The 140,022-nt window shown below is 39.2% G+C and overlaps 3 protein-coding genes, 1 non-coding gene and 1 pseudogene across 6 annotated transcripts; 2 read left to right on the plus strand and 3 right to left on the minus strand.

Annotated features, from left to right (window-relative positions):
- The first annotated feature begins 33,622 nt into the window (after window positions 1-33,622).
- PSMA1 (proteasome 20S subunit alpha 1) lies at window positions 33,623-49,000 on the plus strand. The gene is made up of 10 exons (XM_050759421.1): window positions 33,623-33,712; window positions 35,047-35,091; window positions 36,099-36,200; window positions 36,327-36,430; window positions 39,559-39,647; window positions 40,159-40,229; window positions 40,346-40,475; window positions 43,404-43,483; window positions 46,137-46,247; window positions 48,628-49,000. The coding sequence occupies exons 1-10, from the start codon at window positions 33,710-33,712 to the stop codon at window positions 48,682-48,684; spliced, it is 792 nt and encodes a 263-aa protein (XP_050615378.1). The 5' UTR covers window positions 33,623-33,709; the 3' UTR covers window positions 48,685-49,000.
- Window positions 49,001-53,947: 4,947 nt separating this feature from the next.
- On the plus strand, window positions 53,948-101,712 carry COPB1 (COPI coat complex subunit beta 1). 2 transcript variants are annotated; one of them, XM_050759410.1, is made up of 22 exons: window positions 53,948-54,113; window positions 54,821-54,968; window positions 59,376-59,605; window positions 60,004-60,173; window positions 62,855-62,969; window positions 64,979-65,071; window positions 67,050-67,187; window positions 70,417-70,536; window positions 72,488-72,595; window positions 72,679-72,825; window positions 73,859-74,004; window positions 76,256-76,352; window positions 77,345-77,505; window positions 78,650-78,770; window positions 83,895-84,122; window positions 84,600-84,779; window positions 93,206-93,350; window positions 94,591-94,710; window positions 97,952-98,097; window positions 98,980-99,069; window positions 100,545-100,700; window positions 101,338-101,712. In XM_050759410.1, exons 2-22 carry the CDS (start codon window positions 54,878-54,880, stop codon window positions 101,395-101,397), a joined length of 2,862 nt encoding a protein of 953 aa, XP_050615367.1. In that variant the 5' UTR covers window positions 53,948-54,113; window positions 54,821-54,877; the 3' UTR covers window positions 101,398-101,712. The 2 variants fall into 2 exon arrangements, with proteins under 2 accessions (XP_050615367.1, XP_050615368.1); XM_050759411.1 differs by having other exon boundaries at window positions 53,961-54,078.
- On the minus strand, window positions 74,615-74,676 carry LOC126936676 (U7 small nuclear RNA). Its single transcript, XR_007719501.1, has one exon. It is a non-coding gene; the product is annotated as a U7 small nuclear RNA (small nuclear RNA).
- Window positions 101,713-104,658: 2,946 nt separating the features above from the next.
- On the minus strand, window positions 104,659-105,874 carry LOC126936610 (cytochrome c-like). The gene has a single exon (XM_050759430.1). It carries the CDS (start codon window positions 105,830-105,832, stop codon window positions 105,518-105,520), a length of 315 nt encoding a protein of 104 aa, XP_050615387.1. The 5' UTR covers window positions 105,833-105,874; the 3' UTR covers window positions 104,659-105,517.
- A 13,458-nt stretch (window positions 105,875-119,332) lies between these two features.
- LOC126936611 (60S ribosomal protein L13a-like) lies at window positions 119,333-120,262 on the minus strand (annotated as a pseudogene). Its single transcript, XR_007719454.1, has 2 exons — window positions 120,121-120,262; window positions 119,333-119,824 (listed from the first exon to the last, which is right to left on the minus strand). The product of XR_007719454.1 is annotated as a 60S ribosomal protein L13a-like (transcript).
- Between the last annotated feature and the right edge of the window lie 19,760 nt (window positions 120,263-140,022).

Genomic DNA, 140,022 nt, shown 5'->3' on the forward strand with positions numbered 1-140,022 from the left:
CCAACATACTATTGTCAAATGACTGCTCTTCTACTATCCAGGAAGAAGCCTGAAGGTTTATTCTCATGAAAGGCTGGGTCAAACACCCTGGGCAGTATATGCTAGACACAACTGAAAACAAGGGGTTTAAATGGAAGTCTACAGACTGAATGATGAATTCCCTCACCCCTCTAGGAGTGTGGGGGAAACAGAGAACTAGAAATAGCTTTTAGAAATAAAAATATGATAGCAGAAATTTTAAAATTCAGTAGAAAAATTAAAAGATGGCTGGGCGCGGTGGCTCGTGCCTGTAATCCCAGCACTTTGGGAGGCCGAGGCAGGAGGATCATGAGGTCAAGAGATCAAGACCATCCTGGCCAACATGGTGAAACCCCATCGCTACTAAAAATACAAAAATTAGCTGGGTGTGGTGGTGTGCATGCATGCCTGTAGTCCCACCTACTTGGGAGGCTAAGGCAGGAGAATCGCTTGAACCTGGGAGGCGGAGGTTGCAGTGAACCAAGATCACACCACTGCACTCCAACCTGGTGACAGAGTGAGACTCCGTCTCAAAAAAAAAGAAAAGAAAAATTAAAAGATAAAAAAACTCCCAAAGGAAAGATAAGAAACCTAGAAAGTCAGTTCAGGTGATCCAACAACTGAATCAAGAGTCCTAGAAAGAAAGAGCTTATGCCTGTAACCCCAGAACTTTGGGAGGCCAAAGCAAGAGGATCACTTGAGGCCAGGAGTTTGAGACTGGTCTGGGCAACACAGTGATACCCCCATCTCTACAAAAAGTAGAAATAAAAAATGTAGCTGGGTATGCACCTGTAGTTCCCACTGCTTGGAAGGCCAATGTGGAAGGATTGCTTGGGCCCAGGAGTTGGAGGCAACAGTGAGCCAGGATTGCTCCACTGTACCCTAGCCTGGGCAACAGAGCAAGTCCCCCAGTTCTACAGATTTAAAAGTAAAATGTCAAAAAAATTCAATGAAGATAAGATAGTCTTCCAAAAAATAGTGCTAGAGCAACTGGATGTCTGTAGGCAAAATAATGAACTTCAACCTAAACTTCACACCCTATAGAAAAACTAACTCAAAATGGATAACAGTAAAATGTAAAACAGTAAACAGTAAAAGTAAAATGTCAAAAAAAATTTTCTCAAGAGTGAGCAGAGAAAATGGAAGGGAGGGAATTACTAAAATAAGAATATGCCTGAAGCTGATATGGCCTTTTAAAAAAGAATACACATGATAATTTCTCAAAGCTGAAGGAAATGTGTTTTCAGATTTAAAAGGCCTATTGTGTTGACGTTCATTCCTCATAGAGAATGAAAAAGGACACTATTCTAAGGTGTATCATCATGAAACGTTAAAAAAAGATTCCAAAATTTTCCAGAGAGGAGGGGAAAAAACTCTTTCATGTCTTATAGGAAATATTATGAATGTAAAACATATCAACAGCAACATGGAAAGTTAGAAGACAAAGAAGAATTCTGAGAGAAAATGTTTCCAACCTAGAAGTCTATACTCAGAATTTCATTCAAGTGCAATGCTAAATTTAAAATATTTTCAGTCATGCTAGGTCTCAAAGAAATATATATTCCATAAACTTTTTCTTAGGAAGCTATTGCAGGATGAGCTCCACCAAACCCAGTGAGTAAACCAAAAGGGAGATAGGAGATCCAACAAAAGGGGGATGCGGAGGAATTCCCAAAATGATAAAAAGGGGGCATCTCAAACAGCTGGAGGGCTGCCATGGACAGCAACAACCCAGACCAGAGCTGGACAAGGAAGAGCTCCAAGATGACATCCAGAAGAGAAGGCAGTGAGAAAACAAAACTGATAGAAGAAGAGATTTATAATTCTGTCAGAGGGCTATGGAGAAATTAGTGATTAATTCATGAACATTGATGTTTTAAAAAGACAATTATTAACTAAAGGGAAAACAAAATGATTGTATCAGATATGAAGTGAACAGCAAGCAGTTCACCTGTGAACAATATTTTCTTAGGCCTAATAATGTAAACACTGAAATGGTGATGTAATGGGAGGATGGGGATAGGTGAAGGGTTTATGTTGGAGAGGGTGGTAGAAGAAAACTAGATCCTAACCACCTTAATAGGAAATCAAGAGATGATATCTAAAACTGAAATGTCAAGAGAGAAAAAGTATAAGCACCAGAAGAAATGGCTAAAGATGTGACTACAGTTAGCTGTGAGGAGCAAAACTCCGAGGTGGGGAGGAGTGAGCAAAGTACTGTTTCTTTTTGTTGTTAAAAGCCTTGGATTTGACTTTTTATCCTATGTGCTTATATATATTTTCTTTTATTTTTATTCCTCTAGATATGATGCCTTAAGAATGCTTGTATGTTTCTATTTTTTAAAAGACTAAAGCAAAAAAAAATTTTAAGAGGGAATAAGAGAGAAGAGAAAATTAGGGTAGAAAAAAAATAAGATGAAGTCAGAAGTAATACACATCATCCAGTCACATCATTGCTAAAGATAGGCTGAAAATTTGGTTCTGAGCTTTTTAGCAGCCAGCATAAAGTGGGAAATGTAATTGTTTACATGGTTTCACAATGTCCAAGAGATAAAAACAAACCACTTACTCAGGAGAAATATAGCTATTCCTGGTACTGTGATCTGAGAGACAGCTCTCCCATCTGTTCTCCTAAAGAGGACACATGTGATGCAGTGAACCACATCCTCCTTAACTTTCCAACAGTAAATGCAACAATAAGTTTCATAGAGCTATGTCTTCTCATGTCTCTCAACATAGGTGAATGGCAAAATGCCAATGCAGTGCCCAGTAAAAGCAACTCTATGAAGAAACAAAACTCTGTTTAGAGAGGCAATAAAGCATAGTGGTTAGATCGTTGGCCTAGGTTCCAAATCTATCTGTCAAACAAGTTACTTAACTACTTTGTACTCAGTCTTCTCATCTGTAAAACTGGTCTAATATTTCCATCTCATAGAATTTTGTGAGTTTATGCATGTGAAGTACTTAGAACAATGCCTGGCATATATAAGCACTAAAAAAATCCATTTAAAAAATCCACTTTTTAAAAAAGTGGATCTTACATGTTAAGGCTACTGTAAAGAAAACAGTGTGATATTGATGGAGAGATAGATACATAGATCAAGGAAATATAATAGAGAAATATATCACACGAGTATAACCAACCGATTTTCAACAATGTTGCAAAAAAAAAAAAATTCAATGGAGAAAAGACAGTCTTCCAACAAATAGTTCTAGAGCAACTGAATGTCAATAGGCAAAATAATGAGCTTCAACCTAAACTTCACACCCTATATAAAAACTAACTCAAAATGGATAACAGATTTAAAAGTAAAATGTCAAACTATAAAATGTTTTCACAAAAACAAAGGAGAAAACCTTCAGGACTTAGGGCAATGTGAAGAGTTCCTCAACATGATACCCAGAACATGATCCTTACGAGAAAAATTGATAAATTGGACTTCATCAAACTTAAAACTTTTGCTCTGTAAAATATCATGTTAAGAGAATGAAGACAGACACAGGCTGAAAAAAGGTGTCTGCAAACCAAAAAGCATTGCAGAAAATATTGTAAACCAAACATCTGACAAAGGACCATAAAGAATGCTCAAAAATCAACATCAAGGAAACAAACAATCTAATTAGAAAATAGGTAAAAGACATGAAGATACATTTCTGCAAAGAGGATATACAAATGGCAAATAACATATGTTTGATGTCATTAGCCATTAGGAAGATGCAAATTAAAACCATGATGAGATATCATTACATACCTATTAGGATGGCTAAAATAATGACAATACCAAATCCCTGTGGAGAAAACTGAGTCTCTCATATATTGCTGGTGGTAGTGTAAAATGGTACAGTCACTCTAGAAAATAGTTTGGCAATTTCTTAAAAATCTAAACATATACTTACCACATGATCTAGCAATCACATTCCTAGGCATTTACCCAGAGAAATGAAAATTTATGTTCACACAAAAACCTATACAAGAATACCAATTGTAAGTTTATTTGTAATAGCCTAAATTGGAAACAACCCAAATATCCTTCAGTGGGTGAATGGCTAAACAAACTGTGGTGCATCTATATCATGGAATACTACTCAGTAATAAAAAGAAACAATCTATTGGTACACGCAACAACTTGTATGAGTCTCAAGAAAATTATGCTGAGTGAAAATAAAAGCCAATCTCAAAAGGTTGGATATTGTATTATTTCATTTATCTAACATTCCTAAAATGATAAAATTACAGAGATGAAGAACAGATTAGTAGCACTAGGGATGGGTTGGGAGCAGTACCGGTGTGACCATAGAGAGGTAGCATTTGGGGTATTTGTGGTAATAAAACAGTTCTGTATCTTGCCTTTTACTGTTATTACATGAATTTACTACATGTGATGAAATTGCATAGAACTACACACATACACACACGAGTATAGGTAAAACTGGTGAAATCTGAATAAATTCAATAGATTATACCAATATAAATTTCCTGAATTTGATATTGTACTATAGTTATGTAAAATGTTACCACTGGGGGAAACAGGATAAAGGGTACACAAAACTTCCCTGTATTGTGAATTTCTTATGAATCTATAATAATTTAAAAATAAAAAGTTTCCAAAAAATGTATCTTATAAAAAATGTTATAGGCTGGATGTAATGGCTCACACCTGTAATCCCAGCACTTTGGGAGGCCAAGGCAGGAGGATTGCTTGAGCCCAGGAGTTTGAGATCAGCCTAGGCAACATTGGAAGACCTCATCTCTACAAAAAGTAAAAAGTTAGCTGGGCGTCATGATGCATGCCTGTAGTCCCAGTTACTAAGGAGGCTGAGGTGTAGGGATTGGTTGAGCCCAGGAAATTGTGGCTGCAAGGAGCTATGATAGCACTACTACACTCTAGCCTGGGTGATAGAGCCAAACCCTGTCTCAAAAAAAAAAAAAAGAAAAAAGTTATATAAGCTCTATAATAAAACTTCATTAATTAGGGATTAAAGTTCACCTTTATTTGACAAACTACGTATTGTATAAAATTAGAGTTAAACATTTGGGTTGTTGGTAGAAATTATAGAAATTCCTCAAGTTTTGCTCTTGCAAAACTTGGTGAAGGCAGAGGGACCCAGGGGGACTCTAATGCAGGTGCTCACTGCTTCAAGAAGGCAAGTAGCATATTTTCAAGAGTCCTTAAAGAATAGCACTTATTATCATAGAGTAATTGTCTTGCCCTTATCTTTTCAGGTTCAAATTTTTGATTTCCTAGCATGAATTCATATTAACTGAACTCACAGGACTGATGTACTATGTGTGACAATCTCAGCCGCAATTTCAGATGTGCAAGAAAAGAAAAGTTTCTCTCTCTTCTTTAAATCAACTTATTTTGAACTCCAAATCCCCATCATATGAGCTGGAGAGAAATTAAGCCTAAGTAATTCCTTGCCAAGGCACTGTTGGTCTGGTTACTGTCCAGACACCCACTGTTGTAGTCTGAAGTGCACTCTCAGGAGTAGAGACTGTGGCTTTTGTGATGCTTGGGACTCAGGAACTTTTCATGCCGAGGATCCAGCCTCCATGGGCACTCCATGTAGCCATTCCTCTCTGAGGTCTTGCCATCTTTCTGTGGTCTGACATCTCACCCTCTCCAGCCTCAGGGAAACTCCTAGAGAAGGCTCTTTCCTCTCTAAGATCATTTCTCTCTCAACCCTCCAAGAAATCCAGCAACATCTAGTCAATCAGCTTAGCTTTTCCAGAACTGAGGAAAACCACTAACTTAAAGCTGCTTCTAATTTTTGTCCTGCCAACATTCTTATGATAAGAAATTATAAAGCCTCACTACCTTCTGAAATGCAGAGAACAGGAAATTATAGAGAGGATAAAATAAAATCAATATTTTAACAAATCACTGTACCAAACTACAAAAGCCACTTTATTAATTTGCAATAAATGTCACAGCAATGGGTTACATCCATATGGCTAGCCCACTCTCCCCTCTTTAAAGTAGACTTTCATGATTCTCCTTAGATTATCACTTGGTGAACATGAATCAGGGCCAGGGGCTTTAGAATAATTCAGCATTTAAAGGGATCAGGTTATCAGAGTCTGATGTGTTAATCCCACAATAGGGATATTCACATCATGGTAGGGGAATTGGGAACACTGGAAGTTCATTGGCTATGATCTCCCAAATCCGTGTTTACTTTGAGAATGTCCTTGTCTGTGGAGCTGCAATCTTCAGAGGCATTTGGCTGGCTGGGACTCTCTTCCCCTGAGGGCACTTGGATGAACACTATCAACATTTGTCCTGGAGGCCATCTTTTTCCTATGCTTCAACAGCTCATCATCCCTTCCATCAAATAATAGGCCAATTCTGCTGACCAAACATCCATGTCTCTTCAGGATGATTTTGCAAAGATCTGTTCCAGTAAATTATGTAGGGACTCTAAATTTGAACTCTCTAAAAGCCATGTAGCTTCTTTGCTTTTGGGTTAGCCTTCCTGTACCCATCACATCCTGATAATGGCATATATAAAACAAATTATATTAGATCTTCAATCTAGGATTCAAAACACCAGAAGCATCCAAGCAAAGAAACTGTCTTAAGGAACTTAAAAATAATTATACATCAAAAAAATTACATCATTATAGTATTTGAAGACTAGTTAATTGCAGCATGTATGATAATGGTGAAATCTGCTAGATGCAAATGACACAACAGTAATGTCACTGAAGTCAGATTTTTAAGTGTTGAGTTCACACACTGTGCTGTGTGCTACGTTTAGATACCTAAACTTTAGATATATCAATAACCTACTTAGGTCAAGCAAGTCCATGACATTTCCTCCCACTCTTTGCATAGAAATAATGGATGTTCTAATGAAAGTGTGATACTCCAAATTTGCAAAAGGCTTAAATGCAATCTTTATGGTAATTCCTCATATATACACACGTATGTGTATATATACACACACACACAAAGAATTATCCTATTTTCTACCTTACAGGAGAATAAAAATATATAATTAATAATAATAAATTATAAGGTTATTTTCCCATAAAAAATTTAACAAGTTTCATCACTCACGTCAGCAAAAATGACACTCCAACTGATCCCCTACCCTCAAACTCTATTTAGTTATCTGGTATTCTCTAGAATCCTTTTGCTTGCCTTACCTGTCTTTTCAATGTTTTTTTTTCTTCTCTAGTTTTCTTAAAATGACACCTTCAGGGTATCCGTCATTACCAATAAGATCTTCCCAAACTTTATCAATTGATTACGTCCAATAAAGCCAGGAAAAAATAGCAGGCAACTGGCTTTATGAGAGATTTTGTAATAGCTTTATCTATCAAGATGAATAGATATGCTGTAGCATGTTAGGGCTTCTGAAGTAATTCTACTACAATTTGAGGATTCCAAAGGCAGTATATGATAAACTGAAGATTTTTAAAGATCACTTCAACTGGGTTGGGGATAAAACTTAGCATAATGTTTCTATCAAGCTGTGTTTTATTTTGATTTGATTCCTTGAGTATTTTTGAAACATATTAATGTTTATGAAATACATGAATATGTTTACTTTGAGCTTTGCTTGCCTCTAACTCATGCACAACAACCCCTTTTCACATAAACTTGAAATAATAATAATAAGCTAGTTGTGTTCAGCTCTGTCCTTTGAGATGAAGAGATGCAGTCATAACCCCAGAGGGCAATCATATGGTCTCCATTGCATCTCAGCATGATTACAAATAATGACTGTGCCCAGAATCTGTTCAGATGATTGTTTTACCCATGATACGTTTTGTTAAATACAGAGTACCAGACATTAGAAGAAGAGGAGGCTGAGAAGAGTTAACATGTTTTGTTTTGCTAAGATAACAAAGATCCCGTCCAACATATCATCTACTGACCCCATCCTCTTGCCACTGGAGCAGCAGGGCAAAATCTGTTCACATTCTCATGGCCCCAGCCAGAGTGCTGGCCTTGAGCACACTGTGTGACACTCATTTGACCAAGAGAATCCAGTAGGCACAGAGAGAGCTGCCTACTATTGCCATGTTGTATGAGGTGACAAGAATGTCTCTTTTTTTTTTTTTTTTTTTTTTAATTTGAGACAGAGTCTCACTCTGTCGCCCAGGCTGGAGTGCAGTGGCGCCATCTCGGCTCACTGCAAACTCTGCCTTCTGGGTTCACGCCATTCTCCTGCCTCAGCCTCCCGAGCAGTTGGGACTGCAGGGGCCTGCCACCACGCCCGGCTAATTTTTTGTATTTTTAGTAGAGACGGAGTTTCAATGTGTTAGCCAGGATGGTCTCGATCTCCTGACCTCGTGATCTGCCTTCCTCAGCCTCCCAAAGTGCTGGGATTACAGTCGTGAGCCAGCATGCCTGGCCAAGAATGTCTCTTTAGATTTGATTTTCATTGCAGGAAATCACAAAATCAGATTGCATATAATGGGGCACACTCCAAGAGACTAGAGTGATATTTAGAAGCCTTTCAACCCACTTATCAAAATGTGTACAGTTCCCATTTCACTGCAGATGAAACAATAATAAATATTGAGCAAAGGAGATTAATCCACATCTAGATGATTTTATTAATTAAACAAAAAAAGTCATGCAGGTCCCAGGCAATAAGTTTTATTTAAAATTAACAGCAACCTATAAGCACATTTCATCAAAAACCATAAATAGATATTGTAATGCATCTTTTTCACTACTGACTCTATCATGAGTCTACCTGAAAATTTAAAAAAATTAAGAAAAAAAACAGTAATAACAACCATCAGGGCTTTTTTAAAAATCAGTATTTTTCATATAACAACATAGCAGATATAGGACTGATAGAGACCTGTCATAAAGTGTTGTCCACAGAGCAGTAGCAAGGCATTATTTTCTATACTGAAATTTAGTTTGACATTTATAACAAGTATCTTATAAGGAAATCTCTTTATTTAATCTCTTAATCATTATAGACTGGGTGTGAGGGAAAGTAGATCAAAATAAAATAGTTATTACACAGTCAAGAAAAGACAATATATTTTAATTTGTGGCTTAAGATGCGAATTAAATTATTTATGTTGTTGGTTACCTATGTTACATATGTCTATCCATAAGATATGTGTGTCTATGTGATATGTATATCCAGTGGGGTGCTGATAAGTCAACTCTTAAAAAAATTCAGTCCTTTGCTCATTTCCACACTGTAAATATTTCCACTATGGCCAGTTTCAAGTTACCAATATGATGTCCCTGAATATGGAGTTGGGAAGAGATATGCACACTTGACTCTTGTACACCAGTATCTATACATATAGACACTACTGTACATGTGTATATATACATACATATGTATGTAAAAGTATGTGTATACATGCACACACACACACACATACCTGTGTGTACAGATGTGTATACACCACATACATATATCAAGAAGTCTGAAGTAGTGACAGAGACTGAAGCCAGTGTCTACCTTGAAATCCACCTCTACCACCTACTAGTCATATGAGCTTGGGTAAATCACTTAACTTTTTTGTGAACATAATAATAGAAAATAGTAATAGAACATAATAATAGGACCACTTACTGCAATAGTCCTGTCCAAGTAAAAAAAAAAAAAAAAGATAAAAGATAAAAAGTAGTACTTAATATGTTATATTAAATTAATATATATAAAGTGCTAACAACAGTAACATGTAAGAACTATATAAACATCAGCTATTATTTTTGCTATCATTATTATCTGCACATACTACTCTGTGGGGGTGTGTGTGTGTGTGTGTGTGTGTGTGTGTGTGTGTGTGTGTTGTATATAGTGATCTCTCAGGATCTTGCCCCCCAGAAGCAGCTGATGCTCATCTCCATCTCCTCCTCTACTCTGGGACCTCTGCTCCATCTCCTTCCTCCTCCCATTTGCAGGTTCAAGTTAGCCAAGCAGGGATTAAGTTCTGTTCCAATCAGAATCACAGCAAATTTTTTTTTATTATTATTATACTTTATGTTCTAGGGTACATGTGCACAACGTGCAGGTTTGTTACATATGTATACATGTGCCATGTTGGTGTGCTGCACCCATTAACTCGTCATTTACATTAGGTATATCTCCTAATGCTATCCCTCCCCCACTCCCCCGACCCCACAATAGGCCCCGCTGTGTGATGTTCCCCTTCCTGTGTCCAAGTGATCTCATTGTTCATTTCCCACCTATGAGTGAGAACATGCGGTGTTTGGTTTTCTGTTCTTGCAATAGTTTGCTGAGAATGATGGTTTCCAGCTGCATCCATGTCCCTACCACAGCAAATCTTTAGACCTGAGGCGGCAGCTGTTTTTAAGCAAGCATCGTGTCTGCTATCTTGCCTGTTTTGCCTCACTCCATCAATCCCTGGAGAGCTCCAGTTAAGGAGTATGGCCCTAGATTTTTGGCTACCTATCCTGGTCCCCGACAGAGCCTCTGAGCTCATCTGGTTGTCTCTTGTCTATTGGTTTCTGACTGATGATCCCTGTTCAGAGTGTCTGTCTAAATCTCTGGACCTTGACCCCATGACCTTCCTTTGGTTTGGAATCCAGAATGATGATCTTGCTCTGGACCTTCCCCAGTTCCTATCCATTTTTACTGCACTCCCAGTTCCCTTTATCTGTGATACTTTCCCTGAAATCTATAACTATAATGATCATTTAACCTGGATTTTCCAGAGAGAGTCAACTTTAAATATTCTGCCCTTTTGACTCTAATGTTTTGGCATGCAAAGTATACTGCCCAGAAAATTGTTAATGACAAAAATACAAAATTCCCTGAATTTTTAAATTCAGAAAATATAGTCATTTAAAAAGGTTTCTCGAACCTTCTAATTTCTAGTACTGAAGTGATGACCAATTCTAAACCAGTGCCCAGGCCCTACTACTCTAACAAGCTGTACCATATTACATGATAGAGGTGATTTGGAAAGAAGGCAAAGTTCAGAGGAGGACCCAGAAATCTCCTTGCTCCAGTTTTCAAATTAATGGCAGATTTCTGCCACACATCCACACATTCCATTCTTATTTTAAAATATTATTTTACTCTATTTGTGTATGCATATTGTGATCATCTGATATTTGTTGTTGTTTCATTAGGATGGAAACAAACAACTTGAGCCACTGTTTTCCTTTATTCCATCTCTTAGTGACCATGTGTACATTAGCACCTGTCTATTTAAATCTTCATCATAAGGTATGTTCTGGTAAGCACCCGTCTAAATTGAAGAGTGATTAAATTTTTGCAAAATCTAAAATGAGTGGTTTGAGCTAGGTTACCCCCACCCTATATCCAACTGACTCAATCTCTGCTGGCAGCTTTTCTGCCTCTCCAGGCATTCAAAAGCAAATTTTAGAAAGTAGTCCCTCTGAGAAAAATTTAAAATCCCCATTTCCCGGGCTCGGCGCGGTAGCTCACGCCTGTAATTTCAGCACTTTGGGAAGCCAAGGCGGGCAAGCTCGGCGCAGTGGCTCACGCCTGTAATTTCAGCACTTTGGGAGGCCAAGGCGGGCAAATCATGAGGTCAGGAGTTCGAGACCTGACCAACATGGTGAAACCCCGTCTCTACTAAAAATACAAAAATTAGCCGGGCATGGTGGCGCATGCCTGTAATCTTAGCTACTCGGGTGGCTGAGGCAGGAGAATTGCTTGAACCCAGGAGGCAGAGGTTGCAGTGAGCAAAGATCATGCCACTGCACTCCAGCCTGGGTGACAGAATGAGAATCCGTTTGGGGGAAAAGAAAAAGCCACATTTCCACAAGAGCTCTAAACAACAATTATTTCTCTAAAGTAACGTCTTCTGGTGAAAGGGAAAAACATTCTAACATCATTTGCTGTATATGGTTGTATGGGTGCTGGTGTTGTAGGAGGGCAGGGTGGAGAAAAACAGGGAGGGTCATAATCAAAATCCTCTTTTCTTTGGAAACTCCTACATAAGCAACCCTCTTGCCCCCCTCTTTTTAGAACTGACTCAGTCTAGCAGTTTAAATAAAAACTCGATCTCTTCCACCTAATCCCCTTTACTAAAAAAAAATAAAAATAAAAATAAAGAGAGAGAGAGAGAAAGGTAGAATTAGGTAACAAGAAACTTAGAAACAGGAGGCCTGAATTTTAAACCAGCTATTTCACTAACTCTCTTTACAGAGGTTTTTAACTTGAGCTTGATGGACGCCTGAAAGGAGTCTACAGACAGAATTTAGGGTATGCATGAACTTGGAAGGAAAGCAAAATCACTTTATTTTCACTGACCTCTACTTGAAATTTAGCATTTCCTTCAGGTTCTCCCCCAACCTCTGCCCTATCTTTCACCTCTTCCTATTTGTAGACTTAGATTGGCATGTGGTTCTTCAATTATTAATGTAGACAAGAAACCATAAAGTATTAGCAGTCCTTATGACTTTCACCAGTGGAAATCACAGACTTTTTTTTATTGCTTTCACATTTGTTGCAGATATCTAAAACATCATATATACTAATTACACTTTGAAATTATGATAGTTAATAGATCTACCGCTATATCTTATAATTTAATGTGTTAATTAAAAAAGGAACAAGATCATGTCCTTTGCAGGGACATAAATGGAGCTGGAAGCCATTATCCTCAGCAAACTAACACAGGAAAAGAAAACCAAACACCGCACGTTCTCACTGCGAAGTGGGAGCTGAACAATTAGAACACATGGACACAGGAAGGGGAACAACACACACTGGGGCCTGTAGGAGGGGAAGGGAAGGGAGAGCATCAGGATAAATAGCTAATGCAAGCGGGGCTTAATACCTAGGTGATGGGTTGATAGGTGCAGCAAACCACGATGGCATACATTTACCTATGTAACAAACCTGCACGTCCTGCACGTGTATCCTGGTACTTAAAATTAAATTAAATTAAAGTTTAAAAATAAAATAATTAAACAATCATGTGTATCACTATATCCCAAATTTGTTTTTAATATTTTGATAACTGCATTTCAATAGAATTGGTTTGCTTTGGATTCTTATGTATTTTATTTTTTAAAACATCTTTATTGAGATATAAGTCATAAAATCCACCCACTTAAAGTATACAATCCACTGGCTCTAATCACAAAATTATGCAATCTTCACTATAATCTAAGTTTACAGCATTTTTTATCACCACAAAAAGAAACATGTATCCATTAGCTGTTACTCTCCACTTTACTCCACTCCATCTTCTGAACTTCAGGACTTCAGTTCTTTTTAATGCCAAATAATATTCCATTGTTTGGATTTACCATATTTTGTTTATCAATGTTGATGGATGTTTAGGTTGTTTCCACTTCTTAGCTATTATGAATAATTCTGCTATGAACATTCATGTACAAGTTTTTGGGTGGATGTATGTTTTCAATTCTCTTGGGTTATTACCTAGAAATAGAATTGCTGAGTCATATGGTAACTCTACATTTAAACTTTTGAAGAACTGCCTGACTGTTTTCCTAAGTGATTATACCATTTTATGTTACTACTGGCAGTGGTTTGAGGGTTTCAATTTCTCAATATCCTCTCCAACCCCTGTGATTATGTGTCTTTTTTATTGTAGCCATCTTAGTAAGTATGAAGTGGTATTTCATTGTAGTTTTGGTTTATATTTCCCTAATGGTTAATGATGTTGAACATCTTCCATGGGCTTATTGGCCATTTGTATATCTCCTTTTAGAGAAATATCTATTTAATAAAACCTTAGCCCATTCTTTAATTGGGTTGTCTTTTTACTATTGAATTGTAAGAATTCTTAATATATTCTGGATATAATTCCTTAACTCATGTATGATTTGCAATTTTTTTTCCATTCTGTGGGCTGCCTTTCCACCTTCCTGACGATATTATTTGCAACATAAAAGTTTTTAATTTACCGGCTGGGCACGGTGGCTCACGCCTATAATCCCTCACTTTGAGAGGCCAAGCTGGGCAGATTGCTTGAGCTCAGGGGTTTGAGACCAGCCTGGGCAGCAAATATGGCAAAACCTTGTCTCTGCAAAAAATAGAAAATTAGCCAGGCTTGGTGGTGCGCGTCTGTGGTCCCAGCTACTGAGGAGACTGAGTTGGGAGGATTGCCTGAGCCCAGGAGGTCAAGGCAGTGATTGTGCCACTGCACACCAGCCTGGGTGACAGAGCAAGATCATGTCTCAAAAAAGAAAAAGTTTTTACTTTGAGATAGTACAAGTTATTATCTTTTCTTTTGTTGCTTGAGCTTTTGATGTCATATTTAAGAAGTTACTGCCTATGTGAGGGTTTTACAACTCTGTGAATATGCCAAAAACTATTGGCATAAGAACACTTTAAATGAGTGAACTGTATGGTGCAGTAAGTCCTCCATCTTGTCAATAGGTTCTTAGAAACTATGACTTTAAGCAATAGGACATAAAACAAAACCAGTATTTTTTTCTCATCATTATAATAAAATGAAGTTGAACTAAACAGTTTTATTCAAGGACCTGCTGTACATTGTTTCACTTAAAGTTGCAGTTTCCAAATACCTGGGAAGGACTTTAAGTGAGGACTTACTGTATGTAAATTAATTTCAATAAAGCTGTTTTTTATAAAAGCCAAAATGACAGAAGAACAGAGAAAAATGCAGACCTTGGTGTTATTATATTATTTGACTTTCTCTGTACACAAGCCAATAAATCTTCCTTATTGTTTAAAAAAAAAAAACAGAAACCAAATCAAGTTTTAAAATTAGGTCATGGTGATAGTTGCACAACTCTGTAAATATACTAAAACCACCGAATTGTATATGCTTTAAATGGATGAATTTTAGGGTTATATGAGTTATATTTCAATAAAGCTATCTTTCAAAAGACAAAAGAAGCCACTGCCAAATCCAGTCTTAAGATTTACTCCTGTTTTCTTAAGAAACTGGGTCTTGCTATGTAGTCCAGACTGGATTTGAACTCCTGGTCTCAAAGGATCTTCTCCCTTCAGCCTCCAGAGTAGCTGGAACTATAGGCACACACCACTGCATCTGGCTCCATTTTGAGTTAATTTTTGAAATTTGGTGCAAGGAAAGTCCAGCCTCGTATATTTTATGTTATGCTCTTAAAAACCTTATTCTGGCCAGGCTTGTAATCCCAGCACTTTGGGAGGCCAAGGTGGGTGGATTGCCTAAACTCAGGGGTTCAAAACCAGCCTGGGTAACACGATGCAAATTAGCTGGGTGTGATGGTGGGTGCCTATAATCCCAGCTACTCTGGAGGCTGAGGCAGAAGAATCACTTGAACCTGGGAGGTGGGGGTTGCAGTGAACCTAGATCTTGCCGCTGCACTCCAGCCTGGGAGACAGAGCTAGACTCCGTCTCAAGAAAGAAAAAAAATCATTCTGAGAAGGAATTCATCAGCTTCACCAACCTGCAAAGATGGTTTCTGGCATAGAAAATTTGAAAAACTCTTGCTCTAGAATTGGAATTAATATATCTTTACTTCTCTGGAACTCAGGCTCCTGCCCTGTAAAATTTAATAGGTAGGATTGAATTAGGAAGTCCCTTCCAGCTCTGTGGTGCCATTTATTGTGCAGACATTGTAGGTGGAGGGCAATGACTCTTAAGAAAACACCTCAGGTTTATGACACCAGCTGCTTCTATTATTTTTCTTCCAAAGGAAGCCATTGTCTGGCAATCATGGGAGGGCTCAGCCAGAGCTTTGTGAAATGTTTTAGGGGGTAGAGGTGACACAATAGGGGAAGGAAACATTTTCTATTGAAAAGCAATCAATTGCCTTCAACAAGTTGCCAACAAACTGGAAAGTTGTTGGGTTTTTTTCCTCCCCTGCTTACAGCTGAATGCCAGCCTTTGAAAGGTAAATAGAGTGGGCTGGATATATGGGTTACAGATGCCCCCAAATGAGGGAGAGGATTGTTTGTACAAAATTAGCAGGAGGAAGGATGCCAAGCATGTAACTGAGCCATCATCACTGACGTCATGAAAGGGGAACAAAAATCAGGAAAATACAATCAAATCTTTGCTTTTACAATTGTAAAGGTACTTTCACAATTTCATAATTTTTATTGTGTAATATTTACTTTTTTTAAAGTTTCAACCATGGTATAGAGAATTTTTAATATAGAATTGTTGGGTCTTTTTCAAAATTAAATAATTATAGTTTGCATTTTAAAAAGCTTTAGCTATTAGCTGTAATATAAATATATTTGATCATTGTATGTGTTCTAATTTTGCCTGGAATCTAATCTTACACAGTGGAAATACTGATAATGCTCATTATAAAAAAGCAGCAATGTATTTGCAAAAGCTCCATTAAATATGGACTTTCAAAAAGACTATGGGATATCTGCAGAAGGGCCAGCATATTCTTCCAAGGTTTATAAACTATCTACCCTGATGCATAGACCATGCTAAATTCTCCATGTGTTTGCAAATTTTCCATACCATGTGTTGGTTTCCTTTGAAATTAACAGTCCTACTCCCTTATCAAGAAGGAGGGGAACTCCTAAGAGGCTCAGACTTGCACTTTTCTCTCCCTAGTGCCTCTTTCTCCAGCTTTTCTGCCTTCCAAAAGGTACCAAGAATGTGGGGGAAAAGAGTGTGGGCAGTGAGGAAGCAGAGTCAGGGTTCCAGAGCCCTGCCAATTAGTTAAAGGTCAGCACGGAAGGGACCGTCTGTGAGAGGACAAGGAAGCTGAACTTCTCTTGAGCCAACTCAACTGGATGGCAGCCAATGTCTATCTCTTTCCTGGGCCAGAGCAGAGCTCCCCCTAGTTCTGTGTGTGCCTGCACAAAGACGAATATGTTTTGTACAAATAGGGTCTAGTTTTACCTTAGGTGAATAGACTGAGCCAGGGGGTCAAGGGACAGAGGACAAAGAGGACCAAACTGGTGTTTGCTGCGTCAGAAGCATACAGGCTTATTTGAAAAGACTGAAACTAAATAAAGACTTCTTATTAGCATAGGACTGGAGTTGTGAAATCTGGTCAAAGGGTTTTATGCAAGGATGCCTTTTATATATTCTCATGTTAATGTGGAAAAGTAGAAAAATACAACATTTTAATTAGGGAAGAAAATTATTGTTAATATATAACTTTAGAACATTTTTCATGCCAGCAACTTTTTTTTCTTTTACACTAGAACATGGGAATGATATTCCCAAGTTTTTTTCCCCCATCCCAAAATGACAGGGGAAGTAAAATTCTTTTCACAAAAAGTGTACCTTTTTTAAAAAGAAGAGTAAACCAGCATTAGATGACTTATTCTAAAACAATCTTCTTCTTTAATTGGGCTTTTCTGCAGATTTTCTAAGAGGAAAAGTTGATGTTTAACTCCACATGTTCATTTTGTGCTTTCACGATTTTTTCCACATTTCCTTTCTGATAGGAGTAGTATTTTATTGTTCTGTGAAAACCCAATTGCAATCCATCAGGTATCAGCTTTTAGTAAGGCAGTATGTGTAAAACTGAAAAACAGACATTTACCTCCAGAAATGATGGGGTTTTTTTAATCTTTCTGCATTTAGGTGATCTCAGTTTATTTTCTGGAAGTGTGCGCTGAACCATAAGCAATATCATATCTCTCCTAAGCACATAATGTTTCCTAAAAGCCTGTCTAGTTCACTGTGTTTTTCAGAGGGAAAAATCCTGAGGACTGGATCCAACTGGGAGGAGTGTTACCCAGGGTGGCCTGAGACAACATAGCTGGATGGAGAGTTCCAATTTTCATCATTTTAGTTGCAAAAAGACAAGGTCACCCACAGAAGGCAACTTTGTGCATTTGTGGGCCAGGCAAATGCAGAGAGCAAGTAGGGAAGCTGAAAACAAGGGAGTGAAGATCTGAACAGAGCTGGGTAGGTAGAGAGGGTCAAGGGAAGCATTTCAGTTTTGAAGCCACAAATGGAAAGCCTGTGCCAGAGTGCCCCTTTTATGTTAGCCGTTGAGAGAGGTTCCTGCTGCTGAGAGTAGTCACCCAGCACTCCAGGCTAAATGCTGCAAATCTATAGTGATATCAGATCTATTTTTATTCTCTCATTTATATATTTCCTTTTTATCTTAGCAATACAGGATTTTTTATCCTTTATCTTCCTCCCGTGGGTCCTGTTTTTAAGCTCCACTCTTTATAACTCTAGTTTCTTTTGGTTTTTAAAATTATTTTTTCCCTTCTTTTTTTCCTTGAAGAGCCTTCTGAAAGCTGGCACTTTGGTAGATTTCTTTTTTTTCTTTGTTCACATAGTCTGATCTGGAAGCCAGGACTTTATGTTGGCCTAAATTTGTCAGGTCTCTAATTAACTCTGTGTAAAGTGGAATAGCTTGGCAACAGGCATAATAATAATAATAATAATTAAAAATAACAGTGACTGCAGAACTAAGACATGAGATTCAAAAATAAGAGGGAAAGTGACACAGAGTCATAGGCTTTCATCTGAAAATATCTATTCCGGCCAACTGAGAAGCACCCTTGCAAATCAGTTAGAATATCTCCTGTGGAGAAAAGCAAAGCCAGAGAGGAATATTGCCTTCAAGTGTAGAGTTTGGCTGTGTATTACCTTCTGTTGAAATTCCCACAGACAAATAAGCCTTTGAGAACCCAAATGAAAACAATGGCTGCCACTAGTAAGATTTCCAAAGGTACTTTTAAAACATGAAGTAGATTTGTTTTTCTGGCCCAACGACTTCAGTGAAGTTCCCACTTAAATCCAAGCATGGTCATTTTATATCTGCCATTACATATTCTTGTTTGCTAAATGTAAGTCTTGTCAATTAGTTATTTTAAAAAATACTTTTTGAAATTACCCACACTCCAAACAGCAGAACTGCTGTGTGTATACAAATGCTCTGGAAAGGCGCAAGTCAGGTACTGGGTGTAGGCACAAGACAGACCGCATGGTCTGCCTTGGCAGCCCTGTCCTCACCTGCAAGCTGCCCACACACACTCCCTTCCAAACGGTGCTCCCTCTGATGCCAATTGGCTGACTGAGCTACTGTGGGAGGAAGCCTGTAAGGGGGTTGGTGGTAGTGATGTGAATAAATATTTTATAAACTAAACTTCAAGTATAAAACTTGATTTACCCTTTCAACCAAATTCACATGGGAAGTCCCACCTCTTCTTAAAAATCTCGGACATTCAAGAGTTAAGGGATATGGAAGCTGGTGTAGCCTGGGGCTGTCATCCAAGACCAGCTGAAAAGGCAGCAGGAAGGGTTTGGTTCTGGCTAGGCTACAGACAGGCCATCTGGATGCAGGGAAGGCCTAGAATGCCAGAAGCAGCTTTTCTTTTTCATTTTAGACTTCATTGAGTCCAGCCTGGAGAAAGTCTTTAGTTTAAGACCCAAACTGAGTCTTCTTTAAACAGGGATTCAATATTTGAATTTTATATAAAACAAACATCCACTACACGTATTCTTTTTGGCAAAGAAGGTTGGAGAGAGCAATGTACACACAATTAAACATACTTAGAAAAAAATGTAGACCAGATTCACTAGACTTATAAATACATAGGAACTATGTGTGGTTTTTAAGTAATTTTGCTAGGAATAAATATTGAAAGATTGCCTGAAAACAAATTTTTTTTTATATTGTACCCCCTCAGTTACTTTTATGAATAATTATTTCATTGTTTTTCCCATAGTTCACATTAAAAAGCAATTTTAGACTAGGCACGGTGGCTCACACCTGTAATCCCAGCACTTTGGGAGTCTGAGGCAGGCGGATCACTTGAGGCCAGGAGTTCGAGACCAGCCTGGCCAACTTGGCAAAACCCCATCTCTACTAAAAATACAAATATTAGCCAGGCGTGGCAGTGTACATCTGTAATTTCAGCTACTGGGGAGGCTGAGGCATGAGAATCACTTGAACCTGGGAGATGGAAGTTGCAGTGAGCCGAGATCATGGCACTGCACTCCAGCCTGGGTGGCAAAGTGATACTCTGTCTCAAAAATAAATAAATAAATAAATAAAGCAATTTTACCACGTTAAAATTGCCTTTAGGTCTTTAAAATAATTTTCCTTGCCTATTTTTATTTTATATTTAATAATGTTACATTTATAATTAATCACATTAGGCATAATGTTAGCACGGGCCAGGAAATTTTTCTTTAGCGAAACTGAAAAAAAAAACCCTGTAGGGAAATTATAGCAACTTCCTACTCTGTATCATTCATGAACATACACTCAGTTTGGAAACCACCCTCTATAAAAGATATGATCTATTCTTCCTTAGCTATTGCAGTCTGCGTTTGATTTGTATGTGTTATTCTTAACAATCAAAGGAAAAGGTGAATGTAAATTCACTTGGACAAAACAAAACAGAAATAAAAGAATATTATCCTTAAGGGAAGTCTTTCCTTAAGGAAGAGAAAATGCACGTATTTTTCTGGGCGAGGGTGATGGAGTCAGGGAGGAAGAATTTTTTTTCTAAATAAGGCATTAATTGCCACCTAGCAGTAGAGGAAGGAATTGCGCACCTAGCTTGCCACTGAAATTCTAGAAAACATTAGTTTTAAAGGACATATTACTTTTATTGTAAACAATATCTTAGCAATTATTTGGTCTGTTGGCAGACTAAAGATTGAATTTTTCCTCTCTTGAGGAAAGATAAAGAAATAAAACAAATGAAAATATTTGGCCTATTTGTAAGCATACTCCTTCCATCATAAGACGTCTTGGTTCTCTTGTTGCCCTTGCCACTCCAGCAACAAGCTAAAGGAAAAGAAATTCTGAAGCCATCATGAGACGAAAAAACGTTGCCTTTGGGCCGGGCGCGGTGGCTCAAGCCTGTAATCCCAGCACTTTGGGAGGCCGAGACGGGCGGATCACAAGATCAGGAGATCGAGAACATCCTGGCTAACACGGTGAAACCCCGTCTCTACTAAAAAATATATATATAAAACTAGCCGGGCGAGGTGGCGGGCGCCTGTAGTCCCAGCTACTCAGGAGGCTGAGGCAGGAGAATGGCGTAAACCCGGGAGGCGGAGCTTGCAGTGAGCTGAGATCCGGCCACTGCACTCCAGCCTGGGCAACAGAGCGAGACTCCGTCTCAAAATAAATAAATAAATAAATAAATAAACAAACAAACAAACAAACAAACATTGCCTTTGGCCAGGCGCGGTGGCTCACGCCTGTAATCCCAGCACTTTCGGAGGCCGAGGCAGGCGGATCACGAGGTCAGCAGATTGAGACCATCCTGGCTAACACAGTGAAACCCCGTGTCTACTAAAAATACAAAAACAAAATTAGCCGGGGGTGGGCGCCTGTAGTCCCTGCCACTCAGGAGGTTGAGGCAGGAGAAAGGCGTGAAGCTGGGAGGCGGAGCTTGCAATGAGCCAAGATCACACCACTGCACACCAGCCTGGGAGACACAGCAAGACTCCGTCTCAAAAAAAAAAAAAAAAAAAAAAAAAAAAAAAAAAGACTGCCTTTATCCTATTAGAGGAAGAAATATCTGGGTTGTTTTGGTTTTTTTTCTGTTCGTTTTTTGGAGTCGGAGCCTCGCTCTGTCGCCCAGGCTGGAGTGCAGTGTCATGATCTCTGCTCACTGCAACCTCCGCCTCCCGGGTTCAAGCGATTCTCCTGCCGCAGTCTCCCGAGTAGTTGGGATTACAGGCGCTCACCACCAGGCCCGGCTAATGTTTGTATTTTTAGTAAAGACGGAGTTTCGCCATGTTGGTCATGCTGGTTTTGAATTCCTGACTGCAGGTGATCTGCCCGCCTCGGCCTCCCAAAGTGCTGGGATTACAGGCTTGAGCCACCGCGCGCGGCCTAAGAGAGGTTTATTTTGAAAATTAGAAGACATTGGCCAGGATTAGTAATAACAGTTACTATTGTTAGTAATAACCCTTAGTATATAGTAAGGTGGTCAGCAAATATTTTTTGAAGGAATGAGAAATATCTGGCTCCAAAGCCTGTTCTTTTCACTATTACCTTCTACGCCTATATATTGGTGGCTAAAAGTACTTGGCGGGACACTTCAGAGTGGCTCTTATATAAAAGTCCTACTTGTGGACCAACAAAAGAGATATTTGGTTTACTGGGGTTTTAATGGCTTTCAACTCCTCCAAGCATGATTTGGGGATTTGGATCAGGATACACCCTGATTCTTATCCAGTATTTGCAAAATTGATCAATAGAGGTACCTTGCAGGAAGAATGGAACAGAAAAACAACACTAATTCTCCAATTTAAAGCCAAACTGAAATTTTCCCATGAATGGCCGGGCGGGGTGGCTCACGCCTGTAATCCCAGCACTTTGGGAGGCCGAGGTGGGCGGATCACCTGAGGTTGGGAGTTCGAGACCAGCCTGATCAACATGGAGAAACCCTGTCTCTACTAAAAATACAAAAATCAGCCGGGTGTGGTGGCGCATGCTTGTAATCCCAGCTACTCGGGAAGCCGAGGCAGGAGAATCTTTTGAACCCTGGAGGCGGAAGTTGCGGTGAGCCGAGATCTTGCCATTGTACTCTAACCTGGGCAACAAGAGCAAAACTCCGTCTGAAAAAAAAAAGAAAAAGAAATTTTCCCGTGAACATGTAAGATTCATTGTTACTCAACTATCTAGATGACAGTCTGTAATAATTGCTTAATTTCTGGAAAAAAAATATTTCTAAACAACTCAAGTGTGCCATGGCTTTTGTACAGGCCTCTCTTTTAGTCACACACCAAGGGAGGAAAATTATATTATACAGTTTAGAGATAACTCTAAATTGTTATTCTTCCCAATTATGTCTGTTAATTCCAGCTTGCTGTATTCCAAGTGTTATCTGTTGCCAGAAAAAAAACAAAAAACAAACAAAAACAAAAAACAAACAAAAACCAACAAAAACCAACAAAAAAAACCACTTTAGCTTCTGAATAACCAGTTAAAAATAAAAAGCTTCTAAAAAATCAGGGTTTTTTTTGTTTTTTGTTTTCCTGAGATGGAGTCTCGCTCTGTCACCCAGGCTGGAGTGCAGTGGTGCAATTTTGGCTCACTACAACCTCTGCCTCCCGGATTCAAGCAATTCTCCTGCCTCAGCCTCCCGAGTAGCTGGGATTACAGGTGTCTGCCACCATGCCCACTAAGTCTGTATTTTTAGTTTTGCCATGTTGGCCAGGCTGATCTCGAATTCCTGACCTCGTGTGATCCGCCCACCTCGGCCTCTCAAAGTGCTGGGATTACCGACGTGAGCCACCCCGCCTGGCCTCCTATAAGCAGGTTTGTCTGTTTTTTTCATTTTTTTAAATATTCATATGGACACATGATGTATATACATGTTACACATATTGGAAAATATATTCTTAGGATATTCTCCCTTCTCTAGTTGGATAGTATTGAAGGGGAAAAAACACAGTAATTAAAAAAAAAAAATTGTCAGCACAGTGGCTCACTCTTGTAGACCCAGCTACTCCAGAGGCTGAGGCAGGAGGGTTGCTTGAGCCCAGGAGTGAACCTTGATCACACCACTGCACTCCAGCCTGGGCAACAGAGCAAGAGCCTCTCTTAAAAATAAACAAATAAATTAAAATTAAAGTTTTAAAAAGGTGGGAGTGGGTGCAGACAAGGTTAGTTTAAAGCAGGCTGTTTAAAGGCTATCAAATATTAGTCAAATAAATTATGAAACATGTATATGATATAATACCTTATAGTTGTACAGACATTTAAAGCATGTGACATGAAGAAATGTTCGTGGTTTAATGTTTACATTAGAAAAGCAGGTTTAAAAAGAATCATATATAATTTGATACAAATTTTTCGTAGCAGTTTATTTTGAGATATTAATTTTTATTTTATTTATTTATTTATTTATTTATTTATTTATTTTTGAGGCAGAGTTTTGCTCTTGTTGCCCAGTCTGGAGTGAAGTGGCACAATTTCGGCTCACTGCCACCTCTGCCTCCGGGGTTCAAGTGATTCTCCTGCCTCAGCCTCCCAAGTAGCTGAGGTTACAGGCATTCACCACCATTGAGGTTACAGGCATTCACCACCATGCCCGGCTAATTTTGAATTTTTAGTAGAGATGGGGTTTTCACTATTTTGGTCAGGCTGGTCTCAAACTCCTGACCTCAGGTGATCCACCCTCCTCGGCCTCCCAAAGTGCTGGGATTACAGGCGTAAGCCACCATGCCTAGCCTTGAGATATTAATTTTATGTGTTCTCTTACCCTACTATCCCTTTCTCCCATTCAAGCAAGTATCTAGACTTCAGATTTTTGTAAGGCAAAAAGCAAACACTGCTCAGAAATATCATAGGCTCTGTCTTGTAAAATGAGAAGAGGGAGGTGAAAGATGGATTCCTCAAAAGTTAGAAGTCTGGAGGAGGCTCAGTGGCTCGTGCCTGTAATCCCAGCACTTTGGGAGGCCGAGCTGGGTAGATGGCTTGAGTCTAGGAGTTCAAGACCAGCCTGGGCAACATAGTGAGACCCTGTTTCTATTTAAAAAAAAAAAAAAGAAGAAGAAGAAAGGAAGGAAGGAAGGAAGGAAGGAAGGAAAGAAAGAAAGAAAGAAAGAAAGAAAGAAAGAAAGAAAGAAAGAAAGAAAGAAAGAAAGAAAGAAAAAAACAAACTTAAAAGTCTGAAGCCTATAGTTTAAGTGAATAGCTAAGATTCCCATCTTGTTCTGTAACAAAGCCCAGATAGTGGCAAAACTTCAAAGAGGAAAGCCACATGGGGTACCCTAGGAAGCTGTACTTGGGGGCAGGGGCTGCCACATTCACTTACTTGATTCCAGATTCTTGAGTACCAAGAGTAGTAAAGAAGTATGACAGTTGGCCGGGTACAGTGACTCACACCTGTAATCCCAGCACTTTGGGAGGCTGAGGTGGGCGGATCACCTGAGGTCAGGAGTTCGAGACCAGCCTGATCAACATGGAGAAACCCTATCTCTACTAAAAATACAAAATTAGCCAGGTATGGTGGCACGTGGCTGTAATGCCAGCTACTCGGGAGGCTGAGACAGGCGAATCGCTTGAACCCAGGAGTTGGAGGTTGCGGTGAGCCGAGATTGCGCCATTGCACTCCAACCTGGGCAACAAGAGTGAAACTCCCTCTAAAAAAAGAAAGAAGGAAGGAAGGAGGGAGGGAGGGAGAGAGGAAGGAGGGAGGAAGTAAGGAAGGAAGGAGGGAAGGGAGGGAAGGAAATGTGAGAGTCACCAGATCTGAAGTGAAGATGGCACAAAAGAGAATCCCAGCAGCAAATCAACGTGGATGACCAAATAATTTGAGATAATTCCAGGTACTTCTATAATAATTCAAGTCCTAGAAACTTTGTACAACCCTGGATGGAGAGGAAATGCTCAATGATAACTAAGATAGAATTTCTCACCAGCATGGCAGGATGGGAGCTCAGGCTTACATTCAAGTGGACCTAAAGATATGCAGTATTTATTTCTATGAAATAAGAATCATATACACAATATGCATATGTACACACAATGTATATACATGTTACACATATTGGAAAATATATTCTCAGGATAGTCTCCCTTCTCTAGATGGATAGTATTGAAGGGAAAAAAACACAGTAAGTCTCACTACTTAGTACAATATAATAATTTATCATAGTGTCTTTTTTTAGTAGCTATTTTTAGATTTTTTTACTTTTTTTTTTTTTTTTTTTTGAGACAGAGTCTTGCTCTGTCACCCAGGCTGGAGTACGGTGGCAGATGTCGGCTCACCTGCAACCTCCACCTCCTTGGTTCAAGCAATTCTCATGCCTCAGCCTCCCAAGAAGCTGGGGTTTCACCATATAGGCCAAGGTGGTCTCCAACTCCTGACCTCAAGTGGTCTGCCCGCCTTGGCCTTCCAGAGTGCTGGGATTACAGGCATGAGCCACCTCGCCTGGCCAATCATATTATCTTTATTGGAAAATAAATCTTAAATGTATATCCCGTTTCTTTTTGTTTTTTTTTTTTTTTTTTGAGACGGAGTCTCACTCTGTCGCCCAGGCTGGAGTGCAATGGCACAATCTCGGCTCACTGCAACCTCTGCCTCGCAGGTTCAAGCGATTCTTCTGCCTCAGCCTCCTGAGTAGCTGGGACTACAGGCATGCACCACCACACCCAGCTAAGTTTTGTATTTTCAGTAGAGATGGGGTTTCACCATCTTGGCCAGGCTGGTCTCAAACTCCTGATCTCAGGAGATCTGCCTGCCTCGGCCTCCCAAGGTGCTGGGATTACAGGCGTGAGCCGCCGCACCTGGCCTCCCTTTTTTAATTAGAAAAAAACATATATTATAAAACCAGCCGTAAGCTGTTTTTCCTATATATTTGAACAGGTCGAAAATAGGGAAGGGCATAGATAATAAACTTAGGTTCTATTTTCCAGCTGTTTTAGACCTACTGATATTAACATTCCTAGAAGTATAATATAAACTTAACCTCAAAAAAAGATGAGGATTTTTTTTCACAGAAAAAAGTATTGTTTATCTCCTGTATCCTGAAAAAAAATAAAATGGTATTATATTAGTCAGGGTCTCAGCAAGAAACAGATGCACTCTCCAAAGGAGTAACTGAAGAGAGTATAATCAGCATGTGGGCAGGGGAACAGCAAGTGATAATGCAGCACCACTGCCAACCTGTGGCCAACATGGAGTGGGGGAAGGTAATAAATAATCTGATATCTCTTTCCTATTGCTTTCTGATCTACTAGTGTCTTTCATTAGCTGAGCCCAACCAGGAGCTAGAGAGGAAGGGATCTTACTGATGCAATCTATAAAAGATTAAAGTATCATGGAATACTATACAGCCATAAAAAATACAGGAGGCTGGGCATGGTGGCTCAGTCCTGTAATCCTAGCACTTTGGGAGGCCAAGGCAGGTGGATCACTTGAGCTCAGGAGTTCAAGACCAGCTTGGGCAACATGGCAAAACCCCGTCTCTACAAAAAATACAAAAATTAGGTGGGTGTGGTGGCACGGGACTGTGGTCCCAGCTACTCAGGCTGTGGTAGAGGGATCACTTGAACCCAGGAAGTCAAGGCTACAGTGAGCCAAGGTTGCGCCATTGCACTCTAGCCTGTGAGACAGAATGAGACCCTATCTCTAAAAACAAAACACAAAAACACAAAATCATGTCCTTTGCAGTAACATAGGTGGAGCTGGAGGCCATTATCCTAAGGGAACAAACACAGGAACAGAAAACCAAATACCACATGTTCTCACTTATAAATGCAAGCTAAACATTGAGTACATCTGGACACAAAGATGGGAACAATAGATCCTGGGGCTGACTTGAGTGGAGGAGTGGGAAGAAGGGCCTTTTGGGTACAATGTTCACTATGTGCATGATGAAATCATTTATACACCAAAGCTCAGCAACATGCAATCTACCCATGTAATAAACATGCACATGTACCCTCTGAATCTAAAATAAAAGTTGAAAAAAGGAAAAAAAAAAGGGGGGTGAAATATATCTATAGGGTCATCAGAGAATATCTAGCACAATGACATTAAAGTATAAGCAATTCCACAATTTTTCTATAAATATTTCCAAATAAAACTACTAGAAGAGTACGAGAAACATAGAGTTTTAGACTTCAACCTTTGGTACTATGTAAAGTATTTGAAATTATTACTACTACTACTAGAGAACTTTTTTTCATCCACCAAATTTTTTTTTTTTTTTTTTTTTTTGAGACGCAGTCTTGTCCTTCCTGTCACCCAGGCTAGAGTGCAGTGGAGTGATCTCGGCTCACTGCAACCTCCACCTCCCAGGTTCAAGTGATTCTCCTGCCTCAGCCTCCTAAGTAGCTAGGATTACAGGTGTGGGTCACCGCACCTGGCCAATTTTTGTATTTTTAGTAGAGACAGGGTTTCACCATGTTGGTCAGGCTGGTCTCGATCTCCTAACCTCGTGATCTGCCCATCTTGGCCTCCCAAAGTGCTGGAATTATAGGCATGAGCCACCGCACCCAGCCCACTCTTTTAACTAAACTTTATTGAGCATCTAGTTAGTGTGACACATTAAACATATGTACGAAGATAAATATGAAACATTCTCTATCCTCCAGCAGCTCCTGATTTAGTGTGAGGACAACATGTGAACAAATAAGTGCAATTAAGCTTTGTATGTGTAGTTGCAATTTAAAATGGGACTCTTTCTGTCTCAGTTTGGCTGAGGCTCCAAGAAAGTAAAATGCCAACTATTCTCATATTTTATAATAAAGTGGAAAACCACAAAAAGTAGAAATTGCCCAAAAAAGGGTGGGGGGAATGGAAAGGGAACTGTTTTTGCAACTCTTAGCTGTCCATCTACTTCTAATTCAGAGATTGGAGTTTAGACGATTTTGAGAAAGTTTTTGGTGTGCTGTGAGTGGACATTGCTTTTTCCTCACCTCACACCTAGGGAAAGAGGCTTTAATGAAACTTTGATGTATGATCCCTACACCTGGCAGGGGGGTAGGTTAGGGGTTGAGGTCACAGTGGACTAGCGTCTGACTCATATCTGAGGAATTCATTCATTCAATACTTAATGTAGCACTTACTAAGTACAGGCACTGTATTTGCCTTTTCTAGGTACAGGCAAATTCAGTGGTGAGCAAAATAGATAAAAATTCCCCACTTCATGGAGCTAACATTGTAGTGGATGAGAGCAAAAAATTTTGGCTAATTGCAAAAATTAGTTTGGGATATGGTCAAAGTCTGCGTTCTCAGAGGCAAAGCCACTCTGTAGGTATTTGGATTAGACCAGGGCTACTAGAAACAGTCACAAAGAAGGATAAGATTTCCACAGAAAAAAGCTGGGGGTATAGCTATACATGCTAGCAATTAACATTGAGCTGACAGCCAGATGAAATATATTTACTTGGTAAGCACAAGATTACCAGTATTTTCTCATTGAGCTAAGGTGAGAATTAAGGGGTTGCCAAAGAACTCATTAAGTAACAAGTGTCAACTGTAAACATCTGCCAAGCTCAAAGAGTAGCAACCCTTAATCACAGAACTGTAGTAGCTAAGTTAAGAACTTTCTTGCCTCTTTCTCTGTTTGAACTTGAAAGAAGGAAGGAAACCTGGAGTTGGTGGTGATAATGGGAGTTCGGGTGGGGGTGGGTGTGGTGGGGATTAGGAGAGAAATTTTAGACAGAGAAATAAAAGGGAAGTCAAACATTTTTTACTTGAACAACCAGAAAAGTCATGAGATGTGTGTCTTATTTTATTCAATGAGCATAGAAGGATTAATTCCACCAGGTGTGTTTTAATATGTGGAGTGAAAATAAGTTACTTACAAATTGCACCCTATACATCTATTTGTTCAGTTTACCAGTTACAGGTGTTAAACATAATAACACGATAAGATTTACACATCCATGAAAAAAATGTTCAACTTGGCTTTTATTTAGAATTTACTTTTATTTGATTCTTTTAAAAGCCTAACATAACTTACCAATTACCTTTATTTATTTATTTATTTAGAGACAGGGTCTTAGTCTGTCACCCAGGCTGATCATAGTTCATTGCAAACTTGAACTCCTGGGCTCATGTGATCCTGTCACCTCAGCCTCTCGGGTAGCTGGAACTACAGGTGCATACAACTACACCTGGCTAATTTTCTTCCCTCCCTTCCTTCCTTCCTTCCTTCCTTCCTTCCTTCCTTCCTTCCTTCCTTCCTTCCTTCCTCCCTCCCTCCCTCCCTTCCTCCCTCCTTCCTTCCTTCCTTCGTTCCACCCTCCCTCCCTCCCTCCTTCCCTTCCTCCCTCCTTCCCTCCCTCCTTCCCTTCCTCCCTCCCTCCCTCCTTCCCTTCCTCCCTTCCTTCCTTCCTTCCTGCCTTCCTTCCTTCCTTCCTTCCTTCGTTCCACCCTCCCTCCCTCCCCCCCTCCTTCCCTTCCTCCCTCCTTCCCTCCCTCCTTCCCTTCCTCCCTCCCTCCCTCCTTCCCTTCCTCCCTTCCTTCCTTCCTTCTTCTTTTTTTTTTTTTTTTTTTTTGAGACAGGGTCTTGCTATGTTGCTCAAGCTGGTAACTCCTGACCCTAAGCAATTCTCCTGCATTAGCAGGAGAAAAAAAAAAGTGTCAGGATTACAGGTGTGAGCCACTTTGCCTGGCTTCCAATGACCTTTAAAGAAGTAGTGCTATGTTCGTTGACCTAGTCTTACTACAACATATCTTTATTGATCAGTTTTTCAGCTTCTGATTAATGCTCAAGATGTATCTTGAGGCTGGGGATGGTGGCTCTTGCCTGTAATCCCAGCATTTTGGGAGACCAAGGCAGGAGGATAACTTGAGTCCAGGAGTTCAAGACCAACCTGGGCAACGAAGTAAGACCTTGTCTCTACAAAAAAAATAAACAAAATTATCTGGGCATGGGGGTACTTGCCTTTAGTCCCAGCTACTTGGGAAGCTGAGGTGGGAGGATCACTTGGGCCCAGGAGGTCAAGGCTGAAGTGATTGTGCCACTGCACTCCAGCCTGGGCAACAGAGAAAGACCCTGTCTAAAAATATATATATATATATATATGTGTGTGTGTGTGTATATATATATGTGTATATATATATATCTTGAGAGTTGAGGAGCTGAGTATGGTGGCTCACTCCTGTAATTTCAGCACTTTGGGAGGCCAAGGAGGGAGGATCACTTTAAGGTCAGGCATTCATGACTGGCCTGGGCAACATAGTAGAACTGTGTCTCTACAAAAAATTTTAAAATTAGCCAGGTATGGTGGTGTGCACCTGTAGCCCTAGCTACTTGGGAGGCTGAGGCAATAGGATGGCTTGAGCCCAGGAGTTCAAGGTTACAGTGAGCTGTGATCATTCCACTATACTCTAGCCTGGGCTACACAGCTAGACTCTGTCTCTTAAAAAAAAAGTTGTTGTTGTTGTTGTTGTTTTTAAAGATGTATCTTGAGTCAAATCCCCAAAACACACAAAGAGGCGCTGAAAGTCATATAAACCTTTAATAAACCCTTGGGACTTTCAGTTTTAACAAAAAGGTCAACCAAACGCCCCTTCTTTTGGTCTACAAGTAGAGCTTTGATAACAGCCATTCTGAAGAGTCCAGACAATTGCTGTGAATAAAGGATGTATCACAAAGCCCCAGATATTTGCTTAGGAAATAATAATCAGAAGGACAGGTTTTGGAGTGATCTATCACTCATTCATTCAACAAATGTTTAGTGAGTGCCTACTATATGCCAGGCTTTGTTTCAGGTACTAGGAATATCTCAGTAAATTTTTTAAATGTTTTAAAAAAGTAAAAAAAAAGTTTGGATATTTATGTGATTCCCTGTTGCATACTTACAATGTGTGCTTCAACTTTTATTTACACTAGATTCAGTGGGTTTCTTTTATTTGTATCCAAAAGGCGCTTTCTATAAAAGTGACACAGTAATAAGAGGTTACCATCCCTAATTGCAGGAAGCTCCTACAAGTCAGTAAGAAAATGATTAACACAATAATATGAGGAAAGGAATGAAGTGGCAATCCACTAAAGTAATATAAACAGCCAATAAATACAACAAAAGATTTTTTTTTACTAATAATAAAAAACTATAAATAAAATTTAAAAAGAAACACATTTTCTCAACTTGATAAAAGTAAAAAGTACTTATAATATCCAGTGTTGGTGAGAATATAGAGAAAATTGACTCTCAGGCAGCGTAGAATATTAAATGGATACAACTTTTTTTGCAACTCAGCCATATTTATCATAACTGTAAATGTAAATTCCCTTTGACCCCACAATTATATGAATTCTTCATGAGGGAAGGTAATTATGCACACAATAGGTGTGTATGTACAAGAATATTCATTATAGTATTTTTATGACACCAATAACTTGGAAACAATCTAATTGCACACCAATAGTTAGGCAAATTATTGTATTTCCATAAAATAAAATACTATGCAACTATTGAAAATAATATAGACGATTACTTATGGACATATGATAGCTATAACTTTTTAAGTGTATTAATAAAAACAGTTCAGTATCATCTTATTTTTTTAAATTGTATATTACACATCTGTGTGAGGCATGTGGCTAGAGAGATATATATGGAAAGAACTGTCAAAATGTTTACGTAGTATATGACAATTTATAAATGAGCATTTATTTAATCATTTAGCACTATTTATAAACAATATGTGCCATGCATTGTGCTGGGTTCTGGAGAAACGAAAGAGAACAATCTATTAATTTAATCTGTTAATTTAGTCCACCAAATCAACAGTGTTTTTTAGAAATACGGCAATAACCAGTGTTGATGAATTAGAGGAGGCAACCTCATATACTACTGTTGAGAGTATATGTTGGTAAAACATTTCTGGAGAACAATTTAGTACTTTTTTTTTTTTTTTTTTTGAGACTGAGTCTCACTCTGTCGCCCAGGCTGGAGTGCAGTGGCATGATCTCGGCTCACCACAACCTCCGTCTCCCCGATTCAAGCGATTCTCCTGCCTCAGCCTCCTGAGTAGCTGGGACTACAGGCGCACGCCACCACGCTCGGCTAATTTTTGTATTTTTGGTAGAGACGGGGTTTAACCATGTTGGCCAGGATGGTCCGATCTCCTGACCTCGTGATCCACCCGCCTCTGCCCTCCAAAGTGTTGGGATTACAGGCGTGAGCCACCGCGCCCGGCTTTTTTTTTTTTTTTTTTTTTGAAACAGAATCTCTGTCGCCCAGGCAGGCTGGAGTGCAATGGCGCGACCACGGCTCACTACAACCTCGATCTCCCGGGCTTAAGAGATCCTCCCACTTCAGCTTCCCGAGTAACTGGGACCACAGGCGCATGCCAACATGCCCAGCCTTTTTTATTTTAGTATTATTATTATTATTGTAGCGACGAGGTCCCACTGTATTAAAATAATATAGTGATCTCGAACTCCTGGGCTTAAGCGATCCTCCGCCCTCGGCCTCCGATAGTGCTGGGATTACAGGCTACCGCACCCAGTCTCTTTTTTTACAAAGAATGTAAATAGCCGGTGGATGTTAGATTGGCAGCTGTTTGCAAAGATGTCAGACTATTTCATTACGGAAAGATGCTCTCAAAAGACAAAATAGGTAAATCGAAAGAACGTGTCCATTTTTTCTCAGTGGCCTAATCAGGTATCATGCTTGGTTTTGAGGACACAGAAAGACAGCGCCCTCATGGAGTTCAAAGTCTGGTGGAGGAAACCAATCATAATAATAATGAGGGGTTAACGACAACAGAGCCTTGAAAGATAGGGAATAAGGAAGAGCATTCCAAGGTATTTTGCCAAATGGCAAAAACCGCGGTTACTTTTGCACCAACCTTAATACAAATAAAAGCATGTACACAAACAAGATACTCGAGGAAGAATACGGCTGACACACAGAAACGGATCGTTATCTTGGGGCTTTCCTGCAGCCTCGTTTCTTTCAGTCACGTAACACCCCAAAATCTGTGGAAGGTGAATGAGAGCTAGTATCACCCGGAGTCACGGCTGTTGCCTCGTAAGACTTTAGATGCAGCCCGCCACCGGGAGAAACTGGAGGGAATCCGCAATACACAGGAACCAGGAAGGGCTACGTGACAGGGGGTGCCCCGCAGCTCTCAGCCGCCGGCACTCCCAGCCCTGGGTTTCCCGCCAATCTCAGTTACTAGATCTTCCCAGGCTCCGCCCGCGGCCGAGCGGTCGGAGAGTTTTAAGGAAGGGGAAGTGTTGCAAGCCTATCGATATCTCTGGAATAGACTGCGCTACCCTGCGCCGCCGCCATCAGACTCCCGCAGACTTCTCTGTAGATCGCTGAGCGATACTTTCGGCAGCACCTCCTTGATTCTCAGTTTTGCTGGAGGCCGCAACCAGGCCCGCGCCGCCAACATGGTACGTTGAATCCCGACCTCTGGAAGGTTTAGGGCAGAGCTCCGGTGACTGGGGGATGACGAGCCACCTCTCCTGTCATCCTTAGCGCCGCCCGGGGCCACGAGGTATGGGAGCCTCGGCAGACGGCCGGGCTCCGGCAGTGATTCAGCATCTCCGGCCTGGCCGGGCTAGGGGCTGTCGGTAGCCAGTGCGGCCTTTCCACCGCTTTCGCTTCCCGGGAAGCCTCCGACACTTCCTCCTCTGTCAGCTAGATGAGTTCGCCCCTCAGGTTCCTTCAGTGGAGTAGATTCTGAGCGGTCCAGAATAGCCCCTAGTGCTGTGTATGGGAGAGGAGAAGACAGAGACTTGGAGGCCTACCTGTACCACCAGTGCGGACTTGACCCCCAGGTTTGTGTTCCTGGACCGCGTCCGTTTTCCTGGTGGGTCCGTCTGATTTCTCTCTCCCCTAGACTTCGGTTAGAAGAGGCCCTTTTCAATAATTTTGTCCAGTCACCTATTTACAGATGAGTAAGCCGAGGCTGAGAGGGGAAGTGATGGAATCTGGGTTACAACATAGGGTTCTGGGTTTCCAGTGCTGTGCTCGCACTCAATCTCACTCCCGTGATTAGTCTCCCCAGCACTGCTAGACTTGTTATAATAGTCATAATAGCCGTAATGGTTCTATCGCTGCAGCTGTTTGTGTCCACCTCTAACTTTCTGAGGACATTTTTGTTCAATATGAATATACAGACAGAGCATTTGTACAAGCATAACTACAGTGAACGTTCAAAAGTCATACATGTCCCTAATCATAAAAGCAGAAAGGGACGTTTAGATAAAGAACTGTGGGAGTATGTGTTAGGGGGATTTGGGAAGAAAAGCTAATCATAAAAACAGAAAGGGACGTTTAGATAAAGAACTGTGGGAGTATGTGTTAGGGGGATTTGGGAAGAAAAGGAGAAGACTTCCAGAAATCGACATTTAAGCTAACTTAAAGAAGAGAAAGGCTTTTAACCATTTATTAGGTCCCAATAAAAGGGAGCAGCATAAGCAAAAATAGGCAAGAAAGTTGATTGTGAACTTTAGTAATTGAGCCTAAAGGGATTGCTATGGAGGGTTTTAGAATAAGAGGTTGGAAAAATAGGACCCATTTAGATCTGCTTCTCCCTCTCCCACCAGTTTATGGTAAATGTAGAATTGGCTTACGTCTGAGTACAGTAGTAATCTTCCAGTAAGATTGCATGAACAGAGTGCCTTAACATTGAATGGAAACACAAGCATATTTCTTAATGAATGTTAGAGTTGGGATTTGAAATGTTCTTCTATTAACAGGTCTTTTTTTCTTTTACTTTTAGTTTCGAAATCAGTACGACAATGATGTCACTGTTTGGAGCCCGCAGGTAAAATAATGTTTTTTAAACTATTTCTGTGAAATGGCTTTTTGTGGCTGCAATATATTTAGAAGCTTGTGAGAGCATAGGCTTGGGGAAAATGGAATATAATATTTTAGTCGTTCTTGGAAGTTGCATTTATAATTAAAATAGGTCTCCTAATGGACCTAGAGGACATTATGTTAAGTGAAATAAGCCAGAAACAGAAAGAAAAATATTTCATGCTCTCACTTATATGTGGAATGTTTTGTTTAAAAGAGCAAATATATAGAGAGAGAGAATAAAACAGTGGTTACCAGGGTAGGGAATAGCAGTGGGGAGGAAAAAAGAGGAGATACAAAGTATCAAATATGTAGGTTGAGCAAGTGGAAGGATCTAAGGTACAACATGAAGACTACAGCTAATAATGCAGGTAGTGTTTTGTATTCAGGATTTTTGCTAAGTGAATAGTTGATAGCTCTTGCCACAGCAGAGGAAAATGGGTAAGTATGTGAGACAATGGATGTGTTCATTCTGCGATAGTGACCCTACTATATATGTGTATCTTACAACATCATGTTGCATACCTTAAGTATATACAACAAAATTTATTTTAAAATAAGCTTTTGGCTAGGCGCAGTGGCTTATGCCTGTAATCCCAGCACTTTGGGAGGCCGAGGAAGGTAGATTGCTTGAGTCTTGGAGTTCAAGACCACCCTGAACAACATGAAACCTGGTCTCTACAAGAAATACAAAAATAAGCTGGGCGTGGTGGTGCCTGCCTATAGTCCCAGCTACTGGGGACGGTGATTTGAGAGGATTGCCTGAGCCCAGGAGGCAGAGGTTGTACTGAGCTGAAGATTGTGCCACTGCACTCCAGCCTGGGTGACAGAGTGAGAACCTGTCTCAAAAAAAAAGTTTCTTGATTTAAAAAAAAATCAGTTGAGATTTAACTATGCCCACCTGACATTTGAAAACTCTAATTTTTAAGTTATAAAAGGCCTTCTAAGATGTGGTTTTGTTTTTTTTTTCTTTAGGGCAGGATTCATCAAATTGAATATGCAATGGAAGCTGTTAAACAAGGTTCAGCCACAGTTGGTCTGAAATCAAAAACTCATGCAGTGTTGGTTGCATTGAAAGTAAGTAAAGTAATAAATATGTCTTCCTCTGTAAAAAACTATTAATGTAAATTTCACCATAGACAGTAAGGTTGTAAACTTATTTTTACATTTTTTTTTTTAACATCTTATAATGTCTCCATTTAGAGGGCACAATCAGAGCTTGCAGCTCATCAGAAAAAAATTCTCCATGTTGACAACCATATTGGTATCTCAATTGCGGGGCTTACTGCTGATGCTAGACTGTTATGGTAAGTATAATCATGAAAAATAAACATCCTTTTTGATTCATAATTGATTAGTTTTCTCAAAAAGATCCAGATAAGATATTTTAGGAAGTTGTCTGCCAGAATGCTTGTAAATTAAGATTAGGAATACCTTGGTGGGTTTGAGTTTGTTATTAAATTTTCCATTTTTTGATCCCCATAGGAATAACTCATAAAATTAAACATCAGCACTTTTTAGAAGTCCCTGAGTAATGTGATATTTGTTAATACAATGTATATTGTTTGAGACCCTGTTATGTCTAAGAAGAGGTTGATACTTTTGTCTGGTTTCTAAGGAGAAGCTGAACCATACATGTTTTCTTTGTGCTTGTTTTCTTCAATACATCAGTATTTATTAGACATTTATTTTTTGCAATGCTCAATACTGGATACTGCAGGGTATACATAAGTGACTCAGACATGGATCTTGTCTTAAAGGAACTTGAAGGCAAGTTTATCTATAAACTCAAATCTAGTTTATCTATAATATAACAGAAAAATTTCTGTGAGAGTCTAGAAGAGACAGATTATTTATGGTTGAAAGGCAATATGTAAATGAAGAGATAGGGCTTTGAAATTGCACAGATTGAGTTCTCACCTTCACCACTTAGTATCTGAGATTGGGCTAAATACCTAAACACTGAATTTTTTCCAGTGTTTTCTGTATCAAGGCTACTTTTAAATATTATTATTATTATTATTATTTTTGAGATGGAGTCTCACACCCACCCAGGCTGGAGTGCACTGGCACGATCTCAGCTCCCTGCAACTTCCACCTCCCAGGTTCAAGCAATTCTCCTGCCTCAGCCTCCCGAGTAGTTGGGATTACAGGCACCCGCCACCACGCCTGGCTAATTTTTGTATTTTTAGTAGAGACGGGGTTTCGCCATATTGGCCAGGCTAGTCTTGAACTCCTGACCTCAGGTGATCCACCCACCTCAGCCTCCCAAAGTGCTGGGATTATAGGTGTGAGCCACCATGCCCAGCCTATTTTTAAATATTTTAAATTGCCTACCGTAAAGCACTAACACAGAGCCTTTCAGGTATTATGTGAGTATGTGTATTGTGGATGGCAGGCAGTTAGCTAAAACTAATCTCTTAAATTTGTGATTTGATTAGGAAAGAAAGAATATAAATTATAAGGGTGGGCCTGGCACAGTGGCTCCTACCTATAATCCCAGCTCTTTGAGAAGCTTAAGGCCAAGAATTTGAGACCAGGGCAACATAGTGAATCCCCATCTCTACAAAAAATTTTAAAACTTAGCTGAGTGTGGTGGCACACACGTGTTGTCCTAGCTACTCAAAAGGCTGAGGTGGGAGGATTGCTTGAGTCCAGGATTTCAAGGTTGCAGTGAGCTATGATAGTGCTACTGTACTCTAGCCTAGGTGACAGAGTGAGATTCTATTTTTTTTTTTTTTTTTTTTTGAAACAGAGTCTCATGCTGTCACCCAGGCTAGAGTGCAGTGGTATGATCTCGGCTCCGCCTCCAGAGTTCAAGCGATTCTTCTGCCTCAACCTCCCAAGTAGCTGGGACTACAGGCATGTGCCACCACACCCGGCTAATTTTTGCATTTTTAGTAGAGACGGGGTTTTGCCATATTGGCCAGGCTGGTCTAGAACTCCTGACCTTGTGATCCGCCTGCCTCGTCCTCCCAAAGTGCTGGGATTACAGGTGTGAGCCACAGCACCAGGCCGAGTGAGACCCTATTCTTAAAACAACAGCAGCAGCAAAAGCAGTGTAAATAGTAGTGCTATTGTTTAAGAATTTCAGGCTGAGCGTGGTGTCTCATGCCTGTAATCCCAGCACTATGGGAGGCTGAAGCAGGTGGATCACCTGAGGTCCGGAGTTTGAGACCAGCCTGGCCAACATCATGAAACCCTGTCTCTACTAAAAATAAAAAAAATTAGCTGAGCATGGTGGCAGGCGCCTGTAATTCCAGCTACTCGGGAGGCTGAGGCAAGAGAATCGCTTGAACCCAGGAGGCAGAGGTTGCATTGAACTGAGATCATGCCATTGTACTCCAGCCTGGGCGACAAGAGTGAAACTCAGTATAAAAAAAAAAAAAAAGAAGGAAAGAATTTCAAGTTATTCAGCCAGTCCCTTACTCTAAGTCAGCAATATAATGACAGCCTTAAGGGTTTCCACCTACTCTTCAAAATGGAAAATGTATTATCAAACATTTTATTTAATTCAATCTATAAAATATTGCCATGCCAACACATAATCAATATAAAAACTTTATTAATGAGTTATTGCACGTTTTTAGGTACTAAGTCTTTGAAATTTGGTATGTTATTTTGTACTTCTGAATTCAGTCTAGCTTCTTTTCAAGGGCTCCATAGCCACATGTGATTATTGCATGCGATATTGGGCAGTTTACTTTTAGACAGCATTGGGAAATGGACTTGCATACAAGTACTGAACAAATAGCTTGGTTCCTGTAGTCAACCATGTGATGATCAGATGTGACATACACATATACTGGACAAAGCAACATTGAAAGAAAGGAGCATATCCATTTCTTGTTGATCTTATTTATAGGCATGAATTCTCTTCTCCCCAGTGTTAACCTTGCTTGAATTTCATCAGATTTAACAGTGAGACTCAGCGGCTAGTGTCCACTATCTCCTCTAGAGTGCTTCTTATGAATAGAAGTAACAGTGGCAGGAATACGTAAAGATGCCCTCTGCTGTGGTTTCCATTTCTTATAGTTGCTCTTTCGGGGAAATGTTAGTCTGCTTTCAAGAAAAAAGGACAGAATAGATAATCTTTTTGCTGGTTCAAGATCTAGAATTAAGATTGCTGACAGTGGGAAGGATAAGAGAAGAGAGGTTGCTCTTTTTCTCTTGTTCAGCCTTCTCTGTTCTATAAGTGCTGTGAGACAAAGATTCTCTAGAGCTAAAAAATATTTCAGTATTTTTTAAAAACCTTATGTGGCTCCAGAGTTTGGCACAAAAACGCACCCTTGCAGGCATGTCTTTCTTACCTTCTGTCTGTCTTATATGGATGTGATCCATGTAAACACTTGGAATAATGCGAAGTGAAATCAAACAATTTAGATTGGAATAGTTGTCTATAATTTGCAATTACTAAACTTTGTTTCTTTTTTAGTAATTTTATGCGTCAGGAGTGTTTGGATTCCAGATTTGTATTTGATAGACCACTGCCTGTGTCTCGTCTTGTATCTCTAATTGGAAGCAGTATCCTTTTTATGTTAGCATTTATGGATATGAACTTTGAAGGGTTTTGATACTTCTGTTAATTATTAGGAATATGATAATAACATGACATAGGTAAGATTGTGAAAACTTTAAAACAACAAATTGGGTTGCTCTTTCATTAGCCTTTATAAGCAATTGATATTTGCTAGACATAGATAAGCCCAACTTCAGGAAAATTAAGCATCTTTTTAGAGGGGATTTAAAGTTTCCTAATGGTTCTAGATGTCCCAAGAAATCCTAGATCCCTTGTATCCAAAACAAATCAGGTTTTACATGGGAAGAAATCATTTTGTTGGCACTCTTTCTTAGATTTGGTAGAAAGGCAAACATTTTATATTAGGCCAAAGAAATAGTGTCCTTTTGCGTTATTTCTCTGGTGGATTATATAACAATTAAGGAATAAGCCAGATACCTTTGTTAATAATGTATAATTTGAAAATAAAGATAGTACTTCATTCCTTGTTAAAACAAGCTCTTTAACCAGTCTAAGAGACCCAGATACCAACACAACGATATGGCCGGAGACCATATGGTGTTGGGCTGCTTATTGCCGGTTATGATGTAAGTTCATTGAATATTGTTATATGTTAATGATTTTTTTTATTAACTAGAAATTTTTATAAATTTTAGTTCAACCAACGTAAATAATTATGTGGTGTATTTATTTCTATTTGTAGGATATGGGCCCTCACATTTTCCAAACCTGTCCATCTGCTAACTATTTTGACTGCAGAGCCATGTCCATTGGAGCCCGATCCCAGTCAGCTCGTACTTACTTGGAGAGACATATGTCTGAATTTATGGAGTGTAAGTGATAGCCTTGCTTTTTTTTTTTTTTTTTTTTTGGCCTCTTCCAGTCTATATAGTAAATAAATATAGTATCCTAACTACATAAAACTATCAGTCTTACAGAAAGAATTTTTTTTTTAAATTAAGCCCCAGAAGAGTTTGTTTCTGTCACATATACTAACTTCAACTTCTGGTTACCGCCAGAAGTTAAAATTGATACCGTAGTTTCAATCATGACTAGAACTTTTTCAAAATATAAATGTGTTCCCAACCTTGAAAATTCTTGATTCAGTTGGTCAGAAGTGTGCCTTGTGGAGTGGAGAGTGGAGAACCACTATACTACCTGCCAGTTGTAAGCTCTGTTCACTTTTAGTTTTCTGTGAGTCTTATTTTAAGCCACACAGACATTTCTGCATTAGTAGTCCATAAACAAGAAATAAAAAGGCAGTGTAGCTGAGGGAAAAGAAGGTAAAAGAGGTAAGATATTATGACAGGGCAGGTTTTCAAGTGCTTTGCTTTGCTTTGCATTGGAAGGAGGGTATTGGGTTTTACATTTCTTTGTCATCTTATCTGTTTTCTGGTGACATAGCATTCTTTGGAGGAAATATTTGGAGTTTAGTGAATGCAGAGAAAAATAGTTTAATTGACATTACTCAAAGCAAACTGTTGTAGGATGACAATAGGTTTAACTTTGGGAAAAGAGGATTCCTTGGACAAATAAGCTTGGTAAATGCTTGCTTAAAGTTTAACATTTTAAATTATGGTAAATGGATTGGGGTCCCCAAGGTTACCCCTAAATTGGGAGATTTGCTAGGACTTAAAGCACTCAGCATATGGTTGTACACCCAGGTTAAGACTTATAACAATAAAATAACAATACATAGGTGGATCATTAAGGAAAAATACAGTCCAGAGGAATCTATGTGCAGGCTTTCTTATGCTCTTTCCTTCCCAGAAGGAGTCACAGAGTACACTTGCAGCAATATGTATGTGATGTTTCTGCCCAGGGAAGCTCATTGGAAACTCAGTGTCCAGTTTGATTCAGAACTGCTCATATCGGCACCCTCTGCCTAGCACATTTCAACCTGCATAGGAGATTCCTAAAGATTGCAATAAATCCATAGATAATTCTGGGGAGTACTGTTACTTAAATGATACAAGGCATCTGATCCATGAACATGGAATATCTTCATTTATTTAGGTATTTAATTCTTTTTTTCTTTTTTTTCTTGAGATGGGGTTTCGCTCTTCTTGTTGCCCAGACTGGAGTGCAATGGCACAATCTTGGCTCATTGCAACCTCTGCCTCCCGGGTTCAAGCAATTCTCTTGCCTCAGCCTTCTGAGTAGCTGGGATTACAGACTCGCCACCACGCCCAGCTAATTTCATATTTTTAGTAGAGTCAGAGTTTCTCCATGTTGTTGGTCAGGCTGGTCTTAAACTCCCAACCTCAGGTGATCCACCTGCCTCGGCCTCCCTAAGTGCTGGGATTACAGGCATGAGCCACTGCACCCGGCCAGGTATTTAATTCTTTCACTGATGTTTTGTAGTTTTCCATGTACAAATCATATTTGTGTTATAAGTATTTTATTATTTTTGGTGCTGTTGTGAACAGAATTGTGTTCTTAATTTCATTGCATATTATTCATTGCAACTACGTAGAAATACAGTTGATTTTTGTATATCAATCTTATATCTTGCAATCTTGCTGAACTCGTTTATTAGTTCTAGTCATTTTTTTATAGATTCCTGAGATCGTGTCATCTGGGAATAGAGATAGTTTTACTTTCTCCTTTCTAATTGCCCTGGCTGGAACCTCTGGTACAATGATGAATAGAAGTTGCATGAACAAACATTCTTTTCTTTGTTCCTTAACTTAAGGGAAAAGCTTTTAGTCATTCACTATTAAGAATGATGTTACCTGGCCGGGCGTGGTGCCTCACGCCTGTAATCCCAGCACTTTGGGAGGCCAAGGCAGGTGGATCACGAGGTCAGGAGATCGAGACCATCCTGGCTAACACGGCGAAACCCCGTCTCCACTAAAAATACAAAAAATTAGCCGGGCGTGGTGGTGGGCACTTGTAGTCCCAGCTACTCGGGAGGCTGAGGCAGGAGAATGGCATGAACCCGGGAGGCAGAGCTTGCAGTGAGCCGAGACTGCCCCACTGCACTCCAGCCTAGGCGACAGAGCGAGACTACGTCTCAAAAACAAAAATGATGTTACCTGTCAGCTTTTTGTAGATGCCCTCTATAAGAGGTTGCTTTCAATTACTAGTTTTGTGTTTTTATTATGCAAGGATTTTAGGTTTTATCACATGCTTTTTATGCATCTCTTGAGGTGATTATGCAGGTTTCCCCCTTCCTTCTGTTAACGTGTGTTACACTGACTTTCAGTTGTTAAACTAACTTATCATTCTTGGGATAAATCTCGCTTGTCTATGGTATATAATTTTTTAATATGTTGCCAGGTTCCATTTGTAGTTTTTGTTGAGGGTTTTATTTTTTTATTATTGTTATTATTTTTTGCATCTATATTGGGTCTGTAGTTTTCTTTTCTTGTGAGGTCTTTATTCTTGGTATCAGTAATACTGGCCACATAGAATAAGTTGGAGATTCCTTTTTACAATGAGCAAATATAGGGACTAGGATTCTACAGAACACATTCTACAAAACTTGGAGTTGTATAATTTGTTGTCGGGATTTTGATTTGACCTAGCAAAAGAGAAGATCAAAATTGTAACAGAAATAATGAGTCCTCTCATTAAATAATGATCAGCAATGTCACAGAATGCTATTAAAAGATTGTATGACTAGCATTAAACTTGGCTGTTTTTACTGTGATAAATTTAGTGTGTAACTAAAAACCACAATTTCAGACTGTAGATTTGATCAATAACAGAAGCCTAACAATGAAATTAAGAAATAATTGTTGATTTATTACATATAGGCAATTTAAATGAACTAGTTAAACATGGTCTGCGTGCCTTAAGAGAGACACTTCCTGCAGAACAGGACCTAACTACAAAGGTAAGTATTGTCTTTTCCAATTGTAGATATTAATGTTACAGTTTAAACCTTTATTGCATAAATGTAATGGAGTATATATACAATATTCTTTAATTTGGGATATGATTGTCTTGCAGATTCTTTCCCTTTAAGCTATTTGCTAAGTAATCCAATTTTATTTTTTAAGCATTTCTTTTTGGTACAAAGCAGTAAAACCAGTAAATCTCATGCAAAATGTCCTTCGTTATTTTCAGCAGATTGGCCTATCTTGGTATTATTTAGTTAACAAAAATATATATATATTGAGCACCTACCATGTGCAGGCACTTTCTAGGCATTCAAAATATAGTAAACACAACAAATACCTTTTCCTTCATGGAACATACATCCTAGTAGGGAAAGACAGTATACACATAAGTATATTATATAGTATATTAGAAGAAGATAAATGCTATGTAAAAAATAAAAAAGGGTAAAAGGAGAAAGAATGACTTAATTGGATGTAGGTAGGTGGTCAAGGATATTTTCACCAAGAAAATTAAATTTGAGGAAAAGATATAAAGGAGGTAAGTGAGTGTGAGCTATGCAGATGTCTAGAGCAAAATTATTCTAGGAAATACAAATGCAAAGGCCCTAGTATTCAAGGCAAGGAGGCCAGTAGTGTTGGGATCTATCATCAAGAGGAAAAGGAAAGAAATCAGAGAGGTAATGGAGGTCCCATAAGGCATTGTGGGTACTCTGCATTTTACTCTGAGTGGGCTATTAAGAGTTTGAGCAGAGGAATACCATGATTTGGTTTAGGTTTTAAAACAGTCACTCTGGTTGGCATTTTAACAACAGATTGTGGGCTGGGCGTGGTGGCTCATGCCTGTAATCCAAGCACTTTGGGAGGCTGAGGTGGGTGGATCACTTGAGGTCAGGAGTTTGAGACCAGCCTGGCCAACATGGTGAAACCCCGTCTCTATTAAAAATACAAAAAATTAACCAGGCGTGGTGGTGCATGCAGTCCAACCTGGGTGACGAAGCAAGACTCCATCTCAAAAAAAAAAAAAAAGATTGTAGGGGTAGATAGATAGTGGGGCTATGAGTAGAAATAGTTTTAAGGCTATTCAGGTAATTCATGTGAGAGATGATAGCGATTGGAACAGAGTGACAGAGTTTAAGATGAAGAGTAGTGGTTCAATTTTGTATATCTTTTGAAATTACAGCCAAAAAGTTTGCTAATAGATTTGTGGTAGGGTGTGAGCGGGGAATGTCTCTGAGGTTTTGGGCCTGATTAATTGGAAGGAAAGATTTATGATTTACTGAGGTGAAGAAGACAGTGGGAGGAACAGGTTTTAAAGTAGGCGTTGGGGAGGAAGGTCAGGCAGTCAGTTGTGGACATGTAAAATTTGAAATGCCTTTTTGTCCAATTGATGGTACAGAGTAAGCAGTTATAAGCAACCAATGGAGTTCCACAGAGAGTGGTCCAACCTACATTTCAAATTTTTGAAGTCTTTATATAGAAATGGCATTTAGAGTCTGGACTGGAAGAGATTCCTAAAGGAATTGAATAGTTAGACAAGCATTATGAGGACTGGACCAAGAACACTCTAACCTTTAGCGACAGGGAGATGAGTAGGTATTAGCAAAAAAGACTGAGAAAGGTGGTCAAAGAAGTAGGAGGAAAACTTGGAAAATAAGGCATTGGAGGCAAATGAATAAACTTTCAAGGAGGAAGGGCAATGAAGTTGTCACTAAGGACTTGACAAGACAACCTTAATGGAATGATAAGGCAAAAACGTGATAGTGGAATCAGGAGAGAATGGGAGATGAGGAATTGGAGATAGCTCTTTGGAGGATATTTTCTGTTGACGGTCCACAGAAATGGAGTGGTGACTGGAAGAGGAGAGATAAATTGTTTTTTGTTTTGTTTTGTTTTGTTTAAGATGGAAGAAATTACATCACATTTGCTGCATGATTGTGAGAGTAATCCAAGTAAATTTAGGGAAGCATTTATGAGGAAAAATAATGAGAAAATTGTTAGAGCAATGTCCTTTAATAGTACATAGATGGAAGGGTTGGCCTTAGAGAGGAAATTTTAATGGGAAAGGAGAGAATCTAGGGACATAGGTATAGGAAAGAGTGGATACAGTGGGAACTTGTGAAAGTTCTCTTCCAATTGCTTCTGTTTTTGCAGTAATAAAGGAACAAGGTTTTCAGCTGCAAAGAGCTTGGAGAATGTTAGAAGTGTCTTAAAGAAGGGGAGCATGAATGATGTAGGAACGGGTATAGTGGGATCCAGGAACCACTAAGGCCTACTTGAAGTTAATGATCATTAATAAAGTGAGATTAGTCACTTTTATCAAGCCATTTTGTTATAGTGATTGGATAATTATTGTTTAATATCAATGTGAAGACTTTATAACCTGCATAATCTTTTTTAAAAAATGTTTGTAGATAATATAGATCTTTGGAGTTACTCATGATAATCAAAAGTGAGTATTAATATTAAATCTGCAAATGACAAGGGTCTGCTAGTTTCCTTCTTTTTTCCCCTACCCATAAATGGTTTTTAAGGTTTTATTCAGGTGCTATATAAATCCTTATTCTGCTTTTTTCACCCAATATTTTATTATATGTATTTTTTCATCCAAATTATCTTATTTTACTTTTACCATTTCTTACCCTTCAGAATGTTTCCATTGGAATTGTTGGTAAAGACTTGGAGTTTACAATCTATGATGATGATGATGTGTCTCCATTCCTCGAAGGTCTTGAAGAAAGGCCACAGAGAAAGGCACAGGTATAATCATATCACAAGAGGCTTTAGTTCTATTGTAAGCTGCTGTTCTTACCACAACTGTATCTGTAAATTTTCCATTTTGTCTTAAATATTGAAATGGGCCCATAATTCAAATGGCAACAGGAAAATTAAGAACTGAATAAAGTTAAATATTGAAAGGGCAGTGATCTCCATAAACACAAAAAGGGGGCCAGGTGTGGTGGCTCATGCCTGTAATCCCAGCACTTCGGGAGGCTGAGGCGGGTGAACCACGAGGTCAAGAGATGGAGACCATCCTGGCCAACATGGTGAAAGGCCGTCTCTATTAAAAATACAAAAATTAACTGGGCGTGGTGGCACGCACCTGTAGTCCCAGCTACTCAGGAGGTGAGGCAGGAGAATCGCTTGAACCTGGGAGGCGGAGGTTGCAGTGAGCCGAGATCCCGCCACTGCACTCCAGCCTGGGCGACAGAGTGAGACTCTCTCTCAAAAAAAAAAGGGGGAGGAGAAGTGTTGATTATTTGGTTATCTATTGCTAGGTAATAAGCTACCCCAAAACTTAGGGGCTTAGAACAACAAACACTACTTCTCACAATTTTGCAGCTGACTGGGGCTCAGCTACATGGTTCTTTGCTGGTCTCGTCTGGGATCTCTCAAACATTGCAGTCATTTGTGGGGTGCAACTGGAACACCCAAGAAAACTTTAGTCACCTGTCTTCTTTACTAACACCTTTTAAGTGTCTTAGAGGAGCATCTATAAGGCAAAGACCTCTGCTAGGATGACTGAGCCTCTATCCATGTAGTTTCAGGGCCACTTCTTCAGCAGGGTCTCTCTAGCATGTTGGCAACTCAGGGCTTGCAAAAGTCAGAAGTGAAAGCCGCCAGGCATTCTTAAGGCTGAGATGCAGGACTGGCACATCACTTACACCCATTCGGTTGGTTAAAGTGAGTCACTGGCCCGGCCCAGATTCTCTGTGAGCGGAAACTGGAAGAAATGCTCATTGGGGGCCAGCTTTGGACACTAAGATGGCTCTTCATGAAGAGAAAAGCATCAAGAAGTGAATCTCAGGTTAAATACGGGTCTTTTTGCTGGACGTTTAGAATACACATTTGCTATTTATAGATGCTTATTTGATAGCTGTGTAATTGAAAGTAAAAATGAATCTAGTATGGAAATTTCTACAGCATGAGTATTTTGAACTTGAAAAGGATATTGTTGGTACTATTTGGGGGAGCAAGATTTGCAATATTTAAACTGTTTTTGGTAAAAACTAGCACTGTTGGGAAGAATGCTGTGGAATACCGCACAACTAGTTTGGTAAAGGGGAAAAGAATGTCTAAAAAGTGCTGATTGTATTTTAAGCCTAATAGTGATAATACAAGGGAGGCTTTTACTCCTGAGCAATACAAAGTATGTTAAAATGGTAGAATTGTTCAATGATATTTAGGTTTTCAGAAATGTGAAATTATATGTACAGTTATCCTCAAACAGTGTGGGGTTTAGTAGTGCCAAACCCCAGCACAGTTGAAAAATCACATATAACTTTTGACTCCTAAAAATCTTCTGATAGCCTGCTGTTGACTGGAAGCCTTACCGATTACATAAACTGGCATTTAACACATAAATAGACTAGTTTCTTTTTTTTTTGTTTTTTGAGGCAAGGTCTTGCCCTCTTGTCCAGGCTGGAGTGCAGTGGTGCTATCAGACCTCACTGCAAGGTTGGACTCCTGGGCTCAAGCGATTCTCCCACTTCCCCCTACCCTACCAAGTAGCTGAAACTACAGGTGTGTGCCACCGTGCCCAGCAATTTTTTTTTCTTTTTAGTAGAGACAGGATCTCACTGTGTTGCCCAGGCCAGTTTCAAACTCATGGGCTCAAGCAATCCTTCTGCCTCAGCCTCCCAGTGTGTTGGGATTACAGGTGTGAACCGCTGCACCCAACCAAATAGACTAGTTTCTACAAATATTTTATGCATTCATGGCATACCTTTTTCTTATTCTTTTTTATTATATTTCTGGGCTACATAGTTGGTCTGCTAGTTTATATTTATTGGAAAAAAACAAACAAACAAAAGCTTCACCCTAAACAATGTTAGAGTAAAAGCAAACAAAAAGAAAAAGAAAAAAATCTGCATATAAATGGACCCTCACTGTTTAAACCTTTGTTGTTCAAGGGCCAACTGTATTTTTTTTTTAAATAAAAAATCTTTATTCACCTCAAATCATGAGCAAAAAAAAGTACTGCTCAGAAATGTTAACAGAACAGTGAACTAAAATTGTGTATTCAGAATATCTCTTTACCCCTTTTTCTCAATTTTTTATAATGTAATATTTGTGATTAGATGTGTATACTGATCAAGTGTTCATTTTACATATTTTCTTTTTTTCTTTCCCTGTTAAGCCTGCTCAACCTGCTGATGAACCTGCAGAAAAGGCTGATGAACCAATGGAACATTAAGTGATAAGCCAGTCTATATATGTATTATCAAATATGTAAGAATATAGGCACCACATACTGATGACAATAATCTATACTTTGAACCAAAAGTTGCAGAGTGGTGGAATGCTATGTTTTAGGAATCAGTCCAGATGTGAGTTTTTTCCAAGCAACCTCACTGAAACCTATATAATGGAATACATTTTTCTTTGAGAGGGTCTGTATAATCATTTTCTAGAAAGTATGGGTATCTATACTAATGTTTTTATATGAAGAATATAGGTGTCTTTGTGGTTTTAAAGACAACTGTGAAATAAAATTGTTTCAATGCCTGGTATATTGGCTTTTTATTTTTTTAAGTAGCTTCAACTGTATATAGTAGTTGGGATTACAACTGGTCATTTGCCGAATTAAATTGCCTTATTTTTAGTGATGGAGAAAAATAATACCTCTTATCTATCATAGCCGTATAACAATTCTCCAGTGTATGGACTGGCTGCATGAGAATCCATGGAGATTTGGTTTAGAATACAAATTTCAGGCCGGGCGCGGTGGCTCACGCCTGTAATCCCAGCACTTTGGGAGGCTGAGACAGGCGGATCACGAGGTCAGGAGATCGAGACCATCCTGGCTAACACGGTGAAACCCCGTCTCTACTAAAAATACAAAAATTAGCCAGGCGCGGTGGCGGGCACCTGTAGTCCCAGCTACATGGGAGGCTGAGGCAGGAGAATGGCGTGAACCTGGGAAGCGGAGCTTGCAGTGAGTGGAGATCGCGCCACTGCACTGCAGCCTGGGCGACAGAGCGAGACTCCGTATCAAAAAAAAAAAAAAAATTTCAGGGTTCAACTGTGGTGATTTTAATTAAAACCTAAGAAACCACCACTTCCTGATATAAGCATCAACTATCATATGAATGGTTTTCTTTCCAACCAGCAGATGGCAGTAGTTGTAGCTCTGATCTTTGTAGGGAACTTCTATAAAAACAACACATGGGAAATTTTAATCCTAAACCTTTTATCCTCTCCAGCCCCACTCCAGCATGATCTTTAGGCTGCCTTCTGTTATTCCCATGAGTGGTATACTCAGGTATTGCAGAACCATTTTTATCTTAGACCATGTAAAATGAAATTAGAGGAAATAATCTGATTTAAAAAAAAAAAACAAAAAAACATAATCCTGGCTGGGCACAGCGGCTCATGCCTGTAATCCCAGCACTTTGGGAAGCCAAGGTGGGCAGATCACCTGAGGTCAGGGGTTCGAGACCAACCTGACCAACGTGGAGAAACCTCATCTGTACTAAAAATACGAAACAATTAGCTGGGTGTGCTGGCACATGCCTATAATCCTAGCTACTCAGGAGGCTGGGGCAGGAGAATCACTTGAACCCAGGAGGCAGAGGTTGCAGTGAGCCGAGATTGTACCATTGCACTCTAGCCTGGGCAACAAGAGTGAAACTCCATCTCAAAAAAAATTTTAATTTAATTTTAAAAAACCCATAATCCAAAATTTGGCTGTTGATGTCTAGAGGAGTTATTTTATTTTCTGAGATAATACGTCTTTCTGAAGAGAAATTAATTTACAGATAGTAACCCATTTTAGACCTAATTCTAATTAGCTGCTACTGGCTTTGGGCAAGTTACTTAACTATTTTAAGGAAACCCTTTGGAGAATTATACTGAGGGTTAAAAGGGAGAATTTATGTGATAACACCTTTTAAACTCTAAAATTCATACAATGTTAGTTTATTTTTCCCCCCAACTTTCCCAAATCTTCAAAAACCTTAGTAGGTTTAAATCTCCCTGATTTCTTAGAGAATGGTAAAAGTAGCTCTGGGAGCCCTATTAAGGGAAAGATGTCAGTTTCTCCACCAGTAGCCTCAGGAATCTACCATGTAAGCTTGGGAGTTAGACGCAAGTACCATGTGGCTATTTGACCAACAATGGAGTTACATCAAGCACATGTAACTTTTCACACACATACACACACACACACACACACACACAATAGTGAACTCAGAAACTCCCACCTGCCTCCACACTCAATGGGTATATAGTCTGGGGAGGGAGCATAAGCGGGAAATGTAATAATCTGCCTTTTGCTTAGGCAGGTCTCTCTTCCACATGCCTTCCATTGGGTGAGCCTCTCTTTGCTGAATGATTCTGTTGTTTAAAAATATTGTGGCTCACACTTGTAATCCCAGCACTTTGGGAGGCCGAGGAGGGTGGATCACCTGAGGTCAGGAATTCGAGACCGGCCTGGCCAACATGCCAAAAACCCATCTCTACTAAAAATACAAAAATTAGCTGGGCATGGTAGCACACGCCTGTAGTCCCAGCTACTTGGGAGGCTGAGGCAGGAAAATCGCTTGAACTTGGGAGGCGGAGGTTGCAGTGAGCTGAGATAATGCCACTGCACTCCAGCCTGGTCAGGCGACAGCGAGACTCTGTCTCAAAAAATAAAAACAAATATATTGTATGTTTATCCTTGTGGAACATGCACCTGTTCCACAAATGCAAACCACTAGTTGGCTTGTATTCAACTAAAATAAATAAATAAATAAATATTCTGTATTGTATTTCGGGAGCAATTGAAGTAATTTTTTCAATGTGATTTTTAGTCTTATATACTGACTTTCGAACTTAAAGTCCTCCCACTCCAGTAATACTCAACCCCACTGTATATACAGTTCATTGTGACGCCCTTTCACGTTTAGTCTGTTGTACTCACATACTCCATTTAGTCTGCTAAATAATTACAAACAGTAAAATCCTAATGATGTTTTATAAAGTCTGTCACTTTGATACAAAGATACTCAATTCACCTGACATTTATTGAGCATGTATATGTGCAGCTCTGAAAAACTGGCATGGAATAAAAGGCAGTAGCTAGGTGTTTTGGCTCACGCCTGTAATCCCAACACTTTGAGAGGCTGAGGTTGGAGGATTGCTTGAGTTCAGGAGTTCAAGACCAACCTGGGCAATATGGTGAGACCCCATCTCTACAAAAATTTTTAAAACTTAGCTGGGTGTGGTGGCACACACCTGTGGTCCCAGCTACTCAGGAGGCTGAGGTGGGAGAATCACTTGAGCCCAGAGTCTGCGGCTGCAATGAGCTATGATCATACCGCTGTACTCTGGCCTGGGTGACAGAGTGAGACTCTTGTCTCAAAAAAATAAAAGTAATAAAGTAGATGACAGGATTCAGGTTCTAGTTCTAACTCAAGTGTTTGGCCATTACATGATTTGGTGGGGCAAGTCCCTATTCTCTAGGCCTTGACTTTTTAGATATCACAATTTCTATGGTCCTTGATATAATGACAAGGTCTTTGCTCTGCATTTATAATTTAAAAGGCATTCAAAATTATATGATTATATCTTAGAGTAAAAAAGCCCAAAACAAAATGTGTTTTACAACAGATCAGGAAGAGTTAATGAGGCTAATATTAAGGTCCTTATACCCATTCAAAAAGCTTTGTACTTAAGAATATGGAAAAATATATGCACTGCCAATGACAATTGTAGGTTCAGATCTAACTAAAGTAATATGTAAAACATTACATTTTCTTGCCTTTTCATATTTAGTACTTAATGACTTGGGGTCATGAGAAACCTCAAAGTTATTCTGTAACACAATGAACCTCTGGGGCAAATGAAGTCTGTACGGTTTAAGTCCTACCCCATGATGGCCCCAAACTGAGCTTTCTTACTGTAAGTCTAGTTTTTATACCTTTTTTGCTGACAGATTGCCACTTTTTGGTAAGTTAAGTGGGCTTGGAAACCAGATAACTGCATTTGTAAAACTTCATGTTAAAAACGAATACACAGAAAAGGAACAAACTGTTGTACACACATCTTGGATTGATCTGAAGGGAATTACACTGAGTAAAAAAATCCAGTCTCAAAATATTATTGTATAATTCCATTTATATAACATTGAGATGATAAAAATCATAGAAAACTATTAGTGGTTGCCACAGGTTAGTGTGGGAGGTGGCTATGGCTATCAAAGGACGACATGACAGCATGAGAATCCTTGTGATGGAACTGTTCTGTGTCTCGACTGTGTTGGTGATCACACACATATAAGAATGATAAAATTGTCTACAAGTGAATATAAAATGAGTACATGTAAAATTAGTGAAGTCTGAATAAGGTTGGGTGAATTATGTCTGTCAATTTCTTGATATTGTACTATATGCAAGATGTTACTATTGGGAGAAACTGGGTAAAGAGTATATGGAAACTGTATTCAAGTCACTCTACAACTGTTTTTTAAAAATGAGTGCACAGAATCAGAGGAGGCACTCTTAAAGTGCTGTCAACACATGGCTTTTGTAATACATTTTGGGTGCTCAAAGAATTTGTAGTTTGCTTGATGGTTCTAAAAAGAGAAATCTCAAAAGAGCTAGATCCTACATAAATGAGGTACTATTGGTGTTCCATCTTCTGAGATGAACCTGTTAATTAGGGCAGTTGCCGTCAGATCTCTTTTTATTCACAATATTTTGCTTAAGCTTTAAAATATTTTGTTATTAATAATTGACCATAAAACCTTTTTGGGGGAAGAGGGAGGGGTAGGGGCGGGGCGTGCTATGGAACTTCAAATGGGCAAAACCAAAAGTACTGTGGCTGATTGCAGCTGTAACAATTAGGTCTTTGGAGATACGTAAAATCCTTTAAAACAGTGACTGTCTCCCTTTATGCATAAAAATTTTTTCTAATCTACTGGGTGCTCAGGAAGGATCACGGAAAGAGGGCATTATTAAATAAAAAGAAATTATACCAATGTGGCTTTGGATTTTCAAATAACTCTAGCCCTACCTGCAGAGAGGCAGATTCAAACTACAAGCGATATTAAGAACTGAAATGGATTTTAATCTAGTGACCATTAATAAAATAACTGAATTAGTTTCCCAATAGTATTAGTTACTTTCCCAGTTTATTAGGGGGTGAGCAAGAAAAAGCATTCCTGGGTTTCCACTTTCCAGTCCAGAGCTGTTTTTCACGGGAATACAGCCCTGCAAAAGTTTCCCTCTCTCCAAACACTTCCTACCCTTGACTGTTCCTGGAAGAAGGAACGATTTCCAGTTAGAGTTTAAATGAGCATAGTGCCTAACTCAGCTCTTGGCTTTCAGGGAAAACTAGAAAATACGTGGTTTCATTGCTCTGCGGCCTAAACCAACCCCGGACGAGAGAAGAGTAAGAAAATAGGATACACTTGCAGCGCGCAAGCGCTGCACAAAGAAAGCATGTCCTCTCTGAGTCGCCGTAGGTGCTAGGTGGCTGTGGCTTTGGTTGTTACCCCACCCCCTTCCACGTCAGCCAAGGACTCTGGAGCCGCCGCCGCTGCTGCGGGTTGGAGCCGGAGTAGACGGATCCACGGCTGCCCCAAACCACTACCCCTCGGAGCCTGGTAGTGGGCCACAAGCCCCCAGTCCCGGAGGAGTGGTGGGTCGGGCAGAGTCGGAAGAACTGGCTCTCTAGCTGGAAGATGCGGAAAGGGAGCGACTAGGCCGCTTGCGTCTGGGCCTGGCAGAGGGGACGGGGTGGGGGTAGGGGCGGGGGCCTAGGAAGCTCCGGGTCGGACGCTCCATCCCGACCTCTGTATTGGTCAGGGGTCTTTCCCTCCCAAGACCCCGAGGCTTACCCTTTCAGGCCCAGGCCTGCTTTGCTGGGGGAAGGGGAGGAGGAAGCGGGTCGGGCGAGGTGGGGGTGCAGCGCGCTGATTAAGGGACCCGCGGACGTATAGTCGGAACCCACCAAGGACCGCGATAAAGCGCTTTAGGGTTTTGGCAGAGTATTCAGGCACAAGGTCTCCTAACTTGAGCATGCAGATTGTGTGTTGTGTTAAAAACTATATGTTCCATAACATTGTGGGGTTTGGCTGGGGGACTGTCACTGTTCTGTGGGCCTTCCTTCGGCTGTACAGCATTCTCAAACACTGGACTCGTGTGCGATGGAGGGAGTGATAGATAATATACTTTATGCCGGAGCTGACAGTGTGGTTTTTACTAGAATTTATTTTTATGGGAACACGATATAGATTGACCTGTCCTTTCTAATACTTTAAAATGTCACTATAGATACTGGTTTGTGGGTTTTTTGTTTGTTTCTTTGTTTGATTTGTAATCATGTACCTGTGTTTATTTTTCTAGATTTTCTGGCATCCTTAAGTCTTGTATCAAGGATTAATTATAATATAACCAGAAACCATGACGGCAGCTGAGAACGTGTGCTACACGTTAATTAACGTGCCAATGGATTCAGAACCACCATCTGAAATTAGCTTAAAAAATGATCTAGGTAAACTTTGATATTATTTTGAGAATGAAATGAAAAAAGAAAAGACGAAAATAAAAAACTCATATTTCATATTCCTTTATAATTAGAAATGCTTAATTTTTGTCTAAAGTTTTTCTAAGATCTCTTCAATAGACCTTTTATTAAATTAAATGCGAACTCCTTTAGACTAAATATTGGTTGTTTGAAATAGAACATCTCAGTAAACCTAAAGAGATTTTAATAGTTTAGATATTCCTCAAAATGTCATAATTTTTGTGGAGTTCAATATATTATACTTAATGTAGCTGATGATATTCTCTAGGCAACAGATTGAGGATGTGTATTGGAATATCTTAATTCTATCGTGCACTTAACTTCATGTTACTTAGCTTGTAAAACCAAAAGAACTTTGTTCTTTGGGTTACCCACCCAGACAATTAGATCAACACTGGAATAAACATGTATTTTCCCGAAAAGTTTAACTTTTCATTTTTTAAGCATTTTTGCAAACAAGAAAACAACTATATTTGTGAATTTTATTTTTTTAATGTTTAATTTTTGTGGGTATACAGTAGATGTATATATTTATGGGGTACATGAAATGCTTTGATACAGGCATGCAATGCATAATCATCACATCATGGAAAAATGGAGTATCCATCCCTTCAAGCATTTATCTTTTGTGTGACAAACCAGTTACACTTGTAGTTATTTTTAAATGTACAATTAAATTATTATTGAGTATAGTTACCCCGGGTGCTATCAAATATTGGGTCTAACTCATTTTTTCTTGTTTAGCCATCTCCGCTTTCCTCCCACTACCCTTCCCACCTCTGATAACCATCCTTTTACTCTATCTCCATGAATTTGTTTGATTTTTAGCTTCCACAAATAAGTGAGAACATGTGAAGTTTGTCTTTCTGTGCCTGACTTATTTCACGTAACATAATGACCTCCAGTACCATCCATGTTGTTGCAAATGGCAGGATCTCATTCTTTTTTATGGTTGAATAGTACTCCATTGTGTATATGTACCACATTTTCTTTATCGATTTATCCGTTGGTGGACACAGGTTGCTTTCAAGTTTTGACTGTTGTAAACAGTGCTGCAACAAACATAGGAGTGCAGATATCTCTTTGATGTACTCATTTCCTTTCTTTTGGATATATACCCAGCAGTCAGATTGCTGAATCGTATGGTAGCTCTATTTTTAGTTTTTTGAGGACCCTCCAAACTTCTCTGTAGTGGTTGTACTAGTTTACATTCCTACCAACAGTGTACAAGGGTTCCCTTTTCTCCACATCTTCACCAGCATTTGTTATTGCTTGTCTTTTGGATAAAAGCCATTTTAACTGGGGTGAGATGATATCTCATTGTAGTTTTGATGTGCATTTCTCTTATGATCAGTGACGTTGAGCACCTTTTCATATGCCTCGTTGCCATTTGTATGTATTTCTCAAATGTCTGTTCAAATCTTTTGCCCATTTTTAGATCAGATTATGAGATTTTTTTTTCCTATAGAGTTTTTTGAGCTCCTTACATTTTCTGGTTATTAATCCCTTGTTAGATGGGTAGTCTGCACATATTTTCTCCCATTCTGTGGGTTGTCTCATCACGTATGTCAATTGTTTCCTTTGCTGTGCGGAAGCTTTTTAACTTGATATGATCCCGTTTGTCCGTTTTTGCTTTGGTTGCCTGTGCCTGTGGGGTATTACTGAAGACATTTTTGGCCAGACCAGTTACCTGGAGGTTTTTCCCAATGTTTTCTCGTAGTAGTTTCATAGTTTAAAGTCTTAGATTTAAGCCTTTAATCTATTTTGATTTTATTTTTGTATAAGTTAAGAGATAGGGACAAGTTTCATTCTTCTGCATATAGTTTTCCAAGCACCACTATTGAAGGGACTGTCTTTTCCCCAATGAATGTTCTTGGCACCTTTGTCAAAATGAGTTCACTGTAGGTGTATGGATTTGTTTCCAGGTTCTCTATTATTTTCCATCGGTCTGTGTGTGTTTTTATGCCAGTACCATGCTGTTTTGGTTACTATAGCTATGTAGGATAATTTGATGTCAAATAATGTGATTCCTTCAGTTTTGTTCTTTTTGCTAAAGATTGCTTTAGCTATTCTGGGTCTTTTGTGGTTCCATATAAATTTTAGGATTGTTTTTTCTAGTTCTATGAAGAATGTCATTGGTATTTTGATAGGAATTTTATTGAATCTAGATTGTTTTGGGGGTGGTATGGACATTTTAGCAATATTGATTCTTCTAATCCATGATCATGGAAGATCTTTCCATTTGTTGATGTCCTCTTCAACTTCTTTCATCAGTATTTATAGTTTTCATTGTAGAACTCTTTTCATTTCTTTGATTAAATTAATTCCTAGATATCTAATTTTATGTGTGGGTATTGTAAATGGGATTGGATTAATTTTTAAATTTCTTTTTCAGATTGTTCACTGTTGGCATATAGAAATTTTACTTATTTTTGTATGTTGATTTTGTGTCCTCAAACTTAACTGAATTTATCATATTTCTGAATTTTAAAAATGTATCCTGTGTCTCCTTTTTGTGAGTGATTCTGTCAAGAAAAAAATTTATAATTAATACACTTTCCAAAGTTATGATTCTTGTTTAATTGAACTACTAAAAATAAATATAACTTAAACTGATAAATATTGTTTAAACAGAGCAGAGTGAGAATTATGCTTCAAATATAGAAAGTATCTTTTAGAAGATAGTTTGCAGTTTGAAAAGAAACTTAATGTTTTACTTGTCTAATCCTACTTCTTAATCAGCAGTAATGGAATACCTCCTGATTTTAGGTTACTTAATACTAGGTTTCTATAGAGGTCTATTTTTAGAGAAGGGAAAAGAAACCCACTTTTATGACATTTAAAATGATACCATTATATGCATAAGCCACATATATTTCCCTGTTTTCATATTCATGTAGGATAGTTGAATGCAAAATAGTGAATACACTCATTAGTGGTTTTTTTCCCTCATAATTTAAAATTTTTCATTATTAGATCCTCAGGATACTTAAGGTTATAGGTAGGAAGGTAAAGAACAAAATTTGCCCCTAGTTGGAACGATGCCCTAGTCTTAATTGAAGCTGCCTTAACTACCTTCCTCCAACCAATAAATATATACGTACTCTCCAGTTTAATGTATATTTTTGCCATTAAGAACAGTTGAGACTGGGCACGGTGGCTCATGCCTGTTATCCCAGCACTTTGGGAAGCTGAGACAGGTGGATCACTTGACGTCAGGAGTTCGAGACCAGAGTGACCAACATGGTGAAACCACATCTCTAGTAAAAATACAAAAAGTTTAAGTGGCTATTAAATGAAAAGTTCTGAGGGTCAGATGAGCCACCTCATCTGACTCTCAGAACTTTTCATTTAATAGCCGTTTAGCTCTAATCATTATAAATTTATTTCTCATATTTAGGCCCAAATCTGGTTCCCAGTAACTACTACCCATTAGTTGTAGTTCTTTTCCTCATAATGGTCCTGAGATTATTGAAGACTTGTGATCACTCTTTGTTCTCCCCTTCCCAAGATAATTCATTTATTTTGATGATCTAAACAGTTGTAGTAGCACCTAGTAGCAGTGTGCTACTACATACTTCTCTGCCTTTGAATTTTGCATCCAGAAGATTTTTAGTACTATAAATTCTTCAGTATGCAGTGATAATGGTGTGAAATTATAGATAGTTTTGCATAAAATACTTTATATTGCAGAGTTTTTAGACTAAAAGTAAACTAGCATTTTATCTTAAATGTGTCATCCTTAATTCTAAATAATGACTACTAATCTAGAACATTTGAATTACCTCGCAGTTTTCCAGATGGTAAGAAAGATTCTGAAGTTTTACAGCCTGTAGAACTATGATGAGATTTTAGAAATAATGCACTATTTTAGTTTTCCGCCTTTTTGAGTATGACATTTCTCTTTCTAATGTTAAAAAAGTTACATATTTATCCTCCCGTAATAGTAGTTTTAACTTTGCTAAAATGCACACAAATAGCTAAAAGCCATTTTGAATTCAGAAGCAATTAATAGCATGTGTTTACATTTTGAAAAATAGCTATATGTGTTTTGAAGCACATGTTTACTTGGTATGACTGTAGATTCATGGAGTCTGCATTAACTCAATTGGCTGGGAACCAGAAATCTAATCCAATGCCTTCATATTGTATATAAAGAGTCTGATTTCCAGAGATAAATGACTTAAACAAAGACAACTTGTTTGGTGGAGAACCAGGTGAAGAACGCTTGTCACTTGGGTTTGTACTTTTATTACCATTGCTGATACTGAATTAAGAAGATACATTTTATTTTGTTAATTGCTTTTAAATTTATGTGATGAATTTTCTTTTGAAATAATTGTGCTTTTTTTTTTTTTTCAATTTGTGATTCAGAAAAAGGAGATGTAAAGTCAAAGACTGAAGCTTTGAAGAAAGTAATCATTATGATTCTGAATGGTGAAAAGCTTCCTGGACTTCTGATGACCATCATTCGTTTTGTGCTACCTCTTCAGGATCACACTATCAAGAAATTACTTCTGGTATTTTGGGAAATTGTTCCTAAAACAACTCCAGATGGGAGACTTTTACACGAGATGATCCTTGTTTGTGATGCATATAGAAAGGTAAACCACATCTTAATTTTGTCTGAATATTGCTTTGAATTTAGATCTAAAATTGGTAGAATGGACTTTGTTTTAATTGTTAAAATTGAGTCTTTGATAAGATGTAAGTTGTAGAGATTTGGAATTAAAGTTGTAAAGAGTTATTGTAAAAAGTTTTATCGTCACTCTTTTCAGACATTTTCTATGCATTTTATGTGTATATATTAATTAAAAAACAGTGACACATGTAAGACATTGATGAGATAGGTAAAAATTGCTTCAGTCAACAAGAATATGATGGAAATTGGTAATCTAGGTCTTTTTTCTCAAATGTATTTTTTTTTCCATTGGAAAGTTTTGCATTAAAATTTTATTTTTGTAAAGAGCTGAAACTCAGCATATTTTAATTTTTATATCAGGATCTTCAGCATCCTAATGAATTTATTCGAGGATCTACTCTTCGTTTTCTTTGCAAATTGAAAGAAGCAGAATTGCTAGAACCTTTAATGCCAGCTATTCGTGCGTGTTTGGAGCATCGACACAGCTATGTTAGAAGAAATGCTGTTTTGGCCATCTATACCATCTATAGGTAAATAAAGATACTGCTTCAGCTTCATTTTGTGAAGACTGTTTAGTCTCTTAGACTAATGGTTCCAAAATGGTTGCTTGCAGACTGAATATAGCTTGGAGCTATGTTTTGTATGGCCAGCACTGTATATTTTATTATGAACATTGAAAAGTCAAAAGATCTGGCAGCGCTGGCCCTAGCTTCTGCATAACAACATTCTGCTGAACTTGGATAACAATAACCCCCTTTAAATAAGTTATATACTTTACAGTTTATGACAGTGCCTATCATTCTCAACCGTATTACTCCAAGCCACTTTATATGTTCACTTGCTTAGCTTTTAACTTTGGACTTTGTTTTAGAATTCTTTTTGTGGAATGTCGGTCTTTTCTTTTTACTGTCAGAAGCTTTGAGGAAGGAACTTTTTAAATGAGAAGGGCTACAGTTATAATTGATTCCAATTCTTAGAAAGCTGAAGATTTTGAAATTTTGTTTTTGTTTTGTTTTGAGATGGAGTTTCACTCTTGTTGCCCAGGCTGGAGCACAGTGGCGCGATTCAGCTTACAACAACCTCCACCTCCTGGGTTCAAGTGATTCTTCTGCTTCAGCCTCCCAAGTAGCTGGGATTACAGGCACCCACCACCATGCTCAGCCAATTTTTGTATTTTTAGTAGAGACAGGGTTTCACCATGTTGGCCAGGCTGGTCTCGAACTCCTGACCTCAAGTGATCCACCCGCCTTGGCCTCCCAAAGTGCTGGGATTGTAGGTGTGGGCTACCACACCTGGCTGAGATTTTGAATTTTTAAACCTATTCAAGGAATCAGATGAAGCTAGAATGCTCAGTTTTTACAGTCACAGGTATCAATTCATTAAGCACTACAATGTAATGTTTATAAGCATCTTTGTACTTTAGTAGATTTGTTGGTTAAGATACAATTTCATAGTTATCTTACTATTAGATTTTATCCATTAAGGAAAGTGGTATTCTGGTTAATAATGTAGGTGAGCCAGGTGTGGCGGCTGATGCCTGTAATCCCAGCACTTTGGAAGGCCAAGGCGGGCCGATCACCTGAGGTCGGGAGTTCGAGACCAGCCTGACCAACATGGAAAACCCCGTCTCTACAAAAATACAAAATTAGCCGGGCATGGTGGCACATACCTGTAATCCCAGTTACTCGGGAGGCTGAGGCAGGAGAATTGCTCAAACCTGGGAGGCAGAGGTTGCGGTGAGCCAGGATCACACCATTGCACTCTAGCCTGGGCAACAAGAGCGAAACTCCATCTCAAAAATTAGAATAATAATAATAATAATAATAATGATGTAGGTGAGTTCCTTTAATGTTACCATACAGACTACACAAATTTCAGAATTTAAACTATAGTGCATATAGAAAAATTAGGCCACTTACAAGACTGTTGGAAATTTGAACAAATTTGTTCAAATTTGTGAGATATGATGATGAATAATTAGTTTTACAAGAGTCCTCAATTTTAGAGAAACCTACCAATATATTTACAGAAGAAAGGATGCATTGCCTATTGCCTGTGATTTGCTTCAAAATAATATGGCAGGAGGGAAATTTGGCAAGGATATAGATGAAACAAAACTAGCTATGAATTAATAATTGTTGAAGCAAGGTGGTGCATTTTATTAAGCTAGTGTTCACTCTTCTGTGTACTAATATTTCTAAATTTCCAAAAGAAGAGGCAAGTCAGTAAGTAAATAGCGCACAACTAATAAAATCCAAGGTACTATTTTCTTCCTCTTAATGTAATTCTTAATATATTGATATGCTTAAAATGTATGCACAACAGTTATTAGAGATACTAGTTAACAGATGGCATGTTGAATAAATCAGCTTTTTCTGTATTGAACTAGAAAACGTATAATTTGATAACTTAATAGATGAAGGTGTAACTTTGTGTTTCCTTCTCCCAGTTCCAATTGATTTGAAGTTTCAAACAGCAGGCTGGGCATGGTGGCTCATGTCTGTAATCCCAGCACTTTGGGAAGCCGAGGCAGATGGATCACTTGAGGTCAGGAGTATGAGACAAGCCTGGCCAACATGGCAAAATGCCGTCTCTACTAAAAAAATAACAAAAATTTGCCTGGCATGGTGGTGCGTGCCTGTAGTCTCAGATACTCAGGAGGCTGAGGCAGGAGAATCACTTGACCTGGGAGGTAGAGGTTGCAGTGAGCTGAGATCACTCCACAGCACTCCAGCCTGGGCAAAAGAGCGAGACTCCGTTTCAAAAAAAAAAAAAAAAGTTTTAAAAAGCAAATGAAATGGCTGGGCACGGTGGCTCACACCTGTAATCCCAGCACTTTGGGAGGCCAAGGTGGGCAAATCATGAGGTCAGGAGTTCAAGACCAGCCTGGCCAACATGGTGAAACCCCATCTCTAATAAAAATACAAAAAATTAGCTGGGCATAGTGGTGGACACCCTATAATCCCAGCTACTCAGGAGGCTGAGGCAGGAGAATCGCTTGAACCCTGGAGGTGGAGGCAGCAGTGAGCTGAGATCGCACCACTGCACTCCAGCCCAGGCAACAGAGTAAGACTCTGTCTCAAAAAAAAAAAAAGCAAAAGAATAATTTATGTTGTAAAGTTTGATTAAATTTAATTTTGGTATTGTCCAGAGAGTTACTAAAATAGTAAAGTAGGTTTTTATTAAATATGGATATCTGTTTTATTTAAAGAAATTTTGAACATCTTATACCTGATGCTCCTGAACTGATACATGATTTTCTGGTGAATGAGAAGGATGCAAGTTGCAAAAGGAATGCATTTATGATGCTAATTCATGCAGATCAGGTGAAGTACTTTTGAAAAAATACTTTTATTACTGTATTTAAGTGAGAATTAAAAGTATTACATAGGCTTGATCATGTTTTTAGTCAGTAATTTTGTTTATAGTTCATGTGGTTTGTGTATTTTGATAATTTTAGGCTTGTAGAAAAATACATTTTTTTAACGCTTCTCTAAAATATTGCATACATATACATTCTTTTTTTCAATTAAACATTGAAGAGGCATTTTAGAACAGCCACCTTACAGTTTTTTAAAATTGAAATTATTATGGCTGTGTTCTATTTTGGGGCTTTGATGACCTGTTCTTTCTTACGTCGGTATAGATCTAAAATTGTTTAGTAGAGAAAAATAGTAGCTTTGCATAGGTACATCCTTAGCCATGCCTGTGGAAATAGGGTGGCCTTCAGTGTAGATGTGTATCCTTTTAGGTTCTTCAGCTTTCATACGTGGGTGCCAACTCTGCATCCTGCTCTGCTGGTGGTTAAAGTATATGGATCTACTTTTGGTTAGCAATTACTCTGTACACCTTGATGCCATCTAATCTTGAAATTTTCTAGCCAGTATTTATCACCAAAATATGGGAAATAATATGCATGAAGACTGAAAAATATGGAGGCCTTCCATTCCTCTGAAATCTAGATACTGTTACTTTTTTCCCCCAGATCTTCCTTTAATGGATTGTCCCCTAATTATTTAAAATTGTGGTAACGTACACATAACAAAAATTATCACCTTAACCATTTTTAAGTGTTCCATGATTTTAAATACATTTATAATGTAGTACCATCACTACCTTCCATCCTCATAACTTTTTTTATCTTGCAAAACTGAAACTCTGTACCCATCAAAAAAAAAAATCCTTATTACCATTTCCTCCCAATCCCTGGCAACCACCATTCTACTTGCTGTCTCTGTGATTTTGACTACTCTAAGTAGTCCATGTAAGTGGAATCATACAATATTTGTCCTTTTGTAACTGGCTTATTTCGCTTAGCATAATGTCTTCAAGGTTCATTTATGTTGCAGTATGTGTTGGAATTTCTTTCCTTTTTAAGGCTAAGTAATACCTGATTGTAAATATATGCCACATTGGGTTTACCTGTTCATCCATTGGTGGACGCTTGGGTTACTTCAACCTTTTAGCTATTAGGAATAATGCTATTGTGAACGTAGATGTACACGTATCTGTTTGAGACTTTGCTTTCTGTTCTTTTGGGTATATACTCAGAAGTGGAATTACTGAATATACAGCACTTCTGTTTTTAATTTTTTTAGAAGCTGCCATACTGTTTTCCACAGCAGCTCTACCATTTTACATTCCACTGGTAGTGCACAAGGGTTCCAGCTTCTCCACATTCTTGCCAACACTTGTTACTATTTTTTTTGATAGTAGCAACGTTAATGGGCATGCGAAGCAGTATTTGATATTGTCATTTTGTCTTCCTAAACAAGATTATGAGAAAGCTGTTTATATGAGCCACAGTGTTTTGTCCTCTTGTGTAATTGGTTTTACTGACCAATGCTTTTGGCATTATGCTGTTAACCTACATTAAGGGACATAATCAGAAATAGTCCAATAAAATTTATTGATACTTTTACTGGAGAGATGTTTTCAGTATTGTAGTTCTTTATATTACAATGTCCAATATATGAGAACACATAGGAGATTTTTCTTTTAGGTCTCAGTAATAGGAATAACTATATACCTAAGCAGCTGGTTTTGATTGTATGGATACCCTGAATCCCATAACACATAGTTTTTCCCTCTTTGGTTTAGCTGCTAGAAAATCAGACCCCAGGTTTGTGGCTCATTTCCAGAAAATATATTTAACTTTATGTCTTATATTTTATATGTTAACTTTATTCTTGATTTTTGTTCCCAATTAATATCTCTTTGCCCTGATCTCCTCATTTGTTTTATATTGAGTTGTAATGTGTGTATTTTTTTAAGATGCATTAAGTTCTTCTATTGAATGAGGTGGCGGACGATAAATATATTCTTATTTTTTTAGGATCGAGCTTTGGATTACTTAAGTACTTGTATTGATCAAGTTCAAACATTTGGAGACATTCTGCAGTTGGTTATTGTTGAACTGATTTATAAGGTAAGAATGATAATCTATGATGGGTAAAATAAACTCAGCAGTTTAAGACAGGGTTAAATAGTTTCTTTCTGGGATAATAATTGCTAGGATAATATATTTTAATAGTATAAATATTTTATAGCATAGCCTAGTAAAGCCTTTTCTTCTTTTACTTTTGGTTTATTGTGTTTTCCAAGTAGAATACTTGCTTATATCCTTTCTAAACCTCCATAAAGATTCTGATAAAAATTCATGGCTTGAGCCAGTGTAGCTCACATAAATCATTGTGAACTTCCCAGTCACTGAATAGATTATGAATTAGGCTTTAGGATAAAATTCAAGATTTTCTTGAGCGTATATCAGACTACTAAAATCAAACAAAAAAGCCTTAAATACTTTTTATGTTCCCTGTTTGTAAAAGAGAATAGAAAAAATTTAAATGCATGAAATATGACATTGTAGGCCATTGACAGGAAATCTAAAACCAGCTAAGAATTTTGGATTTTTAAATGAAGTACTATATTGGCAATACTTTAATGTGATATATCCTTTGAAAGAGTTTATTACATCTTAATGTTCTGATAAAAGGTACAGTAAGATCCAACTTTGCTATTGATACCATTAGAGGCCAACAAAATGTAGGTCCAGATGACTTTATTAAATACAATAGTATGGTCAAAACATCTGTGGTAGACACTACTAACTGATTATAGCTGTCTTTGCTTCTGTAAGAAGGGGCTCCTCTTAACATAAGGTACCAGTAGTTTGGAATGGAAGTTTAAAATGAAACGAAGACTGGTAAATATACAGTTTTTGTTTTCATTTTTTGTGTTTTTTGGTGGAGTCTCGCTCTGTTGCACAGCCTGGAGTGCAGTGGCACAATCGTGGCTCTCTGTTGCCTCTACCTCCTGGGCTCAAGCGATTCTCCTGCCTCAGCCTCCTAAGTAGCTGGAGTTACAGGTGCATGTCACCGTGCCGAGCTGATTTTTGTATTTTTAATAGAGATTGGGTTTCACCATGTTGGCCAGGCTGGTCCCAAACTCCTGACTTCGTGATCTGCCCACTTCAGCCTCCCAAAGTGCTGGGATTACAGGCGTGAGCCACCATGCCCAGCCTATAGTTCTTTTTAATTCATGTGTATTAGGATGCCGCTGAGGTTCTCAAAATTAGCAGTTCTCTGCTATCTAATGACTTGTTTAGTAGGGTCCATGTTTTAGTAAAAGGGAATAGCTTTTAAGTCATGTCCATGTAATAGAGATTTGACTATATATATTTTAGGAAAATCTAATATGAATACTGACTTCAAAAGAGAAAAAATAAGGGATATTTGCTATGCAAGTAAAGGTATCAGGATGCGTTTAGATGGGATAGAAATTTTTAGTTTTCTCTCCAAAGTTGAATACAGTCTCAAATAATAAGTAGTAGTACTTGGGAAAAATGTGTTATCTTTCTTGTTTGAAAAACTGGTATTTTCCTTTTATTAGCTATTGAGATTTATATCATCCGTCATGTTTCTCTTTGGCATCCAGAATAAAAATGTAGGACCAAATTTAATATCCTGTGACAGTACCCATATTAGTGTACTGGGTTAATGTGTCCTTACTTTTGTTACTTTACATTTTCTTTTTCTCTTTCACTTGTGTATAACATACACATGTTTTAAGCCATCAGAAAACCTTTTATGAAACAGTAAAAATATAAATTATGATGGGATGAATAAATGAATGCATAGCTATAAAAATTACTTCATTCACACCATCCTATCTAGTAAAGCCATTTCTTATCTATGTTTTTGTTGGCCTCTTCTTTCTGAAATTACCAGTGTTGTGTCATAGTGTCTTATCCCATTTTGGCTGACATTTTCATATGTCCTCATAAGACTGTTCTTAGCTTTCATATTGAGAAAACTAGCATACCATAAGCTGATGTTCATGAAAAAACTCCATTTGAAAACAAGCGTTCCTGAAATCAGTTGAAGTCTTAATGTTTTCTTCTCCAGGTCTGTCATGCTAATCCATCAGAAAGAGCTCGTTTTATTCGCTGCATCTATAACTTACTACAGTCATCCAGCCCTGCTGTAAAATATGAAGCTGCTGGGACATTAGTGACACTCTCTAGTGCACCAACTGCAATCAAGGTACTGTGTATTTCTTTTGAGGCCAGATTAGGTGATTGATTTTCTGTCTTAGCACTCTTGATTTAGTGACATTGCAATTCACTATGTGGTTACATGGCACAGAGAGAACAACTACAAATTTTATAAAACTATTTGATGCTTTACATTGTTCATCCTTCCTTCTTTTCTTCCTTCCTGCTTTCATACACATGTATATAGATACAGACAGAGAATGACAGTACAATTAACCTCTGACAACACAGGTTCAAACTGCACAAGTCCACTTATACATGGACTTTTTTTCCACTTCTGCTACTCCTGAGACAGCAAGACCAATCCCTCTTCCTCTTCCTCCTCCTCCTTAGCCTACTCAGTGTAAAGAGGTTGGGAATGAAGACCTTTATGATGATCTACTTCCTCTTAATGAGTAGTAAATATTTTCCATACACTTTTCTTAACATTTTCTTTTTTCTAGCTTACTTGATTGTAAGAATATATAATACATTTAACATATGAAATACGAGTTTTTGTTTTGTTTTGTATGAGACAAGGTATTGCTTTGTCACCCAGGCTGGAGTGGGGCAATCTTGGCTCACTGCAACCTCCACCTCCCAGGTTCAAGCAATTCCCCTTCCTCAGCTTCCCGAGTAGCTGGGATTACAGGTGCCCACCACTATGGCCCATCTTATTTTTTGTATTTTTAGTAGAGATGGAGTTTCACCATGTTGGCCAGGCTGATCTCGAACTCTAGACCTCAAGTGATCCGCCCACCTCAGCCTACCACAATGCTGGGATTATAGGCGTGAGCCACCACGCCTGACCACAAAACATGTTTTAATCAACTGTGTTGTTGGTAAGGCTCTGGCCAACGGTAGGTTATTAGTAGTTAAGTTTTTGGGGAGTCAAAAGTTATGTGTGTGGCTGGGCACAGAGGCTAACACCTAAAATCCCAGCACTTTGGGAGGCCAAGCTGGGAGGATTGCTTAAAACCGGGAGTTTGAGACCAGCCTGGGCAACAGAGAGAGACCCTATCTGTACAGAACATTTTTTTTTTTAATTAGCTGGTGCTAGGTGTGGTGGTGCATGCCTGGAGACTCAGTACTTTGGGAGGCCAAGGTGGGATGATTGTTGGAGGCCAGGAGTTCGAGGTTGCAGTGAGCTATGGTGGTGCCACTGTACTCTAGCCTAGGCAACAGAGCAAGACAAAAAATAACATGAATTAGCTGGGCCTGGCGGTATGTGCTTATAGTCCCAGCTATTCTGAAGACTGAGGCATGAGGATAGCTTGAGCCCAGGAGTTCAAGACTGCAGTGAGCTGTGATTACTCCAGCCTAGGTGAAAGAGTGAGACCCTGTCTCTAAGAAAATAAAAATTAAAAGAAAAATGTTACATGTAGATTTTAAGTTTTATTGAGTGTTTTCAATAATAGAGTATTACCTTTCTCCCTTTCTCTAATTTATTCTATCAAGACTATATCAGCAACCCCTAATCTATTCAGAGAATGAGCTGTTCTAAAAGCCAAATTGTTTAAATTAGAGAATTTACTGCTTTACCCTCCAAAACTTGAAATTTTTTATTATTTTTTATTTTGAAATAATTTTAAACTTACAGAAAAATTGCAAACATAGTACAAAGTCCTTTTTTTTTTGGTTTTTTGTTTGTTTCTGTTTGAGATGGAGTCTCACTCTGCTGCTCAGGCTGGAGTGTAGGGGCATGATCTTGGCTCACTGCAACCTCCGCCTCCCAGGTTCAAGTGGTTCTCCTGCCTCAGCGTCCTGAGTAGCTGGGACTACAGGCGCACGCCACCACACCCAGCTAATTTTTGTATTTTCAGTAGAGACGGGGTTTCACCATGTTGGCCAGAATGGTCTTGATCTCCTGACCTTGTGATCCACCCACCTCGACCTCCCAAAGTGCTGGGATTATAAGCGTGAGTCACCACACCTGACCGGGACATAGTTCTTATATATTCTTCACCCAGCTTTTCTCATATGTTCACATCTTCTATAATCATTGTATAATTGTCAAAACTACAAAATTAACATTAGAACAATATTATTAACCAAACTACAGGCTTTATTTATATTTCATCAGTTTTTCCACTGATGTCCGTTTTTTGTTCAGGATCTAATCTAGGATCTCATATTGCATTTAGTGGTCATATCATAGTTTCCTCCAGTCTCTGCTAGTTCTCAGTCATTTATTATTTTTCGTGACCTTGATGCATTTGAAGAAGACTGGCTGGTTTGTTTGTAAAATATCCCTCAACTTGGGTTTGTCTCTTTTCTCAGATTGAGGTTGTACATTTTTGGAAAGAATACCACAGAAGTGATGTGTCCTTCTCAGTGTATCTTACCAAGGAGTACATGATTTCTATATGTCTTATTACTGATGATGTTAACCTTGATCAGTGAAGGTGCTGTCTGCCAGATCTTCCAGTTTTATGATTTCTTCTGGTATAATCAGTAAATGTTGTAGGGGGGAGATACTTTGAAACTATGCAAATATATACTGTTGTTCCTCAAATTCACACCTACTTATTTCAGCATCCGTCAGTGGATTTTCTTACAACAATTATTGCTATGGTATTCTAATGGTGGTTTTCTGTTTCTCTCATTCAATATTTATTAATGAAATTCTTGTGCAGGGAAGGGCTGTTCTTTCTCTTCCCTCCCTCCCTTGTTTTCCTTCCTTCTTTCTTTATATCAGTATGGATATTTTATTCTATCATTCTAAAATACTTTACACATTTTTTGTCTTAATAATTATTATAAATACTAAAATATTTTAACAACTCTGGGTGATCCTTATATTCTTGTTGTTTCTGTACTGCAATGCAGATGAGTTAGACTTTGCCTCTAAACTGAAATATGCTTAATAGATGTACTTCTTGGGATTTTTTTCCTGCTTTTTTCTGGCTTGTTCCTTAGTTTCAATCCTTAATTTTTGGCTGTTAGTAAGTATTTCTACCTGTAGCAGCTTTTTTTCATCCTTTTAATTTGTAATGCCTGTAATCTTCTGTAAGTTTGAAAAATAACAAGGGACTAGAGGAACCCATTCCTCAGAACAAAATGTATAATGTATAAACTCTAGTACAGGGATTAATTAATGAGTGTATTGTGCCTTCATGGGAGTGTGTGTGTGTGTGTGGGTGGGTGTGCGCGCGTGCACACGCACGCGCATGCTTATTTTCAGATTTTATGTTTATGATAGATGAATAAGTTCTTAAAATATTTCTTTTTTTATATAGGCCGCTGCTCAGTGTTACATTGATTTAATTATTAAGGAGAGCGACAACAATGTAAAACTCATAGTTTTGGATCGCTTGATAGAATTAAAAGAGCATCCTGCTCATGAACGAGTATTACAGGTAAGTGTTATCTGAAAGAGAGAGATCCTAAATGAAATATTTTTCAAATTTAGGTCATTCTCAAGCTTTGCCCATCTTGGTTAACCTAAATGCTTGAAAACTGAGCGGTTTATATTTTGATCAGCTAAAGTGTTAATTATGGAGTCATCATAGACTTTTGGGGTATTATCTTTACCATAAAAAAAAATTTCTAAAATGGCTGGGTGTGGTGGCTCATGCCTGTAATCCCAGCACTTTGGGAGGCAGAGATGGGCAGATCATCTGAGGTCAGGAGTTTGAGACCAGCCTGGCCAACGTGGTAAAACCCAGTCTGTACTAAAAATACAAAAATTAGCTGGGCGTGGTAAGGTGCATCTGTAATTCCAACTACTTGGGAGGCTGAGGGCAGGAGAATCACTTGAACCCAGGAGGCAGAGGTTGCAGTGAGCTGAGTTGCAGTGAGCTGAGATCGCACCACTGCACTCTAGCCTGGGCAACAGAGTGAGACTGTGTCTCAAAAAAAATTTTTTTTTTCTAAAATAAATCGATATTATCTTTTTTATCTTTTTGGTTTGTACTGTATTCACTATTCTTAGGGAGAGTGACATACTCATTTTAATTTGAATATAATTTACATTTCATGGAAAATTATTATACCAATTGATTGAGAACAAAAGTTGATCTGATTCTAGAAAATTATCACCATATTTGTTTAATCCATGAGAATAATAATGGTTATAAAAATAAAACCCCATGACAGGTAAATGCAATCTGATCTTGGATCAGAACAACAGCAACAACAAATTTCTATGAAGGACATTATTGGGACAGATTGAGAAATATGAATATGGTGTGTATATTAGTTAATAGTATTGATCAATGTTAAATTCTCTGGTAATTATAATGTGGTTATATAAGAAATTATCCTTACCCTTGAAAGAGATACACTAAAATGATTAGCAGTAAAGAGCAAATGTGGGCCGGGTACAGCGGCTCATGCCTATAATCGCAACACTTTGGGAGGCTGAGGTGGGTGGATCTCCTGAGGTCAGGAGTTCGAGATCACCCTGACCAATATGGTGAAACCCTGTATCCATTAAAAAATACAAAAATTAGCCGGGTGTGGTAGTGTGCTACTGTAGTCCCAGCTACTCAGGAGGCTGAGACAGGAGAATTGCTTGAACCCAGGAGGCAGAGGTTGCAGTGAGCCAAGATCTTGCCACTGCACTCCAGCCTGGGCGACAGAGCGAAACTCCATCTCAAAAAAAAAAAAAAAGCAAATGTGGGAAGATATTAACTGGTGAATGTAGGTGAAGGATATACAGGAATTCACTCTTAGAACTTTTTTATCAGTTTCGAATTGTTTTTAAGTATGCATCTTTTAAATGTTACATTTTCCTATGGAGTCAAATAATATTATCACACTTAACAAAATTGTTAATAATTTATTAATGTTATCTAATACCAAGTCTATATGTAGATTTTCCTAATTGTCCCAAAAGCCCTTTTTGTTTAGTTTGCCTATTTTGTAACCATGCATCATATCTGGTGGTTATGCCCTTTCAGTCTCTTAATTTTGGACAGTATCTTTTTTTTAATGACACTGATTTGTTGAAGAGACCAGACCAGTAATACTATAAAATGTCCCTCTTTCTGGATGTGTATGGCTACTTTCTTATGTTTAGCTTGTTCTTTTGACTTCTGTTACTTTCTATAAACTGTAAGTTGGAGCTTGAGCTTTAACTTGACAGAGTCGAAGTAAACATTGTCAGTTTGAATGTGTCATGTGCTATTATTTCATATTGCAGTGTATCAGGAGACCCAAAATATCTAGTTCTTCCACCACTAGTGGTTTTGTTATTGATTAAAGAATTAACGTGATGATAGATAAACCCCACCATTCTGTAGTAAATATACTTTTCTTGTGACCAGAAAGATTGGTGTTAATTCCTGATTTTTTCTTCTTTTTTAGGATCTGGTTATGGATATCCTAAGAGTATTGAGCACACCAGACTTAGAAGTACGAAAGAAAACTCTGCAGTTAGCACTGGATCTTGTCTCTTCTAGGAATGTTGAAGAGGTAAAACAAAACTCTGACAGCACTTTGTAGCTATCAGGCCCAAATGTGATATAACTGTCACTTATTTTTACTTCGTTCTATAGCTGGTTATTGTCCTGAAGAAGGAAGTGATAAAAACTAATAATGTGTCTGAGCATGAAGATACTGACAAATACAGACAACTCCTAGTGCGAACGTTGCATTCCTGTTCTGTCCGATTTCCAGATATGGCTGCAAATGTTATTCCTGTGGTATGTAATTCTGATCACTTTAATTTTGAAATTCTCTAATAGATTTTTTTTTAAAAGCTAGTTATTTGACAGTCAAACTCCAGAAATCTCAACTGCCTGGGACCATTAAATCTCATGGTGAGAAGTGATCTTTATGTCTACCTCTACCTTTAAGCTCAGAAGGGTGAGGACTGTGACTTCTTTCACTTACATATTCATCTAAAAAACAAAAACAGTGACCAAAAAAATAGCTTTGCATATTATTTTAATTGATGATATAGTTACCTAAAGTAAAATTATGCTGTGTATATGTATTAGTAAGGCAAATAGGTACTTATTTTAAATAGCTTTAGCTCTTAAAGGAATCAGTTATAGGAAAAATTAACATACCTAGAATATTTTGCTGTCACTATCAGATAAGTGAGATATGTTATTATAATTTGATTTTTGCCTCTGAGCTCTTGAGTTCTTTCTAAAATGATTTTACTTTTAGTTACAATTTAGGAGGATCAAATTCATTTATTTTGAGTTTTGGATCTCTGGCTTATCTTTTATCATAAAACAGAAAAGCCATTGTGACTTTCTTTACGTAATAGCACTTGTCTCTCAATTTACATTTTGTTGTGTATTTGAAAATTATTAAGAATTACAAGGGTCAGGCTTGGCGGTTCATATCTATAATTCGAGCACTTTGGGAGCGCTAGGCAAGAGGATTACTTGAGGCCAGGAGTTTGAGACCAGCCGAAGCAATATAGGCAGACCCTGTCTCTACAAAAAAATTAATATTAGCTAGGCATAGTGTCATGCCTGAAGTGCTAGCTCCTGGGGAGGCTGAGGTTGCTGGAGGATCACTTGAGCCCAGGAGTTCAAGGCTGCAGTGAGCTATGATTGTGCCACTATACTCTAGCCCGGGCAGCAGAGCAAGACCCTGTCTCTTAGAAAACAGCAAAAAGATTACATTCTTTATAAATTTATTGATTTATTTATTGTCCTAGATAATTTTCTTATGGAAAATTGCTAGCTCTATTTTCCCTTTTTTTTTTTTTTCTTTTAGTTAATGGAATTTCTCAGTGACAATAATGAAGCAGCAGCTGCTGATGTCTTGGAGTTTGTTCGTGAAGCCATTCAGCGCTTTGATAACCTGAGAATGCTTATTGTTGAGAAGATGCTTGAAGTCTTTCATGCTATTAAATCTGTCAAGTATGTTTAAAATACATTTAAATGTGAGGTCAAGTAAGCATTGTATCGGTTTTTATCTTTAAAGGGTCGGTTGATAGAAAATAGAATGCAGAGGACAATCAAGCTGAAATAAGACAAGTGTAACAACAGGCATCATGCTTCCTCTACTCTCAGTTAATCCACAATATATGGCCAAAAATAATTTTTTTTAGGAGTGATTTAGCTCAGTGTCTCTATTCTGATTTTCTCTAAAACATTTTGAATCTTAAAGTAACTAAAGAGCATATTTCTAAATGTCATCACTTTTTGGCTATTACTATTATTTGTATCTTCCTTTCACATTTAATGAAGAGAAAGATTGAAAATGCAACCTAAATCTGTCTTTTCCTTCAGAGAGCCTTTGCTAATGAGAAAGGACAGTTGCATCTAACTTTTGCTTCATTTAAAGCATTTGATAGATAGTCTATAACAGACTTGAAGTATGTCTAAGATAGGAAGGAAGGGACAAGTACAAAATTGTTTTTATGATATGAAAATATATTAATATTTATGGAAGTGAACAGAACAGGATTTACTTCTTTTGTGAAAAAAAAAAAATCATATTAAGGATTTGCTTTTTTTTCTTTTGTGGGAGGGCTTTCCAGCAAAAACTGGAAAGCCTGCTAAACAAATTTTAAAAGAGCTATAACACTAAGGATTTGTTTTTAGCAGCCATAATCTCTTAGAGCTTTGGTTTCTATAATTAATTTTTTCTGAATAAATTTAATTAAAATCTTAGGGGAAAGATGACTAAGGACTTTATTCAGTTTAACATTGTAAACTAAAGAATTGTTGGCTGGGTATGGTGGCTCACACCTATATTCCCAGCACTTTGGGAGGCCAAGGTGGGAGGATTGCTGGATGTCAGGAGTTGGAGACCAGCCTGGGCAACATGGTGAGACTTTGTCTCTATTTATTTTTTTAATCTAAATGAATGAATGAATGGTTGCTTTCTTTACTATTTTTTTTTTACTGATCCCTTGTACTTCTTTTGTTTCCATTGTTTAGTTCAACACCTTGCCTCTCTTTTCAGTGACTGAAAATAAAAAGTGAATTACTTTGTACATTAAAACAATACATTGCTGGTTTTCTTTTTTAATTTTATTTTATTCTTTTTTTTTTTTTAAAGAGAAATGAGGGCCTTGCTATGTTGCCCAGGCTGGTCTTGAACTCCTGGACTCAAGCAATCCTCCTACCTCATCCTCCACAGATGTTGGGATTACAGGTGTGAGCCACCATGCCTGGCCATAAAATAATACATTTCTTATAATAGTAAGTGATAAAGCCAAATTTACCTTCACTGTGTCCTAAATGGACACTTTTCTGTGAAACATTTCGGTATTTTATTTTTACTGCTAGTTTTACCAGTTTTAGAATGTTCCTAATAATTAATAAGAACAGTTATTTTACTTTTAATCTTTGTGATTTCTGGAGAGAACTGAAACCTAGATTCTTTCTGAAATGTTTATCTAAAATACTTTAGAACTGCAGAATCTTGTTGGTTTTTGTTTTTTTGTTTTTTCGTTATTGAGACAGAAACTTGCTCTGTCACCCAGGCTAGAGTGCAGTGGCACGATCTCAGCTCATTGCAACCTCCGCCTCCTGGATTCAGGCAGCTCTTTTTTTTTTTTTTTTTTTTTTTTTGAGAGGGAGTCTTGCTCTGTCGCACAGCCTAGAGTGCAGTGGTGCAATCTCAGCTCACTGCAACTTCTGCCTCTCATGTTCAAGCGATTCTCCAGCCTTAGTCTCCCAAGTAGCTGGACTGCAGGCACCTGCCACCGCATCCAGCTAATTTTTTTTTTTTGTATTTTCTTGTATTATCAGTAGAGACGAGGTTTCACCGTGTTTGTCAGGCTGGACTTGAACTCCTGACCTCAGGTGATCCACCTACCTCAGCCTTCCAAAGTGCTGGGATTACAGTAGCCACTGTGCCCGGTCTCAAGCAGCTCTTATGCTTCAGTTTCCTCAGTAGCTGAGATTACAGATGTGCACCACCATGCCCGGCTGATTTTTGTATTTTTAGTAGAGATGGGATTTCACCATGTTGCCCAGGCTGGTCTCGAGCCCCTGGGCTCAAGTGATCTGCTGGCCTTGGCCTCCCAATGTGCTGGGATTACAGGCATGAGCCGCTGTGCCTGGCCCTTGTTTTTATTTGTGCTTAAATTAACAAAGAAAGATCTCTGCTTCAAGATTTGTCTGCCAAGTTCACGTTTCAGATCTTGTATTGCCCTAGGATTTACCGAGGAGCATTATGGATCCTGGGAGAATACTGTAGTACCAAGGAAGACATTCAGAGTGTGATGACTGAGATCCGCAGGTCCCTTGGAGAGGCATGTTTTACTTTAGTAAATGCTACTTTATATGGTAGTTTTTCCTTTAGGAAAATCTGACTTTTTTGTAGTGATTTGCTTTTGTGTTTTTACTTACATTATTTACACTCTAGGTTAGATTTTGTTTGAACAAAATATTCTGTTTATTAAAAAAAAAAAAATTTAGAAGCAGCAGCTTGTAAAATTCTGCTTTAGCCTGTATTTTGAAGGAACAATGCCTTAGAGTAAGTAAGTCTGATTTTAGAATATTTATGTACTAAAACTGACAGTATTCTTCATCCTAACAACCTTATGGTAGAATAGAAAGAGCAGTGGACTCATTGTCAGGAGACCTGACAATTAGTTCTAGTCATTGTTCTGTCCACAGTTAGCTGGAGGACCTTGAATATAAGTTCCTCAACCTAACTAGACATCAGTTTTTTTTCACCTATAAAATAAAGAAATTAAAATAGGTAATAATTAAATACTCTTAGTGCTCTTACATTAGATGATGGACTGGTATTGAGTAATAAATACATAATAGCCATTCAGTTAATTTAAAAGTTGATGAATTTATTATGTACAAATAAGTCAGATTTATTTCATTTTAGAAGGATGAGTACTGTTTTGGTTAAAATTTCAAGAAAAGGAATGAAGAAGAGGAATAAGGCTTAATGACCATCTACTTTGTGTTAGACACTGTCCAGTGCATTTTTCTATTAGGTAAAATGTGTGGAAAGAATTAAGATTTCCACTTAACAGATTAAGAAACTGAGGTCCAAAGTAGTAAGTGGCAGAGTGAGAATTCAAACCCTGGAATATCCATCTCTGAAGCCCCTGTTCTACCCACTACATTGTCCTGGGAAGGAAATAAATTGAAAGCAGAGTTCCCAGTTCCAAAAATCCCATTAGGGTAATGGGATTTCTTTTTTAGAGAAACAATCAAATATTTAAATATAATTTTGCTTGCTGTTGATACTATTACTAAAATGATGTTTCCAATTGACTTTTAGATCCCAATTGTAGAGTCAGAAATAAAGAAAGAAGCTGGTGAATTAAAACCTGAAGAAGAAATAACTGTGGGGCCAGTTCAGAAATTGGTTACTGAAATGGGTACCTATGCAACTCAGAGTGCCCTTAGCAGTTCTAGACCCACCAAGAAAGAGGAAGACAGGTAATGTATGACACATTATTACTCTGCCAGCTATACTATTTTTATTATTACTCTTGTATGTAAAACAGTCAAATGATTTCTTTTCCCTTGTTTTTGCAACCAAAATGAAAATATTTGCCATTTAAGGTACTTGAGAAGAGGAAGATGTTTAAGTTCATCCCCCTAGAAATTGTATTGATCGTTTTAATCTTCTGTCCCTTCCAGTGTTTTTATGGAAATAACTGTTCTGTTTAAACTCAAATTATTTTTACTCAGAAAATGCTAAGTGGGGGTAACTGATGATATTTGAGTTTTGTTGTTTATTAGCATCTGAAAACATTTTGAAGATTTTTCAATTTCTAAATGATGGAATAAAATTGTGCATTTTTCTATTAAGTAAATTTTAATGGTGAAGATGGTGAAATCTATGCCTAAAATTTTATTGAATACCCACTAAGTGCTAGGCATTGTGCTAAGTAGTATAGTCTTGACAATAAGCCTTTGAGATAGAATATATTATCTCCATTTTATGGAAGAGGAATTTGAGACTTAACTAGTAGATAAATAGGTAAGCTGGAATTTGAATGTACTTCATTAGCTGCAATTACATATGCCCTTAATTAAATATTTTATCTTTCCATATTCTGTTGGCTTTTGTGTCATTTGAAGATAAATTGTCTTTTTTTGAGACAGAGTCTTGCTCTGACGGCCAGGCTGGAGTGCAGTGGCACAATCATGGCTCACTGCAATCTGTCTCCTGGGCTCAAGCAATTCTGTTGCCTCAGTCTCCTGAGTAGCTGGGATTACAGATGTGTGCCACCATGCCCAGCTAATTTTTGTGTTTTTAGTAGAGACGGGGGTTTCACCATGTTGGCCAGGCTGTCCTCGAACTCCTGACCTCAGGTAGTCCGCCTGTCTTGGCCTCCCAAAGTGCCAGGATTACCGGCGTGAGCCACTGCACCTGGCCAAAGTTATGTTTTAAAGTCATGTATTACTTTTCTTTTTCCTTCTTTCTTCTGGGAGCTAAGGTGTTAGTTAACTGAGGTATTCTTATCACTGAAGGATGGTAGTAAGAGTGTTTAATAGGCCTATATCAATCATTTATGCAAAAGCTGCATGCTGCTTAACAAGTTGGTGGGTTTGATTTTCCTTGATTGCTTTGCAGACCTCCCTTGAGAGGATTCCTTCTGGATGGAGATTTCTTTGTTGCTGCGTCCCTTGCCACAACTCTGACCAAGATTGCATTGCGCTATGTAGCTTTGGTTCAGGAGAAGAAAAAGCAAAATGTAGGTTCATTTATTGTACATTTATGCAACAATTAAACATTGAGTGCCTACTATATGCATTGAACAGTGAGGTATGCAAAAATTAATACCAAGTTTCTATCATGGAAGAGTTTATGATTTAATAGCAGAAGTGGACACGATAATACATTACTCTAAAATTGATAAAGTATCTTCCTCTTCTGTTTGGACTTTAAAAAAATTAAAATTGACAAAGTGATATAATAATAATGTCATGTGATTATTCCAGTGGAAGAGATAAAGGATTTATGAAGTCACTTCAGTTTGCTAGGATTAGTTCAGGACCAGCGAAGGAAGTGTCCTTCTCTCCAGCATCTGCATCCATTCGGTTATTGTCTGTTTTATCCCAGAATGTCTTTTAAATTATTCTCATCTGTAGTTCATACCTTCGTTGTAGCTTCTGACTGTTGTGACCAAACACCCATTTACAATGGTATGCAGTTTGTCCTCCATATTCACAGCTTCTGCACTTGCAGATTCAACCAACTATGGATTGAAAATACCTTTTTTAAAAAACGATAAACAGTAAAAATAATAGAAATTTGAAAACAATACAGTGTAACAATTATTTACATAGCATTTACAGGCATACTTCATTTTATTGCACTTTGCACATACTGCTTTTTTTTTTTTTTTTTTTTTTTTTTTAATAAATGCAGGTTTGTGGGAACCCTGAGTTGAGCAAGTCTGTTGGCACCATTTTTCCAAATAAGCATATGCTCACTTCATATGTCTGTATTACATTTTGGTAATTCTCACAATGTTTCAAACTTTTTCATTATTATTACATCTATTATGGTGATCTGTGATCAGTGATCTTTAAAATGTTATTATCATAGTTGTTTTGGGATGCCAGGAACCATTCCCATATAAAGCAGTAAACGTAATAATTGTTGTGTGTATGTTCCGACTACTCCACCAACTGGCTGTTACCCCATCTCTCTCCTTCTCCTTGGGCCTCCCTACTCCCTGAGATACCACAATATTGAAATTAGGCTGGTTAATAATCCTACAATGGCTTCTAAGTGAAAGGAAGAGTCACATGTCTTTCACTTTAAATCAGAAGTGAGAAATAATTAAACTTAATGAGGAAGGCATGTCAAAAGCTGAGGTAAGCCAAAAGCTTCTTTTGCCAAGTAGGTAGCCAAATTGTGCATGCAAAGGAAACACTCTTAAAGGAAGTAAAAGTGCTACTCCAGTAAACATGGGAATGATAAGAAAGAGAAACAGCTGCCGGGCGTGGTGACTCATGCCTGTAATCCCAGCACTTTGGGAGGCTGAGGCGGGCGGATCACGAGGAGTTCGAGACCAGCGTGGCCAACATGGTGAAATGCTGTCTCTACTGAAAATACAAAAATTAGCTGGGTGTGGTGATGGGCGCCTGTAATCCCAGCTACTCAGGAGGCTGAGGCAGGAGAATTGCTTGAACCTGGGAGGTGGAGGTTGCGGTGAGCTGAGATCACGCCACTGCACTCCAGCCTGGGAGACAGAGCAAGATTCCGTCTCAAGAAAAAAAAAAAAGGGAAGAATGAAAGTTAAATAGCTTTGTTGCTGATAGCAAGTTTGAGTGGTATGGATAGAAGATCAAACCAGCCACAAGATTCCCTCAAGCCAAAAGCCTAATTTAGACTAAGACCTTAACTCTTCAATTCCATGAAGGCCGAGAGAGGTAAGGAAGCTTCAGAAGAAGAGTTAGAAGTTAGCAGAGGTTGGTTCATGAGGTTTAAGGAAAGAAGCCTATCTTCATAACATAAAAGTTTGACATGAAGTAGCAAGTCCTAATGGAGAAGCTGTAGCAAGTTATCTGGAAGAGCTAGTTAAGATCATTGGTGAAGGTGACCACATTAAACAACACATTTTCAGTGTAGACTAAACAACCTTATATTGGAAGAAAGTGCCATCTAGGACTTTGGTAGCTGGAGAGGAGAAGTCAGTCCCTGGCTTCAAAGAATAGGCTGACTCTTGGTAAGGGCTAATACAACCAGTGAGCAAGTTGAAGTCATTGCTCATTTCCCATTTTGAAAATCCTAGGGCTCTTAAGAATTATGCTTAATCAATTAGCTGGCCGTAGTAGCAGGCGCCTGTAGTCCCAGCTACAGGGGAGGCTGAGGCAGGAGAATCGCTTGAACCCAGGAGGCAGAGGTTGCAGTGAGCTGAGATCGCGCCACTGCACTCCAGCCTGGGAAACAGGGTGAGACTCTATCTCAACAACAACAACAAAAAAAAGAATTATGCTTAATGTACTCTGTCTGTGCTCTGTCAGTGGAACAACAAAGCCTGGATGTCAGCACATCCTCTTTACAGGATGGTTTACTAAGTATTTTAAGCTCACCATTGAGACCTACTGCTCAGAAATAAAAGACTCCTTTTTAAAATATTACTGTTCATTGACAGTTTTGCTGGTCACCCAAGGGCTTTGATGGAGATGTAGAAAGAAATTAATGTTTTCATGCCTGCTAACACAACATCCATTCTGCAGCCACAGATCAAGTTGTTTCAACTCTTATTATTTAAGAAACAGAATCCATAGACCATTTGTGGTAGTAGGGCAAAGTTGGTTACAATGTCCTACCACAGCAATTTCTGACATTCAAATTGGGCCTGTATAAATGGGACTCCTTTTGATTCCTTCAGCTTTGTATTATGTTGGTTATCTAAACAGCAGGTTTGTAAATTGAAACAGTTTCACTCACATCACTCGTATTTCCTTGGTTTTTGGAGACTTAACAGCTTGGTCTAAAAAAATTTTTTTTTTTAGATGGAGTCTCACTCTTGTTGCCCAGACTAGAGTGCAGTGGCATGATCTCAGCTCACTGCAACCTCTGCCTCCCGGGTTCAAGCGATTCTCCTGGCTCAGCCTCCTGAGTAGCTGGGATTACAGGCACCTGCCAGCACGGCCATCTAATTTTTTTTGTATTTTTAGTAGAGACTGGGGTTTCACCATGTTGACCAGGCTGGTCTTGAACTCCTGACCTCAGGTGATCCGCCCACCTTGGCCTCCCAAAGTGCTGGGATTACATACAGGCGTGAGCCACTGTGCCTGGCCAGGTTTTTTTATGTTTTTGTTTTAATTCCATTATAAGAAAAGCCATAAATGAGAGCCAGGTAATTTACAAGATATATTATCCCTTGTCAATTGATTTGATTTATGAGCAGTAATTTATTTTGTAACTCTCTTGTGGGCATTTATTCAGGTCTGGTCAGTGTAATCTTTAAAGTATGTTTTTTAAAAACCTCCAATATTTTTTTATCGCAGAGTTGAATTTGCTTTCCTCTCCTGGTTGTGTCACTTCTGGAAGTTGAGAATGTTTACGGGTATCTGCTTAGAAGAACCAGTTTCTTGTAACATACCAAGTTAATAATGTTTGCACTGTTTGGTACAAGAAGTTTGGTTGCTTATGATTTCACTGGCACTCCTTCATTTATGCCATTTCCAGCATTCTTTATTTCTTTGTGTAGGACTGAGTTTCTGGTATCATATATCTTTTGCCTAAAGAATTTGCTTTAACTTTTCTTACAGTGCAGATTTGTTGGCAACAGATTCTACTAGTTTTTGTCTGGAAAAAGTCTATTTTTTGTACACTTTTGAAAGTTAACTTTGTGGGTATAGGATTCTAAGTTTTCTGGGTTTTTTCCAGTAGTGTAAAGATAAAGCTCCCTTGTCTTCTGGCTTTTTGGTGAGAAGTCTGCTGTCGTTCTTATCTCCCTGGGTGGAGTGTGTGTGTGTGTGTGTGTGTGTGTGTGTGTGTGTGTGTGTGTGTGTGTGTGTGTCTTCCACTGGTTTTAAATTTTCTCCTTTTCACTGGGTTTCAGTAGTTTGATTAGGATGTGCCTTAGTGTGGTTTTCTTCATGTTTGCTGTACTTGTTCACTGAGCTTGTTGGGTTTGCAGGTTTATATCTCCATTGGGAAATTTTCAGTCATTTCCTCAGATTTATTTTCTGTCCCCTCCTCTCTTTCCTCTCCTTTTGGAGACAGTATCCAAGCCTGGAGGATATATACTTACTCTTCTGCTGGTTTTTCCCCAGGCCTCCAGTAGTTTTTCATGCATGTGTGCAGATCAGTACTCAAAGGCAGTTTGGCAAGGGCATAGAGCATATGTGTCAGGATAATGCTACATGAGACTAAAAAATTAAGTTGCAATCACTTGTGGAAGACTTTGAATAGCAGGCCAAGTAATACGAACTTCGGTGTGAAGGCTGACATTCATTAAAGGTATTTACATGGGGAGTGAAATGATTGGTACAGTATAAAAATTAAGATGGCAGCATCAGGTGATCACGCTTAGCAGCACCAATAATTGAACAGCCTAACTTTAGGTACCTTGTGATGCAATACAGGGTGAAATATAAAACATCACCTATCTGGTATTCTAATCAAAAGTGTGGGATATTCTATAAAACAACAGGCCTCAGTTCTTTAAAAAAGTTACTGTGATTAAAAACAAAAAGGCAGAGAACTGGTCTAGATTAAGAGGGATGAAAGAGAACAATCAAATAAAATGCATGAAGCTGATCCTGAATTTAAAAAATAAAAACATTTTTAAGACAATTTAGGGAGATTTATTTGAATTCAGAGTATAGAAGCTGTATTTTGGGATTGTTGAATTTTTCAGGTGAGAAAATGAAATTGTGGTTTGTAGGAAACTGTTCTGACTCTTAGGAGATGAATGCTGAAGTATTTTTGAGGTGAAGACTTTTTCACATGTCAGCCCAAAAAAGTAAGTGTACATATATAGAATAGGTAAGCAGATGTGGCAAAATGTTAACAGATGGTAAAGTATATCATTCTTTTAACTTTTCTGTAGTTGGGATTAAAAAGGACAGCATCAGCATGTGAAGTGGTTACAGAGAAGGACTGGAGCAAAGGAAAACAGTTAAAAAGCCGCTGCTGTCTCTAATTGAGGATTAATGCAGGTCTTAGAGAGTGGCAGTTAAGAGTAGAAAGGAAGGAGAAGAATGCAAAAACAGATATGGACATAAAATCCAAAGAATTTGAAGTCCTATTCAGGTGAAGTGAAAATTTAGATTTTGAGTTATAATGAAGTGACATGATTGCAATCTGAGAATCACGACAGTATCAGTAACCCATTTCTCTACTTTTTTAGTCTTTTGTTGCTGAGGCTATGTTGCTCATGGCTACTATCCTGCATTTGGGAAAATCCTCTCTTCCTAAGAAGCCAATTACTGATGATGATGTGGATCGAATTTCCCTGTGCCTCAAGGTCTTGTCTGAATGTTCACCTTTAATGAATGACATTTTCAATAAGGAATGCCGACAATCCCTTTCTCACATGTTATCTGCTAAACTAGAAGAAGAGAAATTATCCCAAAAGGTAAGGTATATATGATGAGGCAACAAAAGCGCTTTGTGTCTCTGGGTGCAGTGGCTCACGCCTGTAATCCCAGCACTTTGGGAGGCTGAGGCGGGAGGACTCCTTGGGGCCAGGTGTTCGAGACCAGTGTGGGCAACATAGCAAGCCCCTGTCTCAACAAAAAATGAGAGAATTAGCCAGGCATGGTGATATGTGCCTTCATCCCAGCTACTTGGGAGCCTGAGGAGGAAGTATTGCTTGAATCTAAGAGTTCGAGGCTGCAGTGAGCTGTGATCACACCACTGCACTCCAGCCTGGGCAAGAGAGTAAGACCCTGTCTCAGGAAAAAAAAAAAAAAAGAAAAAGAAAAGTGCTTTGTGGGTTTTCTCGTTGTTTTGTTGATTTTTCAGTCTTTATATGTGAGGGCTGTCTCTGTTAAAGTCCTCTAAAAACTATCTTTTCATATTAAAGAGAAACTTTGTTATATTCTCAACACAGAAAGAATCTGAAAAGAGGAATGTGACAGTACAGCCTGATGACCCCATTTCCTTCATGCAACTAACTGCTAAGAATGAAATGAACTGCAAGGAAGATCAGTTTCAGCTGAGTTTGCTGGCAGCAATGGGTAACACACAGAGGAAAGAGGCAGCAGATCCCCTAGCATCTAAACTTAACAAGGTAACAAAATGTCTGATAGACTCTAAATTACTTAAATTGGCTCCTTAAGGAAGTTGTTAGTCCTGCTGTTTTTAAAAGAAAGATAACTATTTTGTCAAGTCACTGTGATAGGTCCATTAAACCTCAGTTAAAACTCAAAAGCTGATGAAGTACCTTACTACTATATGTGATAGTACCGTAAGTCCATCAGATGGTTTAACTCAATCCAGTAGTGTGTGGAATCATAGACCAATAAGTAGAAGTTGAGGGAAGGGGATCCTTAAAGGTTAACTAAGGTTTTTAAAGGGAAGCTGAACAGGCAACAGCCCTGGTCTCTTTCCACACCTTGATCTCACCTTCTCTTATTCTCTGCTACTTTAAACAGAGCAATTCTATTATTATATTCTTAATATTTTGAGTTCCATATAGAATTTTATTAGGAAAATGATTCTTCTCCCTTAAATACATAAATTGAAGAATCAGTGATCTCGTTTAATCCCTCATCTGTTAGACTGAACAGTCTTACATTGCTTTTGTTTAAGATAAGGTCAGTAGCAGAATTGGAACTACTAAAACAATTTCCCTTAAAATTGGGAATCGATATCAATAATACTACATTTATAAAATTTTTTTAGTTTTTTTGAATTGTAGTTAAAGTTGCAAAAGATTTGCCATTTTAACCCATTTGTAAGTGTACAGTTCTGTGGCATTAATTAAATTCACATTGTTATGCAGCTGTCTCCAGAACTGTTTTCATGTTGCAAAGCTGGAACTATGTCCATTAAATGATAACTCCTCATTCCTATTTCCCGTCAACCCCTACTTACCCCCAGTCACCATTCTACTTTCTGTCTCTGTGATCTTGACAATTTTAAGTACCTCATAGAAGTGGAACAATACAGTATTTTTCCTTTTGTGGCTGGCTTATTTCACTCAGTATAATATCTTCAAGATTCATTCATTTTAGAGCATGTATCAGAAATGCCTTCCTTATTAAGGCTGAATAATATTACCTTGTAAGTATATGCCACATTTTGTATATCCATATATCCATCCCTGGATACGTGGATTGCCTTTTGGTTACTGTGAAGTATGCCGCTGTTAACACAGATGTACAAATATCTGTTCAAGTCCCTGCTTTTAGTTCTTTTGGGTATACATCTAGAAGCAGAATTGCTGGATCATATGGTAATTGTACTTTTAATTTTTTGAGGAACTTCCATGATGTTTTTCATGGTAATTACACTATTTTACATTCTTTTTTTCTTTTTCTTATTCTTTAAAAAAAATTTTTTTTTTAATACTTTAAGTTCTAGGGTACATGTGCACAACGTGCAGGTTTGTTACATATGTATACGTGTGCCATGTTGGTGTGCTGCACCCAGTAACTCGTCATTTACGTTAGGTCTATCTCCTAATGCTATCCCTCCCCCCTCCCGCCTCCCCACAATAGACCCCGGTGTGTGATGTTCCCCTTCCTGTGTCCAGTGATCTCATTGTTCAGTTCCCACCTATGAGTGACAACATGCGATGTTTGGTTTTCTGTTCTTGCAATAGTTTGCTGAGAATGATGGTTTCCTGCTGCATCCATGTCCCTGCAAAGGACACGAATTTTATGGCCGCATAGTATTCCATGGTGTATATGTGCCACATTTTCTTAATCCAGTCTGTCACTGTGGACATTTGGGTTGATTCCAAGTCTTTGCTATTGTGAATAGTGCCACAATAAACATACGTGTGCATGTGTCTTTATAGCAGCATGATTTATAATCCTTTTAGTATATACCCAGTAATAGGATGGCTGGGTCAATGGTATTTCTAGTTCTAGATCCTCGAGGAATCACCACACTGTCTTCCACAATGGTTGAACTAGTTTACAGTCCCACCAACAGTGTAAAAGTGTTCCTATTTCTCCACATCCTCTCCAGCACCTGTTGTTTCCTGATTTTTTGATGATTGCCATTCTAACTGGTGTGAGATGGTATCTCATTGTGGTTTTGATTTGCATTTCTCTGATGGTGAGTGATGATGAGCATTTTTTCATGTGTCTGTTGGCTGTATGAATGTCTTGAGAAGTGTCTGTTCATATCCTTTGTCCACTTTTTGATGGGGTTGTTTGATTTTTTCTTGTAAATTTGTTTGAGTTCTTTGTAGGTTCTGGATATTAGCCCTTTGTCAGATGAGTAGATTGCAAAAATTTCCTCCCATTCTGTAGGTTGCCTGTTCACTCTGATGGTAGTTTCTTTTTCTGTGCAGAAACTCTTTAGTTTAATTAGATCCCATTTGTCAATTTTGGCTTTTGTTGCCGTTGCTTTTGGTGTTTTAGACATGAAGTCCTTGCCCATGCCTATGTCCTGAATGGTATTACCTAGGTTTTCTTCTAGGGTTTTAATGGTTTTAGGTCTAACATTTAAGTCTCTAATCCATCTTGAATTAATTTTCGTACAAGGAGTAAGGAAAGGATCCAGTTTCAGCTTTCTACTTATGGCTAGCCAATTTTCCCAGCACCATTTATTAAATAGGGAATCCTTTCCCCATTTCTTGTTTTTGTCAGGTTTGTCAAAGATCAGCTGACTGTAGATGTGTGGTATTATTTCTGAGGGCTCTGTTCTGTTCCATTGGTCTATATCTCTGTTTTGGTACCAGTACCATGCTGTTTTGGTTACTGTAGCCTTGTAGTATAGTTTGAAGTCAGGTAGCGTGATGCCTCCAGCTCTGTTCTTTTGGCTTAGGATTGTCTTGGCAATGCGGGGTCTTTTTTGGTTCCATATGAACTTTAAAGCAGTTTTTTCCAATTCTGTGAAGAAACTCATTGATAGCTTAATGGGGATGGCATTGAATCTATAAATAACTTTGGGCAGTATGGCCATTTTCACGATATTGATTCTTCCTATCCATGAGCATGGAATGTTCTTCCATTTGTTTGTGTCCTCTTTTATTTCACTGAGCAGTGGTTTGTAGTTCTCCTTGAAGAGGTCCTTCACATCCCTTGTAAGTTGGATTCCTAGGTGTTTTATTCTCTTTGAAGCTACTGTGAACGGGAGTTCATTCATGATTTGGCTCTCTGTTTGTCTGTTACTGGTGTATAAGAATGCTTGTGATTTTTGCACATTAATTTTGTATCCTGAGACTTTGCTGAAGTTGCTTATCAGCTTAAGGAGATTTTGGGCTGAGACGATGGGGTTTTCTAAATATACAATCATATCATCTGCAAACAGGGACAATTTTACTTCTTCTTTTCCTAACTGAATACCCTTTCTTTCTCTTGCCTGATTGCCCTAGCCAGAACTTCCAACACTGTGTTGAATAGGAGTGGTGAGAGAGGGCATCCCTGTCTTGTGCCACTTTTCAAAGGGAATGCTTCCAGTTTTTGCCCATTCAGTATGATATTGGCTGTGGGTTTGTCATAAGCAGCTTTTATTATTTTGAGATACGTTCCATCAGTACCGAATTTATTGAGAGTTTTTAGCATGAAGGGCTGTTGAATTTTGTCAAAAGCCTTTTCTGCATCTATTGAGATAATCATGTGGTTTTTGTCTTTGGTTCTGTTTATATGCTGGATTACGTTTATTGATTTGTGTATGTTGAACCAGCCTTGCATCCCAGGGATGAAGCCCACTTGATCATGGTGGATAAGCTTTTTGATGTGCTGCTGGATTCAGTTTGCCAGTATTTTATTGAGGACTTTTGCATCGATGTTCATCAGGGATATTGATCTAAAATTCTCTTTTTTTGTTATTTCTCCTCCAGGCTTTGGTATCAGGATGATGTTGGCCTCATAAAATGAGTTAGGGAGGATTCCCTCTTTTTCTGTTGATTGGAATAGTTTCAGAAGGAATGGTACCAGTTCCTTCTTCTACCTCTGGTAGAATTCGGCTGTGAATCCATCTGGTCCTGGAATTTTTTTGGTTGGCAGGCTACTATTAATTATTTCCTCTATTTCAGAGCCTGCTATTGGTCTATTCAGGGATTCAGCTTCTTCCTGGTTTAGTCTTGGGAGAGTGTAAGTATCCAGGAAATTATCCATTTCTTCTAGGTTTTCTAGTTTATTTGCGTAGAGGTTTTTATAGTATTCTCTGATGGTAGTTTGTATTTCTATGGGGTCGGTGGTGATATCCGCTTTATCATTTTTTATTGCATCTATTTGATTCTTCTCTCTTTTCTTCTTTATTAGTCTTGCTAGTGGTCTATCAATTTTGTTGATCTTTTCCACAAAAACAGTTCCTGGATTCGTTGATTTTTTGGAGGGTTTTTTGTGTCTCTTTGTCCTTCAGTTCTGCTCCGATCTTAGTTATTTCTTGCCTTCTTCTAGCTTTTGAATGTGTTTGCTCTTGCTTATCTAGTTCTTTTAATTGTGATGTTAGGATGTCAATTTTAGATCTTAACTGCTTTCTTTTGTGGGCATTTAGTGCTATAAATTTCCCTCTACACAGTGCTTTAAATGTGTCCCAGAGATTCTGGTATGTTGTATCTTTGTTCTCATTGGTTTCAAAGAACATCTTTATTTCTGCCTTCATTTCGTTATGTACCCAGTAGTCATTCAGGAGCAGGTTGTTCAGTTTCCATGTAATTGAGAAGTTTTGATTGAGTTTCTTAGTCCTGAGTTCTAGTTTGATTGCACTGTGGTCTGAGAGACAGTTTGTTATAATTTCTGTTCTTTTACATTTGCTGAGGAGTGCGTCACTTCCTACTATGTGGTCGGTTTTGGAATAAGTGCAATGTGGTGCTGAGAAGAATGTATATTCTGTTGATTTGGGGTGGAGAGTTCTGTAGATGGCTATTAGGTCTGCTTGGTGCAGAGTTGAGTTCAATTCCTGGACATCCTTGTTAACTTTCTGTCTCGCTGATCTGTCTAATGTTGACAGTGGGTTGTTAAAGTTTCCCATTATTATTGTATGGGAGTCTAAGTCTCTTTGTAAGTCTCTAAGGACTTGCTTTATGAATCTGGGTGCTCCTGTATTGGGTGCATATATATTTAGGATAGTTAGCTCTTCCTGATGAATTGATCCCTTTATCATTATGTAATCGCCTTCTTTGTCTCTTTTGATCTTTGATGGTTTAAAGTCTGTTTTATCAGAGACTAGGATTGCAACCCCTGCCTTTTTTTTTGTTTCCATTTGCTTGGTAGATCTTCCTCCATCCCTTTATTTTGAGCCTATGTGTGTCTCCGCATGTGAGATGGGTCTCCTGAATACAGCAAACTGATGGGTCTTGACTCTTTATCCAATTTGCCAGTCTGTGTCTTTTAATTGGACCATTTAGTTCATTTACATTTAAGGTTAATATTGTTATGTGTGAACTTGATCCTGTCATTGTGATATTAGCTGGTTATTTTGCTCATTAGTTGATGCAGTTTCTTCCTAGCATCGATGGACTTTACATTTTGGCATGTTTTTTTCAATGGCTGGCAACGGTTGTTCCTTTCCATGTTTAGTGCTTCCTTCGTGATCTCTTGTAGGGCAGGTCTGGTGGTGACAAAATCTCTAAGCATTTGCTTGTCTCTAAAGGATTTTATTTCTCCTTCACTTATGAAACTTAGTTTGGCTGGATATGCAATTCTGGGTTGAAAATTCTTTTCTTTAAGAAGGTTAAATATTGGCCCCCACTCTCTTCTGGCTTGCAGAGTCTTTGCCTAGAGATCTGCTGTTAGTCTGATGGGCTTCCCTTTGTGGGTAATCTGACCTTTCTCTCTGGCTGCCCTTAACATTTTTTCCTTCATTTCAACTTTGGTGAATCTGACAATTATGTGTCTTGGAGTTGCTCTTCTCGAGGAGTATCTTTGTGGCGTTCTCTGAATTTGAATGTTGGCCTGCCTTACTAGGTTGGGATAGTTCTCCTGGATGATATCCGGCAGAGTGTTGTCCAGCTTGGTTCCATTTTCTCCATCCCTTCCAGGCACACCAATCAGACATAGATTTGGTCTTTTCACATAATCCCATATTTCTTGGAGGCTTTGCTCATTTCTTTTCACCCTTTTTTCTCTACACTTTTCTTCTTGCTTCATTTCATTCATTTGATCTTCAGTCACTGATACTCTTTCTTCCAGTTGATCAAGTCGGTTACTGAAGCTTGTGCATTTGTCACATAGTTCTCGTGTCATGGTTTTCATCTCTATCAGTTCTTTTAAGATCTTCTCTGCATTGATTATTCTAGTTATCCATTCATCCATTCCTTTTTCAAGGTTTTTGGTTTCTTCGCGCTGGTTACATAGTTCCTCCTTTAGCTCTGAGAAGATCAACTGAAGCCTTCTTCTCGCAATTCGTCAAAGTCATTCTCCATCCAGCTTTGTTCCGTTTTTGGCGATGAGCTGCGTTCCTTTGGAGGGGGAGATGCGCTCTGATTTTTTGAATTTCTAGCTTTTCTGCACTGCTTTTTCCCCATCTTTGTGGTTTTTCTCTGCCTTTGGTCTTTGATGATGGTGACGTACTGATGGGGTTTTGGTGTGGGTGTCCTTTCTGTTTGTTAGTTTTCCTTCTGACAGTCAGGACCCTCAGCTTTAGGTCTGTTGGAGTTTGCTTGAGGTCCACTCTGGACCCTGTTTGCCCGGGGTATCAGCAGCGGAGGCTGCAGAAGATAGAATATTGCTGAACAGTGAGTGTTGCTGTCTGATTTTTGCTCTGGAAACTTCATCTCAGGGGTGTACCCAGCCGTGAGAGGTGTGAGGTGTTGGTCTGCACCTAGTGGGGGATATCTCCCAGTTAGGCTTCTCAGGGGTCAGGACCCACTTGAGCAGGCAGTCTGTTCGTTCTCAGATCTCAGCCTCCGTACTGGGAGAACCACTGCTCTCTTCAAAGCTGTCAGACAGGGACATTTACATCTGCAGAGGTTTCTGCTGCTTTTTGTTTAGCTATGCCCTGTCCCCAGGGTGGAGTCTACAGAAGCAGGCAGGCCTCCTTGAGCTGTGGTGTGGGCTCCACTCAATTCGAGCTTCCCAGTGGCTTTGTTCACCTACTTAAGCCTCAGCAATGGCGGGTGTCCCTCCCCCAGCCTCGCTGCTGCCTTGCGGTTAGATCTCAGACTGCTGTGCTAGCAATGAGGGAGGCTCTGTGGGCGTGGGACCCTATGGGCTAGGTGTGGGGTATAATATCCTGGTGTGCCGTTTGCTAAGACCCTTGGTAAAGCGCAGTATTAGGGTGGGAGTTACCCGATTTTCCAGGTGTTGTGTGTCTCAATTTCCTTTGGCTAGGAAAAGGAATTCCCTTCCCCTTGCACTTCCCCGGTGAGGCGATTCCTCGCCCTGTTTCATCTCTCGCTGGTTGGGCTGCACCCGCAGAGTAGCATTGACTGTCTGACACGCCCCAGTGAGATGAACCTGGTACCTCAGTTGAAAATGCAGAAATCACCCGTCTTCTGTGTCGCTCACGCTGGGAACTGGAAGCTGGAGCTTTTCCTATTCAGCCATTGGGCGCCCCCACTATTTTACATTCTTACCAGCAGTGCACAAGAGTTCCAATTTCTCCATATCCTTGCCAATACTTGTTTTGTTTTTTTGATGATAGCCATCTTAATGGGTATGTGAAGTGGTATCTCACTGTAGTTTTGATTTGCATTTTCCTAATGATTAGTGATGTTGAGTGTCTTTTCATGTGCTTATTGGCCATTCATATATCGTCTTTGGAGAAATGTTTGTTCAGGTCCTGTGCCTGTTTTTAAATTGGGTTGTTTGGTTTTTTTGTTTGAATTTTAGGAGTTCTTATATTCTGGAAACTAACCGCCTAATCAGATACATGATTGGCAAATATTTTCTTATATTCTGTAGGTTGCCTTTTCATTCTGTTGATATTATTTGATGCACAAAAGTGTTTAATTTTGATGTTTAATCTATTTTTTCTTTTATTGCCTATGCTTTTGGTGACAGTATTACATTTTTAAAGTGCTATACTTTGGGTGTGTTTAAATTTGGAGTGGGAGGGCATTTGTAATTTTATCTTTGTGGCATTACAATCATTTCTTACTATATAATCTGTTTAGTTCCTCAGTTTGTGGAGCAAAGACTACCACATGATTTGGATTTTATTTGTATCCTGAGTTTCATAGATCAAGTAGTGAGTTTAGATACTTACTGAGGGATTTAAATGAAAGTGTATCCAAATTTATTTAGTTGGTTAAATTGGGATAATGTTTAATGTATTTGCTAAATATATTTAACATTTTTCTGCTATTGAACTTATAAGCTCAAAAGTCAACATATATAATACCTTATACTGACTTATTGAGCTTAAAAACAAATAGATGTCTGGATATCATCTTAAACTCTAGGACCTGTTATTTCTAATATTCTGTTTTCAATTTCCATTTCTGCATTACAAAACAATTTTATTTTACCTATCTCAAAATGACTTCTAAGCAACTCTGTTAATAACCTACCAGACTTAGTCATTTGGCTAGGATATGTTTGGTGAAATTGCATCTGTCATTTTATTATGTCTTTGTTTTTATTTTGATAGGTCACCCAGTTGACAGGTTTCTCAGATCCTGTATATGCAGAAGCTTACGTTCACGTCAACCAATATGATATTGTCCTGGATGTACTCGTTGTGAACCAAACCAGTGATACTTTGCAGAATTGCACATTAGAATTAGCTACACTAGGTGAGGAAATTTACCATTCAGGAAAGAGATTGTCACATAGTAGATCTTTATGACAGATTAAGGGAGGTGCACAGGTTTCAGAATAAAAATTCTCTCTTGAACCTTTTCTGACATTTTGAATCAAAGCTTAGTTTTTCATTTATCATTTAGTTCCCTTAAACTCCAGTTTTCTGAACCTCTTGTCATACTGACTTTTTTATGCTCTTGGCACATTCAGATGGATTCATTTAATAAGCTTAATATAGCAAATGTCAGTATTTCTAGATATCGTATAAGCTGTTTAAGTCACAGATTGACCAGGTAGCTCACTTAGTTTATTTCTAATTGCTTCATTACAGAACTAAGTTATTTTCTGAATGCATAACTGTTAAATACCACATGTGACCAAAGTAATAAATCATATCACATTTAGCAATATGAGATGTATTTTTTTTTCTTAATAAAGACACATGAGTTAGACTGCTTACCTCCACATCTGGTTTTGAAGTTGGAAAATACAAAATTGTATATGGGAACAGTGCAGTACCCCCATCAGATTTCATATGGCTTATGCAAGAGTTAAGGAACTTCAAGATATCAAGGGGAAAACATACTTTTGCCCTGTTGTCCTCAGCATAGCTTGATGGCTGTATAAAAAAACATGTTTCTTAAGCATTTACAAGTCTTTTTGCAGATTGTTTTATCTTTCTTCATAATGAAATGTATAGTTTAAGACTTAAGCTTTTTGAGAAGTTTGCATTCATTCATTGAAATAAAATGACCCCAATCTCTACAAAAAAATCAAGAAAATTAGCCAGGTGTGGTGGGCCACTCCTGTAGTCCCAACTCCTCAGGAGGCTGAGGTAGGAGGATTGCTTGAGCCTGGAAGATCAGGGCTGTAGTGAGCTATGATCATGCAGTTGTACTCCAGCCTAGGTAACAAAGCATGACCCTATCTCAAAATAAATAAATAAATGGTAGGCTCAAAGTATCCTCCCTTCCCACAAATTAAATATGGAATTACTCCGAGATGCCTATTACCTTTTAAAAGAAAATATGCGTATTGATGGTGAATAATAAGGATGGTTAAGTGGTTTCTTTATTTTGTCCTCATTATATTTGATTCATACTCTTCTCATATTTGTCCTTATTTTCCTAGAAACTATTAAGCTGCATACATTTAAGGTTTTATGGTTAATGTGTGTGTGCGTGTGTGTGTGTATATATGTGTTTTTTTTTAACCATATCCCAACTCTTTCAGGGGATCTGAAACTTGTGGAAAAGCCATCTCCTTTGACTCTTGCTCCTCATGATTTCGCAAATATTAAAGCTAACGTCAAAGTAGCATCAACAGAAAATGGAATAATTTTTGGTAATATAGGTAAGGTGCTGTTTTATGGCATGTAATGGTTGAATATTTTTACTGAAGAATTTCTATAGTGAGTAGCTGGGGACATTGTAGGAGAGGATCTAAATCCATTTATTCATAATTTATGAGACACTTTCTATGGTACCAGGCATTGTACTATGTTCTGGATGTACAGAAATGAACCAGATAGGGTCACTGTCCTCAAGAAACTGTTAGGCAAAAGGAGGAGCTAGCTAAGGCAATATATAATTGTAGTCCAATGCGATACAGGATGGTTTATATACTGTATGCTTTGAGGTTAAGGAAAAAAAATGCTAACAGTGTGGAAGGCTTTATAAAGGGAGATGGTATGTTATCAAAGGATAATATTTTACCTGAGTCATTTGTTGCTAGACACACAAGGGCATCTCAGACCTAGGGATTAGCTTATATAGAGTCATTCAGTCAATAAGCTTATTTTATTGCAATTTCTGTCATAAGGATAGGGCTACCATGGTGAGGAACAAATGAGAGACTATGGTCGAGTAAGAGAAAACAGATACATAAAATAAATATGTGCAATATGTAATGGTAAGTGCTGTGAAAAAAATAAGTATACCTGTACTAAGTAAGGTAGGAATCCATAAAGGGATTTGGTCAGTTCTCAGAGTGGTGGGTGATTGGGAGAAAAGGTTAGAAAAGGCTTCATGGAGGAGCAAGTACTCAGTAGAAGACTACAGATAGACAAGGATGCAGTTAGAACAAATGCAAAATGATTTGATATACTTGGAGTTCAGAATGGGTTGGAGGATGATGGGCGGGAAAAAAAATGAAGTTCGGAAGGTTAGTGGGAGCCATATTTTACTTGTCATGCTAAGGATTTCAGATTTTATCTGTGGAGAGAGGAAACATTGAGGAATTACAAATGAATGACTTATAGCCTTATATCTTTTTGCGACAGTACTATAGAAGATTGACTGGAAGAGGCAGGAAGATTAATTAGTAGACTATTATAGAAGCCCAAGTGAGAGATGACAGAGGACTTGAGCCAACACAGTAGTGGAATGGAGAGAAGGACGAATATAACGTTAAAGATAAGGTTAATGATTGAAGAGGAAGTGGCTAGAGTAACCCTCAGATTTCCAGATTGGGTTTATTGGGTTGTTTATGTCATCACCAAAACAGGAAATTCAGGAGAGATGAACAAACTTTAGAGAGACATAATAGGTTAAATCTTGAGCAGGTTCGGTATTTAAAGTGTCTAAAGATATTCAGGGACAGTTTGATGTGAGTCTGGGACATGAACAAGAGGTCTAAACTAGAGATAGGCTGGGTGTGGTGGCTCACACCTGTGATCCCAGCATTTTGGGAGATGGAGGCAGGCGGATTACCTGAGATCAGGAGTTCCAAGACCAGCCTGGCCAACATGGCGAAACCCCGTCTCTACTAAAAATACAAAATTAATTGGGCATAGTGGTGCACGCCTGTAGTCCCAGCTAACTCGGGAGGCTGAGGCAGGAGAATAGCTTGAACCCATGAGACAGGTTCAGTGAGCCAGTATCGCACTGCACTCCAGCCTAGACAACAGAGTAAGACTCCGTCTCAAAAATAAATAAGTAAAAATAAACTAGAGATAAGTATTTGTTTAAAAGCCATAGGAATAGAGGAAATCACCTGGAGAGAGCATAAAGACTAAAAAGAGGGGAGATACGAAAACAGAATCCAAGCAAACAGCAACACTGAAAGCTTGGTCAAAGGAGAGTCGCCTACAAAGGTATCTGAAGTGTGGTTAGAAAAGTAAGGAGAAACCTGAAGCTCCACAAGGTAAAATAACTTTAGTTATTAGAGTCTGAAAGAGAGGTCCTTTGGTTTTGGCTATTAGTGATTTTAAAACATTTCTTGTGGGACATCTTGGTCATTGGTGGTAGATTGAAGACTAAATACGACATGAAGAAATACAGGTAGTGTAGACTATTCTGAGTGTAGGAACTTGGCTTTGATAGAAAAAAGAAAGGGCAGTACCAAGAAAAGAAGGCAAGAATGAGTGAGGATTTATTTTTTGAAGATAACAGAGAACCTCAAGTATAGTTATAGACTATAAGGGAAGAAAGTTGGTAGAGAATGGGAAAGTAAAGACATAAGAATGAAAGAGATAATGATTGGAGTGGGGTCCTGGACCAAAGCAGGAATCACAGATGGCAGGAAGTATTAATCTTGAAGAAAAGAGGCAGTACTTCTCTGATATGTATGAGAGGGAAGGATATGAGAGTGGATTCCAAGAGAGAGAGTTGTTTTTAGATGTGGGGCTGAAATTAAAGGAGCTTATTCTTGGTAGCCTCAGTTTTCTCTGAAAGAGTGTAAGAATGTCAAGAAAAGAGCCTAGAAAGAGGAATGTAGGCTCCAATCAGATTATAACTCTACTTTGGAAGAGATGGTCATAGAAGCAAATATAGTCAGCCTTCTGTATCCTATCCATGGGTTCCACATCCATGTCTTCAACCAGCCACAAACTAAAAATATTTAAGAAATAAAAATGGATGATTGTGTCTATACTGAACATATATAGACTTTTTTCCTTGTCATTATATCCTAAACAATACAGTATAACTATTTACATAGCATTTATGTTGTATTAGGTACTATAAGTAAGCTAGAGATGATTTAAAATATATGAGAAGATGTGTATAGGTTATGCAAATACTATGCCATTTAATATCAGGGACTTGAACATCTATAGATTTTGGTATCCATAGGGAGTCCTTGAAGCAATTCCCCGTTAATACTGAGGGATGAGTAATCTTGTATCATTAAGTAGTGTGGGTCAGCAATATTTATTCAAAAGTATTAGTTAAGCACCTCCTGTGGGAACATCATCTACTTGTATATCCACTGCAGTGCCTAGTATGCTGCAACTGCTATGTAAGTACTCACTGAATTGAATTATTTGTTTAACCACAAAAAACAAAGTGTGCCAGAGTTTGAATCCTATCCCCACCACTTATCAGTTGTGTGGTCTGGAACAACTTACTTAACTACTCTGTGCTTTCATTTCCTCTTATGTAAGATGGAAAATAATAATACTGTCAATAGAATTGATGGGAGTATTAAACAAGTAATATTTGGAAAGCATGCAGAATAGAGCACTGTACATAATAAGTATTATATAAACAATCTTATTGTTAATAGTGTAGTTATTTGGATATTTGGATATTAAGATTTTTTAAATTCAAGTTTGCCCCAGTGATTGCGAATCTTTTTGTATGTGTAATTGCAGTTTATGATGTCTCTGGAGCAGCAAGTGACAGAAATTGTGTGGTTCTCAGTGATATTCACATTGACATCATGGACTATATCCAGCCTGCAACTTGCACTGATGCAGAATTCCGTCAGATGTGGGCCGAATTTGAATGGGAGAACAAAGTTAGTCCTTGGGAGATTTTCTTATACTCCTTTATCTTTCTTCCTTTTGCCTGCTGTTGAGGAGTCTGCTAATAAAATTAATCTCGCTAAAAAGTGTTTAACATGAAAAGCAAATAGTCTTTCAGTATCTGTTCTTGCAAATTAGCCTTAACTAAAAATCATGTAAGTAGTTTGGTAATTTGCTGTTATAAATTGATTAGAGTAGCAGTTCTATAGCTAATCTGATAGGTTTAGACATTATAGATAATATTCCATCCCTTCTATGTATGACCAAGAGTTTACCATTTAATCTAGTGCCCAAAAAAGGCTTTATAAAGTTCATGGTCTGTTGAGGAGCCTTGACTTTTATTAGAAATATTCTATATGAGGCTGGGCACATATCATGCCTGTAATCCCATCACTTTGGGAGGTCAAGGCAGGGAGATTGCTCACGCTCAGGAGTTCTAGACCAGCCTGAGCAAAATGGTGAAACTCCATCTCTACAAAAAAGAACAAAAATTAGCCCAGTGTGGTGGTGCATGCCTGTAGTCCCAGCTACTTTGGAGACTGAGGTGGGAGGATCACTTGAACATGGGAGGTTGAGGCTGCAGTGAGCTGAAATCATGCTACTGCACTCCAGCCTGGGTGACAGAGTGAGACCCTGTCTCAAAAAAAAAGAAATATTCTGTGTGTTTCATACTGAATCTCTGTGAAGGTATCTTTATTGGGAAGTACTGATACCAACCTACAGCTTGTTGGATTTTATAGATGTTATTTAGTTTCTTGGTGTCTACTCTTTCCAACCTAAACAGTTGGAACAAGTTTTTAATAAGACATACCAGTGATTCACAGCTTTCTCATAGTAAGATTTATGATCTCCTTGACTTTTTTTCCTCTCTACAGGTGACAGTTAACACCAATATGATTGATTTAAATGACTACTTACAGCACATATTAAAGTCAACCAATATGAAATGCCTGACTCCAGAAAAGGTAAAATTTGACTAGGAAATTCTGAAATCTGATGGAATGGTAGAGTAGGTTCCTGGCCTTCCTGTATTTCCTCTAGCACATTTTTGTTATTCAACATGCAGTGCCATTTTGGGATGTCTAAAAGAGGTTATCCCATGGAATGTTTGAGTCCGCTTACCTCTTTCTATTGGAATATGCCATCCTAGTGCAGTGACCCAACCGAATAGTCAGATTAATTTTTTTTGTTTTCTTTTCAGTCTTCTCCCCCATTCAGCTAGAGGCACATTCTAAAATAGTTTATGCTGCGCATGGTGGCTCATTCCTGTGATCCTAGCACTTTGGGAGGCTGAGGCGGGCAGATCACCTGAGGTCACGAGTTTGAGACCAGCCTGGCCAATATGGTGAAACCCCGTCTCTACTAAAAATACAAAAATTACCCAGGCGGGATGCTGTGTGCCTGTAATCCCAGCTACTTGGGAGATTGAGGCAGGAGAATCACCTGAACCCCACGGGGTGGAGGCTGCAGTTAGCCACGATCGCACCACTGCATTCCAACGTGGGCGACAGAGTGACACTCTCTCAAAAAGATAAATTAAATAAAATCGTTTATTTGTAATACTGGATTAGAAAATGTCCATGAGCTCTTCCGTGGGCTCTGATTGTTGGTTAAAATATATGTGCTCTAATACTTTTTGCTATGTTTGTGTGTGTATGAAAAAAACTAGAAAAAAAAATGAAGCTGGAGCGCTAAGGAACTTTTTTTCTTTATGTAAAATTTCTATAATGTTATAATATTCATTTTATAAATAAAATAATGTCTGCTACCAAACAGGTAGGTTTTAATTTATATATTACTTTATTTAGCATATACTGAGTCCAACAAAAGTAGTCTCTTCCTTCATGGCACTTAAGGTCTGATATGGGAGGCAGTCAAGCACGTTAAGTAAACAGAATATATAAATACAAATCAGAATAAGAACTATTTAACGTCAGATTTACTGAGGTATAATACACAGTAAAATTCACACTTTTTACCTGTATAGTTGAGTTTTGACAAACTCATAAGATTGTGTAACCACCACCACTTAAGTACTGTTTTAAGTGATAAATAACCTGTGGGGCCAGGTGTGGTGGCTCACATCTGTAATTCCAGCATTTTGGGAGGCCTAGGTGGGCAGATCACTTGAGGTCAGGAGTTCAAGACCAGCATGGCCAAGGTGAAACCCAGTTTCTACTAAAAATACAAACATTAGCCAGGTGTGGTGGTGCACGCCTGTAATCTCAGCTACTCGGGAGGGGGAGGCAGGAGAATCGCTTGAACCTAGGAGCGGGAGGTTGCAATGAGCTGAGATCACGCCACTCCACTCTAGCTCCAGCCTGGGCAACAGAGTGAGACTCTGTCTCAAGAAAAAAAAAAAAAAAAAAAAAAAATCGTCTATGCTGTTTTGCCTCTATGTAGGTGTCTAGTAATGAATTTATCACAATTTTTTTTCCAGGCCCTTTCTGGTTATTGTGGCTTTATGGCAGCCAACCTTTATGCTCGTTCCATATTTGGTGAAGATGCACTTGCAAATGTCAGCATTGAGAAGCCAATTCACCAGGGACCAGATGCTGCTGTTACCGGCCATATAAGAATTCGTGCAAAGAGTCAGGTAACAATTCCTTTTTTTTTGAGAGCATCTCTGGACTGACAAGGGGGGAGGAATTTATGACTTTATTATTTCTATATGTAATATCTTTTTAGCATTACATGCATATACACATATAACAATAATATTATCTGAATAGAAGTATAACTTTTCTCGTTAAAATTTCTCACCTTTTGGGCCCCTCATTCTGGGATATTTGCCTAAAACCAGATTGATTCCTATGGGGTGTTTGTGAAATGGGTTCTCTAGAATTTTTTGAAAGCCAAGGTGTAAATCTAGTGACTAATTAGCCGGGCATGGTAGCGCACAACTGTAATCCCAGCTACTCGGGAGGCTGAGGCAGGAGAATCGCTTGAACCCAGGAGGTGGAGGTTGCAGTGAGCCGAGATCGTGCCATTGCACTCCAGCCTGAGTGACAGAGTAAGACTTCGTCTCAAAAAAAAAAAAAAAAATCTAGTGACTGCTTGAAAATCTAGCACTAAAAGGTAATTAACCCAGCAAAGTTTTGGTGAGTCTGTTTGGTATGTCCTTGGTTTTATTGTTGATAATGGTGTCATTGAATCGGGGCTTAATAATATGGAATAACCTACTGATTGTACATAGTTTAAATAATTATAAATATCTTCATTTTTCTTTACAGGGAATGGCCTTAAGTCTTGGAGATAAAATCAACTTGTCACAGAAGAAAACTAGTATATAAAAATAAAAAGTCCTTGAAGCTTTACAGTTAATTTAGTTATGGGCTTACTGGACTCCAACATCTTTTGTACTCTTTCATGCTTATATGTTATATAGAATCTGAGTTCATGCTGAATGCATTTCAGCCAATAATTTATAGCCTTTCCCTTAAATCAAGATTGAGTTTAAAATTATAGTTTGTCTTTTGTCTTAACAGTTCTGAATGCTATCCTCAAAGTATATGTTTCTCTCATGTACCAAGACCTTTTCACAGTACAATAAACAGATCTATTCATACATTTTTGTTATTTTATAAATAAATGATTACATAATTTTAGTTATGTGACAATGGATTTCTTTTAGTTGGGTTATAAATTTCTATTACAAATTTAAATTACTGAGTTGTGAATATATGCAGCTTTATTAAGAGAATTTACAAATTCAATGATATAAAATAAGGTAGGCCTTGATTCACTTAGTTGTTTTTTACTTATTTAATATTCAAACATTGCTCTCCCTAAAAATGCATTATCATGTTTTGAAGGGATTTTCTCTCGAATTTAGCTCCAGGGAGAAGGTATCAAAATAACTTGAGAAAACAGATCGCCCTACAGTTTAAAGAAGTATTATGTACCCTGACTGAAACAGACATACTGTTCTTTTTTTTTTTTTTTTTTTTTTTTTTTTTTTTTTTTTTTTTGAGACAGAGTTTCGCTCTTTTTGCCCAGGCTGGAGTGCAACGGTGTGATCTCAGCTCACCGCAACCTCCGCCTCCCGGGTTCAAGCGATTCTCCTGCCTCAGCCTCTCGAGTAGCTGGGATTACAGGCATGTGCCACCATGCCTGGCTAATTTTTGTATTTTTTTAGTAGAGATGGGATTTCTGCATGTTGGTCAGGCTGGTCTTGAACTCCCGACCTCAGGTGATCCACCCGCCTCAGCCTCCCAAAGTGCTGGGATTACAGGCGTGAGCCACCACACCCAGCTGACATACTGTTCTTAATTATCCTGAATCACAATGAAGAGTAGAGATAATCCAAAATAGATTTTTTAATCATTCACACTTAGTTTGGAGTGTGTTTGTTAGGAATTAAACTGGTTCTAACCAATTACTGAAGCTGGTACTGGGAGGATTCAACTAGAGAGGATTCAAAAAGCTGCCTTTTTCTCTTTGCCTCTGTGCCTTACTCATTCCTCTCCTTTTCCTCACTTCACACTAGGGCTGGGTACCATCACACTGCAGTATAATTCCAAGTGCATTTGCAAGCTAAGTTTCCCGGAGTCTGATTGTGCTTTCCTTTTGGCCTTTACCTTCATTGGAGGTGATTGAGGTAGTCTGATTTTTTAGCTGAGTCTAAACCTAAGACTATTACTTGTCTACCAGCTAGGCTTCAGGCTGCATTCCCTATGAGTCCTTAGATAACGCCTGTGAAAAACTGAAAGCAGCATCTCCTATTTCAATAAGAATGAAATGATTGGTTTGGAGTATAAAGAGATTGATACCTTGTATGATGTCATAAACTGTGAAGCCACTTGCTTTTAAAAAAAAGAGAAAGAAAAAAAGCCTAGAAGATTACAGGGCATTTGAGGTTCCAGAGCGCTGAGATCTTAGAAAAAAGCCAGGGCCTATCAAATGGGAAAGATATACTGGAAATGCAGAGAAGGGATGTCGATTCAAGGGTAGAGATTTCCAGTGAGAGCAAAGGAGCCGGTGCAACTTTGTTTGGATTAGATCATAATTTCCCAAACTCTGTTTTACTGAACATTAGCTTCCTTAGATGTCATTAGATATTCTGAGTGAAAAAGTAATTCCATAGTCAAGTAAGTTGGGGAAAAGCTTCAAACTGTCCTGCACTGGAGATTCATGATGCACATTAGCATACCAGAGATTCTGAGAGGAAAGCAGATTAGTTTGGTTTAACCCAGTATATCCTAACCTTACTTTACCAGGGAATCCTTTTTCCATGACCTATTGGCAATATATGGGACAGGAAAAGTGACTTAGTGTGTTCATGATATTAGTGTTGTAATCCCAGTCAACCAGTATCACATTTCAAATCTGAAGGAATTATGCCTCTGTACATCCTAGAATATATCTCTGTTGATACTGTTAGAAAGTTGCCTGCCTGACATATTCAGGCCATTTTTGTGGGAATCAGATTGCCTCACATTGCTATTTTCTTAAATTTATAAATAAGGAGAACAAAGAGAAGTTAACACAGTTGTCAGATACATTAAACTGTTTACTTCATTAGCATTTCATTAGCTTTGTGCATGTAATGTGAACTGAACTGGATAGCAGCACATTGTTGAGATAAGCTGTTTACGCCCTATTATTTAGGATATACATTCAAGAGTAGTAGCTGTTCACATTATAAGACACCATATAATTAGGACCATGATGTCTGGTAAGGGAATAAACATTGTTCAATACCAAATGAAAGCTTAATATATTAATGTATTGAATGTGGATAAACCTGTAAAACTTACATTTACAATGTAAATGGCTTACATTGCACTGTCACAACACTAGAGGGAGCTCTATGCAGTGATTTTTCATTTTACAATTAGAAGTGATTGGCACTTTGAGTTGTTTTATAAGAAGAAAAAGGGCCAAGTGTGGTGACTGGCACCTGTAATCCCAACACTTTGGGAGGCCAAGGCCGGAGGGTGGATTGAGGCCAGGAATTCAAAACCAACCCGGGCAACATAGTTGAGGCCCTGTCTCTACAAAAAAAATTTACAAATTAACCTGGTATGGTGGCATGTGCCTGAGAGGCCGAATCAGGAGAAATTCTCGGGACCAGAAGTTCAAGGCTGCAGTGAGCTATGATTGTGGCACTGTAGTCCATCCTGGGTGACAGGGTGAGACACCCTGTCTTTTAAAACAAATTTCAATTTTTTTTTTAAAGGAGCCTGGACATGGTGGTTTTATGCCTGTGATCTCAACACTTTGGGAGGCCAAGGTGGGAGGATCACTTGCGCCCAGGAGTTCAAGACCAGCCTGGGCAACAAAGAGATCCCCCCATCCAAAAAAAAAAAATTAAGAAAAAGCAAGATTATTTTTCTTTTTTTTTTAACTTTCGTTTTCCTTTGAGACTGAGTCTGGCTCTGTCACCAGGCTGGAGTGCAGTGGCACAATCTCGGCTCACTGCAGCCTCCCTGGTTCAAGCAATTGTCCTGCCTCAGCCTCCCGAGTAGCTGGGACTACAGGCGTGTGCCACCACGTCCAGCTAATTTATATATATATATATATAGACACACACACACACATATATTTTTTTGTGTGGTTTTCTTTTTAATTATCTTTAGTCTTGTGATCACACATAATTTTAAAATTTGTGTGTATCTCCGCTACTTTAATCCTTTTAAGTTGGCAAAAGCACCATTCCCAATCACAAATACACAGTTCTACAGTTTTATGTTTCTGAATGGCTGTTTAAAGACAATCCTAAATTATAACTTAGTTTGACTTAGACTGTAAAGAATTCAAGAGTGAAGTTTAACTTGCTACTATTTTAAAAGCATATGACCTTATAGATTTATAAGATGTGAGAAGTGTTGAATAATCTTTAATATTACACATAAACCATACTAAAATGCCTTTCAATAAGTAAAAGGAACCATTTTAAATACAGGGAATTATAATTAGATTGGCATCGTTAAGGCCAAAACTCTAGACATTGCTACCTTATTTATCTTCAACCCTTGCCTTTAAGAGGCAAATGAACACAAAACACAAGTGAATCTTGCTTGGTTCTGAGACAGTGAAGGAATTTCCCCAGTATTTAAATATATTCACATAACCAGCTATATAAATCTAAATATAAAACCAATCTCCAGTAAGTTTTAAGATGGCACTCACCATCTTTGTGAAAAGCTGAACATTACTAATGAAGTCTAATCATATCTTTAGAAAGGGTAAACAGTGATAGCATTTACTGAATTGGAATTACTATTACAATTCAAAAACTGAACATATTCATTTAACCACAAGCCAGTCGTAGTTTTAAATCAGGACTGCCCAACAAAATATTCTGTCAGTCATTCATGATCTGAATTCTGGTGTATGAGATCTATTAAAGTATGGTACACATAAAAAAGTCACGAGACATTGGTTTTGTAATAAGGCAGTGGCCAATTATTACTCATTAGTAGCTTTTTTGAGATAAGCTATCAAGTCTGCCCTTTCTTCCTTCTTAATGCCGACAAAGATCATTTTTGTTCCAGGGATGTACTTCTTGGGATTCTCCAAATATTTCATCAGTGTATCCTCTCCCCAGGTGATGCCTTTGTTCTTACTGGCAGCTGTGTAAGAGTATCCACGGGCCTGACCTGTCTTCCTCCCAAAGAGACCATGGAGATTTGGCCCAGTCTTGTGCTTGCCTCCCTTTTCAACAGTGTGGCACTGGGAACACTTCATAATAAAAATCTTCTTGCCTTTCTCAACATCACCCATATTTAATTCTCTTTTTAGTCGCTGGCGCAACGAAGATTCCTGCTCCGAAGCAGGACGTCCCCACTCTCTCATTTTTATATATTTTTAGTAGAGACGGGGTTTCACCGTGTTGGCCAGGATAGTCTCAATCTCAACTTCGTGGTCTGCCCAACTCGGCCTCCCAAAGTGCTGGGATTACAGGTGTGAGACACAGCACCTGGCCTTTTTTTTTTTTTTTGAGACGGGGTCTGGCAGTGGTGCAATATCGGCTCACTGCAACCTCCACCTCTCTCACCTCATCCTCCCGAGTAGCTGGGACCACAGGCATATGCCATGATGCCCAGCTAATTTTTGTATTTTTTGTAGAGAGAGTTTTGCCATGTTGCCCAGGCTAGTCTCAAGCTCCTGAGCTCAAGCAATCCATCCACATTGGCCTCCCAAAGTTTTGGGATTACAAGCGTGAGCTACTGCACCTGGCTATTTTTCTATTTGCAAGGTAATTCATAAATGAGAACAAAGAGAAGGAAGTTAATATAGTTGGCAGATACATCAAGCTCTTTACTTACTAATAGAAAACTTGCTTTTTCTTCTTTTAAAGACAACTTCAGGCCAGGCACGATGGCTTACACCTGTAATCCCAACACTTGGGAGGCTGAGGCAGGCAGATGGCATGAGCCTAGGGGTTTAAGACCAGCCTGGGCAACATGGCAAAACCCTGTCTCGACAAAAAATACAAAAATTAGCCGGGCATGGTAGCATGCACCTATAGTCCCAGCTACTCAGGAGACTGAGGTAGGAGGACTGATAAGGCCCAGGAGGTCAAGGCTGTAGTGAACTGTGATCATGCCACTGCATTCCAGCCTGGGCAACAGAGTGAGACCCTGTCTCAGAAAAACAACAACAACAAAGTGCCAAGTTAATAGTGATATTTTGCTACCTGTCAGAAACTTTTCTTGTTAAGTGAGAAATAAAGTGGGAGACAAAAAGTCATTTTAGGGATATCAGAAAGGTAAGAGAACCAAAATATACTATCTTTAGAAACTCAGTATCAGAGGTGAAATATTTCTGCTATGTATTGGGTAAAGTAAGTAGTTTTATTTGTGACTTGTTTCTTCCACATTGATGAATGTTCCAGTCAGCTAATAATGTATAGGCTTTCTCTTAAATCAAGATTGAGTTAAAATTATAGTTTGTCTTTTAACAGTTCTGAATGCTGTCCTCAAAACGGTTAGGGATACCAGCCCCCTGCCTTACTTTCCTCTCCCAGATTCTCAGTACACCATCAATGTTACCTGTCCCCAGCTCCATTCTCTACCTCCAGGATCTCAGGAACCTACAGAAGTAACCAGGTATGATGCAGAAGTTCAGTTTAGAATTAGGAAAGTATGGAATCACATCTGCTAGTTATGTGCTATGTAGTCTCAGGCAATGGTAAATAGCTAATTTAGTGCTTACTTGTGCTAGGTATAACCATGAGTGCTTTTTCCGTGACATTTACAATGTTCACAATGACACTCTAAGGCAAATACTGTTAATATCGTCATTTAAAGATGATGATTACAGTCTTACAAGAGGTTAAGTCACTTATTCAAGGCTTAATAGTAAGAGATGAACTCAGATATAAAGCCAGGGCATCTGACACTAAAGCCCTTATAACTAGTCACACATTGCCACCACAGCCTAATAAATTGTACCTCAGTTTCCTCATTTGTAAGGTGCTTTTAACGTGTATTTCACAGAGGTGATATGAAAATGAAATGATATAATGTATTTATTACGAATATTTGGCACACAGTAGATGCTCATCAGTAAGTATTCATTCCATTTCTTCCTGCATTGACCTTCCTTACCTTACAGAGAAGACTGAACCATGTTCTCATTATCTTTATACTTCCCTCAGAATTTAGGTCTTCATTTTACACAGTAACTGACTTAAAAGAATCTTCATGTCTTGAGAATTATTTGATTCAGGTATCATTGACCCCTTTGTAACTATTTGTTGTGTAGTTTTTTGGTTTTTTTTAGACGGAGTTTCGCTCTTGTTGCCAAGGCTGGAGTGCAATGGTGCGACCTCAGCTCACCACAACCTCTGCCTTGCTGGTTCAAGTGATTCTCCTGCCTCAGCCTCCTGAGTAGGTGGGAGAACAGGCGCCTGCCACCATACCTAGCTAACTTTTGCATTATTAATAGAGATGGGAGTTCTCCATGTTGGTCAGGCTGGTCTCGAACTCCTGACCTCAGGTGATCCACCCGCTTCGGCCTCCCAAAATGCTGGGATTACAGGTGTGAGCCACAGTGCCCAGCCTGTTGTGTAGTTTTTTAAAGTAAGCTCTCGGCACTTTTGCCTATCAACTATTGTTAGCTAAACGTGATTGTCGTAACCCATGTTCCTCATGTGATAGATATCTATGATGAACATACTGGCTTTGTTTGCTTTCAGAATGACAATCAAATGTCTGGTTCTTTAAAAATGAGCCCAGAGATATGTGCATCCAGGTTACAGTAACCGTGTGATGTTTAGGGGTTGCTCACTGTGATCAAAAGTCACTTCTAACAATCTGACCACTTCCTCTTTTATTTTCTCCATCTAGCAATGGCAGAATCTCTGAGAAGTCAGTCACGCAGTGACAAAAGAATGCAAGCGGGATTTGTGTCTTTTATCTGGGCTCTGTATATAATTATAGGATTCTGAGAAAAATTTGCATTGTATGTATTTTGGAATAATTGTATGTGGAATAATTGTATTAGTTGGGGTCCTCTAGAGGGACAGACTAATAGGATCTAATAGGATATGTATGTAAAGGGGAATTTATAAAGTATTAACTCACACGATCACATGGTCCCACAATAGGCTGTCTGCAGGCTGAGGAGCAAGGAAAGCCAGTCTGAGTCCCAAAACTGAAGAACTTAAGAGTCTGATGTTCGAGGGCAGGAAGAGTCTAACACTGGAGAAAGATGTAGGCTGGAAGGCTAGGCCAGTCTAGTCCAGTCTTGTCTTGTCTTTTTGTTTTTTTTTGTTTTTGAAACGGAGTCTCTCTCTGTCACCCAGGCTGGAGTGCAGTGGCGTAATCTCGGCTTACTGCAAGCTCCGCCTCCTGGGTTCATGCCATCCTTCTGCCTCAGCCTCCCCAGTAACTGGGACTATAGGCGCCCACCACCACGGCCGGCTAATTTTTTTTTATTTTTAGTAGAGACGAGGTTTCACTGTGTTAGCCAGGATGGTCTCGATCTCCTGACCTTGTGATCCGCCCACCCCGACCTCCCAAAGTGCTGGGATTACAGGTGTAAGCCACCGCGCCCGGCCTTTGTTTGTTTGTTTGTTTGTTTGTTTGTTTTGAGATGGAGTTTTGCACTTGTTGCCCAGGCTAGAGTGCCATTGCATGATCTCAGCTCACTGCAACCTCTGCCTCCCAGGTTCAAATGATTCTCTTGCCTCAGCCTCCCGAGTAGCTGAGATTGCAGGTGCCCATCACCACGCCAAGCTAATTTTTTGTATTTCCAGTAGAGATGGGGTTTCACCATGTTGGCCAGGCTGGTCTCGAACTCCTGATGTCAGGTGATCCACCTGCCTCAACCTCCCAAAGTGCTGAGATTACAGGCATGAGCCACCGCACCCGGCCTCAGTCTATTCTTTTCACGTTCTTCTGACTGTTTTATATTCTAGCCACACTGGCAGCTGATTAGATGGTGCCCACCCAGATTAAGAGTGGGTCTGACTTTCCCAATCCACTGACTAAAATGTTAATCTCCTTTGGCAACACCCTCACAGACACACCCAGGATCAATACTTTGCATCCTTCAATCAAGTTGACACTCAGTATTAACCATCACAGTTGTAAAACTAACAAAATACACAAATGGAATGCAGCATGGTGGACTGAAAGAGTCTTGAATGAATTTTTCTAAATCTATTCTCAATTCACTAAGTAGCTTTGTGAAAACAGACAGATGTCTCTGGGCCTACGTCCTTATCTGTAAAATGAAACAATTCAGTTAACTGACTTTCTGGCTTTCTGGCTTTAAAATCTATACTAAAAAGCCATACATTTTATTTTTGTTTTTTATATTTTAAAAAATATCCTTATTGCCATAAACAAGGAGCAGGAAAGCCTTGTGTTTTTACAGCTACCTCTTCAACAAACTCTGTAAATCAACTGGGGTATATCTACCTGGATGTTACCAATGGGCACATCAAAATGAAATGGAATTTATCTTGTTCCCCTAATTTGTTCCTCTACTGTGTTCTCTGGTAATTTATGCTAGAAACCCAGTAATCATCCTTAACTCTGCCCTCATACCTATATCTCATCAGACACCAAGACTCATTTTTTTCCCTTCCTCAATATTTTTCTAATCTTTCCCCCACTCCAATGCCATTGTCCTGGTTTAGACTCTGTCATCCTTAACATGGTCTACTACAGTAGCCTAACCATAAATTTCACATATAATTTTAAAATTAAAGCCTATGCCTTAATTTTAATCACATACAACAGTTTCTATACAATTTTTGGACGTGGTCAGACTCTTCACTGCTAATGCTATTTTTGAGAGGCTACTGAAAAAAGTCCAAAGATTTAATATTTTTAATAATAAAAATGAAAAATGATCAAGATGCTCCAAAATGAATATTGACAAGCAATGGTGGTGTGTCTATAGTCTGTACCAGAGTACCCAGTAGATAGTACATGCTTAATAAATATTTGTTGAGTGACCAAATGAATGATGCATATAGTCATAAAGATAACTAGGGTGTGGACTAAATTGCACTGTGGGGATGTGCCTAGGAAAAAAATGTTAGGTAAGAAAAAAGACAGCACTCTCCTACATTATGATAATATTTCCTATATAAGATGAATCAGGGCTGGGCACAGTGGCTCATGCCTGTAATCCCAGTACTTTGGGAGGCCAAGGCGGGTGGATCACCTGAGGTCCGGTGTTCATGACCAGCCTGGCCAACATGGTGAAACCCTGTCTCTACTAAAAATTAAAAAAAAAAAAATTAGCTGGGCATGGTGGTGGGCACCTGTAATCCCAGCTACTCGGGAGGCTGAGGCAGCAGAATAGCTTGAACCTAGGAGGCAGGAGTTGCAGTGAGCCCAGATCGTGCCATTGCACTCCAGCCTGGGCAACAGGGCAAGACTCTGTCTCAAAAGAAAAAAAAAGATGAGTCAGGATATGTTGCAGATACACTGCCTATCTCTCCAAGTGAATAGGAAATTGAAATATCACATCAGTCTTATCTCCAGTACATCTTGAAAATAAATGCTGTCTAACCCACCCACCCTGTTACTGGGTGTAGCTATTTTATTGGCTAGAGTCCCTGATTCCAGCTTTTGTGATTTTTAGATCTGTGATCTTGACCTCTTGAGCTTCAAAGTGGCTGAAACCTCAGCCTTTTCCGGGCATCCTCTTGTGAGTTAACACTGTATTCCCTTATAAGAGAGTGGGGATAGACTCCTACCACACAGGACTTCACCAGCCAGGGTGTGGGGAAAGGGAAAATGCCCATCTGGTTCTAGGAGTCTGGGAAAATTACTGACCCCTACTGAGCTACGCAAACCATATCTGAAAGCCCAAAAACATTAAAAAAGTGAATTTAATGAATTATAATCAAAATTTTCTCTTTCTACAGACTTGTTTAAAGTCACACTTTTTTTTTTTTTTTAGTGATCCTTTGCTTTGAGTAAAGGTATGACTGCTTTCTGTTAAGCTAAGAGTTTATTTTTCAAACTTTCCCTGATAGAACACTAGTATTCCACAAACTAGACAAATGTGTTCCCACAGCTAAAATCAGATACTGATGATCTTTTTCCCAAGTTAGTAGAACAAATTTTGTCAATTTTATGTTTCTTCTCTATAAAGATTTTTAACACTTTAATACCTGCTACCAAACTTTAAAAGTACTGAAGAACCATTATGGCAATATTAATATTTGATGGGATGAATGTTCTTGATCTAACAGCTTGTCTTTGTGGCCATGTGTGCTCCTGCTGGTTTTATATTGCATACATATATTTTCAGCTAGTAAATTGTCTCTTGTTTATCAAATTGAATGAAATGTCTCAGTATTTCATGGTTGTAGCAAAGGACAATTTGATTTCTAGGTGCCCCACTACCATCTTAGATATTTGTATAAAATATAAAATTCAAATGCTCTTATGTAATCTATACATAGTGCTCATAAACACTGTTTACCCTAATGAAATAAGCCTTGGTAATGGAAATATAAATCCAAGTTCAGGTAGTCCCCAACTTATGCCTTCAATGTAAAAGAACTCTGGAAATGCTCTGGAAGAGTGCACCCTTGTTTCTGGCACTCAACCTGTGTGCTTTTTCCCTCATTCCCCAACCTAAGATATAACATAGGGACTCAGTACTGAGGACCCTTGGGTTCTGACTGGTAATACCTGCTGTACATCTAGTGTTATGCAACATCCTGATGTTACTAAGAGTAAGATACAGTCTGGTCAATATTTTAAGGGCACAGAAACACCTAATCAGAGCACTATTTGAAAGTCTTAAAATAGAAAAATGTACCAATTGCTGTGAGAGCACAGAAAACTGGTGGAGAGTCAGGCATAGTTTCATAAAGAGGTGACATTTGAATTAAGCCTTGAAAAGCATAAATTTGCCTATTTAATGTCAAGTAAGGGATGGGGAAAAGGGGTGAAAAAACCATTCCAGCCACAAAATAGGTGGGATAAAGTCACAGAGGTGCATGACACAGAGAAGTGGGTTCTATTCAACATAGCATTTTGGGGAGGCAATATGATTAGGCTGGAGATGGCAAATTGTAAGCAGATAAGTGACACATTTGCTTTTTGTTTGTTTTTTAAGAGACAGGGTCTTGCTCTGTCACCTAGACTGGAGTGCAGTGAGTGGCATAACCATAGTTCACCGTAACCTTGAACTCCTGGGCTCAAGTAGTCCTCCCACTTCAGCCTCCCAAGTAGTTAGGACTAAAGTGTATGCCACCACACCCAGCTAATTTTTAAAATTCTTTCTTTTTTGAAAGATAGGAGTCTTGCTGTGTTGTTCAGGCTGGTCTTGAACATCTGACCTCAAGTGATTCTTCTGCTGCAGACTCCCAGAGTGCTGGGATTACAGGTGTGAGCCACTGAGCGCAGCCCAGGTTTGCATTTAGGAAAAACCTTTGGAGAATAGATTGGAAGTGTGGGAGACCAGTTAGAAGCCAACTGTAGAAGCAAAATTCAAGAGTAATTTTAGGCTGCATGCAGTGGCACACGCCTGTAATTCCAGCACTTTAGGAGGCCAAGGTGGGAGGATTGCTTGAGCCCAGGAGTTTGAGACCAGCCTGGTTAACACAATGAGATCCCTGTCTCTACAAAAACTAAAATAATCAGCCCAGCATGGTGACCCAGCTACTTGGGAGGCTAAAGTGGGAGGATCACTTGAGCCCAGGAGTTCAAGGCTGCATTGAGCTATGATTATGCCACTGCACTCCAACCTGGGTAAAAAAGCGAGACCCTGTCTCTTTTTAGAGAAAAAAAAAAAAAGTTATTTCGACAGAACATGATGTGGAAAGTGGGACATGGAAGGGGCAGGGAGTCAGGGACAGATGGGAGCCTTTAAAAAAACTTACATGTTTTCCTAAGGGAAATGCTGTTCTGAAAAATGGGTAGGGTTACCAAATCTGCTCTTCCTCATATGTAAAACCCTTCCTGTCTTAAACTGTTACTGAAATGATGTGAAATTTAATCAGTAAAGGTGTGTACAGATGAGTGATGGAGTAGTTATTAATAGAGTTGTCATGGTGATCTTTATCCACAGAAATAATACCATATCATGAGGTTGAAGGATATGAAACTGCTTCTTTTATGGGTTAAAAAAAGTCAAATATCAGCAATTTTATGTGATTCAACCTAATAGTTTGTGAATTACTTAGTTTTTCCTATTACTTCCTGCTTCCTTTTAAGCCTTATTATTGCCTTTTTTTTTTTTTTTTTAAGATGAGCAATATATTTCATCAAGGGGATTTCCAGGAATGCTGGAGAGGCAAGTGTGGTAAATTAAAAGTATGCAGGCTCTAGAATCAAATAAACCTGGAATTAGATTTTCCTCTGTAATTTATTAACTGTGATCTTGGGCAAGTCAATCTGTTTCAGCTTTATTTTTTTGTTCTGGAAAATGGAAATAAATAGTGCCTGCCTTGTAGAGTTATTAAATGAGAAAAGTCATGGCTTGTTAGTGTGTGGCATATAAAAGATGTTGAATGAAAGTCTCAGCTGTCCCCTCTCCCTTTCATTTTTCCTACTTGCTTGTTCACAAAAGGTTTGACATAAAACTCAGAATTTTCTGCTTCCTTGTGTCTCATAAAAGCTGAGTTATGCCAGGGATTTTGATGTTTATAAGAAATATTCATTTAGTTTCAAGCTAAAATCTTTTAGACTAAGTGGCCATTTAAACTTTTAAGTATCATTCCATGGAATTGCTTTAATGTACAATTTGTATCAAGTTTTTCCAGAATGCCAGAGCCTCATCACTTTTCACGTCATTCAGGAAGTTACTCATTTAACCTAGACTTCCAATAAGCTCATACATAGAGACTGTGTCATATTCTTCTGGAAGTATCACCATTTTGTAAAAATGTGATAACTGCTTTTTGAAAAGAAAAAAGATCATTGAAATTGTATTTTTTTGCTTATATTCCTTACTTTGAATCCAACCCCAAAAGGTGAACTCATAATTGCTGACCCCTCACACTTGTAGATCCCAAAGGCACAGCTGGATTTCTGCCTCAGTTTCCCTTATTTTTATTCCCTGGTGGGTTTTGATTTTGCAATAATTCTCTGTTTTTTTTCTTCTCTTTTCTTTTCTTTTCTTTTCTTTTTTTTTTTTTTTTTTGAGACAGAATTGCTCTGTCGCCCAGGCTGGAGTGCAGTGGCGCAGTCTCGGCTCACTGCAAGCTCTGCCTCCAGGGTTCACGCCATTCTCCTGCCTCAGCCTCCCCAGTAGCTGGGACTACAGGCACCCGCCACCACGCCTGGCTAATTTTTCGTATTTTTAGTAGAGACAGGGTTTCACCATGTTAGCCAGGATGGTATCGATCTCCTGACCTCGTGATCTGCCCGTCTCGGCCTCCCAAAGCCTGGGATTACAGGAGCCAGTGCGCCCAGCTAATTCTGTTTTTAATTGAGCTCCTATTTTGTGCAGGCGCTTTTCATGTCACAGCATGTATATGATGAATAAGACGGACAAAATATTTGCACACATGAGCTTACATTCCTGTGACAACAACCAAATAAGGTGTTTTCAGAGTGAGTAAGTCCTAGGAAGGAAATAAATTAGGCAAATGGAGTAGACAGTGGCTGGTAGATGGGAAGGGTAACTAAGAAAGGTTTTCAGGGAATTAAAGTAGTTACAAGGACCTGAGTTGCTCTGGCCCCCAGCTCCCCTGGAGGGTTGAATTGTGTATCTAGCCACTGCCTGGGACTGCCCTTTCAACCGGAAGTATGCCATCCAGATATCTGATGTAACTGCTATTCTGACTTCATCCCTATTTTGTGGAACCTGGCTGCCTTGTTCTATCTGCTTGAATTTGCCCCTGGCTGAAATCAAGCCTTGATTCTCCACTAAGTGATGGCCTTTTTAAACTTAAAAATTAGTAACTATTAACTAATGTCTGTTCACTGAAAATAGAAAATGAAGAAAGGCAAAAATAAAACAGAGATAAATACTGGTTAACATTTTGGGACATACTATTTCAGGTATATTCTATTCTTTTGTTTTTTTGTTTGTTTGTTGTTGTTGTTGTTGTTTTTTGAGACAGAATCTCGCTATGTTGCTTAGGCTGGAATGCAGTGGCGTGATCTCAGCTCGCTGCAACCTCCACCTCCCAGGTTTGAGTGATTCTCCTGCCTCAGCCTCCCAAGTAGCTGGGATTACAGGCATACGCCACCATATCCAGCGAATTTTTGTATTTTTAGCAGAGATGAGGTTTCACCACGTTGGCCGGCTGGTCTTGAACTCCTGGCCTCAAGTGATCCACCCACCTCAGCCTCTCAAAGTGCTGGGATTAAAGGCATGAGCCACCACGCCTGGCCTATGTGCATATTTTAATCAAAGTATGATCATAATTTGACCTTTTTATTCAACCATATAAATCAGTTTCTGTTTCAATAAGTCAATATCTGCTTCCACATTAATTTAAATAGTTTCTGTAATGCTGATGATATATACCACAATTGATTCAACCCATTCACTGGAAACAAAAGAATAATTATGACGATCAGAGCAGTAACTAACCACTGAGCACTTAACACGTTAGGAACGATGGCGATGTTACATACAACATTTCTTTTTTTTTTTTTCAGAGATGGAGTCTCGCTCTCTCGCACTGGCTGCCCAGATCTCGGCTCACTGCAACCTCTGCCTCCCTGGTGTAAGTGATTCTCCTGCCTCAGCCTCCCGAGTAGCTGGGATTACAGGCACACACCACCACACGTGGCTAATTTTTGTATTTTCAGTAGAGACAGGGTTTCACCATGTTGGTCAGGCTGATCTCAAACTCCTGACCTCAAGTGATCCACCCAGGCGTGATCCACCACACCTGGCCTACACACATCATTTCTGAGGCAAATAATGTTAAGTGACTTGCCTAACACCACTCAGACTGTAAGAAAAGACACTGCTGGGCAGAAATGACATTTACTAAACATGGAGTGTGGGCTAGGCTGCATACTAGTCTCAGCAGGGAGGTAACTTCTGCTATTTCCCTTAAATCTCAAAGGTCAGAATTCTGTAGCCCTCCCCTAACTGCAGTGGGAAACAGGCCTCTCTGAATGTCTGCTCCCACCAAGACTGCACATAATGTGTACAGAAATCAGGGTACTATCAGGAAGTGGGGAAATGGATCTGGGCAACCAAACATTGACAGATAGTTATTATTGCCTTGCCTTAGGCTGTATTACTGTCTCATGTTCTGCTTTTTCCCCACCCTGAGCCTCTCACCTCTTACCCTCTCTGAGGTTTACGTTCTTCATCTGTAAAATGGATATACCATGGTTATTATTATGGCAGACTATTAAATAGAAATATGGCCCACCACTGGGTAACCAAGTTTTTATGAATGAGGTGGGTTACCAAGTCCCCACCAATGCCCTTTGAAAAAGTATGAAGGGAACAGTCAGACTTTGGGAACCTAAGAGATTGAGGAAGAAGGAAACCAAATAGGATCTGTTTTTTCTGCAAAGTCACTGAAGGAAATAGGGGAGGAGGGGATAGGATGGAGGGACCTCTAGCAACCTCATTCAGGTGTAGAACAATCACAGTGTGTATGACAAGTCACGATTCCTTTAAAACCCTGCTGGTTTCCTGGGAGAACTGCTCACAGTTGACCTACTGGTCTCATTGATTCCCAGATAAGGCATGGCAGTCAGCCAACAGCAGGCATCATCAGACAACTTGGAAGAGGCTCAGAGGCAGAAACTGAAGTGTGATGCTGCATATCTGGGGGATGTGAACTGTACATCTGCACACTGACAGTAAGTTGTTGACAGCAAATTGCAAAGAGACTAAGCAAGAATGGTGGTGCTCCCATGGCAGTTAGGCCCTTAGCAAAAGCAAAGAGAATATGCTGCAGCATATGGGGGTCAAGGAGCACTGGGAAGCAGCACCTAACTGCATGTTTACGGCCCTGGCTTCTACTTAGATCTCTACCACTAACTAAGGAGAGTGGAATAGCTCTCCCTTTCTCAGACTTAATCTTCAATGGCCAGCTCACATGGCATTTCCACTATAAAGTTCACTTAGGCTCTGAATTGTTCCTTTTTCTGTGCTCACACAGCATTCTCTATTCCACCATTATACCACATAGCACAATTTAGCATGGCACTTTGTCCCACCTCTAAAATGGAGTTAGTATTTGGCCTGCATTCCTCCCAGTACTGTTCCAAACTGAGTCAGGAATAAGAACATTGGTCCAAATGCTTGCGTGAACTCACCACACATTAATGATAACAATATGTAGGGACCATACTTTACAGTTTATAATGCAATTTTGCACCCATTATCTCATTTGATCCACAAAGTAACCGAATTATTAGGTTACTGATTCACAAGTGGGAAAACTGAGCTCTGGCAAAGTAATTAGCTAAAGTTGCTTGGCTAGTAGGTGATAGAGCCAGGAATGGAACCCTGACCTCTGACCAGGGCCTGTCCTCTCTCTATTACATGTTGTTACTTTTACTGCTGGAATAATCCTTCATCCATTGAAAAATAGGCAAATAAGCAAAAACCCCTCCTACAAACTTTAATTTCTTGGCAGTTTACTTTCTCTGCCTCCTGCTTAATGGAAACCTGGCTCTTTCTGAGTGCCATACCTCCATTATATCTTCTTCCAGCTTCTTTCTTTTGAGATGAAGTCTCGCTCTTGTCCCCCAGGATGGGGTGCAATGGTGCGATCTCGGCTCACTGCAACCTTCACCTCCCAGGTTCAAGTGATTCTCCTGCCTCAGCCTCCTGAGTAGCTGGGATTACAGGCGCATGCCACCACATCCGGCTAATTTTTGTATTTTTAGTAGAGACGGGGTTTCACCATGTTGGCCAGGCTGGTCTTGAACTCCTGACCTCAGGTGATCTGCCCGCCTCAGCCTCCCAAAGTGCTGGGATTACAGGCGTGAGCCACCATGCCTGGGCCTTCCAGCTTCTTGATTAGACACTGCCTTTTCTCACATCTTCCGTATACTACTGGGGACTTCACTGGCAGTCTTGTCATTCCCCATTGACACTAACCTACCACGTTACTTCTACCCCTTGCAAAATTTACTTGTCCTTTGAAGCTTATACCATCCAGCTCAGCCTATCAGACCCTCTGTCCTGGAAATTTGACTGTTGTATAACTGATCCAAGAATGGAAGGAATGAGGGGAAGGCCTGTGTTTGAGGCTCATGCCATCTTCTATGCTATCTTTACAGGAGTCATCCTCTGACCACTTCAGTCCTTAAAGATTTTGGTACCTGGCACAAAGTCTTCTTCACTTTAAGGCTCGCTGTCACCTAGGTAACTTCACTATATGGAACCATTTAACATCCTAGCCTCCATATTCCTTATTTTTGGCAACAGTAACCACCACCTTACAGCCATTCCACTCATTCATTTCCATGATTATGTCTTGGATTTTTTAAAGACCTGGCACTGCTCCACTTTTGCGATCTTAAGGTCTGGAGTACTAAATCTCAGATTATCACCTCCTGGCTCCCTAGCTCTCTCACTCTTACTCCCACCATACATTCTCCTTCATATCCTGGACTCCACCGGGTCTTTGACCTTACCATTTTCTACCAAGTTCATCACTCCTCTCCATATTTCCCTTCCCTATTCCGCCTAGACCTTATAGTGCCACATGAAGACCAACATTATCCTCTTTCTTCCACACCCACCTTGCATCAGTTCAACTATCAGCTTTCTCCACTCCCATAATGAAGCTGCTGAACCTAACCATGTAGACTGACTCTGCAGCAGTGCTGTGGTCTCTCTCTCTCTCTTTTTTTTTTTTTTTGTGGAATTAACAGTCTTTATTGGGCTCAGACCAGGAGGCCGTGGGTCTTGAGGACTTCTGTGTATTTGTCAATTTTCTTCTCCACGTTCTTCTCTGCCAGTTTCCGTAGCCTCATGAGCTGTTTCTTCTTCCAGTAGTGGATCTTGGCTTTCTCCTTCCTCTTCTCCTCCAGGGTAGCTGTCACTGCCTGGTACTTCCAGCCAACCTCGTGAGCCAGGCGCCCCAGATAGGCAGACTTCCTCATAGGCTTCAGATGCACGACCTTGAGGGCAGCAGGAACTGTCATCCACTGTTTCTTTTCTTAGGGTAGTGGGATGATGTCAAACACTTTGAGGCGGTCCAGGGCAGCCTGGCCTCGCTTGGTCTTATGGGGCAGCATGCCTCGCAGCGTCCGCCGGAACATGTAGCAGAGGGCCCGGAAGTGGTAGGAGCCTCGGAAGAGTTGGTGTTCATCTGCTTGTGGAGGAAAACCAGGTACTTCAACTAGTTTCTGTGGAAATTGCCAGAAATGGCCGGACGTGGTGCTCACGCCTGTAATCTCAGCACTTTAGGAGGCTAAGCCGGGTGGATCACGTGAGGTCAGGAGTTCAAGACGGGCGAAACCCCGTCTCTACTAAAAATACAAAAAATTAGCTGGGCATGCTGGTGGGCGCCTGTAATCCCGGCTACTCGGGAGGCTGAGGCAGGAGAATTGCTTGAAGCCCGGAGGCGGAGGTTGCTTTGAGCCAAGATCGCGTCATTGCACTCCAGCCTGGACAACAAGAAGGAAACTCTCTCAAAAAAGAAAAAAAGAAATTGCCAGAAATGTTGATGCCCTTGCAGCGTATGACCACCACCTTCTGGCCCAGCAGTACCTGCTTAGCCACGATGGCTGCCAGGAGGCCCAGGAGATGGCCTAGATCATTGAGCACCAGGACCTGCACCTCTGCCATCTTCAGCGGCCGCCTAGGAAAAGCGGTCTCCATTCTTGATTGGGCTCTCATAGGTATTGTGACCTTGATTATCTCTTCACAGTATTAATTAACAAAATTGATTAACCTATTCATTTAACAACTATTTATTTGTCATCTGTTACACGCCAGGCAATGTGCTACATGTTAAACATGTAGCAGTAGACCAAACAAACAAACATAGTGCCTACCTTCATGGAATTATGGTCTAGTGGAGGGAAGACCCCTTGTTCACTATATACAAACATACTCAGTTGACCCTTGAACAACATGGGGGTTAAGGGGCTGACCCCCTGCACAGTTGAAAATCCATGTATAACTTTTGACTCCCCAAAAATATAACTACTAATAGCCTACTGTTGATCTTATTGATAACATAAATGGTTGATGAACACATATTTTGTATGTTATATGTATTATATACTATATTCTTACACTAAAGTCAGCTAGAGAAAAGAAAATGTTTTTAAGAAAATCACAGAGGGCCAGGTGCAGTGACTCACGCCTGTAATCCCAGCATTTTGGGAGGCCGAGGTGGGCAGATCATTTGAGGTCAGGAGTTTGAGACCATCCTGACCAACATGGTGAAATCCCGTCTCTACTAAAAATACAAAAAAATTAGCCAGGCGTGGTGGTGCATGCCTGTAGTCCCAGCTACTCAGGAGGCTAAGGCAGGAGAATTGCTTGAACCAGAGAGGCGGAGGTTGCAGTGAGCCAAGATTGCACCACTTCACTCCAGGCTGGGTGACAGAGTGAGACTCTGTCTCCAAAAAAAAAAAAAAAAGAAAAGAAAAAGAAAAAAAAAGGAAAATCACAGGGAAGAGAAAATATATTTACTTTATTAAGCGGAAGTGGATCATATAAAGGTGTTTATCCTTGTCATCTTCCCGTTGAATAGCCTGAGCAGGAGGAAGAAGAGGAGAGATTGGTCTTGCTGTCTTGGGGTGGCAGAGGCAGAAGAAAATTCATGTAAACATGGACCCATGCAGTTCAATCCCATGTTGTTCAAGGGCCAACTATAATTACCATTGTGAAGAGTGCTACCAAGGAAAAAGCTCCAAGTATCATAAGAGCATACAATAAGAAGACCTAGCCTAGACTGAAGAATCAGGGAAGGCCTCTCTGAGAAAGTGATATTTAATTCGAGACCCAAAGAAAGGGTTAAAATTAACCAAGTGAAAGGAATAGGAGTGAAATGGAAGTGCTCTCCTGGTATAGGGAAGAGGATCTATGAAGGCCTCAAGGAGGAAAGGAGGAAGGAAATGAAAAGGGTTCCTGTTGAGAGTGTATGGAGGGCTGAGGGCAAGGCTGAGAAGACAATGTGAACCAAATGTTTGGGTCATTTCAAGAATTTTGAGCAAGCGTACAATTTCATGCAGAGGGTGGCATGATCTGATATGTCCTTTTAAAAAAGGTCAGCCTGTTCGTAGTATGCTGAAAGGGTTTAGTGGAGGCAAGTTAATCAGATGGGAAGCTATTGTATTAATAGTTGTCCATCTGAAGGCAGATGGCTTAGTGGAGATAGATTCAAGAACCTTCTCTAAGCTCCTGAACGCCCATAACCTACTTCTGGTCCTTTCTCCACCATACCACCACTGCTACCAATTCTGGCAATTGGCTTGCTTCCTACTTCTTAGGAAATTTAAAATATCAGGTGTGAACTTCAATTTCCTGTTTCTACACCTACAAATTTAGCTAACTATACTTCCTTCACTTCCTTCCTGCCAATCTCAGAGAAAGAGGGTCAGATCTCCTTTCTAAGGCTCATCATTCTTCCTTCCACCTTCTCCAAGACCAATACCATGCCCTTGATTAACCACTCCCTCTCCTCTAAACACATGCAATTCCCTTCTAATTAGAAGAACAAAAAACAGGCCCGACACAGTGGCTCACACCTGTAATCACAACACTTTGGGAGGCCGAGGCAGGCGGATCACCTAAGATCAGGAGTTTGTGACCAGCCTGACCAATATGGTGAAACTCTGTCTCTACTAAAAATACAAAAATTAGCCGGGCATGGTGGTGTGGGCCTGTAATCCCAGCTACTCAGGAGGCTGAGGCAGGAGAATTGCTTGAACCTGGGAGGTGGAGGTTGCAGTGAGCTGAGATCACGCCACTGCACTCTAACCTGGGCAACAGAGTGAGACTCCGTCTCAAAAAAAAAGAAAAACAAAAAACAAAATCCACTCACCTCCTGTCACCCTAGCTACTACCTTATCTCTCCTTCCCTTTATAACAAAAATTCTATAGTCTACTCTTCCTATGTCAGACATAGTGGTGTTCACCAAATATTCTATTCTGCTCCTCGCATTTCCCAGGAACTTTGCTGTTAGGCAGGCTGAGGTGATTAGTATTTCACTCTGGACCAAAGTGTAAAATAGCTGGCATGTGACCTCCCAAGATCTCTTCACTTGCTGAGCCAATTGTGGAGAGGATTTTGTCTTCCAGAAGTTGCCCAGCACAGTGAATGAAAATATATTCATATCTCAGCACTTAGTGAAATTCAGAACACTATTGTGTAATTTCAGAACACCAAAGACAAAGAGAAGATTCTAGCAGAGTGTAGTGGCTCATGACTGTAATCCTAACACTTTGGGAGGCCCAGGCAGGAGGATTACTTCAGGCCAGGAGTTAGAGACCAGTTTGGACAACCTAGCAAGACCTTATGTCTACAACAAATTAAAAAATTAGCCAGGTGTGGTGGTGCATGCGTGTAGTCCAAGCTACTCAGGAGGCTGAGGCAGGAGGTTTGCTTAGGTTCACTAGGACCAGGCTGCAGTGAGCTATGATCCTGCCACTGCACTTCATCCTGGGTGACAGAGTGAGACCCTGTCTCTAAAATAAATAAAAATAAATAAATAAATAAGAGAAGATTCTAAAATCTTCCAAAAAGAAACAATGGGTTGTATACAATCAGGAATCAAAATGTCTTTAGGATTCTTAACAACATTGGAATCAAGAAGGGAAGAGAGCAATGGCTTAGAAACTCTGCAAACAAATATTTCCTAAGAATTCTATACTTTGCCACATTATAATCAAGTGTGAAGATTGAAGAAATTTTCAGTCATGCAATGTCTGAAATATACACTTTCTCAGAAAATATAGGAGTAAACAAACAAACAAGATCCAACAAGGAAAGAGATGAAGAGCACCTGAAGAGTGACAATGAGTAGAGATTCTAGGATCACAGTGTTGCACCAGGTGTCGAGCATAACCAGGCCAAAGAGTAAGGTGATTCAAGAGAGGTTCATTGAGGAGTATCATCAGGTTAAAACTGATGAAGCTACTGGAATAGATATCTCCCAGACAAGGGTGCAAACTGAGAAAGAGGAAGATACAAATTCTAGGCAACAGGAATCCCAACTCAGAAAAAGGCAAAAAAGAATTCTCAGGACGACAGGGAAGAAAAGTGCTGGGAAGACAGCTAAGCGGAAGGGCTAGGGTGCAATCAGATAAGAAAGTGAGTCTCCGGGAGTGTCTAGGAGATTTTCAATTTTTCAAGAGAAAAATTGGAACAGACAGATTACCTGATATAATTGACTACAAGGGAAACTGTAGTGAAAGATTATTGTAAAGTTTCAGAAGAATTAACTATACGTAATAATTACAAAGAAAATTAAGCAGGTGAAAAACCAAGGCACTATTAGATTTAGGAAAAGCAAAGATAGGAAAAGAAATATAATTTTGAGCAGGGCATGGTGGCTCACATCTGTAATCCTTGCACTTTGGGAGGCCGAGGCAGGAGGGTGGATTGAGGCCAGGAGTTCAAGACCAACCTGGGCAACATAGTGAGACCCTGTCTCTACAAAAAATACAAAAATTAGCTGCACATGGTGGCACACACCTGTAGTCCCAGCTACTCAGGAGGCTGAGGTGGAAGAATTGCTTGAGCCGGGGGCACGGAGGCTGCAGTGAGCCAAATTATGCCACTGCACTTCAGCCTGGGTGACAGAGTAAGACCCTGTCTCAAAAAAACAAAAAAATATATAATTTTGGTGTACTTGTAATAACATAACAAGTAAATAGTTGTAAGGCATAATAATGTAAATACTAAATACTGATTTAGCAAAAAAATTGTAGTACAATTCTATTGGGAGTATAGGGGAGAAGAAGCAGTTGGGACAGCGGTATAAGAGAGCTAAATCCTGAATCCACTATACAAGAATTCATTACTTTATGTCTAAAATTGATCAATCAAAAATTAGCATTAGCAGCATATTATTTAGGAAAAGCAGAGATATATAAATGCCAGAAGAACCCTCTAAAATGTCACTTCCAAGATTAGACTATTTAAAAAATGTCTAAAATGGTTACCTTGGAGAAAAGGGACTTGGGAAAATACGGGGGGAGAGGCAGGACAGGGATTATTGGTTTTTCTTACAAGCTTTGTGTTTATGTGGCTTTCTTTTTAAAAGCGTTCTGCATATATTACTTTGAGAAACATTAAATAAAAGTGAAAGTGTATAGAAGCATGCACAAGAAACTGCTGACATTAGGTATCCCTAAAGAGTGAAATTGGCAGGGAGAGGGTTTTTATTTACCCCTTTATATCCTCTGTACTGTTTGAATTTTTATAATAAGCACACATGACTTTTATAATTATAAATAAAAAGCAATAAAACCAATGTGCTACCTCTATTTTCTGCCTTCTTGGGAATTTCATCTCCAGGCTGTTGAGACACCCAAGGAAGTTCTCACCATTACTAGGCTCAAACCCTGTCTGTAGATATGTCTCCTTTAAGCTTGAATGACAGTAGGGCAATAGGGTGGCTCTGTGCGTCTCATGTTGTAGTTTCTCTGCTCAACCAAGAGCCCATCTTAGTTGTTTGGCAAACTCTTATCTTCATGCCATCTGCAAAGGGCAGGAAGCTCTGGTTCGTCTGCTGAGTTAGCCACTGTCCTGCAAACCAAAGAGCTTCTATTGAACTATATGTTGCAGTGCATTACATTTTTCTTTTGTGAAGTTCTCTCCTCCAACCCTCACTCTATTCCCACTATACAATCTTTTTCATGTTTCTTCTCTTCCCACCTCCCCATCCCTCCTTTCCCCAACCACCTCCTGGTATAGGTATTTCCTGGAGCATATCATAGCTGTAAATATTTATAGCTGTAAATATTTAAGTGTGTGTTTGGGCCATACAAGACAAAACACTGTGAAGTCAATTTCTACATTCATAGTGTATGATTAAAAGCTAAAGGCTGCAAGTAAACCTGCCCAACCTTCACCCCAAAGATATTATCTTTATTGGATGAATCAGGAAACATATCAGCCCTCTGCCATGGAGAGAGACATTGTCACCATCTTCCAAGGCTGTTTGCTAAACAAACATCCTTTGTTTATTTATTTTTTTCAAATTTAATCAACAAATTTTTTACTGTTTCCATTACATGTAAGATTATTATACACTAGATACCAGGGGTCACAAAAGTTGACTAAATGGTTTCTGACTTTGGGGTGTAATCGTTGTTCACCAATAACTCTGGTACAAGACATACGAAAAATCCTATAACAGTTGGGAGCAGTGGTGCATACCTGTAATCCCCGCTACTCTGGAGGCTGAGGCAGGAGGATTGTTTCTGTTTTGTTTTGTTTGTTTCTTTTCTGACTTCTTGAAATTATTTTATTATTATTATTATTATATTTTAAGTTCTAGGGTACATGTGCACAACGTGCAGGTTTGTTACATATGTATACATGTACCATGTTGGTGTGCTGCGCCCATTAACTCATCATTTACATTAGGTATATCTCCTAATGCTATCCCTCCCACCTCCCCCAACCCCACAACAGGCCCCGGTGTGTGTTGTTCCCCTTCCTGTGTCCAAGTGTTCTCATTTTTCAATTCCCATCTATGAGTGAGAACATGCAGTGTTTGGTTTTCTGTCCTTGTGATAGTTTGCTCAGAATGATGGTTTCCATCTTCATCCATGTCCCTACAAAGGACACGAACTCATCCTTTTTTGTGACTGCATACTATCCCATGGTGTATATGTGCCACATTTTCTTAATCCAGTCTATCAATGATGGACATTTGGGTTGGTTCCAAGTCATTGCTATTGTGAATAGTGCCGCAATAAACATACGTGTGCATGTGTCTTTATAGCAGCATGATTTATAATCTTTTGTATATACCCAGTAATGGGATGTCTGGGTCAAATGGTATTTCTAGTTCTAGATCCTTGAGGAATCACCACACTGTCTTCCACAATGGTTGAACTAGTTTACAGTCCCACCAACAGTGTAAAAGTGTTCCTATTTCTCCACATCCTCTCCAGAACCTGGTGTTTCGTGACTTTTTAATGATCGCCATATTAACTGGTGTGAGATGGTATCTCATTGTGGTTTTGATTTGCATTTCTCTGATGGTGAGTGATGATGAGCATTTTTTCATGTGTCTGTTGGCTGCATAACTGTCTTCTTTTGAGAAGTGTCTGTTCATATCCTTTGCCCACTTTTTGATGGGGTTGTTTGCTTTTTTCTTGTAAATTTGTTTAAGTTCTTTGTAGATTCTGGATATTAGCCTTTTGTCAGATGGGTAGATTGTAAAAATTTTCTCCCATTCTGTAGGTTGCCTGTTCACTCTGATGGTAGTTTCTTCTGCTGTGCAGAAGCTCTTTAGTTTAATTAGATCCCATTTGCCAATTTTGGCTTTTGTTGCCATTGCTTTTGGTGTTTTAGTCATGAAGTCCTTGCCCATGCCTATGTCCTGAATGGTATTGCCTAAGTTTTCTTCTAGGGGTTTTATGGTTTTAGGTCTAACATTTAAGTATTTAATCCATCTTGAATTAATTTTTGTATAAGGTGTAAGGAAGGGATCCAGTTTCAGCTTTCTGCTATGGCTAGCCAGTTTTCCCAGCACCATTTATTAAATAGGGAATCCTTTCCCCATTTCTTGTTTTTCTCAGGTTTGTCAAAGATCAGATGGTTGTAGATGTGTGGTATTATTTCTGAGACTCCGTTCTGTTCCATTGGTCTATATCTCTGTGTTGGAACCAGTACCATGCTGTTTTGGTTACTGTAGCCTTGTAGTAGCGTTTGAAGTCAGGTAGCGTGATGCCTCCAGCTTTGTTCTTTTGGCTTAGGATTGTCTTGGCAATGCAGACTCTTTTTTGGTTCCATGTGAACTTTAAAGTAGTTTTTTCCAATACTGTGAAGAAAGTCATTGGTAGCTTGATGGGGATCGCATTGAATCTATAAATTACCTTTTGCAGTATGGCCATTTTCACGATATTGATTCTTGGAATGTTCTTCTATTTGTTTGTGTCCTCTTTTATTTCATTGAGCAGTGGTTTGTAGTTGTCCTTGAAGAGGTCCTTCACATCCCTTGTAAGTTGGATTCCTAGGTATTTTATTCTCTTTGAAGCAACTGTGAGTGGAATACCCTTTATTTCTTTCTCCTGCCTGATTGCCCTGGCCAGAAGTTCCAGCACTGTGTTGAATAGGAATGGTGAGAGACGGCATCCCTGTCTTGTGCCAGTTTTCAAAGGGAATGCTTCCAGTTTTTGCCCAATATTCAGTATATTGGCTATGGGTTTGTCATAAATAGCTCTTATTATTTTGAGATACGTCCCATCAATACCTAGTGTATTGAGAGTTTTTAGCATGAAGGGCTGTTGAATTTTGTCAAAGGACTTTTCTGCATCTATTGAGATAATCATGTGGTTTTTGTCTTTGGTTATGTTTATATGCTAGATTACGTTTATTGATTTGCATATGTTGAACCAGCCTGGCATCCCAGGGATGAAGCCCACTTGATCGTGGTGGATGAGCTTTTTGATGTGCTGCTGGATTCGGTTTGCCAGTATTTCATTGAGGACTTTTGCATCGATGTTCATCAGGGATATTGGTCTAAAATTCTCTTTTTTTGTTGTGTCTCTGCCAGGCTTTGGTATCAGGGTTTGCTGGCCTCATAAAATGAGTTAGGGAGGATTCCTTCTTTTTCTGTTGATTGGAACAGTTTCAGAAGGAATTGTACCAGCTCCTCTTTGTACCTCTGGTAGAATTCGGCTGTGAATGGATCTGGTCCTGGACTTTTTTTGGTTGGTAGGCTATTAATTATTGCCTCAATTTCAGAGCCTGTTATTGGTCTATTCAGGGATTCAACTTCTTTCTGGTTTAGTCTTAGGAGGGTGTATGTGTCCAGGAAATTATCCATTTCTTCTAGGTTTTCTAGTTTATTTGCATACAGGTGTTTGTAGTATTCTCTGATGGTAGTATTTCTGTGGGATTGGTGGTGATATCCCCTTTATCAGTTTTTATTGCGTCTATTTGGGTCTTCTCTCTTTTCTTCTTTATTAGTCTTGCTAGCGGTCTATCAATTTTGTTGATCTTTTCAAAAAACCAGCTCCTGGATTCATTGATTTTTTGAAGGGTTTTTTGTGTCTCTTTGTCCTTCAGTTCTGCTCCGATCTTAGTTATTTCTTGCCTTCTTCTAGCTTTTGAATGTGTTTGCTCTTGCTTCTCTAGTTCTTTTAATGGTGATGTTAGGGTGTCAATTTTAGATCTTTCCTGCTTTCTCTTATGGGAATTTAGTGCTCTAAATTTCCCTCTACACACTGCTTTAAATGTGTCCCAGAGATCTTGATATGTTGTATCTTTGTTTTCTCTGGTTTCAAAGAACATCTTTATTTCTGCCTTCATTTCGTTATGTACCCAGTAGTCATTCAAGAGCAGGTTGTTCAGTTTCCATGTAGTTGAGCGGTTTTGAGTGAGTTTCTTAATCCTGAGTTCTAGTTTGATTGCACTGTGTTCTGACAGACAGCTTTTTATAATTTCTGTTCTTTTACATTTGCTGAGGAGTGCTTTACTTCCAGCTATGTGGTCAATTTTGGAATAAGTGGGATGTGGTGCTGAGAAGAGTGTATATTCTGTTGATTTGGGGTGGAGAGTTCTGTAGATGTCTATTAGGTCCATTCGCTTGGTGCAGAGCTGAGCTCAATTCCTGGATATCCTTGTTAAGTTTCTATCTCATGGATCTGTCTAATGTTGACAGTGGGGTGTTAAAGTCTCCCATTATTACTGTGTGGGAGTCTAAGTCTCTTTGCAGGTCTCTAAGGACTTGCTTTATGAATCTGGGTGCTCCTGTATTGGGTACGTATATATTTAGGATAGTTAGCTCTTCTTATTGAATTGATCCCTTTACCATTATGTAATGGCCTTCTTTGTCTCTTTTGATCTTTGTTGGCTTAAAGTCTGTTTTATCAGAGACTAGGATTGCAACCCCTGCCTTTTTTTGTTTTCCATTTGCTTGGTAGGTCTTCCTCTATCCCTTTATTTTAAGCCTATGTTTGTCTCTGCATGTGAGATGGGTCTCCTGAATACAGTGCACCGATGGGTCTTGACTCTTTATCCAATTTGCCAGTCTGTGTCTTTTAATTGGAGCATTGAACCCATTTACATTTAAGGTTAATATTGTTATGTGTGAAGTTGATCCTGTCATTATGATGTTAGCTGGTTATTTTGCTAGTTAGTTGACGCAATTTCTTCCTAGCATCAATGGTCTTTACAATTTGGCATGTTTTTGCAGTGGCTGGTACCAGTTGTTCCTTTCCATGTTTAGTGCTTCCTTCAGGAGCTCTTGTAAGGCAGGCCTGGTGGTGACAAAATCTCTCTGCATTTGCTTGTCTATAAAGGATTTTATTTCTCCTTCACTTATGAAGTTTAGTTTGGCTGGATATGAACTTCGGGGTTGAAAATTCTTTTCTTTAAGAATGTTGAATATTGGCCCCCACTCTCTTCTGGCTTGTAGAGTTTCTGCCAAGAGATTCACTGTTAGCCTGATCGGCTTCCCTTTGTGGGTAACCCAACCTTTCTCTCTGGCTGCCCTTAACATTTTTTCCTCATTTCAACTTTGGTGAATCTGACAATTATGTGTCTTGGAGTTGCTCTTCTCGAGGAGTATCTTTGTGGTGTTCTCTGTATTTCCTGAATTTGAATGTTGGCCTGCCTTGCTAGGTTTGGGAAGTTCTCCTGGATAATATCCTGAAGAGCGTTTTCCAACTTGGTTCCATTCTCCTCGTCACTTTCAGATAAACCCATCAGATGTAGATTTTGGTCTTTTCACATAGTCCCATATTTCTTGGAGGCTTTGTTCCTTTCTTTTTACTCTTTTTTCTCTAAACTTCTCTTCTCACTTCATTTCATTCATTTGATCTTCAATCACTGATACCCTTTCTTCTACTTGATCGAATTGGCTATTGAGGCTTGTGCATGCGTCATGTAGTCACGTGCCATGGTTTTCAGCTTCATCAGGTCATTTAAGGTCTTCTCTACGCTGTTTATTCTAGTTAACCATTCATCTAGTCTATTTTCAAGGTTTTTAGCTTCTTTGCGATGGGTTCGAACATCCTCCTTCAGCTCAGAGAAGTTTTTTATTACCGATCTTCTGAAGCCTTCTTCTCTCAACTTGTCAAAGTCATTCTCCATTCAGCTGCGTTTTTTTTGTTTGTTTGTTTTTTGTTTTTTTTTTTTTTTGACGAAGTCTCGCACTGCATTCCTTTGGAGGAGAAGAGGAGCTGTGTTCCTTTGGAGGAGAAGAGGTGCTCTGATTTTTGGAATTTTCAGCTTTTCTGCTCAGGTTTCTCCCCATCTTTGTGGTTTTATCTACCTTTGGTCTTTGATGTTGGTGACATACAGATGGGGTTTCGGTGTGGATGTCCTTTCTGTTTGTTAGTTTTCCTTCTAACAGTCAGGACACTCAGCTGCAGGTCTGTTGGAGTTTGCTGGAGGTCCACTCCAGACCCTACAAACATCCTTTAAAAGATAGTTTAGGCTGGGCGTGGTGGCTCATGCCTTTAATCCCAGCACTTTGGGAGGCTGAGGTGGGCGAATCACAAGGTCAGGAGTTCAAGACCAGCCTGGCCAACATGGGGAAACCCCCTCTTTACTAAAAATACAAAGAATTAGCTGGGTGTGGTGGCAGGCACCTGTAATCCCAGCTACTCGGGAAGCTGAGGCAGGAGAATTGCTTGAACCTGGGAGGCGAGGTTGCAGTGAGCCAAGATCGTGCCACTGCATTCCAGACCAGTTGACAGTGAGAGACTTTGTCAAAAAAAAAAAAAAAAAAAGAGATAGTTTAGAACAAAGATGATAAAAGATGATACAAGATATGCATAAATGCCGTGGAGAATTGTCTCCCAAGACTGAGCCATGTGAGATAATAAATGTGTGTTGTTTTAAGCCATCAAAGTTTAGAATAATTTGTTATACAGCAATAGATAGTACACCCATATATTTTTATCTCTAGTGCTTTGCTCCTTTGCATAGATCTAGATTTCTATTTGGCATGATTTTCCTTTTCAATGGAGTATTTCCTTGAACTTTTCTTGCAGTGATGTTTTTGCTGGTGATAAATTTTTTCCGTTTTTAAAAAATGTGTCAAAGTCTTTATTTCTTCTTTGTTTTCTTTTAAACAACTGTATTGGGGTATAATTTACATACTGTAAAATTTACCTATTATACATGTATAAATTCAGTCATTTGGTAAATTAATAGAGTTGTGCAACTATCATCACAATCTAGCGTTAGAACTTTTCCACCACCCAAAATGTTTCCCAATGTGCATATAATAATTATTCTTCATTTCTACCCCAACCCAAGCAACCGCTTAACCTGTTTTCTGTCTCTTTAAATTTGTTTTGGCCTATAGATTTTATATAAATAGAATCATACATGTAATTTTTTTGCTCCTGGCTTCTTTCACTCAGCATCATGTTTCAAGATTCACCAATATTGTGGTATGTATCAGTAGTTTATTCCTTTTCATTACTGAATAATATTCCATTTATGGATATACCACATTAGGTTTATCCATTCACCAACTGATGAACATTTAGTTTGTTTCTGTTTTTGTGAGGGCCTCTTATGAATAATCCTGCTATGAACATTTGCATATATGTCATAAGGTAATATATATTTTCATTTATTTTGGTTAGATTTATAGAAATTGAATTGCTGGGTTGTATTGTTGAATTTGTGCCTATCTTTTTTTTTTTAAATAGAGACAAGAGCTCAGTATGTTGCCCAGGCTGGTCTCAAAATCCTGGCCTCAAGTAATCCTCCTGCCATGGCCTCCCAAAGTGCTGTGATTATAGGCCTGAGCTGCTGTGTCAGGTCTGTGCTTATCTTTTTGAGGAACTGACAAACTGTTTTCCAAAGTAGTTATACTGGTTTACATTCTCACCAGCAATGCATGGGGGTTCCAATTTCTCCACATTCTCACAAACATTTGGTATTGGATATTTTGAGTACTATCTTTTTTTTTTTTTAAGAGGTGGAGTCTCACGAGGTTGCTCTGATTGGCCTTGAACTCCTGAGTTCATGCAATCCTCCTGCCTCAGCCTCCTGAGTAGCTTGAACTACAGGTGCATGCCTGAATTATCTTTTTTATTATTGCCCTTATGGTATAGTGGCATTGCATCATGATTTTAATTTGCATGTTGTTGACAAAGATGTTGAGCATCTTTTCACATGCTCATTAGCCATCTGTTTTCCTTCTTTGGTAAAGCATCTCCTCAAAATTTTTGCCCATTTAAAAATTGAGTTATTTTTCTTTTTTATTATTGAGCTGTAAACTTTTTTTATAAATTCTGGGTACAAGTTCTTTATCCCAACCTATGGCTTCTGTTTTCATTTTCTTAATGGTATCTTTTGAATGCAAAAGTTTTTTATTTTGATAAAGTCCAATTTATCAAAATTGTATTTTATGGCTTTTACTTTTAGTGTCATGTCTAAAAATTCTTTGCTCAACCAAAGGCCATGAAGTTTTTTTCTCCTATGTTTTCTTATAGTATTAGCTCCAGTGTCTAGGTCTATAATCCATTTTGAATTAATTTTTGTATATGGTGTAAGGTAAGGGTTTGAGTTCACTTTTTTATGCATGGATATTTAATTTTCCCAGCACCATTACTTGAAAAGACTATTCCTTCCCTCATTGAGTTGTCCTTGCTCCTTTGTCTAAATCAAGTGACCATAAATGTAAGGTTTTATATCTGGACTATTAGTTATGTTCCATTAATCTATATGTATATCTTTCTGCCAATACTTGATTACTATGACTTCATAGTAAGTTTGATTGCCTTCATTTATTTATTTTTTTTTTCTGACACGGAGTCTCACTCTGTCACCCAGACTGGAATGCAGTGGCATGATCTCGGCTCACTGCAACCTCCACCTCCCAGGTTCAAGTGATTCTCCTGCCTCAGCCTCCTGAGTAACTGAGATTACAGGTGCACGCCACCACGCCTGGCTAATTTTTGTATTTTTAGTAGAGACAGGGTTTCACCACATTGACCAGGCTGGTCTCGAACTCCTGACCTCAAGTGATCCACTCGCCTTTGCCTCCCAAAGTGCTGGAATTACAGGTGTGAGTCACGGCACCCGGCCAATTCCCTTTATTTTTGAAAAACATTTTTGTTAGGTATGGAATTCTAGGTTGGCGGTTTTTCTTTCAGCACATTAAAAATGTTGCACTACTCTTTTTTGGTTTGCATAATTTCAGATGAGAAGTCTGATATCTTTTTTTTTTTTTTTTTTTTTTCAGAGACAGGGTCTTTGTTGCCCAGGCTAGAGTACAGTGGCTATTCACAGGTGTGATCATAGCACACCACAGCCCCAAATCCCTGAACTCAAGTGATCCTCCTGCCTCGGCATCCCATGTCATTTTGCTCCTCTCTGCATCATCTTTTTTTCTCTAGCTGTTTGAAGGTTTTCTCTTTATCACTGGTTTTAAGTAAATTGATTATGGTGTGCCTTAGTGTGTTGTCTACATGTTTCTTCTGGTTGGGATTCATGGAGCTTTTTGGATCTGTGGGTTTCCAATTTTTATTAAGTTTGGAAATTCGGGGGCTATTGTTTCTTCATGTATTTCTTCTGTCTTCTCCCTGTCCTTTCCTTTAGGATTTCCGATTATACATATATTAAGGACTAATAGTTCACTGATGCTCATTCCTTGTTTTACATATTTTTTCCTATGTTTTATTTTGGATAGTTTCTATTGCTATGTCTTCGAATTACTAATATTTCTTCTGCAGCATCTAATCTGTTAGTTCCATCTAGTATATTTTTATCTTAATATTGCAATTTTCATCTCTTTAAGTTTGATTTAGGCGTTTTTGGCATCTTCCTTCCCTCTCCTCGACATGCTCATGCTTTCCTCTGTCTTTTTAAACATGTGAAATGTATTTATAAAATCTGTTTTATTGTTCTTATTTTTTAGTTCTATCATCTGTGTCATTATGGGCCTGTTTCTATTGATTGAGTTTCTCCTCATTATGGACCATAATTTCCTGCCTCTTTGCATGTCTGGTAAGTTTGAGTCAATGCCAATATTGTAAGCTTTACATTGTTGGGTGCTAGGCTTTTTTATTCCTTAATTGTTTTGAGCTTTGTTTCAGGATGCAGTTAACTTGCTTGGAAACAGTTTGATGCCTCTGAGGTTGCTTTGAAGCTTTGAGAGCACAGTCTATTCTAGGACTAATTTGGCTGTATTATGAGGCAATATCCTTCTGGGTATTTTTCCCATGCTCAATATATTATGAGATTTATTCACCCTGGTTGTTAGGAATATGAACTATTTCCAACCTGTGTGAACTCCAAGAATTACTCCACCTGTTTCTGTGAAGTGTGTTTTCTCCAGCCTCTAGTAGCTTCCTCATATGCATACAGTCTTTAGTACTCAGAGGAAGACTTAATGGGAACCCATTGCAGATCTCTAGAGTTCTCTCTATGCAACTTTCTCCCCCTGATACTCTGCCCTGTGAATTCTAGCCATCTTGGCCTCCTTGAATAATCAGCTGTCTCCTCAACTCAGAGAATCTCCCAGCTCTGCCTAGGTTACTCTTTTATGCACTACAGCCTGGAAACTTTCCAGACAGTAAACTTGTGCAGTATTAGGACTCATTTTTTTTCTCGTTCTCTTTCAAGGATCAGTGTCCTGCACTACCAGAAACAGTTATGTTATAATTTTGTCTGCTTTATAATTGTTTTTTTTTTTTAATTTTTCTTTTTTCTTTTTTCTTTTTGAGACAGAGACTCACTCTGTCACCCAGGCTGGAGTGCAGTGGCGCTATCTCGCTCACTGCAACCTCTGCCTCCGGGGTTCAAGTGATTTCCCTGCCTCAACCTCCCCCATAGCTGGGATTACAGGCATGTGCCAACACGCCCAGCTAATTTTGTATTTTTAGTAGAGAGGAGGTTTCTCTGTGTTGGCCAGGCTAGTCTCAAACTCCTGACCTCAGGTGATCCACCTGCCTTGGCCTCCCGAGTGTTAGATTACAGGCGTGAGCCACCTGACCGGCCTATTGCTTTATAATTGTTTTAGGCAGGAGGTTAAATCCAGTGCCTGTTATTCTCTCTTGGCTAGAAGAAAGTCTTCTAATAGCCTTCTAAAATTTCCCCAGGTATTCTTTCTCATTGTTCAAATTTGGTCCACATGCACTGGAGTGGACTGGGAACACTGAGATAAACAACTATAAAATAGAATATAAAAGCACCTATAATCTCCAATAGTAATAACTCTGATAAATGTAAAAACTCCCATAATTCCCCATGCTGATGACTCTGATTAATGTTTTGTGTATTTCATATTTCCTTCCAGTCTTCTTTCTGTCTTTTGATTATGTATGGTTTTTATATCAGTCCTTTGCCTACTTGGCCTCTTTGTAGCCTTTGACACTAATGATTACTCCCTCATTCTTAAAATTTTGTACACTAGGCCGGGCACAGTGACTCATGCCTCTAATCCCAGCACTTCAGGAGGGTGAGCTGGGCGGATCACCTGAGGTTGAGAGTTTGAGAGGAGCCTGACCAACATGGAGAAACCCCATCTCTACTAAAAATACAAAATTAGCCCGGCGTGGTGGTGAATGCCTGTAATCCCAGCTACTTGGGAGGCTGAGGCAGGAGAATCGCTTGAACCCGGGAGGCAGAGGTTGCAGTGAGCCGAGATCATGCCATTGCACTCCAGCCTGGGCAACAAGAGCGAAACTCCACTTTTTTAAAAAAATTGTATACTATTAGCTTCTAGGAGATACCTCTCCTGATTTTATTTCAATCACTTCAAACCCTAAGAATCCCCTCTCACAGTCTTCTTTACAAATTCCTCTTCCTCCATGTCCCCTTAAATATTGACTTCTTTCTTGCTTCTCTTCTCACCGGATATCTAAATTCTCCCTCAGTGATCTCATCTATTACCTGTGACTTCAGTTGTCTGCTTGTGACTCATAAATTGACATTTCTAAATCTCTCTCCCCAATGCTCCAGACCTATATAGTCAATTGCTTGATGTATATTTCTAGTTGGACATCTCGCACTCTGTTTCAAACACAAATCATCTTCCTCCAAGAACCTAAACTGCATCGTGGTTCCATCTCAGTGCATGGCACTATTATCTACCTTTCTTCTCAAGCTAGAAACACAGAAACTATGCTGAACTCTTCTTTCTTCTTCTTAACCCCCACACATTTAATGAGGTCATCTAATTTTTTACTAGTTTATCTCCTAAATACCTCTTTTCTTTAAGCCTATGTCCTAGTTTCCCATACATTCCTGGTGTTCGCACTTGTATTTTCTCTCACCTGAACTGTCACAACAGCCGCTTATTTGACCTCTGGATAAGTGCCGGATGCATTGTGGTCTTTGTAAAACATCAATTAAATCATGTCACTCTCTTATTTAAAGAGCTCCAATAGTTCCCTTTTACTTATAGAATAAAAGTCAAAACTTTTAGCTTAGTGTGAACAAGGTCCTTCCCAGTCCACCTCTAAACTCTCTTTCACCTTGCTCCTGGCTCATCTCATGTGTATCGTTCCCCAAATACAGCATCTCCTCTGCCTTTGTCCGTGCTGTTCTTTATGCCTGGGAAGTCTTTCTGCATCTTCTCTGTTTGATAAATGCCTTCTCGTATTTCAATATGTATTTTATGTGTCCCCTTCTTCAGTGAGTTCCTCCTTGAACCCCTCCAGAAGTGCTTGCCCTCATTCCTCTCATGCTCTGGCAGTTCTTTCATCCAGCCACTACTGCTACAATGCAGTATATAGATAACTGTAGTTAGTTATACAGTACAATATATAACTAACTGTAGTTATGCATTTACATCTATTCCTCCTGCTAGACTGTGTACTCTTTAAACAGTGGCCATCTTCTTCCTCTATGTACTTATCTCTCTAACAAGGGCTCAGTATCATAGCCATTCAATAAGTGTTTATATAATACTTGGTTTCCTAACCTGAGGTCCATGGATAGGCTTTGGAGGGCACCTTAAACTCCATAATATTGCGTGTGAATGTATGTGTTTTGAGGACATTTTCCTGGAAGATTCATTCTGGTCACCAGATTTTCAGGGGGACCCTAGATTAACAAACAGTTAAGTACCTCTACCTTAGGGGAAAACTGTAGCCAAGGAGTTGGTTTGGGAAACCTAAATTGTAGCCGGAGCCTAAACTTCACATTGGGCTTGATATGACCTTTTGCTGCTGCTGATGTCAGACAGGCCTGTGATGAGGAGAGACAGCTAGAGCGGGGGGCATACAGCAAATCTCCACTGCAGGCAGGAACATTCAACATTCTCAACTCTCAAAGCCCACGACCCTTCTCCCCCCACCTCCCACCCCAGCTTTCTCTTTCATGCTAATGAGAACACATCCTACATGAATGCAAATTTGAAACTCAAACACACACACATACACTTCTGCAGGCACCCAAATACACACACAAACACACAGCCAGGCATGCACACATGCATTCATCCACACACATACAGACAAACATATGCAAACCGGCCACATACACATGGGCATTCTGGATAATACACAGCTTCACTCCTGCATGGTCTATCCAAACACACACACACACACACACACACACACACGCACACATCCATGCATGTGGAACTCACACGACCTCCCTCCTGCTGAGAGTGAGTGCTGCCCCTGGCATCAGGCCCGCGGAGACAGCCGAGTGGAGCCATCTGTCAGGCTGAGGTTCCTGAACGCCGCCCATCCTGCCTGAGCTCAGCCGGTCGGCATGCCGGGCATGCAGCCTTGCTATTCTCTCCGGCTGAATCATGCTGAGTGAGCTGGCCCAGCTACGGTTTATCAAATCGGAACAGAATTTTGGCAAAACAGATGACTTGTGAGCTTGGCATTTGTGGACTTGGGAGGTGGAGACCTGTGGGGTGGGGGAGGAAGGGGGAAGGGAAAAAGGGAGAAAAATTGCTTCTGGATACACTGAGATGTGCTGGAGAACTGAGTTCAAGAATGTGGCAGAGGAGCTTAGGTGCCAGATGTAAAGTCAAAAAAAACCCAATTCAAGTTCCAGCTCTACCACTTAATAGCCACGTGACTTTGAACATGCTAATTTACCTCTTTGAGCTTCAGTTTCTTTTGTTTGTTTGGTTTTGTATTTTGAGACGGAGTCTTGTGGGATACAAGGGTCTGTAATGCCCTCAATATCCCACTTATTGCACACCCTATGGAACAGACATTGTGCTAACTTCCTTTTTTTTTGAGACAAAGTCTTACTCTGTTGCCCAGGCTGGAGTGGAGTGGCATGATCTTGGCTCACTGCAACCTCTGCCTCCTGGGTTCGAGCAATTCTCCCGCTTCAGCCTCCCAAGTTGCTGGGATTACAGGCATGCACCACCATGTCCAGCTAATTTTTGTATTTCGGTAGAGACAGGGTTTCACCATGTTGCCTAGGCTCCTAACCTTAAGTGATCCTCCTAACCTCAAGTGATCCTCCTGCCTCAGCCTCCCAAAGTGGTGGGATTACAGGTGTGAGCCACCAGACCCTGCCACATTGTGCTAACTTCTTAATATGCAGTACCTCATTCAGATCTTATTAACCGTCCTTGTTCTAGAGATGGGGAAACTAAGGCTCAGAAAAGTCATGATTTGTCCAAGGTAACATGGTGTCATGAAACTGGTCATAAATGCCAGACCTGTCTGACTCTAGAGTCGGCTCTTAGCCATTATGCAAGTCAGATACCTGCTCTCTGCCTAGGTGGTAGTTCCCACAGCTTCCTCCAGAGGCCCCTTCAGGCTGGCCATGGGGCTGAGCCACAGCTGCTGTCCTGGTGCCTTCCAACCCCAGACTTCATTTTCACTCTTTGTGGAGGAAAGGGAGTTTGTTGGGAGGAGGGGCACAGTCCTGGACTGAAAGGCAGAACACTGGGGTACTCGAGCTGTTCTGTCTGGGCACCATGATCTCTCTCTCAGCAGGTGTTACTTGTACTGGGTAACACTCAATCGGTAACATGGGAAGAATTGTCCTATTCCTAGTCTCCACCAAAATTAGTATACTCTTTTTGAGATTATATATGAAAGACATCTGAATAAAGGGTTAGTATATTACTAGATTTTCTCTGTCACCCAGGCTGGAGTGCAGTGGCGCGATCTCGGCTCACTGCAAGCTCCGCCTCCCGGGTTCACGTCATTCTCCTGCCTCAGCCTCCCAAGTAGCTGGGACTACAGGGGCCTACCACCACACCTGGCTAATTTTTTTGTATTTTTAGTAGAGACGGGGTTTCACTGTGTTAGCCAGGATGGTCTCTATCTCCTGACCTTGTGATCCGCCCGCCTTGGCCTCCCAAATACTAGGATGACAGGCATGAGCCCCCGCGCCCGGCCAGTACATTACTAGATTATGGGTCTAGCCCCTGACCAATGTTCCAGACTTAATTCCCAAAATTTCCCACCAAACTTGGAAAACCTCCAAAGTATCCCTGCCTCTCTGCCTCTGTTCA

This window comes from Macaca thibetana, chromosome 14 (assembly GCF_024542745.1).
Source record: "Macaca thibetana thibetana isolate TM-01 chromosome 14, ASM2454274v1, whole genome shotgun sequence".
NCBI lineage: Eukaryota > Metazoa > Chordata > Mammalia > Primates > Cercopithecidae > Macaca > Macaca thibetana.

Bases quoted from the DNA above. Each gene is read 5' to 3' on its own strand.
- PSMA1 (XM_050759421.1), top strand. The intron at 36,431-39,558 runs GTAAGTATAATC...TTTCTTTTTTAG, and splicing joins GCTGATGCTAGACTGTTATG to TAATTTTATGCGTCAGGAGT. The intron at 40,476-43,403 runs GTAAGTGATAGC...TATTACATATAG, and splicing joins TATGTCTGAATTTATGGAGT to GCAATTTAAATGAACTAGTT.
- COPB1 (XM_050759410.1), top strand. From the start codon at position 54,878: ATGACGGCAGCTGAGAACGTGTGCTACACGTTAATTAACGTGCCAATG. The intron at 62,970-64,978 runs GTGAAGTACTTT...TTATTTTTTTAG, and splicing joins TGCTAATTCATGCAGATCAG to GATCGAGCTTTGGATTACTT. The intron at 94,711-97,951 runs GTAAGGTGCTGT...GTGTAATTGCAG, and splicing joins AATAATTTTTGGTAATATAG to TTTATGATGTCTCTGGAGCA.
- LOC126936610 (XM_050759430.1), bottom strand. From the start codon at position 105,832: ATGGGTGATGTTGAGAAAGGCAAGAAGATTTTTATTATGAAGTGTTCC.